The 130,129-nt window shown below is 39.4% G+C and overlaps 3 protein-coding genes across 6 annotated transcripts; 2 read left to right on the top strand and 1 right to left on the bottom strand.

Annotated features, from left to right (window-relative positions):
* Window positions 1–20,347: 20,347 nt before the first annotated feature.
* LOC127637120 (Kv channel-interacting protein 1-like) lies at window positions 20,348–91,200 on the top strand. 3 transcript variants are annotated; one of them, XM_052118036.1, is made up of 8 exons: window positions 20,348–20,567; window positions 83,741–83,865; window positions 88,275–88,344; window positions 88,930–89,000; window positions 89,097–89,204; window positions 89,538–89,642; window positions 89,737–89,799; window positions 89,992–91,200. In XM_052118036.1, the coding sequence occupies exons 1-8, from the start codon at window positions 20,480–20,482 to the stop codon at window positions 90,037–90,039; spliced, it is 678 nt and encodes a 225-aa protein (XP_051973996.1). In that variant the 5' UTR covers window positions 20,348–20,479; the 3' UTR covers window positions 90,040–91,200. The 3 variants fall into 3 exon arrangements, with proteins under 3 accessions (XP_051973996.1, XP_051973998.1, XP_051973997.1); XM_052118038.1 differs by lacking the exon at window positions 20,348–20,567 and adding an exon at window positions 60,675–60,876; XM_052118037.1 differs by lacking the exon at window positions 20,348–20,567 and adding an exon at window positions 68,453–68,670.
* Window positions 91,201–94,070: 2,870 nt separating this feature from the next.
* LOC127637117 (nucleophosmin-like) lies at window positions 94,071–105,485 on the top strand. The gene is made up of 11 exons (XM_052118031.1): window positions 94,071–94,193; window positions 96,129–96,208; window positions 96,312–96,431; window positions 96,531–96,624; window positions 101,543–101,661; window positions 101,743–101,783; window positions 103,709–103,751; window positions 103,858–103,932; window positions 104,053–104,178; window positions 104,432–104,506; window positions 104,725–105,485. Exons 1-11 carry the CDS (start codon window positions 94,076–94,078, stop codon window positions 104,773–104,775), a joined length of 942 nt encoding a protein of 313 aa, XP_051973991.1. The 5' UTR covers window positions 94,071–94,075; the 3' UTR covers window positions 104,776–105,485.
* Window positions 105,486–109,635: 4,150 nt separating this feature from the next.
* LOC127637118 (T-cell leukemia homeobox protein 3-like) lies at window positions 109,636–116,280 on the bottom strand. Of its 2 annotated transcripts, none has more exons than XM_052118033.1 (3): window positions 115,635–116,280; window positions 113,088–113,325; window positions 109,636–111,818 (listed from the first exon to the last, which is right to left on the bottom strand). In XM_052118033.1, the coding sequence occupies exons 1-3, from the start codon at window positions 116,074–116,076 to the stop codon at window positions 111,605–111,607; spliced, it is 894 nt and encodes a 297-aa protein (XP_051973993.1). In that variant the 5' UTR covers window positions 116,077–116,280; the 3' UTR covers window positions 109,636–111,604. The 2 variants fall into 2 exon arrangements, with proteins under 2 accessions (XP_051973993.1, XP_051973994.1); XM_052118034.1 differs by having other exon boundaries at window positions 113,088–113,322.
* Window positions 116,281–130,129: the final 13,849 nt, after the last annotated feature.

Raw genomic sequence — 130,129 nt, 5'->3', positions numbered from 1 at the left:
ATTTCCCTCTTTTTCACTAACGGACAAAGACAGGAAGCTTTTTTAACACCAATGCAACAAAATGAATTGCAAAGCCATGCATTAGGTGTGTTATTGATGCTTTACCTATTTTATCATTTTTTGTGCAGCCACAGTATACATGATAGTAATGATTGTAGTTTTGTTTGCACAAATCTGTCGCCTCATAAACCAGCTAAATGAGTCTTGCTTTCTGGCAAGGTTTATTATTATTCTCCTTCAACAGTACAACAAATGCATAAAACTAAACTGCAATCAAAATTCACAAGTAAAACTGAATTAATACCAATACCATTGTTTTTTTTCGGCCATGATCCTTTTATCGACACACCCCCAACTATGAAAGTCAGGGCTCAAAGATCATCTAGAGTTTGGTCATTATGACTTTGTGGTAACGCTCATGTGTGCTCAACTTTAACATCCCAACTTGACTTGAACACACCATTACACAACTTTCACTTGTATCTTAGACCAAGTGAGAGAGAGATTTGACTTTAAAGGTTTTCTTTATTGATTCAGTAAAACCAAACAGATCTTCATGTTTATGTATAAAAACAAAGCTGGCATTCTCCAAACAGCCCACAAAGCCCATACTGCAAAACACCAGAGTAAAGAACAATGCATATCACATGAGGCCAGCAACCAGAATAAATACATTTACCACACACACGAGAGAGAGAGAGAGAGAGAGAGAGAGAAAGCAAGATTATAAGAGAGAGAGCCTAAATGGAATTCTCTAGGACATGGTCAGAGCAGTGAAGAAAACGTGATAAAAGCACACACATAGTCTGTTCTTAAAGATTTTTTTCACAAAGGGAACACAAGAAAAACAATTGCCTAAATGTGTGAATATAAGTCAAACAGTACAAACATTATGTCTGTTACTAATGAAAGATAAGGTTACAATCAGTTATGGGACCAGAAAAGACCTCTATTTGTTAAAAGAAACTTTCATATAACAGAAAAGGTCTGAGCAGAGTAGACCACCCCAACTCAGTGGATCGTCTATTCCTTAGATTGTGTTGAAAGAGAATAAAAAGATGGTGAGAGAGAGAAAGAGAGAAAAAAGTGAGTGAGAGGGAAAGAGTGAAGCCTCACATGGTTTCATTCAAGGGCATGCAAGCGAGTTAGGATCTTGAAGACAGTGTCTATTTTTACTTCAGGTGACATTAGGTTTAGGACTCTGTTTCCTTCAAGCCCAAATGGACAGTGAAATGAAAAGCTGAAATGTGTTGCATTGCCATTGTTTTCCCCAATATTATTGCCCTTCCTTATAATATAATGTTGACTTAGTGAAGACAACTGTTATTCTACAAACTTTATTCAAAATCCCTAAACCGAGACTAACATTAACACTAACTCCTAGATCTTTCAAGCTACATCCACCAAATAGGCATAGATCTTCAGACCGTTCTTGAAAAGTGTATCTAGCTGATATCATTTATGGTTTTCACACAGTAGAATGATCCAAAATTGGAAAAATCCCATCACTTTACATTGATGGAATGTTTAAATTGACCAAAGGAATGCTCATTTACTCTGTCATAAATCCATCATCCGGCTGTCCGACAGTCTATCTGACAATCTAACCAGCTAGCTTGCAGTTTGTCTTACTGTTATGTCTGTATAACCATCAAAGTTAAACTTTAGAAAGAACAAGGCTTTGTCAAGCCTACATCACAATTTGTCTTGACAAACTTTACCTGTCTTATGCCATTACTGTTATTAAATCATCATCTCCACCAATAACATGTTCTTCAATCATTCAAATCCATTGTGAAGCATGGACTCAAGAAAATGCTGATAGCATGCTGCAGGTATTTACACCATATTCCAATAAACTTCTGGTTTAAGCCCCGCCCACATCAGTTATGTCTGAATACAGATACAGATAATACCTTCCTGTCAGTTCGAAACTGCTGTAACAATGACATGATCATGCAACCTGCCTCCAATTTGCTTCTGATATGAACTGCAACATGTCTTGCACCAGCTATCTCTCACTTTTCAGACTCACTTAAATTACACATTATATTGATCCATTATTACACATAATACTGTACTAAACAAATGCTGTTGTAACCTGATTGCATTTCAGGAATAGCAGGATAGTGACAGGTTATAATCCATTAGAAGCCAGAAAACTCTGTAATTTTGGCCTGTGAGTGCAAATTATTCCTGCTTTATATCATTTTCCCGATATATTATCTCTCCTCATAAATTATTCTATATTTCTATAATTACCTTCTGTCACCACTACCTCATTTTATCACATTAACTATCTAGATCATTAACTTTCTCTCTCTTTCTCTCCAAATACACACAATTACGAAAGTCAGACAGCACTGGTATAGATGGGGAAAAAAAAGCGATATGAAGTCACATTTACATTCACGACAGACGCTTTCTCATCAAAGCAACAGACACGGATGTGCACGTATTGTGCAATTGGTAATTACTAGAATGAGTACAAGTCAATGTTAAATTTCATTTGCCAAGAAGATCTCTAAAGTGCAAAGCACAAAAACTCACAAATATAGTGCAGATACAGTTGCAGTACTAAAGTTAGTTAGCCTACTGAGATAAGTAAACACGCCTAGTGTGGATGAAAGCAAGTAGTTCTGGCTAGTATCGGCCAGTCTTAAAAAGTAACTCTGAGCAGTGTTAAATCTACTCTGTGTTGTGTATAATGTTGAATTGGCCAAACAGATAATGAGATCAAGTAGTTACACTCTCTGAGTGATGACTGATCATTAGTAATGCTGTTAACAAGCAGATATGTCTGAAGAGTGAGAGACAACATGAACAGGAAAATAAGAGAACAAACCAGCAGACACAACAACAATTGAATCTGTCTTACTGAGATGTACATCAACTGCAAATAAAATAGATTATTAGACAACAATCTCTTCATTTGAGGTCTTCAAATGAGTAATTTTAGGATGTTTAAGAAATGCAGGTTATTTTGTGTTTCATATGTGTACAAAAAATATTTTTTTAAGGGAGGTTTGTCTCTTTAGTGTTTCGGATGTCATTTGTTTCATTTGAAGTTACCATTATAGTGATTCGTGTTTACTTTGGTTTGACACTTGAACTTTGTATAATTGTAAAATAATTTTTTTCCAACCAGTGCAGTATTGTTCAAGAGAACATTTCTGATGCACAATGGAGAGGATACGTTTTGATGAGTCCAAGTACCTCATTGAGACATCATTCAAAGTGTAAAGAATAGAAGTCATAGCTTAATTTTAAGTTTGCATTTACTATGGAAACATTATTTGTAAATAATAAAGATGGGTAAATGCAATTATGTTTTAACAAAGTGACCAAATACTTCCTCTCAGGGATAACCTTCTTGAGTTGTCAATGATACAAATAGACATCAAGACTCAGCATACAAAATGCAACAAAAGTGAAGTGTCCGAGTATTCATAAGACAGTAAGCAAGAAATGCCCAGATGACTTTAAATTATTACTTTTATTATTTTATATATTTATAGGCCTAAACAGAACATTAATAGGCTGCTTTTTTATCCTTTAAAAATGTGTAAGTATAAGCCACATAAATAAAACCTTAAAATTAACCATAGATATTATCATATGGTTACATATGATACAAAAACCATTTACAATATGGATACTACAGTAATGCTGTAGCAAAATCAAGGTTAACTGTATCAAACCCTTGCTTTCTGCCAAAAAGAAAAGAAAAAAAAGACATGGTTACTACAGTCATGGTTAATACAATGTTACTACAGTAAATCCATGAGTAGTTTTCATTAGGGTATCATTTATTAACGAGGATTATAGATCATTATCAATGTTTTAATAACTATGAATTTAAATAAACCTGTAAAAATGGTCACAGAAGCCCATTATAATACATGTCATGTCTAGGTTTGTCATCACTTGGTGTGAATAACTCCAGATGCTGTTTTTCTGTCATTACCTCATAAAGCACTGCTCCCTCTTTGAACAAGCACTATGACTGAAAGGGTGGGCGCTGTCTAACTGCATGTCAAGATGAGCGGAAGAAAATGTCCTACAATTCGCTCATAAAATTATTATTTTCTACTTTGAAACTTATGAGATGCATTAATATTCATGTTATCTGAATAATAAGATCACTAGTTTAAAAAAAACCCTACAGAATCGATATTTTTGTGTGAGGATCGATATTCTTGATGCCACATTAGTATCGGAAGTATCGATACTTTAGAATCCATCCGCCCATCCCTAATAAATAGAGACAAACCTCTCTTAAAAATAACTTTTGTACACATATGAAACACAAAATAGTAACAGATTTTTGTCCAATAATCTATTTTATTTGCCGTTGATGTACATTTTATTAAGACAGATACAATTGTTGTGTCTGCTGGTTTGTTCTCTTGTTTTTCTGTTGTTGTTGTTGTCTTTCACTCTTTTCTGCAGTAGACTCTGCTTGCTAACAGCAGGTATCATTAATAATGATCAATCATCACTTAGAGAGTGTAACTACTTGATCTCATTAACTGTTTGGCCAATTCAACATTCAACACAACACAGAGTAGATTGAACACTGCTCAGAGTTACTTTTTAACACTCCTGTAGAGTGGACTCGTGGAGACACCAACAAGTGTTAATTTAACAGTGGGGATTTTGCTGTGTAGTCAATTAAGTAAAGTAAATTTGAGGAAATCTTCCATAAAATAAGTCTTTTTTAATTTATTTTGTGTACATCTGATATTACAACAGTATTATGTTTATCGGTATTTACTTCGGCCATCAGCTATCCTGCTCTCTAGATATCGGTATCACGATCGGCCATTGAAAAACACAAATCAGTTGACCATTAGTTCTGATGACACTGTTAAATGACTGTTCTGTAAGTTGGGAAAGAAGTGTGTTGTTAGGAAATGGGTGAAAATATTGTTTTCTTCAAAACTGGCTGAATCTTTAAGAGGTTTGTGTTCAGACTCCAAATGAATGGGAGTCACTTGTCTATTTTAAGCAAATAATAACATGTGGATGTACCTGCTGCTTATTTCTTATAGTAAATCCACACCTTCCAGCAAAGGAGATTTTTATTCACTGTCAGAAACATATTGCAGTTCTAATTCATAGCAGTTATTGGGCAGGTGGTTCGTGTCAATTAGACATCTTACAAACCCAAAATCACAACTAGATTTTTGCATGAACTTGCTAATGATTCTGAAGAATTTAAATAGACTCAGTTATTCAATGTTTATATTTTCAAAAGAGCAAACACAAGTGTACTCTCAGCAGTCAAGAGAAGAGCATGTCATTAAGTGGTGTGGGACAAAGTAGGTTCAGGGGAGATAAAGAGGAGGTTAATTCAGTAGTGCTGAGTGCAGATCCTTGCCTGTGTGTGTGCGTATATCACTTTGTGTTTGTGTGTAAATGTGAGCTGTGGCAGATTCATTAAATGGTTTGCAGTAAAAATAGCCTGCAATGGGTGTGCTTAGACATTGTGATGTAAAGGCAGAACTGAGTTTCTGTTGTGTGTGTGGCAACGAATGTTTAGAAATGTTTGATGTTGCACAGACTTGGTGGGACAGATCGGGATGGGATACCATTTTTAATGGGCACACTGGAGGATTGTTAGCCAGTATATGCAAATCATCAGTCGTTGAGAAGTCTCTGTTTTGAACCGATCATGGAATTCTGAAACGCCCTTTCTCCAAAACCCACAGTCTAATGACATGCCAGCCAATCCGATGTCAGCAAATCCAAAAATGCAAAAGGAAAAGATGTGTAAACCGTGTTGTGTGTAAATCAGATGTTTATTGTAATTGTCATACTGCTATGTTTCTTGGATTTGCACCCAAGACTTACACCCGCTGTTGCACTTGTGTATATGGTTGAGTGACAATAAAGGGATTTGATTTGATTATAGGCTTTTCAACATAATGTATTCTTTTTAATCATTTATGAATTCTGAAGCTCAAAACAAATCATGAAACAACAATGGAAATGGTAATGGAAAATATATCAAAACATGGTTTTGTAATTAAATATTGTAATTAATAAATAAAGTATATATTAATAATAATATAAAAAGTGGAAATAAATATGAAGTGTTGTGTTGACATTCAGTTGTCAAATGATAGTAATTTGCCAGTGTGTTATTAAGAAGTATAAAATGTGAGTCCAGTCTGAGGCTAATAAAGTGCAGTGCTGATATATGTATTGTGAGCGATCAAGAGTTCAAAAGTCTGATTGCTTGGGGAAAGAAGCTGTCATGAAGATGGCTGCTGCGGGCCCTGATTCTGCGATACCACCTGCCTGATGGTAGCAGTGAGAGCAGCCCATGGCTAGGATGGCTGGAGTCTCTGATGATCCTCCAAGCTTTTTTCACACACCGCATGAGATGTCCTGGAGGGAGGGAAGCTCACCTCTGATGATGTGTCTGGCAATTCGCACCACCCTTTGCAGGGCTTTTCAGTTGAGAGCAGTGCTGTTGACATACCAGGCGGTGATACAGCCAGTCAGGATGCTCTCTACAGTGCTGGTGTAGAACTGTGTGAGGATGTGGTGGTTCATTCCAAACTTCCTCAGCTGTCTCAGGAAGAAGAGGCACTGTTGAGCCTTCTTCACAATGGCCTCAGTGTGGACGGACCATGAGAGTTCCTCAGTGATGTGGACTCTCTCCACCGGTGCTCCATTAATGGTGATGGGGCTGTGTTCTTTTCTCCTGAACTCCACCACTAGCTGCTTGGTCTTGCTGACGTTGAGAGAGAGGTTGTGCTCCTGACACCAGCATGTCAGAGTGGGCACCTCCTCTCTATAGGCTGTTTCATCATTGTTAATGATCAGACCTACCACAGTCATATCATCAGTGAATAGGCTGTTTAATGCAGGGTGTAGATTTAAAGAGAAGTGTTTTTTTTTTTTTTAAGATTTTGTTTTGGTGGTTGTGATGGTGGGGACACACGTTCCCCCGTCACCCCGCAATGTTCACATAAAACCTACGCCACTGGTTAAGTGGCAACCTTGCCACATATAGTCTGAGAATATGCCCCACTATTGAAGAATGTTGTTACAAAAGGTAAATTTGTGTTCAGGGAACAGTATCTTTTTTTTCCTGGAGAATAATGGTGAAAATGGCTATGAAGAAATTGCCTATCAAAAAATAAGCCTACCCTGGGAAATATTCACTGGGGTTAAAAATGTGACAAGCCCATCCTCCCATATATACAGAAGGCTATACTAATATATAAATCAATGGCGAATTATCTGGGCCAGCAAAGCCTTCTCTGCTGGCCTAATATGTATAATGCCAAATAAATAAATATTTTTCATCCATTCATTCATGTATTTTTAATAGCTTTCCACTCTTAATTAATCTACAAACAAATAGAGAAAAACGGAAAGTTTATCCAGTCACAATTTATTCCAGCGAAGCGTGAAAACTGTTTCACAAGTCACATGCCCAAAGCAGCGCGTGAGTCTGAGCTCCTCCCCCCTTAGACCTTCACAATTTCCACAGAATCCCTCCACAGTGCAAATGAATGCGCATGTAATGTCAGATTGTCAAATTCATCAGCCAATCATATTGATTTATTTGTTATTTGTGGGTTCTATCTGGCCTTGAGTGACGCAATCACGCTTTAAGTGATACACGTAATTCAATAGCGAAAAGCGTAAGATCAAGCTGTCTGATGTGTCGGCTGTCATCACTGGTGGTATTGTCGTTGAGAAAGAGATTCTTATGGATTTACAAACAGGAGATGTTCTGCATGACCTTTGGACATCATACATTAATGCTTTGATTGCTTAATTTATTAATCAGGAAAGGAGGACTGATTTTCACTTAAAGCGAATTGGTAAGTTCATTTTACATTGTTATAGCATCATCAGGAGTTTTCTAAGTGTAAATTAGGCTGCTTGAGCATTCAGTGTCAGATCAAGTTTTGAGAAGTAGTGGTGCCTTACATTCAACTCGGAAAGTTGGATTTTACAACTTCCTACTAGAAAAAACGTGTAGGCTCGTGCATAAATTCTCAACTCCGATTTCGCCGATATGCAGGGGGATGATGTCACACAGTGATAAACATTCACTTTATTAAGTAATATCGATAAATGAGTCTGTTTCCACATTACATGATATTAAAGCTTGTTTAACAAACGCCTGCAGAAACTGGTGTATAAAACATTATAATCTCTTTTGATAAGTGTACACCTGAAGCACACACGCTAGCACTGCAGCATTGTTTGGGTTGCTAGGAGACATCTCTAATGAGAGTCAAACCCCTGCTAAGCTAACGGGAACGTTGCAGTTCCGAATATTGGGGAATGGAATGCATTTATGGTCGGAGATACCATACCAAGTAGGAATATCCCAAATCCAACTTGAATGGAGCGCAGCATAATCGTGTACCACGATGAAACGAAATTTATTGCAAGCAACATTTAAATCACAAATATTATTAGATAGATTTTTCCAGGATTTATAGACCTCCTTGGTAGATCCATATGAACAATTTATATTTTTGAATGTCTGTTCAGGAGACAGACATTCGTTTCACAAAACAGTCATGCTGCAGTTAAAATTAGGCTTTATTTGGGAATTAAGTGTCTGTGGCATGGGGGGCGGGGTCATGTGACGGTCTGCGGGGGAGAGAGCGGTAATCCTCATCACCTGGTTCACATTTATCCCGAACGTTAATGAATAACTACACAGGAACAAATTAGTAACACAATATTAACAATCTAGTAACTACTATTAACTAACAAGAAACTCTGATTAACGAATTAGTAAGTAACAACACACAGGTAGTTAGTAGTGGTAATAGTGGTAGTTCACTATTAACTAATCAATAACTATTTTTGTAATGCTTCCCAGAGAACTACTGAAAAAGTTTCATAATTCATGCAAAACTAATCAATAACTAATGCAGGACAAATGACTAAATAACTACATTAACATTTTAACTGCTACTGTAAACGATTACACAAGGTTGTTTACATTATCAATATGTAATAGCATAGCACACTTATGATTTGGAAAACTGTCAATAATTAGCTTATGCTGTCTCCTAGAGAACTATTTATCAACTGAATAATTTTAAAGAAATGGATTTTTAAATGCCGTTGTCGGGACCTTACTTGTCCTGTGGCCAATTTTCCGGCATTCCTCTGGACTGGCATTGAATCACTAGAGTCATGGTGACTACTGGAACATATTGAGTCATCAGCCATCCAGATACCATATACAATTATTTTATTATTTAACCTACCTCTCAAATATGCATATATGTGTGTGTGAATATCTTGTGAATGATTAGAAGATTCTACACTTTAGGATTGGCTTTTCATTAGTAACTACTGTAATAATCATGGTAACTAACTAGTAATGACTCAAGTGTTACTGCATACTTCTATGGGAATTACTATCTAAAACTTCACCAAAAACCTCAAAAGCTTAAAATGACTTCAGTGTTTGGTTGCACATGATATTTATTCATAATGACTGGAAAAATTGCTGATTTTAACAAGACGCATGGAACAAGCAACAGCTAAAGTGGTAGTGTGTATAGCCACTTGGCCATATTTATGATGGCTGACTTTAAACAGTAGTCATGGATCAGGAAACAAGAAACAGTTAAAGTGACTGTGTGTATAGCCACTGGGCTAGAACATGCATGGAATGGTATTTATCATACAAAGAAACACACATACACATGCATAAACAGCTTATATTTGTCTCTCACAAAAGTCTATAAGCAAGCCAACTTTCTTTTTGTTTTCAATTGCACTGGCTCCTGTCTGCATAATTCTCTGCACCGCTCTGCAAAATCAGACAGTTTCTGTCCTCTTTGGAAGGTGCCTCGCAAATTTTTGTAGGCCTCTATGTCACAAGCTTCGAGCTCTACAATTCCAGCAGTATCAGCTATGGTCTTTCTATCCACGTCACATTTGAAGTATGCCTGGGTTTTTGTTGTCCCACCTTTCAAATAGTCCAAGACCTTGTTGTACCTCTTGATGGCTTGCTCTGGAAGAAAGACTGACAAAGAACAGAGAATAAACCATTAGTGTGTTATGCTAATGGCATGTATCTTTTATAAATTAATGGAAGTCGGAAGTCTGCTACAGGGAATTACAGCCTAAAGGTCTTTGCTGTGTTTGTAGGTTGAAGGCTCTAGGAGGAGATTTACTTGGAAAATTAGTCTCAGAAGAAGAACCATAATAACAATAATAATTTTAAAGTGCCCCTATTATGCTATTTTAAAGATTGCTAAATTGGTTTTGGAGGTTAGGTTTACATGCATCCAAGGTCAAAAAACACTGTAATTTTCATTGCAGTATTATCTCTCTTCTTATAAATGATTCGGTCTCTCTAAACCCCTCTTTTCTGAGAGCCTACTCTGCTCTAATTGGTCAGATGGCCCAGTCTGTTGTGATCGACAGCGCATATCAGAAATTAAATTACATTACATTACACAGTAAAGATGGCATCAGTTTAACCATTTCAATTCAAGTCCTTTGCAATTTTGACAAATTAATACAATCAACACTAACTTCAGAATTTTTCAAAACAAGTCTTACTTGAAATATTTGCCCTACACTTTTCTTGATCATCTTAGCTCTACTCATACACTGTTGTCAATTCATACAACTTAAAGGGTTAGTTCACCCAAAAAATAAAATTATGTAATTATTTACTCACCCTTATGTCGTTACAAACCTGTATTACTTTACGTTCATCTTCAGACCACAAATTAAGATATTTTTAATGAAGTCTGACAGCTTTATGATCCCTCCATTGACAGCTACGCAACTACCACTTTCAAGGCCCAGATAGGTAGTAAAGACAAGGGCTGTCCCATAATATTCAATTAATCATTAGTCGACTAAAAGAGGATTAGTCTACCAAAAATTGTATTAGTCGGTTAGTCACAGAAAAAAAAAAAATTGTGGCGAAGTTACGCAGTCTGTGAGGGACAGATTGTTAACGGCGGGTGCTTGTGGTATTTACAATGTCAGGCAGGAAATCCAAATCAGTGGTTTAACCTCAATTTATGAAGCCACACGAGTGCTTTGTGTGTGTTGTAATTTACAACATAGTTTACCACTTTATTTACATAATATGAATCTTGAACACATGTTTTTACACAACGTCTGCTCTTGCATCAATACAACATGTATGCGTTGTGGTGCTCTCATGAACGCACGCTGGAGATTAATATTTTGTAAAAGTAGTAGATTATGTTCATAAATTGAGGTTAAACCAGTAGAGACACATGGATTACTTTAATCATGTCTTTACCACTGTAAAGGGATCAATGGAAAGGAGGAGGCGAGAACCGTCTTTTCAATATAAATAATAGTTTAATTTTAAACTTAAACAAAAGACAAACACACACATATGACGGACATGTCCGTAAACTATCTCTCTCTCCCGCACGATCTTCTGCAGTCGACCTTTATCCCTCTCGGGAGGCTTGATTAGCCTAATACGGGACCGGGTGTGTAAGATCACGATCTGGCCCGCCCTCCGCCCTGCCACATTCCTCCCTCGTTCTCTCAGGCTGGGGAGCCCCCAGCATGACGTACACCAACCCCCCCAAGCCCTAAGCCCCGTCTGCCAGCAGGTCATCCCCATCTACCTGGATGAGGGAGGGGACAAGGGGAGGGAAACAGAAATAATTAAACTGGTGAAACCTCTCGCCGGTTCTACGATACACCGTCGCATGGTCCTCGATCACTACTCCACCTTCTCAGGCGGACGACAGCCGCTTCTCCCCGGGCAGACCGGAGTCAGACTCACGACCCCCGGCGGAAAGAACGATGACTCATGGGGACACTCCTCCGCCCCTGGCAGCGGCCCTACCGCTCCAGGCGGTCGGGGAGACACTTCCCTCCTCCCCTCGCGGACGGTGGTCTTCCATCGACCCTTCCGCGTTTCTGGGGGATGGCAGGGCTCTCCTCCACCCCTGGCAGCGGCTCCACTCAAGGCTTGATTAGAAAGCTTTTAGATTTCATTAAAAAATATCTTAATTTGTGTTCTGGAGATTTTGGAATGACACGGGGACGAGTATTGACAGAATTGTATTTGTGGGTGAACTGACCCTTAATAAATGGTTCCACAGTAAACATAAATAATAGTTATGTACTAAAAACTGCTTTTTCACCATGTCAAATAGTCTGTTATCTGATCTGTTTAAGTAGTGTTTTCTGTTTATATTGTTGGCAAAGGAAAAGGCAGAAATTTCAAAACATCTCTAATACTTAATGTTATAGATGCAAGAAATGAATTAAGCACAAGTATAATTACAGTAAATTAATATGGGGAAGCAAAGGAAAACCCCAGCTTCTTTAAGATTAACTTTAAGAATAGTTCCCTGAAACAAATGAAACATTAAGTAGCAACAACCTTGCTCCAGCCGAAGACTGCATAAGGCATTCTGCAGGCAAAGGTTCAAGCATTAACGTCACCGTTTCCTTCATTTGTTGGACAAATCTATGGAATTTTGCCTGCTTCTTAAATGATCCCTCAAACAGGACTGAAACCATAGACTTCGTCAGCCCAATTGCAAAAGTCTCTCCATTGTCTATAATATAAAAGAGATAGTGAAATGTACAATGTAATTACCCATCAATTAGAACCATGCACTAAACCAGAGTTTTTGAGGCTGAAACACTGCACCACTGCCTGTAAGGTAAAGTACACACAAAAAAATAGTAACCTGTGGGAACACTTTACAGAGCTAACAAATAAATTCTGAAATAATATAAAGATTATAATAATAAAACATGAAACATACATGAACACAGAAGTAACAAACAGCTGAATTTAATAATTGCAGTGACATAATTATAAACAGAATTCCAAATGGCAATCAGTGATTTAACAGGACACAGCTTTGGCATCACAGTTATTTTTGTTAGTGGATAATGCAAATAAAAACCTAACTATAATTTAAAAAATAAGTATTTGCATTTATTTTGGATGATGAAGTGGACTTTTAAAATCGAAAAGTCATTTTTATATCAATTTGTATTATTTTTTATATCATCAAGTGTGTTTGAAACAATGCAATAAATATTCGTACCGCTTTCTGTGCTGTACATTTTACTTTAATTAGTAATCAATTGATTTTCCGTTTGTTGGCCGTGTATAATCTGAGTCGGAGCGTTGCGGAAGTCTCGTGCGGCCTAACAAAATGTCGCAATCCCAACGGCAGGACATTTTTGGTCTCAAAATGTAAAAACTGAGATAACCACTAATTACAATGGCTAGCCCTGCAAATATATAGTGTTTGCCACAGTTTTTATTTAAAAAAAAATATGGTATGAGAGTTTATAGTCTATGGATAAAGGCCGTTGTCACACCGAGAAGAATCCTCAAGAAAATCCTAGATTTTTTTTAAAGCATCTCAACATGTGACAATTAACTTACTCACCCTCACATGCACTCAGACACTTCACTGTGTGTATCACTCCGCTTGTGTTCCTGCTTGTTCTAAACTAAAGTGAAAGTGTAGTGCAGATGTGTTAGGAGTTACTGTCTTTATTTTTGAAATTACATATGTTAGCCAGCAGGTGGTGGCAAAAGATAATTTTTGTGTGTAATATGAGCGAGTTGGTGACATAAAGTGAATCCGTTAATCATTGTTTACATAGAACAGTGCTCTGTGAGTTTCCACATTGGATACATACTGTTTAAAATGGCGGAGGACATCGCTGTTTCTATAGTGAATGACATTTGCTCACCGGCTATGCCAAAATATAGAGGAATACCCCACTTGGATCTCTATATTCCACTGAGAAAGCTGATCTTCAGAAAGCTGTAAGAATCTCTGATTGGGTGTGGCAACAATTGATCACACATGCTCCATCTCTCTCTCTCTCTCTCTCTCTCTCTCTCTCTCTCTCTCTCTCTCTCTCTCTCTCACACACACACACACACACACACATTTGTTAGAAACAAAACAAGCAGTGATACTATTTCTGAAGTGAACATTATGAATTACTTACAAAGGCTTGGACGCATATTTGTTTTTAACCAGCAACGGCAGATTCTGTTCAGTCGCTTAATAAAGTAGTTCCATACACAAATGTGTTTTTATGACCGTACTCAGTTTTTCCAAATTTTTTAAAATGTACTTGTTCATTGAACTGTTGTATATAAGCAATATCACACTCGCAATCATGCTATATGGCCCTACATCAGCACTGCTGTAATTACCTGCGGCCGAATCACAGCAGTTCTGATGTAGGGCCATATCGCACTCTTGCTCATGTGATATTGCTTAAATATAAATAAATATATATATATATATATATATATATATATATATATATATATATATATATATATATATATATATATATCACTGAACACTTTATTAGTAACAACTGTACACTTACGTATTCATGCGATTTATCTAATCAGCCAATCGTGTGGCAGCAGTGCAATGCATAAAATTATCAATGCATAAAAGCATTGATTTTGGACCATGGCATGATTGTTGGTGCCAGACGGCCTGGTTTGAGAATGTCTGTTACTGCTGATCTTCTGGGATTTTCATGCACAACAGTCTCTAGAGTTTACTCAGAATGGTGCCAAAAACAAAAAACATCCAGTGAGTGACAGTTCTGCAGATGGAAATGCCTGGTTGATGAGAAAGGTCAACAGAGAATGGCCAGGGCAGTATTTCCCAAAAGCATCATAGGCTTTTATATACAGGCTATACCTATCTGTAACAGTAACATGGCATTTCATAGATTAGAATATTCATTTTTGATGCATAAATATATTAGGTGAAATTATCCATAACACATGCATGCATGAGCAGATGCTCTAGTATCAAAGAGCACAGTCACACATTTACATGAATAATACCGTTTTTTTCAGAAGATATCATTTATACCTTTTTGCATCACAGCAGCTTGCAGCATGACTGGACGAATGGAATGCGCGGAATCGACCTGCAGAACTGAAACCCATCTCTGTTGAACCTCACTGAAGCTGTTCAGAACTGATTTGGTGAGCTCCATTTTGAGTTAATCCAGTCTCTTTCTTCCAATGGTACCTTCAGGCATAACACACAAACACATGCACACACACAGACAATAGATGTTATATTGTAGATGTGTATAGCATACAGTGGTATTACTGTCTCTTCCTTCATAGTAAGTCTCGTCCATAGTAATGCTTTTTTTCTGTGCATGTACATGCATTCTGCACAGCTCATGCAAATTACATTATAATTAGTACACTGACAACAATTTATTTTGTAACATTTGTAATACCCAAGATAATGTCATGATGACAATACATTATTCGAGTTGCACATCAGCTTATTAAAGCATGGATGTAGAATTGGAAAAATAATGTAAAAGAAAATCTGGAGCATAAAACTGTGACTAATGCATATTCTATTACTTCAGCTATGTAAATCTCTTAATCAATAAAACCAAAAGTCTCTCTCCTGCTTGCTCTCTATCCACATTGCACTTCCACCCACACAGTACAAAAATATTTCAGTATGCAACACAGGACAAAAGTTTTTATTTTCTTAGCATATGTAATAAGCTATAAGATGCAACTGCTCTGGGGACAAACTTAACATATTCTCTAATTGCAGTTTAGTGCTCTCAGAAATATGACCTCTACACACCTCTCACAAGTCACTGACTGAAAATAGTGAAGAAACAATGTTTTAATTTATTATATATATATATACACACACACACACACTGGCTGCCAAAAGTTTGGAATAATGTACAGATTTTGCTGTTTCGGAAGAAATTTTTTACTTTTATTCACCAAAGTGGCATTCAACTGCTCACAAAGTATAGTCAAGACATTACTGATGTAAAATACAGCACCATCACTATTTGAAAAAAGTTGGAAAGGCCCCATTTCCAGCAGCCATCACTCCAACACCTTATCCTTGAGTAATCATGCTAAATTGCTAATTTGGTATTAGAAAACCACTTACCATTATATCAAACACAGTTGAAAGCTATTTGGTTTGTTAAATGAAGCTTAACATTGTCTTTGTGTTTGTTTTTGAGTTGCCACAGTATGCAATAGACTGGCATGTCTTAAAGAGCACCTATAATGCCCCTTTTCACAAGATGTAATTTAAAACGTTGGTGTCCCCAGAATGTGTCTGTGAAGTTTCAGCTCAAAATACCCCACAGATCATATATTATACCATATTGAAAATGCCAATTTTTGGGTGGGAATAAAAACGCACTCTTTGTGTGCGTCTCTTTAAATGCAATGAGCTGGTGCCCCCCGCTCCGTATCCAGAATAGGGTGGAGTTTTGACATCTCCGCTTCGGATATCTAGACATCATAAACCAAATGACTGACAGCGAAATAGTGGTGTTCAGCCCTATATGTTTGAACCGGAGTCAGACACTGATGAGGGAGAGACTCCGCCAGAAGTAACAACTTTGAGAATGAACCAGGAAGTTTCCGAATGGTTATTTTATATTTTTATTTATTTGTTGTGGAGTTTTGCAACGAATACTGTTACAACGTTCACTATGCGCTATAATGAAACAACACACACAAACGAACAAGTTGTGTAATGTTCACTTATTAATTGGTGTACAGGTGCGGCAGTGTCCGTCAACATTGGTCAGGCCCTTTACAAAGTGACATCACTTTGTACAGAATCTGCAAACGGCTTGTTCTGAGACAATGCTTATGATTAATGGGGATTAACAAACTGACCAAAAAACTGGCCGTGAATACTGATTTTTTTTAATTTTTTTTTCATTCTTTATTTTCGCTGTGAATACTTTCCAGATGCACTGTATATACGGTGTATATATATATATATATATATATATATATACACACACACACACACACCATATATATTTGTGTTTATGCCAAGAAGAACATCATTCATTCAAGGTTGCTCATTCATTGCAAGAGATCTAATCTTTTCAGCTGTATGGATTTAATTTCTCATTTTGTTTTGGGAAATGTTTTGAAAGAATTTATATAATTTGGTCAGTTTGGTTCATATTGGAAACTATGACTTTAGATTGCAGACTTTGATGTCTTGGCAAATCTGAGCACAGTTTGTGAATTTGTTGAGATTTGATTTGGGAACCGAAAACTGGTTCATGTTCAGAACCGCTTGGAAGCATTCGGGAGCTTATGATTATCATGACTTTTGGTTTTGTTAACGGTTTCTGAATGTTCATTTTTCCACAGATGCGGACGGAAACCATACTCAAGTACTCTTGATGGTGTTTCCTTCTCTTTTCAGTGGCGATGCCGAACAAATAACTTTTATGAGCCAGTTAAGGCTAAGGTTCTTCACTCAGAGCTAAAAAGAAGTTTGAAACAGTATGAGGATGCACAAGACTAAACTAATATGACAAAGAAATTTGATTTTGATGACTATATGCCTCATTTTGCATAGAAATCACATTAGATCAGTATAAGATGCAGTTTCACACTATTATTTTGATGATTTAAAATAATATGTAAGCAGTATATAATGTTTCATGTTTACATTCAGTATTTATGACGCTAATGCAAAAAACGCTGCAATATGCACCGGTAACCCTTTGTTGTAGTATTTTATGACTTTATACTACTGCAAAGATGGGTGTATAACAGGCATAAATGAGCAGAACACAGAAAAAAAGAGACATCTCTTATGTGAATGTGTGAATAGCTTTTGGCAGCAGAGAACACATGTATGAAGTAGCATATCAAACAGCAGCATGAATTTGCACTTAAAGAGTATTTGAGTAGATTTGGTTCCTTTAGTACGTGAAAGATCAAACAGATGTACGGTAGATAAGTTCACTCCAGCTTAGTATCTCTGCACACTGGTGTGCTCATGTTGACTGATCATAACTAAGTAAAGAACATGACTGGACCGAGTCACACCCACCATGTTTAGCACCCAATACGAAGTTGTTCTGAAATTTTGCACTGGCGAGCTGTTACGAACCACCAAAACAAACTCATAAACACCATTGTTTTGTCCAAATTTTGTTTGAAATGACATTGTTCGTTCTTCGATTTCATATCCTTTATGTTATTTTCTTTTATTAAAAATGTAGTTACAGTTGGACCAGTTAATGTTTTGCATTTATACCTCTAAAAAATATTTTTAAAAATCAGTGTAAACATGCGTTTTGCAATTGTATTACATATATCTGCTCTAATCAAATCTGAAATGATCTCACCATTTGTCAAAAGACAGCTGAGGACAGTAAATGCAAAAAAAAATAAAAAATCTTATTTACAAATATTTATTTATCAAAAGTTTAAATCATTAATGGAACTGTTAAGGAACCAGAAACATTAAAAGGAATGGTAATTATAATTGGAATCGGAACATTCCTTTTGGTTCCCATCCAAAATTTAGGTCTCTTCTGAAAATCTAGAGAAAGGGTACTCAATAGGTGGACTCCGGTCTGGATCTGGACCAAAGGATAATTCAATCCGGACCGAGATCTAAATCTTCGTGCTAGTTATCTGACACCTGGCTAAGTGATTTTGTAACCATACGTTATACGCACGTGCAGCCGGAATAAAGCGTGCTCAACGCTACTCGATTATTCCCTGGCACTAAACACGCTTTTATTCCTGTTCTCCGCGTGTTGCCTCTTTCCCTGCTATAGAGGCATCACAAAGCCTAATTTACTGTACGTAGCAGGCACTCTAATTTTAACAACAGTAGCAGAGACCCCGCTACAGATACTGGCATCTTTCGCTTATAAACACTGAAGAAAACAAAAATTAACTCTCTTCGTCTGACTGATTTGTGATTCAGACGGTTCAGCAAAGCCAGGTTTGTTTCAGGACAAGTTAACATGCCGCTTTTAGAGTTTAGTCCGCATGTTACGAACCTTTCATAATAAACAAACAGATTTTTGTTCTAATTTTGTGAAAATGTATCAGAGATATCATCAAGGGTGGCAAGGAAAGCCTATTTAAACTTCAATTTAGCAAACGGTATTTTTACACTTCACTGTTATGTACATTTTTTGTTTGTTTGTATATAAATTTTCACTTTAAGAAAAATATAAAAAATGGTCCATTCAGACATTTCTATTTGTTTTCTCAGGGACGCCCTTGAACCCCCATACAGTGTTTTTTATCCATCATAATGCCTCCTATGTCCCATACATATACTATATATTATGAATGTAAAAGTATTCAAACACAAAAACTGAACTGCTGTCATTCACCTTCAAAACGAACTGTTGATCTTATTAATATTCATATCCAAGTGCCCTCGACTGATGAAGTCTTGATTAAGCAACGTATTATTATCCAGACCTTTGCTGGAAAGGAAATGTAGAGACCAGACCTCTTGGAACTTTAATTGTGTACCTAGAGGAGACACATGTGAGATTACTATCTTCCCTTCAATCATACATGTAAATATTCATACTGTACATCTCTCCATTATATTTCCTTTTATCTTTATTTGTCTCATTCCTCCAGCGTCATCCTCCAATCTATCAGAGCTGTCACTTCTCATTACCTCTTCTCTCATTCTCTCTCACTTTCCTGCTCATCTGTCTGACTATTTTGGGTTCCCAATGTCATGGCACAAAAAAAAAAAAAAAAAAGAGACATTGAAGAAAGAGACATTTGGACTGATTGGGTCAAAAAAAGTACCCTTCCATGTTTTAGCTCAGCTATAACAAAGCATAAGTGAAAGGTGTGCTAGAGAGGGAGGGAGGTGAGAGAGAGAAGTAGAGAGAGAGCACAGTAGTGTCTCCAGTTTTATGTTGCAGGGATCTGTCCAGCAGCACAGAGCAGTCAGAATCAACGCAGCAGACCACAAACCTCTCGCCACAATACCACACACTTGCACATGCACACACACACAGAAAACAAGAACCAGAGGCGTGACCAGGAGAAGAATCGTGAAGGAAAAGGAAAGCCACTTATTTGTCTCCATGGACACTCAACTTCCTCCGAGCACTTCTTAGTGTGTGTGTGTGTGTAGTGCAGCAGTGGGTCCTTGCCATCTGCTTAATAATTCATCAGGTCGGTCTATGAGCTTTGAGCCTGCAACACTCACCAACTTTTCCACCTCTACCTTTCATTCAGCAGCAGTCGGTTGATTCAGCAAGTCTCCTTTTGAACTTCAAATGGTTGGCATTGAGGCAGAGCAAAAACATCTGGTCCAGGCACTTTGTGAGTGTCTTGTTTGTGTGAGTGTGTGTGTGGTTAGAGTGTGAGAAAGGTGTGTGTGAGGGTTTTCTGTACGATGGGCATCCTGCTGTAAAAGTGGACACTTTCTACTTTCCTCATCTCATGATATTCTTGGACTTGGGAGTCGTTTGTTTAAACTGCTACTCTTGTGGGACTGGACGTGCAAGATAGTGCATTGACAAGCAGTCTGAAGGCCATATGGGACGCACCTTTCATCTGTCAGCCTGTCTCTGTGCTGTGTTTAGGCTGTTTTAAGGGCTATTTGTTCACACTCTCCACGGATTCACTTTCACCATGGCCGGCTGTTCCAGACGCTGCAGACAGGGCATGCTAAAACTTATTCAGTCCCTTCAGAGGCTCGTGTCTGGAACTCTCAGCAAAGGTAAGCCACCTGCATTGAAGGAGGAGACTCAGAGAAAAAGGAAACACAATGATCTTGTTTAGTAATTGCATTGGATTATTGGTTTGTTTTTTCATTGTTGGATGTTTCCACCTCTGTATTATATACCGACCAGCCACAACATTAAAACCACCTGCCTAATATTGTTTAAGTCCTCCTTGTGCTGCCAATACAGCACCAACCCGCATGTTATTCTGAGATGAAGGTTGGCACTGTTCTGCCGGCACGAGGAGGACCTACACAATATTAGGAAGGTGGTTTTAATGTTGTGGCTGATCAGTGTATAGTGCAGGATAGATACACCATAATTAGGATCTATTATTGCCAATTCCTCATTCTGCAATGCTTTAACTGGATTTTTTTCATGAGTACATGTTTTCCAAACCACTCACTCCACTTCCACCTTGGCGCCCTATAAAATCCCTCTTTTATGTTTTGTCACCTTTCCATTTATTTCAAATGACAGTCTGGTCACTTTGTTTTACAGTGATATTCTTTTCTCCCTTTCATCTCTCTTATCTCTTCTGTTTCTCGAATACGATAGCACTGTGTCAGCAGAAAAAGCACTGCATGATTTGTCTCCATGCCGACTGTGCCCGTAGAGACGCTGGAACCAAGCAGTGCCTGTTTATCTGCTGTTACTACGTGCGGAGAGCCGTAACCTCAGTGTACTGCTTATTGAACCCCACTATCTACCAACTCCTTCATTAAATCATCCTCACAGATAGAAAATCTTTTCCTTTACACAGGGGAGCAGGCAGTTAATTTAAAGAGGATATTGAAGATTTGGAGTCACAGTATGGAATCTAAATCAGCCTATCCATATCACTAGACCAACACAGTGAGGAAATAAACCCAGAAGGCACTAAATCTGTGGCATGTGACTCAAATAGTTTGTGTTTGTGTGTACAGAGCATTACTGTTATCTAAGACTGTGAAAATAAATATAGTAGAAGAAACTTAGTGGAGAATAACCTTTTCCATGCATAGGAGCCATTAAGAGTTAATTTAGAATAGAATAGAGTAGCATAGAATGGAATTTTTAGTAGAAAAGAACTCTTTATTAGAACAAAATGGAGAGAGAGCAATATATTGGCCAGGCAATTCATCTGCTGTTATTTGCCCATTATGAGGTTATCTGCATCTGCATGACTGGCTGATTAACAGATGTAGTCATTCCTTTTCTCTCTCTCTCTCTCGTAAATGTAAAGAAAAAGTGGTTACCTCAAATTGTATTGAGTCTAAAATAGAACAGAAATAAACCGATACATCCACAGTTTTCCTGAGCAAACACTGGGCGGCACATGATGATTCTAATAAATTTAGTGTAAATATTGTGTGGAATAAGCGTTACTATAAATTCAGTAATTGTAATAAAAACCCCATATCGGTCAGCCACTAGCACAGAATCTTGAATAGAATGTAATACAACAGAACAGAATTTTCTGTAAAATATAATCTTTAGTAGAATAGAAAAGAATACAGTCTTTAATACAAATACAATAGTACATTTACATTTATGCATTTGGCAGATGCTTTTATCCAAAGCGACTTACAGAGCCCTTATTACAGGGACAATCCCCTGGAGCAACCTGGAGTTAAGTGCCTTGCTCAAGGACACAATGTTGGTGGCTGTGGGGTTCGAACCAGTGTCCTTCTGATTACCAGATTACCATTTATGTGCTTAGACCACTACACCACTACCACTCCTAGTAATAGAGCAATATATCATTCAGGCAATTAATAAGCAGTTATTGGGCCATTTTAAGAATATTACCATCAGCCAATAACTCTGCCTGATAGGTCAATTAACAGATGTGGTCATTCTATCTTGGATTAGTTTAATATTACATTCTAAATGGATGCACTGTTTTTCTGCTTCCTATTTGTTTTAAAAATTGTGTAAATATTGTGTAAAATAAATGTTCATTTAAATTCGTCTTTTTTGCTGTCTTCAAATTGTATTATATTTTTTTATCTAAATGTAATATATTTGCCACTTTGCTCCACATATATCGATATCTACATTGGCCATAAAAAATTCCCATATCAGTTGACTACTAGACCACAACCTTGAATAGAACACAATAGAATGAAAACAATCTTTGTTTGTGATGTTCTCAAATTCTAGAAGGCTAATGTTCAAATCTCTCTGGGTAAACAGTCTCATTTTAGAGTTGATAATTAGTGTGAATTTGTCAGTGTGAGAGAGAAGGAAGTAGAGAAATCTTCATATGTCCTTTTATGGTTCTTCTAGATGACTGCACTTTACTTCTAATGGGTTAATGGCGATCCTTCTCCCCTCTAGGAGCAGATTATATAATGTTGCATGATTTTCTGAGCCTACCGCACTTCTCTAGCCTCAATTCTGCTCTAAATATGCAGTTTGTTTTATGGACACACTCCATACAATGAGTGAAAGTACATTCATCAATATATGGTTTATTCCTTTTCTTTGGCTGCAAGAATAAATAACTGCAAACCCCATTTTTCTTCCAGCATAACCTTTGTCTCTTGACTGCAAAAAGTCAAGAATATTCCTGGAAAAAAATTTTTGTACACAAATACCAAATTAGAAGCTATATCATTTTTACCAGTAGTGACATGGTCAGTTTTGCACATGGCAGGGTGTACGTGTTCTGTTTAAGGGCAGGGTATGTGTGTGCGATTATGGTCGAACATGAACATGGAACATGGTTATGCTGAGTTTTACAGCTCCAAAATAGGATGAGCCTCAAGGGAAAAGAGAAAGTATGTGACATTTAAAAAAAGCACCTGATCGATCAATCCTGCATGGCGCAAATTTTCCCTCTACCTTGTGGAAGAACTGTAGCATTGGCATGCATATCAAATCCTGATGAGAATGTACATGCTGCATACAACAGTTACTGTGAAGCCATGTGATTGACGGAATCAATACTGATGCAGACTCACTTGGAATTTTGTACCATGAGTGTAAAAAGTGTGTCAAATGTAACTATGGGAAAAAAGAGAGACCCAAAGGGCATTTGGAAGAGATTGCATACAATCTTTACTTTTTCATCTATAAACTAATTGGTGTTTGAGGGTTTGTGAAGGGGCTGGTGGGGGGATGGGAGAAGAGTATTTGCTCTAGAGACATCAGGTAAAAGGAATAGCTCACCTAAATATGAAATGCTGTCATCACTTACTCACAGTGACGTTCTTCCAAACCTGTGTTCCAAACCTCACTCTCTTTGTTGTGCAGGTAAGTGAGGACCCAAAAGCGATATAACAAAAATAGAGTCTTTAATGACAGTTCAGGAAAGCAATAATGAAAAACACAAATCTTCTCCTTGAGAGGAAACGGCTAACACAAACAACCCGCAGGGAGGGCGATGACAAACAGAAACTTCCTAAGATTGCTTCAGAGAGCGTCATAACGCAGCAGTCGGGGGTAGCAGTGAGCGGCTGCAGGTCTCCCAGGGGTAGACAAGGGTCGAGGGAAACACTTGTGGTTACCAGCTCTTCTCGCAGCGTCAGGCGAACAGGACAGAATACAAATGTTGGGTCGATTAGCAGAGAACAGATAGCGTTGCCAGGCGGATGCCAACGGGACAGGACTCGGACAGAGACAAACGAGACAGTAGCTAGCTTCTTGCGTGAGAAACTCTAGTGAGAATCAGACAAAGAAAGCAGCAAGAGCAGAGAAAGAAGTAGAGACCTAATCAGAGGGAAACAGGAACAGGTTTGAAGAGAATTAACGAGGTATTCAGGGGAGATGAGGAACAGCTGGAGGAGGAGAAAAAGGGAAGGAAAAGTAACCTAAGAAGACCAGCAGAGGGCGACAGAGTAAAGAGAAAGAACAGGGACATGACATACCATGACAAGACAAGACAAGACATAACAGTACCCCTCCCTCAACGAGCACCCCCTGGCACTCCCGAGGAGGAAACCTGCCGGCTCTGGAGGAAATCATCGATAAGCGAACGGTCCAGCACGTCCCGAGAGGGGACCCAACTTCTCTCCTCGGGTCTGTATCCCTCCCAATCCACCAGAAACTGATGACCACGACCCCGAGAGCGCATGTCCAGAATCTTGCGGACCCTGTAGATAGGAGCGCCTTCAACAAGAATGGGGGGGGAGTGGGACGAGTGGGAGCGCGAACAGCGGGCTTAACACAAGAGACGTGGAAGACCGGGTGGAAACGTTGAAGGTGGCGGGGGAGGAGTCGCACCGCAATGGGGCTAATGATCTGAGAGATACGGAACGGACCGGTGAAGCGCGGGGTCAATTTACGAGAGGCAGATTTAAGGGGGAGGTTGAGAGTGGAGAGCCATACCTTCTGGCCGCGACAATATCTAGGGCTCTTAGTTCTACGCTTGTTAGCAGCTCTTGCAGTCCGGTCCCTATAACGGCAAAGAACAGGCCTGACACCCCTCCAGGTGCGCTCACAACGTTGAACAAAAGCCTGAGCGGAGGGAACGCAGGAATCGGCGAGCTGAGACGAGAACAGTGGAGGTTGGTACCCGAGGCTACTCTGAAAAGGAGACAGACCGGTAGCAGACGAAGGAAGCGAGTTATGGGCGTATTCTGCCCAGGGAAGGTGCTCGGACCAGGACGCAGGTTTACAGAAAGAAAGACTGCGCAAGATGCGACCAACAGTCTGATTGGCCCGTTCGGCTTGACCGTTAGATTGAGGGTGGAAGCCGGACGAGAGTCTGACGGAAGCCCCAATCAAACGACAAAACTCCCTCCAAAATTGAGACGTGAACTGCGGACCTCTGTCCGAGACGATGTCTGATGGAAGGCCATGAATTCTGAAAACATTTTCGACGATTATTTGTGCCGTCTCCTTAGCAGAGGGGAGCTTGGCGAGGGGAATAAAATGAGCCGCCTTAGAGAACCGGTCGATAACCGTGAGAATAACAGTCTTGCCTGCCGACGAAGGAAGCCCGGTGATAAAATCTAAGGCGATGTGTGACCACGGTCAAGAAGGGATAGGAAGAGGTCTGAGAAGTCCGGCAGGAGGAGAGTTCCCAGACTTAGTCTGCGCGCAGACGGAGCAAGCCGCCACGAAGCGTCGTGTGTCACGTTCCCGAGTGGGCCACCAAAAACGCTGACGAATGGAAGCAAGCGTACCCCGAACGCCGGGGTGGCCAGCCAACTTGGCAGAGTGAGCCCAGTGAAGGACGGCCAGGCGAGTCGGAGCGGGAACGAAAAGAAGGTGTCTAGGACAGGCGCGCGGCGAAGGAGTGTGGGCGAGCGCTCGTTTAACTTGCCTCTCAATTCCCCAGACAGTCAACCCGACGTCACGTCCCTCAGGGAGAATCCCCTTGGGGTCCGTGGAGACTTCTGAAGAATTAAAGAGACGCAATAAAGCATCAGGCTTGGTGTTTTTGGAGCCTGGACAATAGGAAATAACAAATTCAAATCGAGCGAAAAACAGAGCCCAACGAGCCTGACGCGCATTAAGTCGTTTAGCAGAACGAATATACTCTAGGTTTCTATGGTCAGTCCAAAAGACAAAAGGAACGGTAGCGCCCTCCAACCACTGTTGCCATTCGCCTAGAGCTAAGCGGATGGCGAGCAGCTCGTGGTTTCCCACATCATAGTTAGGTTCAGACGGCGACAAGCGTTGAGAGAAGTAAGCGCAAGGGTTGACCTTGTTGTCAGAAAGAGAGCGCTGAGAAAGGATGGCTCCCACGCCCACCTCTGATGCGTCAACCTCGACAACGAACTGTCTAGATAAATCAGGAGTAACGAGGATGGGCGCGGACGTAAAGCGATTCTTGAGAAGATCAAAAGCCCCCTGGGCGGAAACGGACCATTCAGAGCGCGTTTTGACAGACATAAGGGCAGTCAGGGGAGAAGCCACCTGACTGAAATTACGGATGAAGTGTCGATAAAAATTAGCGAAGCCGAGAGAGCGCTGCAGCTCGACGCGTGACTTAGGTACGGGCCAATCTATAACAGCTTGGACCTTAGCGGAGTCCATCCTAATACCTTCTGCAGAAATGACAGAACCGAGAAAAATAACAGAGGAGGCATGGAAAGTGCACTTCTCAGCCTTCACGTAAAGACGGTTCTCTAAAAGGCGCTGAAGGACACGACGGACATGCTGGACATGAATCTGGAGTGATGGCGAAAAATCAGGATATCGTCAAGGTAAACGAAAACAAAGATGTTCAGCATGTCTCTCAGGACGTCATTTATCAGTGCCTGAAAGACAGCTGGGGCGTTTACGAGACCGAAAGGAAGGACCCGATATTCAAAGTGCCCTAACGGAGGGTTAAACGCCATCTTCCACTCGTCCCCCTCCCTAATGCGTACGAGATGGTAAGCGTTACAAAGGTCCAACTTAGTGAAAAACTTGGCTCCCTGCAAGATCTCAAAGGCTGATGACATAAGAGGAAGCGGGTAACGATTCTTAACTGTTATGTCATTCAGCCCTCGATAATCAATGCAGGGGCGCAAGGACCCGTCTTGCTTTTGAACAAAGAAAAACCCCACTCCGGCGGGAGAGGAGGAGGGGACAATAGTACCAGCATCGAGAGCTACAGATAAATAATCTTCGAGAGCCTTACGTTCGGGAGCCGACAGCGAGTAAAGTCTACCCTGGGGCGGAGTAGTTCCCGGAAGAAGCTCAATATTACAATCATACGAACGGTGCGGAGGAAGAGAAGTGGCCCGGGACCGACAGAACATCGTCCGCAGATCGTGATACTCCTCCGGCACCCCCGTCAAATCACCAGGCTCCTCCTGTGAAAAAGAGACAGAGGAAATGGGAGGGATAGCAGACATTAAACATTCCACATGACAAGAGACATTCCAAGAAAGGATAGTATACTTAGACCAATTAATAGAGGGATTATGTCGAACTAGCCAGGGATGGCTTAAAACAATAGGAGTGAAAGGTGACTGAAAAATAAAAAAAGAAATGGTCTCGTTATGATTACCAGAAACAGTGAGGGTTAAAGGTAGCGTCTCACGCTGAATCCTGGGGAGAGAACTACCGTCTAAGGCAAACAGGGCCGTGGGCTCCTCTAATTCCTTAAGAGGAATATCATGTTCCCAAGCCCAGGTCTCGTCCATAAAACAGCCCTCCGCCCCAGAGTCAATCAAAGCACTGCAGGTAGCTGACGAACCGGTCCAGCGGAGATGGGCAGAAAAGGTAGTGCAAGACCTCGAAGGAGAGACCAGAGTTGTAGCGCTCACCAGTAGCTCTCCTCTTACTGGCGAGCTCTGGCTTTTACTGGGCAAGAGGTAACAAAATGAGTAGCAGAACCGCAATAGAGACAGAGACGGTTGGTGATTCTCCGCTCCCTCTCCTTAGCCGAAATGCGGATGCCCCCCATCTGCATGGGCTCAGAAACCAAGGTGGCGGAGGAAGATGGTAATGCTGCGGAGAGGGGAGCAATGGCGAACGCGGAGTCTCTTCCACGAGCTCGGTGAAGAAGGTCGAACCGTCTCTCTATGCGAATGGCGAGTTCAATCACGGAATCCACACTGGAAGGAACCTCTTGGCAGAGAATCTCATCCTTAACCTCCACGCAGAGACCCTCCAGAAAACGGGCGAGTAACGCCGGCTCATTCCAGTCACAGCAGGCAGCAAGAGTCCGAAACTCAATGGAGTAATCAGTAATGGATCGCTTACCCTGACATAATGAAAACAAGACCGGGGAAGCCTCTTCACCAAAAACAGAATGGTCAAAAACCCGTATCATCTCCTCCTTAAAGTCCAGATATCGGTTAGTACATTCAGCCTCCGCCTCCCAGATTGCTGTTCCCCACTCTCGAGCCTGTCCAGAAAGGAGAGATATCACGTAGGCGATACGAGCTCTGCACTGGGAGTAAGTGGTGGGCTGGAGAGAAAAAACAACGTCACACTGGGTGAGAAATGCGCGGCATTCTGTGGGCTCACCAGCATAGCACGTGGGTTATTGATCCTGGGTTCAGGAGACTCGGGAGCCCTGGGGGCGACCGGTGAATCGAGGCGAAGAAGATGTATCTGTTTAGTGAGATCGGAGACTTGAGCAGCCAGGGTTTCAACTGCATGTCGCGAAGCAGATAACTCCACCTAGTGTCTGCCTAACATCGCTCCCTGGAACTCGACAGCTGACTGGAACGGATCCGGAGTCGCTGGGTCCATAGTGGTCTGATTCTTCTGTTGTGCAGGTAAGTGAGGACCCAAAAGCGATATAACAAAAATAGAGTCTTTAATGACAGTTCATGGAAGCAATAATGAAAAACACAAATCTTCTCCTTGAGAGGAAACGGCTAACACAAACAACCCGCAGGGAGGGCGATGACAAACAGAAACTTCCTAAGATTGCTTCAGAGAGCGTCTTAACGCAGCAGTCGGGGGTAGCAGTGAGCGGCGACAGGCTGCAGGTCTCCCAGGGGTAGACAAGGGTCGAGGGAAACACTTGTGGTTACCAGCTCTTCTCGCAGCGTCAGGCGAACAGGACAGAATACAAATGTCGGGTCGATTAGCAGAGAACAGATAGCGTTGCCAGGCGGATGCCAATGGGACAGGACTCGGACAGAGACAAACGAGACAGTAGCTTGCTTCTTGCGTGAGAAACTCTAGTGAGAATCAGACAAAGCAGCAAGAGCAGAGAAAGAAGTAGAGACCTAATCAGAGGGAAACGGGAATAGGTGGGAAGAGAATTAACGAGGTATTCAGGGGAGATAAGGAACAGCTGGAGGAGGAGAAAAAGGGAAGGAAAAGTAACCTAAGAAGACCAGCAGAGGGAGACAGAGTAAAGAGAAAGAACAGGGACAAGACATACCATGACAAGACGAGACAAGACATAACACTCTTCTGTAGAAAACTAAATATCCAAGCTTCTCTTTTATATACTGTACAATAATGGTAGATGGTGATGAGAGACTGTCAAGCTTGATAAAGGACATAAAAGTAGTCCTTAAAACTATATTCCAAGTCTTCTGAAGCCACGTAATAGCTTTTTGTGAGGAGCAAACCGTAATTTAGTTATTCACTAAAAATGTTCCGCTTCCCCATACACTGGAAATGTATTTTTAAATTAACTTTAGGATAAGAGGTTGCACAATCTTGATTCATCTACAGTACATTTAACATAGATAATGAGTTTAAAATGCTCATTGTATATGTTAAAATATATATATTTAAAAAAATAAAAATAATTATATTGAGTAATGAGTAATTAAATCTAATCATGTTCATTCTACTTCTACTTAAATTGTCCATTTTAAATCATCTTTTGAGGTTATTTCAGTATTTTCAAATTCAGTGTATAGTCCAGCAGTGTCTAGCTTTAGCTAAATATGAAGGGTAATTTGATTGATGTGTAGTCTATGGCTGCAACTAATGATTATTTTGATAATCGATTAGTCTAATGATTATTAGAACGATTATTTGGCTATTCACTGATTATTGCAACGATTAATCATTAGCTCTTAACCAATTATTCAGCTTGTGCCACGACTTAATGGTTGTATTAAATGTGCTTACTAACAATAAAGAGGACAAAATCACCTTTTAAAAATACCTCTAATTGACATTCACTGAATTAAAGGGAAAAAATTTGTTTTTATTAAGTTTAATTTGTTTAATTAAGTTGAATTTACTGCAAATAAATCCTGCTGTTATCAAGTGTTTTTGTCTTGTTTTCCATTTTAAAATTGTCTAAAAATACATAAAACACGATACATTTACTTGAGAAGCAACAAATAAGATATGTAGACTTGCTTTAAGGAATTTATCTTAAATATAAGTATTTTGTTCACTTGGTTATACTTCTGCAAGTGCAGTAAAGACAAAATATACTTGCATTCAAGATCTATTCTCTAAAAGCAAGTCTAATTATCTTATATGCTGCTTCTCAGATGTATCTTTTTAAAAGAGTTTTATATATTTTTAAATATTTAAATTTTTGATATTATATTCAACATTCTCAGATAACAATTTTTTCTTCAGCAGTATAGTTCCTAAAGTAAATGTACATGGTTTTAAATTAGTTTTAGATATTTTTATTGGAAAACAAGCCAAAACAAATCATAAATGTATTTTGGTGCAGTGTATAATGGGACGAAGTCTGCCCTCTCTCACCTTTTTGTTCACTTCTATCCATCTTTAACTCACAAAAAACAAACAAACTCTCTTATTAATTAAGCTGCGTATAACCAGTTGTCTTCACGATAACAAATGCACAGTGATGCATATATTATGATTAAATAATTTGCAAGCCATCGTGTTATAATCTAGCTGCAGCAAGCAGGCGCTTGAGTTCGAGCGTCCCCGTGACAGTGTGTATCAGCAGGGTGCAGTTTCAATCACTCCCCCTTAGATCGGGACACTTCACGCAACTCATAGAAGAGGTGCTGACCACACAGACAAATGCGAGTTTCAGAGTTTGTAGTTATTTACATGACCAGCTTCCATATTATTTGAACTTTAATAAAGCTATAACACATTAAATATAACTGCATTTAAAATGTAACGCCTGGGTGTTTCCTTTAAAGACGCACAACATGCAAGTTTTGCTCCAGATGTTTGGAAGGTTTAGAGTGCATCTGGACTGTGATCTGTGTAATTCTTCCTCTATTCAGTCAGGTGCAAACTGCAGTGCTGCTCTCGCACGTCATTATTAGAGTTTAATGGGATCTCGCGTTACGTTTAACAATATTTTATTCAACAATTACATTTTGTTTTCTACAATTTTTTATTGCTGACGTTGTCAATATTGTCGACTAATCGTTTTAGCACTAATGTAGTCTCAGTCTCAGGCCCACAGTCTGTCTGTGTACTAACATGTGCTGTGAAAAAAGAGATTAGTGCTGAAATTAAAAAGGCTAAATTAAGGTATAAGGAAAAAATTGAGGCAGATTTGAGAAGTAATAATTTAAAGAAAACCTGGAATGGTATGAAAACACTGATTGGGTCTAATGATAAAGCTAATAGAGTTGTCCTGGATGGTTTTTCATCTGATAAACATTTGGCTGATGAATTCAATGTATTCTATTCGCGATTTAACAAATTGTATTATGATGATGAAATGGAGGGTTTAAGGGCTATTACACAGGCAGCTCCATCAATTACTGTGGACAGTAGTACTGTGGCTAACATATTTAGGCGCACCAGATCAAAAAGTCCGGGGCCAGATGAGATTTGTGGGCAATTATTAAGAACATGTGCAGATCAACTCTGTCTTATCTTCCAGTATATTTTTAATTTGTCCTTATCACAACAAAGAGTTCCTAGAAGTTGGAAGCATTCTATTATTGTGCCTTTAGCCAAGTGCAGCTCCCCAAAATCCTTGAATGATTTTAGACCTGTAGCCTTGACCTCATTGGTCATGAAAAGCTTTGAGAAAATTATCAAAGAGGCTGTCTTACTGCAGGTTGGAGATCAGTTAGATCCACTGCAGTTTGCATATAGGTCTGGCAGGGGTGTGGAGGATGCTGTGATCACACTACTGCACTTTATTTTTAGCCATCTGGATAGAGCAAAAACTCATGTCAGACTTTTATTTGTTGATTTTATTTCTGCTTTTAACACTATTCAGCCCCTTTTGCTCGCTGAGAGACTGATTGCAGATTTTAACCTGGATTTGAATTTGGTGGGCTGGTTATTGGATTTTTTAACAGATAGATCTCAGCGGGTGAGGGCAAACAGCACCCTATCTGAAGTCACTTTTACATCTACTGGTTCCCCCCAAGGATGCTGTCTGTCTCCTCTCCTGTACATCCTGTATACAAACCAGTGTCGCAGTTTGTACCAAGATAGATACATACTTAAGTTTGCTGATGATTCTGTTATTGTCAGCTTGCTATCAGGGAATGAGCGGGACCATGGGCCAGTCCTTAGTGACTTTGTAGAGTGGTGTGATAGTTCATCTTTACAGCTGAATGTATCTAAAACTAAGGATATGATCATTGACTTTCGCAGGTCACCACCTTACCCTACAGTCATGGTTATTAAGGGCATGGATATTGAGCCCGTGGAGACATACAAATATCTTTCAGTCATTCTAGATAACAAACTGTGTTTTGAACCGTTAGTTGATGCTGTCTCAAAGAAATTCCAACAAAGAATGTACTTTCTTAGGAAAATGAATACTTTTAATGTTTCGGCAGACATGATGATTTTGTTTTATCGTGCTTTCATTGAATCGGTTTTATCTTTCTGCATATCTGCTTGGTTTGGAAGCCTCTCCCTGACAAATAAAAACAGACTTGGTAGTCTGGTCAAAGTGGCGAGCAAGATTTCCAGGGGAAGTCAGGCTCAACCAGGGGAGTTATACATAAAACAGGTACAGAGGAAAGTTAGAGCTGTAGCTCATTCACAGGATCATTCCCTTAGAACAGAGTTTGAGCTTTTGCCCTCTGAGCTGCGTTATCGAGATCCTAGATGCAGAACAAAGAGGATGCACATATCTTTCATTTCGGCAGCTGTGAGGCACCTTAATGGCAATTAGCACTTCATATTAACTTGCACAAGTTGCATTTTTGCACTTGACGGTTTCCTGTATTTTACTTATTTATTTATTATACATGTGTATACTGGGCGCTAATGTGAATTCCTTCTTTGCTGGTTGGTTTTGTTGGTGAGTGTTGTTGTATGTTATGTGATTTATGTTGAGCATTGCTGCAAATTCAATTTCCCCTTGTGGGACAATAAAGGTACTTTGAACTTTGAACTTTGAACTTTGAACTTTTGAACTTTGAACATCTGATGCATATAACACACAAAATTGGAAACGCTTTCTCAGTCCTAAATCTGACTGGCTGACTTTTACAAGATTTCCGAGAGCTTAGTTTGCACTGGTCCGGGTGGAAGCACGAGTCGATGTAGCAGAAAGTAAAGTGAATATTTATGAGCAGAGCAGCATATTATGCTTTGTTTCCTTAATTATATCTGTGAAATACTCCATAATAATGTTCCGTGCTGTACTTACACTCGCTACAAATTTTCCACAATTTTCCCGTGTGTTTTCTGTGCAATCGCTCGTGGAGATCCACGCAATTATATAAATGGTATGAGCCGTCTCTGATAACCCTGCCCCTAAACATCACGTAATGACAAACCCGACTGTGACTAGTTGATTTACATGTCAGTTTGATGGGTTTTCCTGCCTAAGTGGGTGGTTCTTTGCCAATGTTAGCTGCGATAGATCACAGACCTTTGCCGTTAATGTAAAAGATAAGTCTATGCAAGACTAATTGATATGATATCCTTCTTATAGTTATTATTAGAGCTATAGTATCAGATTTTTTTATGTATATATTGACCACCTACTCCGTTATTGAGACTTGCATATTAAAGAATAAGGTTTACCTTACATGGAGCGAACACTAATTTCCATGATGGTGACTTCCAATAAAAACAAACACCATAATTATAAGCATTAACAGCATGGGTAATACTTAACAGAACTGTAAACACAACTAGAACTCAACTGTTTACGCTCCACAAAAGCCCCCATACCTTGCCCAGGCCTACATAATTAAATATTCAGGTGCAAGAACCTATGGCTAATACCTCAAAACACAGTTCAGCTGAAACAACTCTTGACTTTACATAATTGAATAAAGTATGTTTAAAAACTCAGCGAATACATTTAAAAGCAATGCATTATTATTATGTAAAACAAATCAAATGAATATAAAGAGCCAAATTTGCTAACGTACGATGTACTAAGGGCCCAATTATTATTATTATTATTATTATTATTATTATTATTATTATATTTTTCAGTGATAGCTTTCAAATCTGAACAATTTTTTATGGTTGTTCTATGATGCCTTGGAGTCCTTTTAGTCGCTTGACTGACACAATCACTTTCTATCTTTTGGTCTATGTTCCACAGAAAAAAAATATGGGTTTGGAATAAGGGTGAGTAAATAATGACGGGTTTTTCATTTCATGGTGAACTATTCCTTTAAGAGCTCTCACTAGTTGAAATTCCATTGTGCCTGCAGCGGTAACTCTTCCATTTCTTGTGCCTTTAATAGATAATTATAAAATATATAACATTTGAAGGGCTGATGCAAAGTTCACAGTCGAACTGCCTGAGGGCGCTGAAACATTTTAGAACAAAAAAAGTCCTATTGCAGACCAAGATGTTCCACACTCACAAAGAGAAAAACAAGATTAAGCGAGTGACTCAGTGTCTCTTTCCATTCATAGAGATTTTGCTGCTATTTGACCATAGTTCATCATGGACTGAACAGTTTTTCAGTTAAGACGTAATTTATATTAAGATGGTCTAAATTAAAGAATCAATGTCCAATACTGGAATTATTTACATTAGAAAAAGTGATTTAAAGGTTGCTTTGCAAAGTTTAGAGAACTACTAGCTCAATAATTGATTGTGTAGTTGAAATTGCACTATTTGTGCAATAAGCTTCAAACAAGCACTTAAAAAATAGTTAATCCAGAAGATAAAACATGTACTCATTTACTTACCCTCATGCTGTTCCAAACCAGTATTACTTTCTTTCTCTGTTGAAAACAAAAGGAGATGTTAGGCAGAATGTTAGGGGCTGTCAATCTCAGTTGCCATTACTTTTCATTGCATCATTGTAATGAAAGTGAATGCTGAGTGAGGCTTGAAAGAGAGTCATACAGTTTTGGAATGACATGATGGTGAGTAAATGGCGACAGAATTTTTTTGGGTGAGCTAACCGTTAAAAAAAAAACATTTTTATGATTTATTGTGGATTCTCTTTCCATTATAGTTAAATTTTTTGGTCTTCATCTGGTTTCAGTCAAACTCTTTAGTTGACACCAGGTTTTGTTTACCATCTGTTTGACAGCTACAGTGCCAATGCAATTTAACTTTCTCCCACACTCTCTCCCTCCTTCACACCTTCTCTCCTCTTTTATCTCCTTCTCTGTCATTCGCTGATTTTTAAGCCATCTCTCTGCCTAGATCTTTTGTGGTTATATTTTGGATTGCCTGTAGCAGCTGTAAAGGTGCCAAGCGCTCTTCGGCATCATCTTATGCAAATGTAACATTAAATGTGACACATTCACAACATCCTGAATTTATTCAGGCCTGTTCACGTCCTCCTCCTCCACCTCGGCCCCTTGTTCCCACTGAGCTAGATAATATGTACTGTGTGTGTGTGCCTGAGGCTCATAATAACTTGCGGCAATAAAACGGGCAGTGCCAGCAGGACCCAACCTCTAACATATTACTTTGCATCTTAAGAGAGAAAAAGAATAAAAAAGAGAGTAGGAAAGAGAGAGAGACTAAAACACACTCTAATGTCCTAATCCCAACAACCTTATCATGACCTTTAAAAAATATGCCTATATTAGCATGTGTTTGTACATGTGTGGGAGACTGAATTCAGGTCCTGTGCTCTTACATGTGTAATATGTGCATTAGAGTGGGATTTGCACTGTATCCCATTAGTATTAGAACTGTGCAGCAGAAAAACACACTGCAGCAGTCTGAAACCGATAGAGGACGATGAAAATGTCATTGTTTTCTTCAGTTTGGTATTTTAGATTTTTAAGTTTTCAAATCTCAATATTTACAGAGAGCAACACCTCAATATTACAGTTATTATTTTTGTATATTTAATCCTCTTCTGAACCATTCATTCATGCTTTTTGCATTGTAGTGGGCACATTTTCTTTTGTTAAAGGGATAGTTCACCCAACAATTGAAACCTGTTTTCATTAAACCATCCTCATACCATCCCAAACCAGTATAACCACTTTTTTAGGATTTCTTCTCTTTGCATGGACCACAAAATTAGATGTTTAATTGACAAATATCCCAATTCTGATTGCAACACTCATTGACAGAAGATGATTGACAATAAAGAGAAATTACAAAACCATGGAGCTGGGAAGTTGCCAAATATATTAAATAGTAGCCCAGGGTATGAAATTAGCACCTGCTAAATGCGGGTAGCCTATATCATGTGCATGGTGGGTAATTTTGCTCGTCTACCCTCCACTGTGGCGGGCTAACTGTAAGATGTTACAGGAATGACAAGAATTGCTGTTAGACACAAAGTCATGTGCTTGAAGAATCACATTTTATTATATTTTGAAGAAAATCCTTTGATGCACATCTCTGATGCGCTGTTTATTCAGAGGTGTGCTGCGGGAGTGTGTCTCCTGGAACACGCGCATGTGAAGAGTTCTCCTTCTTTCTATATCCGTCGTCTGAAAACTGTTTGCAAGAAAAGTGTCGTCTATGAGAATGCTGCTAATGACCTCAGAGCATCTTAGGAGGTGCTCGAAATTTTGTTCACTTTATTTCCATGGAGCAGTTCGTGCTTAACATGCATATTGAACGCAACTCGGGTTCACATTATAGCTTAGAAAATTTAAGAGGAACATCACTGTTGTGTACCAAGGAAGAAAGAAAACTTGGCGGTTTGGAAGGAGACCAGGGAGGCATAATTCAGGTTATTCTCTTACGTCAGTATTTTTATTGCACAATGAGCAACAAAATTTGTTCACTGACATTTCCTTTATTAAAAGAAAGGGTTAGCTAAGAGGAAATAAAAAAAATGTCATGCTTTTATTGCATCTATTTGAAATTGTGTTTTGTTGATTGGTTGATGTGTATGTGAATGAAGGTTGTAGGCTTTCGAATGAGGCATATCGATGTTGCCATTCCATACAAATTATTACAAATTGTCATGAGACTGTTTTAGCCACAGCTTAAACCTTAAGCAGATTCAAACCTGAAGCATAATAAATGGTAACGAGGCATGCAAGCACCAAATACTAGGGTTGGGCGATGTCCCCTTAATTGGCAGTTGACGATGTTGACAGTAAAACATCGCGATATAATTTCATATAATTTTCAAAAATGATATGAAAAATTATAATTTCGTTATTTTACTAACCCAACTAATGACTCGGCGCTTTATCAGTAGGTTGCACGACACGTGAAGCATTTTTTTTTTTTTAGCTTTCACTTAAGAGTTGTGCACTTTTTATTTTAATATATCTCTTTACATAAATACTATTTTCCACTTAAAAACTATAATTTCGTTATTTTACTCACTGATGAGCAAAAGGTGGAGGCAGAAATGACCATGTACCTGCAGGAAATGGCCATTGATGGGGAAGAGGACCCGCTGACTTGGTGGAAAACGAACGACAAAAGGTTTCCGTTCATGGCAAGATTAGCACGGAAATATCTGTGCATATGTGCTACCAGTACTCCATCAGAGCGGGTCTTCAGCACAGCGGGAAGTGTAGTTACTCCAATCCGCAGCTTATTAAAACCAGGTAAAGTGAATATGTTGGTATTTCTAGCCAGAAGCATCGAAATTTAAACATGGTCTATGGTGAAAGATAGTAGACTTCTTTACGCATTTTTCGCCATCCGTTGCGGAGCTATTCGATTTTGCATATTATTTTTTAAACGTTCATTTGTGTAGTTCATATGACCACTTTACAATATTTCAATAACATAATTTATTTTGTAGCCTGTGCTGAAGTTAATTGTGCTGCTAATTATAAGTGAAATGTTAATGCCGAGTTTCGGTCTGAATGTTGTACCCGTTTCATTTGTTGTTCTTCTATGTTTTAATAAATGTGTGTTATTCATATTCACCTTGTTTCTTTCATTTGATTTGACATTATGGATTTATGGCCAAGGAAATTTTTCTTTAAAAATATTAACCAAACAAAAGTTATTTGACGTTCGCTGGTCTGGGTTTATCTTAAACTGCCGCTTCAGTGTATACAAGAGCTATGTGACAATGAGCAAGATTTTCTGAGACACTAAAACTACTAATAATTAATTAATAAAGTCTATTTTCTTGTAGCCTACAACATAAAATATTTTAATCTAAATGTACAGTGTAAGACATGTAAAAAAAAGACAAGAAGCTAACAATGTCAAGATCAATATTTGTGCAGCCTGCCTGACATGGTATTTTCACAGACTAAAACGTCACGTCTCTGGCATAAACTACAGTATTTAAAATAGCATATATGCATTAGTTATATTCTCAATTTAATTTACAGAGCAATCCCTGCAAAGTTTTTAGGTTAACTATAGAAGAGACTTGGATTAGTGAGTCACACTAGCAAGACTCGCAAAAGGGGGCGTGGCATCACGATGGTGGCTCGACATCGTGATGTTGGTCAGCCATCACACAACCCTACCAAATACATTTTGCAAACATCTTTTGTTTGGGAGTGTGGCCAATATTTTGTAATATACTAAAAAAAGAATATTGTGCGTTTTTGTGAAAACACCATAAAGGACTGCAGCGCATCATAAAGTGTAGTTTATCTCTCTCTTTGCCTTTAAAGCAGTGATAGCTCTGTAAATACTTCAGTGCAGCATGTTGGGTGAAGCATAACTGACAGACTACCTCGAAACAAACAGTTTCACACTGTCATTCTGAGAACATGTTTTGCACAGGCCAACTGAGATTTGCGTGCATGCGTAACCATGGTTACAGCGGCTCTTTAATTGACTTTTAATGGAGAGATAATTTGGAACTGAGGGAGAGCAGAGAGAAACTGTATGTACAGTATATGAGAGCTTAGTCCCCCCGACTGCAGTGTCCTGAAGTTCTGTTTGAGTGTATATAAGTTTAAGGAGGGAGAAGTAGCTATACACACACATATGCACAACATTCAGTGCTTTTGGATGGTCACACACGCACATTGGCACACACTTGGATGCACTTGTTTCAGAAACACCTGGACAGAGCTCTCTCTAGAGATTGCAGTCAGCGTTCTTTCTACCTAGTACCACTCTCTCACTCTTTAACTGTCCCCCCTACCCTTTACGCACTCATAAACACAGACACATTTTAGACTTATACATCCCCCACCTTTCCTTTCTCTGTCTGTACAAACACACATGTATGCTATAGAACTGGGTATCAGTGCAGAACTTGATTCAATTCAGCTAATGCTGTATAAAATACAGAGAACCTCCTAACTGAAAATACTTATTTTTAAAAATGTAATTAAGGTTGTACTATTGAACTTTTAACTCTCCATGGGCATCTGTGGTTGAACCTGAAATTGCAATTAACTTGCAGAAGAACACGTTTTTATTTTTTATTTTTTATTATGTCAGTCGGTAAACACAATATCCCCGGTGTAATGTTGGATTAATTAAAGCATAACAACCAATATATGCTTCAGCGCTCAGCGAGTATTGACGCTGACTACCACCCCTTGAGTCGCGAGTTCGAATCCAAGGTGTGCGGAGTGACTCCAGCCAGGTGTCTTTAAGCAACCAAATTGGCCCGGTTGCTAGGGAGGGTAGAGTCAAATGGGGTAACCTCCTCGTGGTTGTGATTAGTTGGTCTCAATGGGGCGCGTGGAAAGTTGTGCGTTGATCGCAGAGAGTAGCATGAGCCTCCACATGTTGTCATGCACAACGAGCCACGTGATAAGCTGCACGGATTGGTGGTCTCAAAAGTGAAGGCAACTGAGACTTGTCCTCCGCTACCCAGATTGAGGTGAGTAACCGTGCCACTATGAAGACCTACTATGTAGTGGGAATTGGGCATTTCAAATTGGGAGAAAAGGGGATAAAAGTTAAAACAATTTCATAAAAAAATATATATGCTTCAGCAATCATTATAGTAAACATATCTAAGCATTATAGCAAGTAAACAACTTCGCCAAATAGTTAAAGATCCATTCAGAATTTGCTACACTGCTGCAGCTGCTGTCCAAGACTAATGTAGCTTCCCCAATCTGCCCTAATGTTCTATGTTTCCTGTTTTTCGAAAGTGCTACACACTCACTTACCTAGTTATCTAAGCACTTCCTATTGATGTGTTTTGTTTTTAAATGAAAGGGGCACTCAGTAATTTTGAAACAAATTAATAAAATCATGAGCACTCACAAAATAAACATTGCTTTCTGAATACGCCCCTTGCCTGCAGATGTTCAAACAGTCAGATAGTCCCGCCCCCAACTGCCACAGGCCCGTGACTGCCACAGATAATGGATTTTTTTTTTTAAATGGATTTATTTTGTATCAGAGCACTTGATTTATTGATTGCTGTCAGGATACAAAGAGACCTTAAACCAGTATAACAAAAAATACTTCTGGTATAAATGACATACTCTAGCTTTAAGCTCAATTGACAGCATTTGTGGCATAATGCCTCCCTTTCTCACTGTAAATTCCATTTGTACTGTTTTTAAGAAAAGTAGGTACGATTGAAATTTATTTATGTGGTAATCAACATAATGCCACAAATGCTGTCGACTGAGCTTGTGTTGAATAAAACGTAAGCATTTAAGAAAACACTAGATTTTTGCTGCCGTTTGATCATACCATCGCAATGCTAAAACTCGCCATCAAAATGCTAAGGTATTCTGGGTAGTTGGTAGGCAGTTGGTTACATGTTCAAGACAGAAGATCCAATCCTGAAAGTTTCTATGCCATTCTGGTTCCTTGATAATCGATCGGGTCCCACCTTCAATAAAAATGTATGGGATATTTTTGCCCATTTCTCCACCCACCAGGCAAAAATCATAAAAGTCTGACTGCTTCCAAAAGTAGCTCACCTCTCCTCTAGAAGAATTATTTATGTTCCGAACACAAGCAGTGTGGGACAAGTGCCAAAGTATAATAATTAGAGTTTTTGAGCTGTAAACACACATGTGCTTGCTTAACCATCCTTTACTAAAGAATGACTGAAAATATCCAGAGACTCAAGACAAAGAAATGGCTGTTAAAATGCTGTCATTCCAGATGTGTGTCAGACACATGCTGTACTGCTGCAGAGAGGCCAGATGTTAAACTCACTGGAGTGTGTAGTGGGGAAAACAGAGCCTCTGTATTATGCGTCTGGCTGGCAGCAGTTCTCTTTCCCCTGCAGACCGAATATAAACGTCTACTACGATACTCTAACTTAGAGTATCTTGCGTTATTTCTGTCTCTCTCCTTTTCCCTCCCTCTCTCTCCTTTTAACAGCAGATCGAAGATGACAGTGCACATCTCCACTTTTAATTTTTAAATCACTCGCCCCGTTTTACGTAATCTACTTCCTCCAGCAGTTTATTTTTATCCCCAGCATCCCCATCCATCTCTTTCTCACCATCTCTTTCCTTTTTTTTATCCATCTAACTTTCTTGCTTTCCTTTCCTCTGCTCTCTTTCTCCATCCATTCCGTCATTTTCACACATTCTCTACTTAGAATAATAATAATAATAATAGAATAATAACCAGTAATTTGAGAGTTTGCATATTATTTCTTCACTTTTGTGTTAAGGTTATGCAGAGGTCAGCTGGTTTCCATGGAGATAAGTGTGGCTTGTGGTATTTTAAGGAAGGCCCTAATATATATTGATGTTCTTCCCACATGTGAAAGTGAATGTTTTTCTTAAAGGAATCAGACAGCATATGTGGCACGATACTGATTACCAGAAAAAAAACTCCTTCACTCCTTTTTCTAAAAAACAAAACAAAAAAAACATCAAGGTTATAGTGAGACACTTACAATGGAAGTGATTGGGACAATTTTTGCAGGGTTTAAAGGTGAAGTATAAAGCTTTTAATTTTATAAATGCACACATTAATTCTGCTATTAAACTATGAATTGTATGGTTGTTTTGGGATATAAATTTAAATGTTTACGGATTGGTCCCATTCACTTCCATTGTAAGTGGCTCACTGTAACCCAGATTTATGCTTTTTGCTTTTTTTTTAAAAAAAAAAAGAGAGACGACTCAAAATAAATTTTTGCGGTAATCAACATTATCCTACACATGCCGTAGATAGAGCTTAACTTGTATTGAACCCGGAATATTCCTTTAAAGGGCTAGATCACCCAAACATGTAAATTCAGTCATTGTTTACTTACTCCTGTGTTGTTATAACCCTATGAACCCTTTTTGAGAGTTTTTGGACAGGTGCCAGTTCATAGTGAGTTGAGTTGCAGAGCTGACGCAGAAAATAGAAAACAAGCGATCAATAGAATGTACTGTCGCACATCACTGCTGGTTAGGACAAAAAATCTGATTACCATAGAAAGTATACCTTTTAATGTGTATTGTTTGCCATCAGGTTAGGACACGATGTGACTGTGGCTGCTTGTAGCCTCCTCTATGTGTCTGCTTGATTTTCGAGTACTTTGTAAAAAAAAAATAAGGCTGGGCATAGAAATGCATCAATTCTTCAACTACAAACTCTTCAGACATGTTCAGTAAGTTCTGTTCTCTGATTTGTGTGCAGCTGTGTTGTGTTCTGTCATCTCTATCACTGTGAAGGACCTATTTTTTAGATAAACAAAACGAGTTTTTGCTTGAACACCCCAATGACGCGAGGGAGCGATTGTGTGCTTTTAGAACAATCATGAGTACCACGGAATAACTTATTAGACTTCTGAATTATATTTTTGTGTACTTTTGAAGCTTAAAGAGGTAGCCACTATAAACTGCCATTGTATGACATCACTGAGAACAATTGTTTTTTCACAATTTCTCTCTTTGTGTTAAGAAAGTCATATAGGATTATAACCATAGATATCTATCCATAGATACCTTATTAGCAGCTGTTTCTATGGGCCGCATTACGTCGACGCCATACGTTTTCCCCCTGTAGGAAACTGCAAATAAAGTCTTCCACAAATGAATAAATCATGGCAAACATAAATTAGCAGCCAGTCAGTCAATTCATTACATGATGAACTGGTTCCACACAAAAGCATTTTATGCAGTGGTCTGATGCTTCCATACATTCACTACATTCAAACAGCGCTCCTTGTTGACTGCTCCCAAATTAGGCATCTACCAATGTATAGCTATGGTTATAACAACACATGGATGAGTGAACAATGACTGAATCTTAATTTTTGGGTGAACTAATCCTTTAAGTGTACTTGTCTCAATTCTGCTGGAAGGCTAATAACTGTGCATTTTTTTCTCCATATTGTGTGTAATAGAAATAATTCCATTAAAAAAAAAAAAAAATACCCTAATAACATCATATATTAAGTCAAAATTGTTGACAATAGTTCTGAGATTTCTGACAAAAACTGATCTGTGGTCGTTCAGTGATTGTAAAACAATGTTTGGTTTATGTAGATGAAACCTGTTTTTTGGCAATACATAATGGACATATATGGAGCATGTGCATTAACATTCTCAATATGCACAGCTGTGGATAAGAGTTGATTACAGCTACAGGGTATGATTGCCTGAGCACTCACTCTACTGCAGATTGTGTAAAATTCTGCCCCCTGCTGGTTTCACTGCTGTTTCACAAATTAACTTTTTATGGACACCAGCTAATGGACTACTTGGCTTCAAAAGGTAATTATACAGTTATCTATGTTTACAGTCTGCTAAACCCATTTAATATGAGTGTCCACAAGATGATTGTATATTCTGAACATATACAAAGACAGGAGATTAAATATATTGACCACAACTGTGTGTTCGAAATTTAATGGCACATTAAGTTTGCACAGCTTTTCAGAGTGAGTGCAGAAGCTGGTAAAGATAGCACACTAATGCTGCATTCACATCATGGCAGATTTCTGTAATTACAAGATGGCAACTAATCAGAGCTGTTCACGTCCTCAGATCTTGGAAGTTACTCATTTCAATGACAACACTCATAACGCCAAAACATCTTTGTTATTGATTACAGCAAATTATTTATCACAACAGTAATTCAGTAATTCACCTCTATAAGTTATTGCAACATGTTTAAGAAAACGCTCCAGCTAACGATTAAATAATGTAATGTATGCTTTGAATACATTGTAAAAACATTTAATAGACAGCGTCTGCCACAAGTTTCATTGTATTAAAGGGATAGTTTACCTGCTATCTGAATTATCCTACTTCCCACTTCTGAGATGGTAATTATGAGTATGTTGCATTCAAGTGATTTGTTGTCGGAAAGAACAAGAAACATGGAAGACACCAGGTTCATTCATACATATTTTTGAGGAACTTTTATTTTTGACACCAGTCACACCATATTACATATCACTCAGATTAGCTTAACAAATGGTTGCTGATTTACGTAAATAAATTTGACCAAAATGGCAAGTGCTGAAAATTTCCTGTATTTAGAAAATGTGTCATTCACTACAGAAATAGTAATTTCTTCCACCATGAGGAAAGTTTACGTCTCCTCCCAATTCGGAAACTCAGGTATCAAAATTGTGCTGTCTTCATGAATCAGAATTATCCCACTTCCCACTTCAGAATTCATTTCATCATTTCAAGTCCTTTCTTATTTATTTATATAGTGCGTTTCAAAGCAGCTTTACAGAAAATCATGAATTAATAAAAAATGGAACTTTAATATCTATAAAGTCTTACAGTGATCATTGTGTAGTTTAAATAAATATGATTGTAGATTGTATATAAAATTGTAATAATTAAATAATAATTGTTTTTAGGACCCCAGTGAGCAAGCTGAAGGCAACTGTGGCATTAAACACAAAACTTCATAAGGCAAGGCAAGGCAAGTTTATTTATATAGCACATTTCATACACAATGGTAATTCAGAGTGCTTTACATAGAAGAGATTAAAATAAGAATTAAAAAAAAAATAAGAATAAATGAAACGTTTAGAATATAAATTAAAATACAGTACAAACAGTCGGACACACAGTGGCATAGTGCTCATTCAGTAAATGCACAGCTAAACAGATGTGTTTTGAGTCTGGATTTGAATGTGACTACTGTAGGAGCACATCTGATCTCTACTGGAAGCTGGTTCCAGCTGCGGCTGGCATAATAGCTAAAAGCAGACTCTCCTTGCTTAGAGTGAACCCTTGGTATTTCTAGCTGATGTGATCCTAATGATCTAAGTGATCTGTTGTGTTTATATTCAGTGAGCATATCTGCAATATATTGAGGTCCTAGCCCATTGAGTGATTTATATACCAGTAATAATACTTCAAAATCAATCCTAAATGTAACTGGGAGCCAGTGTAAAGACCTGAGGACTGGTGTGATATGTTCATATTTTCTGGTTCTGCTCAGCATCCTGGCAGCAGCGTTCTGTATGAGCTGCAACTATCTTATGGTCTTTTTGGGAAGGCCAGTGAGGCGTCCATTACTATAATCCACCCTGCTGGTGATGAAAGCATGCACAAGTTTCTCTAGGTCTTGACTGGAAACAAAGCATCTAATTCTTGCAATATTTTTCAGATGATAGTATGCTGATTTAGTTATTGCTTTGACATGACTACTGAAACTAAGGTCTGATTCTAGAGACACACCAAGATTCCTGACTTGATTTTTAGTTGTTTGACCCCTAGCGTCAAGGTATGCATTCACCTTGAGAACTTCATCTTTGTTTCCAAACGCAATGACTTCAGTTTTGTCTTTGTTTAACTGAAGAAAGTTTTGGCACATCCAACTGTTTACTTCATCAATGCATTGGCACAGGGAGTCAATGGGGCTGTAATCGTTAGGTGATAGGGCTAAGTAGATCTGTGTGTCGTCTGCATAGCTGTGGTAAGCAATTTGGTTCTTTCTCATTATTTGGCTCATTGGGAGCATATACAGGTTGAACAGGAGTGGTGCAAGAATTGAGCCTTGAGGGACTCCGCATGTCATGGACGTCCACTCAGACTTATGGTCTCCTATAAGCCCCACCCAGTTTTCCAGCCTGTCAAGAAGTATGTTGTGATCGACAGTGTCAAATGCAGCACTGAGGTCGAGTAGTACCAGTACTGATAATTTGCCTGTATCAGTATTTAAGCGAATATCGTTTATTATGATGTTGGTTAATGAGAAAACTAACTTTGGGAGAAACCAGACTCACTGTGGGGGCCAGTTCCCCTCTGGCTAACATCATGAATATAATGCCAAAATTAGTTATTTGTGTGCAGTGCAAGTCATGGTTTAAAATGTGTAAACTTAAGTGTTAAGGTCCAGTGTTTAAAAAAAAATTTTTTATTAACTTTAAAATGAATGACTAATATCTTTGGGGCACCGCTTGCCATCGCGAAAATGGGGCCAAGCGATGATCCGGAGGCCTTCGAGAAAACGGCGGAGGTATGGAGGTGGCCTCCCGAGCAGTGGGCGGCCCGCCTATTGCCCCTACTTTCCGGGGAGGCGCAGCTGGCGGCACAACAACTTCCCGCTGCCAGCCTCCTGGACTATAGCCACTTGAAGAAAGCCATCCAGCAACGGGTCGGTCGGCAACCTGCCCGGTCGCACTAACCTCATAGAACACCATATTGAGACCACCCCGGGCGTGGTGGTTCATAGCCGGCCCTATCGCCTCCCGGAGCACAAGAAAAAGGTTGTTAGGGAGGAATTAGAGGCAATGCTCGAAATGGGTGTAATACAAGAGTCGCACAGTGATTGGGCCAGCCCAGTAGTCCTGGTACCGAAGAGCGATGGCTCGGTCCGCTTCTGTGTTGACTATCGGAAAGTGAACGCGGTGTCCAAATTTGACGCATATCCAATGCCTCGTATTGACGAGTTACTCGATCGGTTGGGCGCGGCTCAATTTTATTTGACGCTGGACTTAACGAAGGGGTATTGGCAGATTCCTTTAACTCCAATGTCCCGAGAAAAAAACGCTTTTTCAACACCGTTCGGATTACACCAATTTGTAACACTTCCGTTCGACTTTATAATTTCGACATTATAATTTACAGTAATGACTGGCGGCGTGCAACATCTGAGGGCTGTCCTGAGAGCGCTGAGGCGGGCGGGACTCACAGCAAACCCGAAGAAGTGTGCAATTGGACGGGTGGAAGTTCGGTATCTGGGGTTCCACTTGGGTCACGGGCAGGTGCATCCACAGGTTGACAAAACCGCAGCGATCGCAGCCTGCTCGGCACCCAAGACCAAAAAGGGTGTAAGGCAGTTTTTGGGGCTGGCTGGCTACTACCGAAGGTTTGTGCCTAGTTATTCTGATGTCACCAGCCCGCTGACTGACCTTACTAAAAAGGGGGCTCCCGATCCGGTCCAGTGGACAGAGTCGTGCCAACAGGCCTTCCTTAAGGTAAAATCTGCACTGTGTGGGGGGCCGCTTTTACATGCACCTGATTTCTCTCTCCCCTTTATTTTGCAGACTGATGCATCTGACAGGGGGCTGGGTGCAGTGCTCTCGCAGGTGGTCGGAGGGGAGGAACGGCCAGTACTGTTTATTAGTTGCAAGCTTTCCTTCAGGGAGACGAAATATAGCACCATCGAAAAGGAGTGTCTTGCGATTAAGTGGGCGGTTCTGACGCTCCGCTACTACCTGCTGGGGCGGGCCTTCACCCTCTGTTCCGATCACGCCCCTCTGCAGTGGCTCCACCGCATGAAGGATACTAACGCGCGGATCACCCGTTGGTATCTGGCCCTCCAGCCCTTTAAGTTCAAGGTGGTCCACAGGCCGGGGGCGCAGATGGTTGTGGCTGACTTTCTCTCCAGAAATGGGGGGGGAGTGGGCAGGCCGGATGTTGCCCCGGCCTGAGTCAGTGGTGGGGGCATGTGGCATGGGGGGCGTGGTCATGTGTCGGTCTGCGGGAGAGAGAGAGCGGTAAGGCTTGTCACCTGGTTTGTAATTACCTCTAACACCTGTGTCTTGTTATAGTGATACGGAGAGAGACATTTAAGGGACGCCAAATGTCGAGAGCGGGAGAGAGAGAATTGCAAGAAAGCACGACAGACGGGAGAGTGCGTCTCGATCGTGCTCTATAAATTTGTATACACATACATATCTTTGTGAGAAAGCACGAGCAATAAAAAAAGGTCTAAACTTGAACCTGCCTCGTTGTCTCCTGACTCCTCCATCGCTCCAATCAGACCAGTTCACACTTTGAAGTGCAGAAGTTTACATACACCTTAGCCAAATACATTTAAATTCAATTTTTTACAATTTCTGACCTTTTAACTGCAGAAGTTCACACAGATGCATTGTCCTTTGCAAGTTGGCTGATGAAGGCTTTTGTTGGCAATTAAATTATAGTCTATGTATTCTGTTTCAAGAGTGTAGTCCATCAATAGACAAAGGTGATGCAGGCAGAGATCAGTGAGGTGCATCGCAGTTCAACTTTCAGGTCATTTCGGTGAGGTTCGGTGGGGTCCATTCAAGTACAAGGTTCAGGCATATGAAGTACCTGATGTCTTACAGTTGGAGTTGGAATCACTTCATCCTCTGAAGTTCATCGTAAAAGACTGAAGTGATGTCTGTCCAGCACCGGCTGTAGTTTGTTGTCATCACTCAGCGACACGTAGCTGTGGAGTCTGACACAAGCAGGAACGGAGCTGGATCTGGCCGGCTCTGGTAACCTTGGGAATGTTGGGATATGAATACTGAGGTTGAGACAAGGAAACAAATAGAATAATATTTGTGTAGATGTCATTCAATTTTATGCAGAGCTATTGACATGATAGATGTTTCTGGTTCTGGCAGACCTAACTAAAACAGCCTAATTGTGGGCTGGAGGATAAATTAGGTGTCTGTCTGGCTAAATAGATGAGACTTTAGTTTAGACTTAAACTGAGTGAGTGTGTCTGCATCTCGAACAGTATTTGGGAGACTATTCCATTGTTTAGGAGCCAAATAGAAAAAGGATCTACCTCCTTTTGTGGATTTTGATATTCTAGGAATTATTAACAAGCCAGAATTTTGTGATCGTAATGAACGTGATGGAATATAGCATGCCAGAAGATCACTTAAGTATTGTGGAGCTAGACTATTCAAAGTATTGTATGTAGTAAACAGAATTTTAAAATGATACGAAATTGAACAGGTAGCCAATGTAACGACGATAAATGCGGCTAATATGATTATATTTCTTGGTTCTAGTTAGCACTCTGGTAGCTGCATTTTGAACCAATTGATGTTTATTTATTGAACTTTCTGGACATCCTCCCAGTAATGCATTACAATAATCTAGTCTTGAGCTCTAACGCATGAATTACAAACACTGGAAATTCGAATTTCATAGGAACGTTTAGTATCAAAAATGTGTTCACTGTAGAAGATGATGTAACAGTATATCCATCGAGAGTCAAATTATATTTTAGCGGATTCTTTTTTGAGGTTTTTTGTCCAATAATTAGTAACTGTTTTGTCGAAATTGAGTAGAGGAAATTTCTGGCCATCCAATCTTTGATTTTATTGATACACTCTGCTAATTTGGAGAATTGTGAATTTTCGTTGGGTTTAGAAGAAATATAAAGTTGGGTATCGTCGCCATAACAGTTGAAACTTATTCCATGATTCCTGATAATATCTCCCAGGGGAAGCATGTATAAGGAGAAAAGCAGAGGCCCTAAAACTGATCCCTGTGGCACTTAACTTTTGTTTGATTTGACAATTCCTCGTTTACACATACAAAGTAGATTTGAAATCGGTCTGTAACTAGCCATTTCTCCAGGATCAAGCTGTGGCTTCATAATAATTGGTTTAATTACTGCCATTTTAAAGTTTCTTGGGACATGTCCTGAGGATAGCGAGGAGTTAATAATATTAAGAAGAGGTTCTGAAATTACAGAGAATACCTTTTTTAAGAGCTTAGTTGGTATTGAATATAACATACATGATGTTTCTTTTGATTTTGTGAGGCTGGCACCAGGATGTCATAAAAGTCAAAGAACTCTGCGAGAACCAACTCTCACACACAGACACGCAAAATCTATATGTGAAAATTTTAAAAAGAAAACCATGAAAACAAATAATGTCGCTAGGCATCTTTGGTATAATTTAAAAGGTCTCAGTGCGACTGTTGTAATGATCTCTTTCCCAGGTTGGTAAAACGAATGGTCTCAGTGCAACTGGTGTAATGGTCTCTTTCTCAGGTTGGTAAAACTAATGATAACAAAGTTATAAGGTCTTTGCAAATGCTGTATAATTCTGGAGGTCTGTCCCCCTCCTTGCCTGTATGTTAATGAGGTATGACCCCAGGACTTCCAAACCTCAACCACTCCCAAAATTCCCTTTGTTGGTGTTTCCTCTGGTTTGAGTGACACTATAAAGAGTGCTAGTTAGTACATCAAGTTCTTCTAGATTATTTGGCTTACTAAGTATTTGATACAATTCTGTGAAAATTATTAATGAATCTATCTTTGGCGGTAGAAAGAATAGTTCTACCTGAACAATAGCATGGTGTAGATTGAGTGACATTAGCTGATCACAGCAAACAATGCACGAGGTAATGATCTGAGAATTTCTATAGTATCAGCATCAACTCCATATGATTACTGTATGCCGATGATTTGGTCATGTCACATTTTGTCTGACTCTAAGATAGTTAAGAATATCGATAAATGCTAATTCCAATGTGTCATTTTCATTATCTATGTGAATGTTGAAGTCCCCAACAATTAATGTTCTATCTAAATTAACTATTAGATCTGATTAAAAATGTGCAAATTCACCAAGGAAACCAGAGTATGGCCTAGGTGATCTACACACTATAACAAGGGCACAAAATGAGATTTTTTTTCTTTATATATGACGGTGTCACATTAAGTATTATTAGTTCAAAAGACTTAAACTTATATCCTGTCCTATGAGTAAAAACCAAATATAAACTTATATCCTGTCCTATGAGTAAACATCAAAAATGTCACTGTAAATTATAGCAACACCTCCTCAACCCTTCTGGTTTATAACAATAACTTGGGGGAGTAGATTAATTTAAACTAATATATTCATCTGGTTTAAGCCAGGTTTTAGTCAAACAGAGCACACAAACTATGAAGTATTATCATTTAATTTACAATTAGTGTTTTAATAGAAAGAAATCTAATATTTAGTAGCCCTACCATTTATATGATTTTTATCTTCAATTTATTAAATCTTTTTCAAGTTTGACCTTGATAAAAAAAAATTCTAAATGATTTAGTGAGAGTTTTGTGTTTGGTAGTTCGGGGAACAGCCACAGTCTTTATATATGATAGCTACAGTAGGTGATACAGTCTCTATGTCTAGAAACATTTTTGCAAACTTTTCCATGAAAGAAATCACTTACAACACCTTTTAATTTTTCTGTAGCCTGACAGTAGCTCATCTATTTTTATGATATCGTAGCTTTTTCAGTTATGAGCTACATTTTCTAGTGAGAAGCCATTAGCGTCACAAAAAGCTACTGTAAAGGAATTAATGGAAAGAGGAGGCGAGAACCAGCCAGACAATATAAATCATATTTTAATATAAAACTGAATCAAAAAGACAAACACACAAAGGTGTCGGACAGCTGTCTGTAAATCTCTCTCTCTGTCGCACTGCAGCTTCCAGTCGGCCTTTATCCCTCTGTGAGGCTTGATTAGGGGCCGGGTGTGTGGAACCACGACCCGGCCCAGTACTCCACCCTGTCACAGCTACATTTGTCACATTTGATTGCAATTTTGCAAATGCAGCAATGGAGCCAAGGGCTTAATCAAACACACTTACAGTTAAAGTCAGAAGTTTACATACACCTTAGCCAAATACATTTCAATTCAATTTTTTACAATTTCTGACCTTTAATTGTAGAAAACATTCCCTGTATTAGGTCAGTTAGGATCACTACTTTATGAAATCTCAGAATAATAGTGGAGAGAGTGATTTATTTCAGCTTTTATTTCATTCATCACATTCCCAGTGGGTCAGAAATTGACATACACTTTGTTAGTATTTGGTAGCATTGCCTTTAAATTGTTTATCTTGGGTCAAACATTTTGGGTAACCTTCCACAAGCTTCTCACAATAAGTTGCTGGAATTTGGCCCATTCCTCCAGACAGAACTGGTGTAACTGAGTCAAGTTTGTAGGCCTCCTTGCTCGCACATGCTTTTTCAGTTCTGCCCACAAATTTTAAATCAGATTGAGGTCAGGGCTTTGTGATGGCCACTCCAATACCTTGACTTTGTTGTCCTTAAGCCATTTTGCTACAACTTTTCAGATATTCTTGGGGTCATTGTCCATTTGGAAGAGCCATTTGTGACCGAGCTTTAACTTCCTGACCGATGTATTGAGATGTTGCTTCAATATGTCCACACAATTTTCCTTCCTCATGATGCCATCTATTTTGTGAATTGCACCAGTCCCTCCTGCAGCAAACCACCCCACAACATGATGCTGCCACCAACATGCTTCACGGCTGGATGGTGTTCTTCGGCTTGCAAGCCTCACCATTTTTCCTCCCAACACAATGATGGTCATTATGGCCAAACATTTTTGTATCATTAGACCAGAGGACATTTCTCCAAAAATAAGATATTTGACCCGATGTGCACTTGCAAACTGTAGTCTTGCTTTTTTATGGCTGTTTTGGAGCATTGAGCAGCCTTTCAGGTGATGCCGATATTGGATTCGTTTTACTGTAGATATAGGTACTTGCCTACCTGTTTCCTCCAGCATCTTCACAAGGTCCTTTGCTGTTGTTCTGGGATTTGATCTGCACTTTTCACACCAAACTACATTCATCTCTAGGAGACAGAATGCATCTCTGTCCTGAGCGGTATGATGGCTGCATGTCCATGGTGTTTGTACTTGCGTACTATTGTTTGTACAGATGTACTTGGTACTTTCAGCCATTTGGAAATTGCTCCCATGGATGAACCAGAATTGTGGAGGTCTGCAGTTTTTTTTCTGTGGGCTGATTTCTTTTGATTTTCTCATGATGTTAAGCAAAGAGCCACTAAGTTTGAAGGTAGGCCTCAAAATACATCCACTGGTACACCTCCAATTTTGTACACCTCCTATCAGAAGCTAACTGTCTGAAGGCTTGACATAATTTTCTGGAATTTTCCAAGCTGCTTAAAGGCACAGTTAACATAGTGTATGTAAACTTCTGACCCACTGGAATTGTGATTATAGTCAATTAAAAGTGAAACAATCTGTCTGTAAACAAGTGCTGTAAAAATTACTTGTGTCATGCACAAAGTAGATGTCCTAAACGACTTGCCAAACCTATAGTTTGCTAATATTAAATCTGTGGAGTGGTTAAAAAAATTGTTTGTGACAAGGAGGAGGGCAGGGCAGGGCAGGGCCAGGCCGTGAGGACACACAGCCGGCCCTGAATCGGGCTAATCAGCCGGAAGTGGAATAAAGACAAGCCGGAGGCACCTTTTCGAGAGAGAGAGCGAGATGCACGCTGCAGTGCTGCATGTGTGTCTGTGTTTGTCTTATGTTTTATGTTGTTTTCAGTTAATTTATATCATTAAACCTTTATGTTGACTGTTTATCCCGCCACCTCCTTGCCCGTCCCTTAGCTGTTACAGAGTTTGAATGACTTCTACCAAAGTGTATGTAAACTTCTTACTTCAACTGTACCTAAACCTCTCTCATGTTGTGCTGGGAAAACCAAATAATTTAAGTGAATCAGTTCTATCGGACAATTACATGTAAATGAACCAGTTAAAATAGACATGTCCTTTATATTTAGCGTTGGTAACTCTTGATTCTTTTAGTGAGTCGGTTCTTTCAGATGGTTCATGTAAATTAACTAGTTCACATAAATGATTCATTGATTCACCTGAACCTCGAGCAGGGACTTTGCCTTCTTTTTTTTTTAAGCAAAATATTTAGTTAATTGCTGCCATTTATTTTTATTCAGATTAATTTGATGAAAAATTTTGTTTTCTAGTTGTATTTTTGTAAATAGGGAACAATGGGTTTAAAGGCACACCTTAAGGAAAATGTGCTTTTTGTTTCAGGACACAAAATGTATCAAGATTGAAATAATATATAAATTTTTATTGAATATTGATGGAGCCACATAATTTGTGTGAAAATAAATAATAACAGAAGGTTGTTTTGGTAATAAGTATGAATGTAGTAACCATGGTTAATTCTGTGGCTACTTTGGTTTTACTACATTTATATTTACATTTATGCATTTGGCAGACGCTTTTATCCAAAGCGACTTACAGTGCAATTATTACAGGGACAATCCCCCTGGAGCAACCTGGAGTTAAGTGCCTTGCTCAAGGACACAATGGTGGTGGCTGTGGGGCTCAAACTAACATCCTTCTGATTACCAGATTACCAGTTAGATACTACAAATACCAAGGTTAAACTGTAAAACCTTGGCTAATATTCGTAAAGGACTGTCACCTAATTAAATATAACTTCTGACTGCTGTATTACTGTAAATAGAACTATACCATTTTTTATGATGTATCTTAAAATGTTTTCATATTTTAATAGCGTTAGTGTAGTTAGCTTTTTTTGTTTTTTGCTTGTAGTGCAGCTTAACTTTTTTTTTATCTAGCTTGAATGTAGTTTAACTACTTTGATTAATGATAACTTTATATTTTTTTGCTGTTGTTTACAGAGCCTATAGAGCTGACACATAGAAAAGTGCCATTTCTTAACATTGGCAAGGCCTTAGAAAAATCACAGCTAAGAGAAGAACATTATTGTAATCAAAGAGAAGCTCTTGCATATTCATAGCAGTCATAAATATGTGTACTAATATGAAATGTTGTTGTACGTTTACCAATTTGCATCCACAGCAATTATTAATTCGTGGAATATTTAATTTTTTTTGTTGCCAAATTAGCCTGTGCTGAGTCCTATCAATAACCACAAGAGGGCAGTATGTATCTAATAGAGACGCACTTCCGCACAATCCTACAACCGAACCACAGCTGTAAGATGATGTAGTGTTACTGTGAGCATTCTGAGGAAGACTTGCAAAACAAGTGGCAAATAATCATATTTTAATCAGTCAGTTGGCGGACGATACAGCTCTGTTTTTGGCAGATGCTTCACAGGTTTCAGTTGCGATTAATCTTATTCGCTCTTTTTCCAAAGCTTCTGGTCTCACCCTCAATCTTTGAAAATGTGAACTGTTACCAGTGAATAAATGCTCTGCTTCCGTAGTGTGTAATATTCCTGTAAGAGATTCAGTCACATATCTTGGTGTTCATATCACCAAAGATAGAAAAGCCAGAGGTAAGTTAAACTTTTCTCCCCTCATTGAAAAAACGCAAAAGGTTTTCAACCGATGGTTACAAAGAGATCTTTCTTTGAAAGGCAGAGTTCTAATCACCAAGGCGGAAGGTATTTCTCGTTTAACCTATGCTGCTCAGTCATTACATGTAGATAACTCCTTTTGTAAATCTGTCGATAAGATGCTATTTAATTTTCTATGGAAAAATAAAACTCACTATATTCGTAAGTCTGTAGTTCTGAATTCTTACAACAAAGGGGGCTTAAATTTCGTAGACTTTAGCTCGCTCAGCAACACATTCAAGATAAATTGGATCAAGCAATATCTCAAACACCCTAATTCCATCTGGAATTTTATTTCTCATTATGTCTTTTCACAGTTAGGTGGCCTAAATTTTATTCTGCTCTGTAACTATAAAATACAAAAAATCCCAGTTAAACTCTCCAATTTCCACCAACAGGCTCTTTTGGCATGGGCTTTACTTTACAAGCATAACTTCTCTCCACAGAGGTGTTATATATGGAACAATTTTAATACTGTTCATAAGAACAAGTCACTTTTTTATGATAATTGGTTCAACAATGGTATTTTATTAGTCAGCCAACTCTTTAATAAGAATAGACTACTATTCGGTTATTCAGAATTTCTTGCCAAATATAAGATTCCAGTAAGCCCAAGAGAATTCTCTATAGTTTTAGATGCTGTGCCCTCAGGTCTTCGTATGTTATGCAGGTCTTGTGATATCTCTCCGCCATTGTCAATGTCACCTCCTGATCCAACTCAGCTTCCGTTAGGTAAAGTCTGTTTCTCTACCAATAAAGCATCGAACTCTAAAATTAGATCCTTGTTTCAGTCGGACTTAGTCTCTATTTCTCCTGCATCCTTCTATTGGAATAAGTTTGACCTTAACATTGATTGGGAAAAAGGTCCCTACCTCAGAAGTTCCTTTTAACTAACAAAATTAAAGAAGTCTCATTCAAGTTACTACACAGGTTTTACCCCACAAATGTTTGCTTAAATAAGTTTAGGAATGACATTGATGTAAAATGCTCCTTTTGTGGCTTGCATCCTGAAACTATTTCACATTTATTTTGGTCTTGTGAATTCACATATAAGCTCTGGAAAGACATTAATTCATTTTTAGTTGACAATATTCTTCCTGAGTTCTCCCTGTTCTACAAAAATTTTATTTTTGGTTGTTTTAGTGACCGTGGGAAGGACAATGGTGCACTCTTTCTAGTAAACCTAATTTTATTTGTTGCCAAATTCCATATCCATAAATGTAAATTCGGTAATAAAAAAACACTTTTTTCAGTGCTAAAAACTGAAATGGAACAGTATATTTCTACTATCTCTTCCATGCAAAACAAAAAAGCTGTTAAGACTGTGGTTAATTGTACTATATTCAATGTGTTTATTTGATTAATTCTTTTGTGTTTTAGTGTGGTTTTTTTTTCTTCTTCTTCTTTTTTATATTTTATTTATTTATTTATTTATTTATTTTTTATGTTTTGTATGTATCTTTTTTTTTAAAAAACTTTTGCTACTTTGATTGTATTGTTGATTACTTTCAATAAAGTAAAAAAAAAAAAAAAAAAGACTTGCAAAACAAAATTACAAATCAAAACAAAAAATAAATCTTTAGCCAACAATATAAGTTACCTTTAAAAAGGCAAAAATCTGTATCAGCTAGCCTATTCACTAAGAAACAGATTAGGCTATGACTACAAGTAGAAAACATAAAGGATGACATATTCAGCTCTAACCACACGTTATGGATTTGTAGCACAGTAAAGCTCTTGTACAAATTGCCACACTTGAAAGCTTAAAAACTAGAGTCCTTACACAGTCACATGTGACTGTATATTTCCTTACAGTCGACAGCAGGCCTGAAGCAGAACCTGACTGTGAGCTTTGGGTATATGTGGGAGCACAGGCTGATGATCTGTCTACCCCAGGCAGAAACACACACTGTGAGCTACAGCTGATGCTGTCAAGCGAGTGATATATTAGCTTTGAAAACACTGTTATGACCTAAATATCCTCATTTTCACTATTTCAAGCTGGTATGCTGCATTTTTACCCTTTTCTTTTATCTTTGATTCATGTCATTATTACATTTACGACTATATCACAGAGATAAAACTACAATTCTGTTCCCCAGAGGAAAATGTTATTGCTCTGTAGTTTCTCTTTCATAAATGAGGACACTTTAAATTCAGATATTTCTCTTAAAATAAGGAGTAAGAATAAAGTAAATGAGACACTTGTTTACAAATAGTAAGGGAATAGAGCAATAATTCTGTTGATAGCATAGCCCAGATAATGGTCGTGGAAAAAAAGTTTATTGCAGACTAATTAATTATATTTTTCTGAAACTTCAGAGACACATGTGAGATTATTGGGGTCTTTTTCTCAGGTGAAAAATCTGAGATGCATGACAATTCAGTGAATATTCTGTCATCACTTACTCACCATCATGTTGTTGTAAATAAGTACATAGTGACTAGTGGTTATTTTTGACCGGAAGGTTTAGATGTGGAACGCTCTTTTCTTTTTTTCATTTCATGATGATTATAATGAATATAAAATTAAAATTCTTCCCTGAAGTAAGAACAATTAAATTATGCATTTCTTTTGGGATTTTATGCTATTTTGAATTTATTTACATGTAAATCTCTACATTTAAGCATTCATTTGAATAGACAAATTATCAAATGAAAAAAAAAAAAAAAATATGACAATATGACAAATTGGAGTCAGATTGCTGACATCTGGTGAGCAAAATATAAATAACATGACTTGACATGTTATGCCAGTAACAGCCAGTAGATAGCTGTAGCCACCTACTGTGTAGTCTGATGGCTTGTTGTAACCACATTTCATCACAAAATATGCACTTGGATGTATATCAAGACACTCAAACTATTATTTGTCCAATTTTAGCATTTCACATTTTTATTTTAAGGGTCAGTTTTTGCAGTTTATGCCATTATGCTTGTCATCAAACCTGACTATGGTGTTACAAAGAGAAGACACAGAATAAGCTTCTTTTTTTTACTAATAATTTATTTCAAACATCAAAATGTAAATGCATGATAATGTCAAGAAAATTTATATTAAGACAGAAATAAACTGCAAAAAAGATTGCTTTAGAGCTCCCATTAGTGATGGGGGGGGGGGTATGTTTAGCACTGAGGATGTTTTAGAGTCTCACCCTGTAATTTCTGTCAGTTTTTTCGTAGTTAATTGCGATTAATCACATATTTTGAAAGTGCTGAAATTTGAAACTAAATGTAATAATTTTTCTGTCAAAATGCATTTATTTCCTTCTTAGGAAAGAAAACAAAACAATCAGGGCATCAGTGCCGCTTTGAACACCACATGAAAAGCGCTTGCAGACAAAACCTCTCACTCTGCATTTTGGTAATACTTAAGACTTACCGTGATTCTGTGGTAATTAAAATACACCTTTGCAGAAGCTGAAAAATACTTGATGTTTGTCACAAGTTCCATCTAGGCTTGTTTTGTACAGCAATTATTATTAAGAGCTCCTTTCCCCACCACTTAATTAGCAGTTTGTGGCGTGTGTGGGGTCACTGTAATGTCTCCGGGGGAACATGTCACAAAGGTTCCGCCCTTCTAACCAGTGTTTATGCTGGTTTATGCTGTATTAACTGTAAATGTGTTAATCACGATTAAGAAAAATGAACATGTTAAACTTTTTGAATTAACATCATGCGTTAACACATTACTTTTGAAAGCTCTCATTTATTTCCTTTTGTGTTTTGCAGAAGAAAGAAAGTCATATGGGTTAAGAACAACACAAGAGTGAGTTAATGATAACAGAATTTTCATTTTTGGGTCAACTATTCCTTTAAGCAAAAGTCTCAATTTGCTTATAATGTAATATCAGTGCTGTTGAGGAGAGAGAAACGCTTGCCACAAAAAGAGTTTTTTTTATTTTTATGATTTGTCTTTCCTATTGTTCAGGTAATGAAAACAAGCTGTATAAGAAGAGAGGACAATGGGGTGGTTGTGGTGTATATGTAGCTTATATTCTAAAGGGAATAAAAAGATCTATCCTCTTTTCTCTTCTCCCCCCTGTCCTAACCTTAGCTGCCCCTGGATCCTCCATTGCACCAGCAATTTCTCTGACAGATGAAGAAGAGATGTGCTAGGCGAGTGGAAATGGGGAAGCTGGGGTAAAAGATTAAAGAGAAGGAATCTTTGGGCAGATGAAAGGACAGGCAGTTTTGTGTGAGCACATTGGTGAGAGGGAGGCTGAGCCATGTTTCAGTTATCAGCTCATGACAGAATGAGAGATTACTCAAAAGTACTCTTGCTGTCCATAACCACAGTTTCTGTGTCTCTCTCTTTTTTTCCATCAACTTCCCATTTTGTTCTGTTTTCTTGGTCTTTCATCTGCTTCTCTTCTATCTGGCTGTCACACACTTTCTTCCAAATTTGTAGAGGAATGACAGAGGAGAAGAGAGATTTGTAAAGAGATCAAGTGTGCAAAGCTTTGTCCTGACAATTCCGTGCTGTTCTTAATCATCCCTGTTTTTGTATCCTCCTACAAGCCTCTCTCATTTTTCTCTCTCATAATCGTATGCTTCAGACATGCTTTGTGACGGTTTTTCCAGCTCCAGGACTTGATGTTCTAATTTTAATAGCTTAAATGCTTGTATTTTAATTGCTGGATGTAATTGAATCTCCAGTCTTTTCCCTCTGCTTGTGAACCAGTCAATATAAAGAGCGATCTGAGAGAAGTCACTGTTTAAGTGGCCCAGATAGGTATGACTACATCACATTTGAGAGGCTGAACAAGCACGCTGCAGATAAAGTGATTATCTTAATCCTCATGCTATGATACTCTGACCACCGATAGAGCCCATAAAATCTCATTGTAAGTGAGAAATCCAAGTGACTATTACTTTTTATCTTTACAATTCTAAATTCCAGTTTCAAGATGAAAGATCATAACATATTCATATTGTCTACTGCAAAGCAGACATCTGATTCCACACCTGAAATAGTTTTGTTTTTTTCTTCTAAGTAGCCATTGTTTTGTTCTTACACTGTAGGGTGATCCTTGTAAACTACTCACATTTTATCACTCCCTCGTTCTCCACTAAAATTTCCCCTCTGTACCACCACTATTAGAACTAATCACTATCCTCTCTCTCTTCTCTCTTTCTTGCGCCCTCTCTCTCTCTCTCTCTCTTTCCCTCTCTCGCCCCCACTAAAAAACTCAAGAAATGATGAGCAGCCTTCAGAGTCCATATGATAGACAGACAGCAAGAAGTAAAGTCAGAGAGAGCTTACAGAACCAACAACCCTGCAGGTAAATATAAGATCAGAAGAAATAGACAGGAAAACATAGTAGGAGTAGTACTTTTTTTCAAAGTGAGATCTTAAAAGTGAGAAAGGTGGAAAAAGTGAAGAACTCTGCTGAAGATGGGTGTGGTGTTTGGGACCTTCTCTATACAAAACAAACAGGTCAACTACAGAACAGGTAGGATCCTATTGGCACAAGCCATAGAAAAACATTTAATAGTCACAGAAATAAATGCATTAGTAAAATTATATTTGTGTCTGTGAGGGAGAGGAGAAAGAGAATATAGAGAGCAGTTAGTAGCATAATTTATAACAAAATGTATTATTGTCATTTTTATCATTTTAGTTTCTAAGTGTAAGTGTTTTTAAGTCTTTATCACACTGATATCACTCTTGTTCTACTGTACATCATGTGTAAATTTTAATGCAAATGTGTGAATGTGTTTCTAGCCTAAATATATTTTTGTGGACAGAATTGCTGCAATAATGCATGCTGAAGTTTGCTTTTACATAATTTTTGTTTTCAAAAACTCTTGGAAAAAACCTCCTCTTGGAAGTCCTCAAAGGGAAAAATGGTTCACAAAGAGAATACAGTTGTATTCACTTCCAGAAATGCCAAAAAAAAGTGTACCTTAAACTTTTAGTTAGTGTTAGTGTAATTTGAATTAGGCAACTTTAAGTACAATAGATGTCAATGGGAAGTGCCCATTTAGGTAGCCAGGTAAACGTGTATGTTTGAGTGTCAAGGATAATGTATATGATGTGTTTGCATATTCTAGCTTGGGCTCTACACAAGGCAATGGGTTATGAAATTATCACATGGCAATCTATTTCAAAAATGATTGCCTCCTGTAGTTCACATAGTGTGTCCCGAGCTGGGATGATGGAGGGGGCGATTTGAAGGTTTAGAAAAATGGATTGATCAGGCTGTGAGTATACGATAAGAATATGCATGAATAGAGGAGAATGAGAAGGCGGTTTGTTAGCATGATTATTTATGCATTGAAGGGTAATTAACCTACGCTTCATGTGAATTTAATGTGGAGTGCCGTGCTTTAGAATCTACTAAAAACTATGCTAGTGAAACAAGTCAACATCACATCAACACAACTGTGCTCACATGTAAAAGCATGTGTTTATAACCACATAAGAGATGGTGAGGGAAATAGAAATAACACTTCATATACACACAGAGTGAAGAGTGATTATGGAGCCAGGAGGATTACGAGTTGTGGGCAGAAAGACAGAAAGATGGTTTGAAGTCTTTACTAAAATCCCCAGGAGTAACAGGAGCTGCCTTTGAGTTTAGAACTGAAGACACAAACTGTGTGTCAGATTTGGCACTCAGCCCAACTGGAACTTTTGCTGGATATCCATGCTGCTTTAGTGTTTGTGCACGAAAGCGGTGAGGATAATAACCAGGGGAGATTAGTTTAACTTCAAATATGATACTGCTCTAGTTTTCTGTAATTGTCAGGAAGCCTTATATAATGCATGTTTTGACAACTACACTCGCAAAAAAAAAGTACTGTTAAAGGTACAAATCTATCACTGGAGAGGTACCCTTAAGGAGACAACAAATTATGTTTGTTGTTGTTGTTGTTCCCATAGGAGAACCTTTTAAAGGTGCAGAAAAGGTCCTAAGCATACAATTATTTATCCAAAACGAGTTATACAATTTAACTAGAGATACAAAAAAAGGTCCCTTTGAGGGTACCACCCCAGTGATGGCCCTTGTACCTTTTTTTCTGATGGTGTTTGTGTATATTTGTGTGCTTGTTGGCCCTTCAAGTGTGAGTTATATCATACATTTATTACCATTTCCCCTCTGTGGTTAACTGTAGAAGCTAATTTCCACCACAAGTTTCTTTGGGAAATCATAGTAATGAGATAATAATTTGTATTTACTATTGTACAAATTGTATTTACCCTAGCTCCGCCATTGACAATATGGTATGCTTCCAGCATCTTTTAGCAGGGGCTAGTGGAGTCACACTAAGCAGCCAATTGCTGACCTACTGGGTGAGATACGGAGAGCGGGGTGTGCTGTACACTGCGATGACACAACATTTTAATCGTATTATTAATTATTCTGGTGTTTAGGAATAATAGTATCAATCTGTGTTGAGGAGGATCGGGCTAATCAGCCGAGGAGAGGGATAAGTGCAGCGGAACATGGCAGTTCGAGAGAGAGAGAGAGAGAGAGAAAGAGAGAGAGGGGGAGACATGCAGCTGCCAAGTGTTTATTTGTGTTGTGTGTCTTTTTGTTTTGTTTTTGTTGACCAGGCGATGGCGTGTCTGGGAAATGGCGAGCAAGTTTTTCTCTCTCCTCTCGCCTTACACTTTCCCTCTTTTTCCATCCCTTTTTTCCCCTACCCTCGTCCCCCTCCCCAGCCCTAGAGAGGTGGGGATAAGCCTGCCGGCAGAAGGGCAGCTGAAAATGCAGTTAGAAAATACATTACAAATACAAGAGAATATAATAACAATGTTTGATACACCCCATAAACATCAGAAACAATGGCTGTCTGTACACACTTATTGTCACTTAAGAGTGATGAATTATAATTCAATAAACATGTTATTTGATTTGGCAGATTAGTGTTTTAATAGCACTGCTTTAGTAAATTCCTATTTGTGCCGTTTATTCCTGGATCACTGTGGTCAAACTCAATTAATAACATTACTATGATTGTAGGTTATCTGTGACATCTCAGTGATAGTAGGTTTTGGCTGTTATTTGCACCATCAAATGTGTTTCCAAGTGAGCCAATCATCTGTACCTACCTCCAAATTGGATTAGCAGTTTCAATTAGGTGCTTGCAAGGGAAAGTCCAACATCATTAACACTTCTAATTGAAATGAGAGGGTTAAACCTGCCTTCTTGGATTTCACACATGCCACTTGTTCTTTGAATATCATCGTTTCTCTTCCAAAGATTTGTGCCAAAGCAGCAAAAAAACATAAAAAATGTCTCCAAAATGACAATAATGTGTTGTTTTTACATATTTCAAAGTTGACACCCCTTTATACTGCAATGATTCACCCAGAAATTAAAATACCTTCATTATTTAGTTAACCTCATATCAAAAAGAGATGCTCTTTTTATATATTTTTCCATATATTGAAAGCGAATAGGGACAAGGGCTGTTGAAAAACAAAATGGTACAATAGTACCATCATAGTACAATAGTACCATAATCCATGTTGTGCACAAGATTAGTGTGAGGAAAAGACGATGAAAATCTTACATTTCACAGCTCTTACACTTCAAGTTCTGCCAAAAAATTTGGTATTTGCTTACCAAATTTTTAACCACTGTTCCCCTAGTGGCCAAAGCTGGAAGTGTTGTTGAACGTATGGGCACGTGTGTACTCCAGTTTTCAGGTGAAATAAAGTCTACAGTGTGGTACCAAAAGTGAGTTGTATTTTTAATTAGAAATTATGTAATACAAACAATTCATATTTTATTAAGTTGACCCCCTAACCCAAACCCTAATCCTAAACGTCACATCAGTGTAGTAAAAAATGCAATTTCCAAATCTCGCTCATCGTTGTTTATGTGAACTTGATTACTTCCTGGTTCTCATGAGACAACAGCTTGCCTCAGGCTTGTGCAACAGGCTTTCTATGGTGCTTGAGGGAAATTAATTTACACCTGATTTGATGGAAAGATGTCCGATGGGGTTTGGAGGCTGTAAGGGTACATGAAAATTCTGAAGCAACATGATGATTTTTCATGTGATCATGTTGTTCAAATATGGTTTATCAAGATGCGTTACAGCTCATCTGGTGTCGATGATGAGACATGAGAACCAACGATAATTGATGTTTAGAAAAACAGGTCTTGAAAGGTATTTAAATACACTCCCTTAGCAGTTTATTGAGAACACTATGGTCCTAATAAAGTGCTCGACATGGTCTTCTGCTATTGTAGCCCATCCGCCTCAAGGTTCGACAAGTTGTGCGTTCTGAGATGCTGTTCTGTCCACAACAATTATACATAGGGGTTATCTGAATTGCCGTAGACTTTACCGTTGACCTCTCTCATCAACAAGGCATTTTCGTCCACAGAACCGGCACTCACTGTATGTTTTTGGTTTTTGACACCATTCTGAGTAAAATATAGACTGTTGTGCATGAAAATCCCAGGAGATCAGCAGTTACAGAAATACTCAAACCAGCCCATCTGGGACCAACAATCAGGTCACATTTTTCCCCATTCTGAGGGTTGATGTGAACATTAACTGAAGCTCTTGACTCATATCTGCATGATTTTATGCATTGCACTGCTGCCACACAATTGGCTGATTAGATAATCGCATGAGTAAGTAGGTGTTCAGGTATTCGTATCCTTTTTCAATTTCACAGTAAAAATAACCTTCCACTTTAAAATTTATAGATAAGAACAGCATGAACATTCTGCTGAACAACTCTTTTTGTCTTCCACGGAAGAGAGAAAGTGATAAAGTTTTGGAACAAAATGGGAGTGAGCAAATTATAACAGTATTTTCAAAGTGTCAGTGCCTTTGTGTTGCATGAGGCAGGTGGTATATGACTTCAGGGTGTCATGGTTAAACCTCTAGGTATTGAGTTAGTGAGATAGAAAGTGCTTTGTGCAGACAGAGTTCTAGTGATGAAGTGCAGATGTCTATCTGGCAGAATGCGGATATCGCTGGATATCTTGGCATGGTTTTCAGGTCAGTCCTGCAGGATTTGCATAAGAGTATTGAGGCTTGATATTATGTAATTACTCATTACGTTCAAGTTCCCTCCACACTGCCAGCCCAACGCTCATCTGAAGTCTCATCTTTTATGTATTATTAATGAGGTTACAGACCTGCTGATTTGAAAGTCAGACATTCCCCAACACCAATTTATTTTCCTCCATAGTTGCTGTCTTTCTCTTTCAGAGTTCCTTTCCCCTCCAATATCTTGTCTATTTAATTGGAAAAGTTTGTAAGGTGGGTTTCACACTAATGAGGAAGAATATGAAAGATGTGAATACAGGTGAAACTCAAAAAATTAGAATATCGTGCAAAAGTTCATTAATTTCAGTAATTCAACTTAAAAGGTGAAACTAATATATCATATAGACTCATTACAAGCAAAGTAAGATATTTCAAGCCTTTATTTGATATAATTTTGATGATTATGGCTTACAGCTTATGAAAACCCCAAATTCAGAATCTCAGAAAATTAGAATATTACATGAAATCAATAAAAAAAAAAGGATTTTAAATACAGAAATGTCGGCTCTCTGAAAAGTATAATCATGCATATGTAGTCAGTACTTGGTTTGGGCCCCTTTTGCATTAATTACTGCCTCAATGCGGCGTGCCATGGATGCTATCAGCCCGTGGCACTGCTGAGGTGTTATGGAAGACCAAGATGCTTCAATAGCGGCCTTCAGCTCTTCTGCATTGTTTGGTCTCATGTCTCTCATCTTTCTCTTGGCAATGCCCCATAGATTCTCTATGGGGTTCAGGTCAGGCAAGTTTGCTGGCCAATCAAGCATAGTAATACCATGGTCATTGAACCAGGTTTTGGTACTTTTGGCAGTGTGGGCAGGTGCCAAGTCCTGCTGGAAAATGAAGTCAGCATCTCCATAAAGCTTGTCTGCTGAAGGAAGCATGAAGTGCTCTAAAATGTCCCGGTAGACGGCTGCGTTGACTCTGGACTTAATAAAGCACAGTGGACCAACACCAGCCGATGACATGGCTCCCCAAACCAACACAGACTGTGGAAACTTCACACTGGACTTCAAGCATCTTGGATTGTGTGCCTCTCCATTCTTCCTCCAGACTCTGGGACCTCGTTTCCAAATGAGATGCAAAATTTGCTCTCATCAGAAAAGAGGACTTTGGACCACTGAGCAACAGACCAGTTCTTTTTTTCTTTAGCCCAGGTAAGACGCTTCTGACGTTGTTTGTTGTTCAGGAGCTGCTTGACAAGAGGAATACGACATTTGAAGCCTCAGTCCACTCCTTGTGAAGCTCCCCACACATTTGAATGGCCTTTTCCTGACAATCCTCTCCAGGCTACGGACATCCCTGCTGCTTGTGCACCTTTTTCTTCCACACTTTTCCCTTCCACTTAACTTTCTATTAATGTGCTTTGATACAGCACTTTGAGAACATCCAACTTCTTTTGCAATTACCTTTTGAGGCTTTCCCTCCTTGTGGAGGGTGTCAATGATGGTTTTCTGCACAACTGTCAGGTCAGCAGTCTTCCCCATGATTGTGAATTCAACTGAACCAGACTGAGAGACCATTTAAAGGCTCAGGAACCCTTTGCAGGTGTTTAGCTGATTAGAGTGTGACACTTTGAGCCTACAATACTGAACCTTTTCATAATATTCTAATTTTCTGAGATTCTGAATTTGGGGTTTTCATAAGCTGTAAGCCATAATCATCAAAATTATATCAAATAAAGGCTTGAAATATCTTACTTTGCTTGTTATGAGTCTATATAATATATTAGTTTCACCTTTTAAGTTGAATTACTGAAATTAATGAACTTTTGCACGATATTCTAATTTTTCGAGTTTCACCTGTATATACTGCGTCATGTTGCAATGCATTCAAAAAGAACACACACACACACATGCATATTACGCACTCACAATTAGTTTGTTTCAAAGACTACTTGATCCATGAAACATTCTTATCGTTGACTCAATAATTTGCGAACACACACACACACACACACAGCCAAATTCAGATGCACACGTGTACATACAACTGGAAAAGAACAGTGGATGATGAAACTACATGTAGTCATCCCACAACTCATTTGCTGTGTGCGTGTGTGCGTGCGTGCGTGCGTGCGGGCAGGTTTGGGTGGTTTACGAGTTACAAACTGGTAATTACAATGGTATTATGCTATAAATCTGGATTATGAGGATATTTCTAGGGTCCCCATAACTCAAATTGCTTAACCTAAATGATATATGTTTGGAAATGTAAAAATGCTGAAATGTTTTTGTGAGGGTTAGGTTTAGGGGATTGAAGCTATAGTTCATACAGTATAAAAATCATTATGTGTATGGAGAGTCCTCATAATGATAGCTGCACCAACGTGTGTGTGTGTGTGTGTGTGTGTGTGTGTGTGTGTGTGTGTGTGTGTGTGTGTGTGTGTGTGTGTGTGTGTGTTAGCACTTTGTGGGGACCAAATGTCCCCATAAGGATAGTAAAACCTGAAATTTTTGACGTTGTGGGGATATTTTGTCAATCCCCGTGAGGAAAATGGCTTATAAATCATACTAAATTATGTTTTTTGAAAATTAAAAAATGCAGGAAGTTTTCTGTGAGGTTTAGGGATAAGGTTAGGTGATAGAATATAAAGTTTGTACAGTATAAAAACCATTATGTCTACGGAAAGTCCCCATAAAACATGGAAGCCCAACGTGGGTGTGTGGGTGGTAACGGTAGGGTGTAAAGGAAAGTCATCATCTTGCCACATTCTAGCTGTGTGAAAAACTGGAGTTCCATAAGGAAGAGATCTGCTTGATGGGTGTCTGTATGCATATAGAGACAGAGGAAGATATCGAGGAGGATTTCATCCCCACACACACATTTCCTTCTGCTTCTTATCATGCTGAGCCTGCCTGCACAGCAACAGTTCCTAACACTGAATAACAAACTGGACATGGCAGAAGAAAGAGCAACAGTGAGAGCAAAGACAAAGAAGCAAAGGGAAAGAGGAGAGAGGGAAATTTGTGGGTGGGGCATCAAGGAAGGAACCATATGCTTTTAGCAAGAAAATTCCAGCTTCTCATTCATTCATTCATTCATTCACAAGTGAGAGAAGAGTGGAGAAGGAAACAAAAAGCAGGTTCTTCAAAAAAGAAAGAAAGAGGCAGACTGGCGACTCAACGCTTATTAGTTTGAACACGCTTGTCTCCGTGGTGACAACATGGGAGCTGTTGTGGGTACATTGACTTTGCAGACAAGACAAAGACAACCAAACAGAGGTATGTTAACAAATGAGAGCTTAAAATAGATTGTCTGACTCCTGATGCATTAATTATATAGGGTTCTATAGTAGTAAGACTGGCAAACACCAACAGTTTTTAAGCACTACTATCAATAACAGTGCTAAATCAATAACACAATGGCTAACTTAAAAGAGCACAACACTAAAAATGCTGAGCGAATGTTCAAAGACAACGATGTTCTGATTGATGAATGAATGCATTGTGTTCCATTTCACAGACAAGACAATTTATGAGCAGTCAGTGTTAAACTAATGAACTGAGAAAGGAGAAAACCAATGTAAGGTTGAGAGAAGGCGATATGCAGACTGGCACTACGTCACATCATCAGAGATTAACATCTTCGACAACATTGTGTGCGCAGCTTTTTTGTTCATCAGCGATTGTTTTAACAATCTGCTAACATATCAGCCCTCTTCCTGTTGACATGCGCTGTGGTGTAGTTGTCAAGGAGACAGCTTTGTAAGGGTTGAGAGAGCAGATGATGGGATGTTATGATGGACATAGCAGCAAGGACAATATTACATGCAAAAATACTATAGAGCAGTGTATCTTTTCTCGATCAATCCACCTGAATCACACGTTATTTTGAATGATGCAAATTAGCCGGAGACATCAGTAGTTTATTTGTTTGCTTATTTATTTCTTGATCCATTCATTGGAGTGTATCAAGAAGCATGGATTTCCTGTAACAGATTTTACACTATATTAGAGCTGCACAGCAAATCAGAGAAAGAGTCTGATAAACACAGGAGCCCTATATAGTTCAAATAGACTATATAGTCTTCCGTGGAACAAAAAATAAGTTACTTTGCAGAGTTTTCAGTGAACTACATTCCAAGTTCTCTGAAGCCATATGATAGCTTTGTGTGATGAACAGACCAAAATTAAGGTCGTTATTTTCTGAAAGTCGAATATCATTGGCATAATGCATTGTTGCATTGACGCATCAATCTTTTTTTTTTTAAGGAAAAATCTAACTAAATAAGGGGGAGTTTAGAGCTGCAGTAACCAGTGATTAGCACTGTCTTTATAGCAGCTGCTCATGAATATTCAACCCCTGCTATTTAGCTCAGTATTTGCCCCTTTCCTTTGACATCTTAACCTATAGATTTAACAGATCAGTATGATCTTGAGCAGCTCCCTGTGGTGAGCTGCATAGAATGTGGATTTCTATTGAGTAAATTAGAGGCCTTTTAGAGGGAAATAGATTGATAAGTGTGACGTCAAGAGCAGGCGTCCAATGTCGTTGTCTTCTGTATGATAATGCCTTCCTTTACACCATGGTTCTGTATGAAAACAGAATTTTGTTTTTTGTGTGAACAATCTGGTTTATATATACTATGCAATATTAGTATTATTTATTGTTAGTGCATATTAAGTAATGTTAACAATTTAATTTGATCTCATAACTGCACTTCAAAATTTACTTTGCAATGTTCCACTATCGGACCAGTGCGAGCCAGGGCTATCCAGGTCAATAGCCTCTCAAATCAGACTAAAATGGATCTGCATTTCCACCATCAGGCCAATAGCCCTGCAGCGTTGACTTAAACCTCGCCCTTAACACGCAGTCCTGGTGACAACGTCACAAACCCTACCCATTTCACAAGCAAGAGGGAAGGTCAAGCTGAGGTATCATGTTATCTAGTTATCTACAATATTGAGTTTATATCGTTTGTAAAAATTTGCTAACTAGCAAGTTAATTTAGCATAGACAACTCACTGACTATCCCTGCCATGGTGTCCCAAGTGGTCTTTCCACTAACAGCGGGACGATGTCCCAGCACACAGTCTGTTATCTTGTACTATGGAAAGTTCTTTCTTCAGCTACCGCTTTGTCCATTGTGCGTTTTAACAGATTTGTGTTGTATTTTTCCAGAAACTGTACCATTGTGTGCTGGATACACAAACTGGCAAGTTCGGCCAAACTCCGCCTTTGATATTGACCCTGCCTCAGTCCACAGTTGACCTTCTTTGGCTCAGGGTATCAGCAGGCAAAAGGCCACTGGCTGTTGGCCCCAAGAAAGCCCAGAGGAGCCACGATGAAGCCCTGGATGTGACAGTGGGAATGCAACTAGCCCTGGCACGCACTAGCAAGCCCTCATTTGGCCCGATAGTTGAAATGTGGCAAGTAGAGCTCAATAGGTACATCATTCATCTCAGCAATAATCTCTGTTCAATCAATCAATTAAAAAAAGATATTGTAACAAGAAGCTGTGTGTTGTTGACTTCCAATTCTATTTTGGAGGAAGAACTCGAATGGCAGTAATAGCTGCGTGAGTGGAGGATGTGCCTGTAAAGTTTATTTTAGTGTGCTTTGAAGGACATGGCCACTGATTTAAGCTTGAGGGAGAGAGAGATTAAAGAAGAGAGTTTGCAGCCTCCTACTGTGCTTTGTTGTTTTTGTTTTTAAGTGCTGAGTCTAAAGAGACCCATCATCAGGCTCTGTCATCGCTCTGTCTTTCTCTCAAAGCATGTTCACACCACACGCGGAACGAAAATGTGAAACAAATCACAGATGAAAGATCTAGGTAACACTTTACATTAATGTTCCCTTTGTTTAGGGTTTATAAATGGCCCATTAATGACTAATAATTAGAGCTGTCAATTTAATGTTAATTCAGTGCTATTACTTATATTAAAAAATAGAGTGTTAAAAAAAATTACTCAATTAATAATGTCCATGGACCGCAATAATGAAGATTCCTGAGCAATTTAATCTTGGAAGTTCCACCTGTTTTCTCTAGGGGGCAGTAAGCAAAACCTCAGTTTATAGGCAATGCACAGCTTATACTGAGAACAAACCAACCCTTCAGCAGAGAGCACAACACAAGGACATGTCCTTGCATTTTTGCCCTTGCAAAAAACAGCTTGATGGTGTGCAAATCCTAAGTATTAAACTATGTTTAACTTGACACAGCGACCTAAAAATGGTATGTTTATGACGCAGTGCAACCAATGTAAGACACTCCAAAAGCATCCGTCTGATGCGGGTGTACATTAGACAAGCCCTTATAATAAATCTTGGACTGATTGACAAATTAAATTGCGAAATGGATTGCTGTGAACTGTAGCCCAATGATTGGCTTATGTTCAATAATATGCAAATAAACAATGCATTGCATTCTAAAGCCTCTTTTTATATTGTCTCATCAATGCTTAACTCCTTTGCCACAATAATGTAATGCATTTTAATTATCTGAATATAATTTTTTATAATATATGTATATATACATTTTCATGACCTTAAAGGAGCGTGGTTCCTGGTGGTAGAGCGGGTTGGCAACTAATCGCAGGGTTGGTGGTTCAATTCCCAGCCCACACAACTCCACATGCCGAAATGTCCTTGGGCAAGACACTGAACCACAAGTTGGCAGGCTAGCACCTTGCATGGCAGCTGTGCCGTAATTGGTGTGTGTGTGTGTGTGTGTGTGTGTGTGTGTGTGTGTGTGTGTGTGTGTGTGTGTGTGTGTGTGTGTGTGTGTGTGTGCGTGTTTTTGTGATTTACGAGGACAATTTTGTAAGTTACAAACTGGTAATTACAAGGTTATTATGCTATAAATGTGATTTATGAGGACATTTATAGTGTCCCCATAATTCAAATCGCTTAAAAATCATACTAAACAATGTTTTATTGAAAATGTAAAAATGCAGAATGTTTTCTGTGAGGGTTAGGTTTAGGGGTTGTGTTAGGTTTAGAGGATAGAATCTATAGTTTATACAGTATAAAAACCATTATGTCTATGGAAAGTCCTCATAATGATAGGTAGACCAACATGAGTGTGTGTATGTGTGTGTGTGTGTGTGTGTGTGTGTGTGTGTGTGTGTGTGTGTTGGTGACAGTGTAACGTGCTTTGAAAACCACTAAGGTTAAAAAATCCCTGTATAAGTGCAGACCATTTACTTACTGACAAACATATGCAGGACAAACAGGGTAGTTCTGTCCAGACTCCCAGGGAAAGTTGTTATATTATTTATTTATTGCAGGTATGCTTTGAGTTCAGTGATTGCATTCCCTGTGCACTTTGAAACACTCTGAAAACTTGACCAAATGCTCATATCTGATTGGTTATTCAATTTTCCTTGTCAGATAAAGTATATTAAAAAGGATATACTTTAAAAACAAATTGTCTTTCTTTAAAAACAAATTGTCAGTGTAGGAATGTTTCGTCCCCTGTGTGATCAGGTCTATTGGAATCCATGTTTCATTGGCCTTGTTTATCTCGCACCTCTCTTTCCATTCTCACTGTCACATCAGTTTGCAGGTGTTAAAAAGAGGGAAGGTGATAATTAAGACTTATGCAGTAAGGAAGTAAGAGGCTTGCTTGTTTTCTTGGACAATCAGAAGCTTCACATCTGGTTATAGATGTATCTATGACATCCTTTATCACAGTTATCAAACGGATCAGACACTATGTGGGAGTGTTGTGATAATTCTCTTCAGATTTGTTTGTTTATGTTTGACATGATCAGTCTAGCTTGTCAACCAGATTAAAGTTGTTTCTCCATGGAGTCAGGATTTGGTTGAAAATGTCAGATCTTTTAAAGAGAGTTTAGAAGCAAACATGGTTTTAAAGGGTATTAAGAGGCTATAGAGGAAGTGAAAATTGCTTTTGGCAAAATGGAGGCTTGACAGCAACTGGCTGTGGAATTTTCACAAACAAAACAAAAACTTATGTGGATTACTTTATTAATGATTTCTTAATCTAGAAAATCATGGAGCCAGCGGGGAAGAAGAGCATTTGCATGATTAGCATTAGCTATGATATATTCAGCTCACACACAACCAGCATCATCAGTGTAGACAAACTTGAGTGAAATCTCCCGATGGCTGAACATCCTGAGGAAGAGAACAGAAACAAACGAGAGAAAACCAAAGCATATGTTGAATTTTGCATGCTGGTTCCCTCTCGAGAGGTCTCTCCTATTGCGTAAGTAGCTTACGCTATGGGGAAAACTCTGTTTCTCGAGAAATATTGAAGTCTTTATGTAAAACGCATTGCAGCTGCACAGCATACAGCAATGAGCGAGACAGCTCGGTCATTGGCTGTGCTGCGGCAACTTGCTCGAACCAATGACGGGGCGACTCTGAACGCGCGACCAATGGGCGCGCGCTTCACGCTCGCGCGCTCAGAGCCCGCCAAGATGGGCGTTTAGATTTAATCTCCTTCAGCGAAGACCTTCTCTTCGCTGGATCCTCCTGATTGTTGGAGTCTTTTCGCCCGCCGTTGACAAGCCTACAGCAGGACTGCTAAGAGGACGCCGGCGCCTTCAGCCGCCATCGAAGCCTTTTGCTATGCCATCCGGCGCGCATCACTGATATCCTTTTTTACTTACAAGTGTTCACCTCTGCGACGCTTTTGATTTAAGTAAAAGAGAAATTTTCGAGGCGTTGTTCCAAATGCCTTTAACCTGCGCCTCGTGCAGAGGCCCTCTTCCTGACGGGGACCATCACGTTATCTGCACTCGCTGCCTGGGACCTGACCATGCAGAAGCTGCTCTCATTCAGGGCGGATGCCCCGAATGTGACTCCCTGGGCCTCGCCGAGCTGCGCGCTCGCTTTGCGGCCTTCGCCACAAACGAGCCTGCTTCCACCGTGCTGCCGTCTCCTCCGTTCGAGCCGCGCAAGAAAAAGCGCCGCTCACAGAGGCTGCCAGAGCACGCGGAATTCAGTGACGTCACGCCGGGCCAGTCCCCGCGTGCTTCACCACTACTCAAGATCTCCCCGCCACCAGTCCATTTCACGCAGGCGGACCAGCACCCTCCAACAGAGCGGTGGGTCTCGTCTCGTTCGGCGTCAGGGGCGGCGGTGAAAAGGATGACAGCCTTTCTATTGATGCTGCATCCGGCGACTGGCCGGGCTCGGCCTTCGACCCAGCGCCGTCGACATTAGCGGACACGAAGCACGGGCACCAGCATGGACTCTGAGATCGTCCGCATCCTGTCCAAAGCCGTGGAAGACCTCGGGCTCGACTGGTCTTCTACGGAAGAACTCCGCCCGCAGCCGGCTGGGCGAGTGGTTCCTGCAGGAGCGCCGGCAGGCCCTCGACAGAGACCCTCCCCTTTCTTCCTCAAAGTTCACGAACTCACGACAAAGCGCCTCTGCTCGCCTGAAGCCTTCTTTCTCTTCTCGCTCTCCTCGGTGGGCGGCAGAGAGAAAGAGGCTACTGAGGAACCCGCCCCTCGAGGAGGCTGTGGCCAACCATCTGTGCCCACCCTCCACCGCTGGATGGAAAGCCAAAGCTTCTCATCCCTCGAAGCCCTGCCGATCTACCTCAGCTCTCGCCCGGCACGCGCATCACGCCGCCCGGCCAAGCTGCGTCAGCGCTTCATTCCATGGCTGTTCTACAAGTTTATCAGGCCAAACTTCTCCGCACCATGGACGAGTCGGGACCTGAACCTGAGGCTTTCAAGGACCTGCGCAGCGCCACTGGCGTAGCCCTCGCGAGCCACAAAGGCCACCGCCCAATCCATCGGCCGGGCCATGGCTAACCTGACTGTCCTTGAGCGCCATCTGTGGCTGGCGCTAACAGAGATGAAGGGCGCGGATAAAGCGCCATTTCTTAGCCAGCCTATTGCTCCAAGCGGCCTGTTCGGACCGCCGGTAAAGAGTTTGCTGAAGCGCTTCACTGAAGCTCGGAAGGATTCGCAGGCTATGCGTCACTTCCTGCCCAAGCGCTCCAGCTTGTCTCAGAGCCGCCAGAGACCGCCTCAGCAGCAGCAGCGAGCCAGGGCGGCGCCTCCCGTCTCCCAGCCAAAGAGCAGACCTGAAGCGGACGCTTCGGCGCCGCTCGCATTCTGCTAACCGAAGGAAGCCGCCTGAGCAACAGGGTCCTCGGCCCAAGATAGTGCTGAACCCGAGCCTCGTAAGTCTTCCTAGCAATAGGAAGAAAAAGAGAGTGCGTGTCTGCATAAAAGCGGACCACTCTCTCTAAAGCGTGTGAAACATTACCCAGTCCCCTTACAGGCGGCTGGAAATGTCTGTACAGCAGTCAATGGGCCAGTCACAGAACTTCGCTCACCTGCAATCAAAAGCCGTTTTAACGGCAACACACAGAAATCACAAAAGAGTCATTTTCTGCCTGTGTCACTAAGGGGTCACGTGTCCACACTAAAGTGCGCATTCCCACATATCAATACTGTCCAAACAGTGCGAATACTTCCCCAGCTCCAGCTGGGCGCACCATATATGTAAATCGTGTGCCTATTGTCATGTATGCACCACTACACGCAAGCACTGTTCCCACAGTTATAAACACTTCCCCAGTAAAAGTGGGAAATACAATAAAGGTAGCGCGCGTGCCTGCTGTCCTGCATGCACCCCTACACACAAACACTGTATGCATAGCCAAAAACCCCCCACCATGGCGGAGGCTTTATGAAAGTGGCGCGCGTGCCTACTACGGTATATGCACCCCCACCCATAAGCACTGCCCATACAGTTTCAAACAGTTCTCTGTCTCATGCCGCAAGCATCACAGATGCGACGCGCAAGCCAAGAAACTCCCCGCTAAGAGCTGGAAGCTTTATGACAGTGGCGCGCGTGCCTATTACGATGTATGCACCCCCACCCGAAAACACTGTCCATACAGATTCAAACATTTCTCCAGCTCATGCTGCGAGCATTTCGGAGATAGCGCGCGTGCCTGTAATCTCACACGCACCCCTGCACTCGGCACTCAACAAGGCTGCTCAGCTCGCGCCCGCGCCTCTGACAGCTGTAAGCTCAGTGTTAGCACAAGGCAATTTGCCGGTGGGGCCCATATGTCACTGCGACATGCCCCCAGCCAGCATTCAGCCCATATCTGTGCGAGCAAAAGCCTGGGAAATAATCCCTGACATGCCGAAATGGGTTTTGAGCATAATAAAACACGGTTACTCGCTTCAATTCTTTCGCAGACCACCCCCTTTTCAGCGGTGGTCGAGACGAAAGTGAGGAGAGATGTGTCACATGTTCTACGCACAGAGGTGCTCAAACTAATAGAGAAGGGCGCTATAGAAACTGTTCCTCCCTCTATGAGCGAGGCAGGTTTTTACAGCCGCTACTTTCTCATCCCGAAAAAGGACGGTGGCCTCAGCCCCATCCTAGATCTCAGACATCTGAACAAAGCTTTAATGATTTGCTCGTTCAGAATGTTAACGACCAAACATATCCTCGCGCAAGTTCGCCCCGGGGATTGGTTTCTATCAGTGGATTTGAAAGACGCTTACTTTCACATTCCGATAGCGCCTCATCACAGGCCTTTTCTGAGATTCAGCTTTGAGGGACAGTCATACCAGTACACAGTACTACCATTCGACCTATCATTGGCCCCTGTACATTCACGAAATGTATGGACGCAGCACTTTCCCCCCTGAGACAGCGGGGAGTGCGAATACTGAATTACCTCGACGATTGGCTAATCATAGCACAATCAGAGAGTCAGTTAACGACGCACAGATCTTGGATTATCAGCCATCTAGAATGCCTGGGTCTGAGAATCAATTTTGCAAAGAGCGTGCTATCCCCCAGCCAGAATATCTCCTTTCTGGGAATAGTGCTAGACTCAGTACAGATGACGGCACGCCTCTCATCAGAGCGCGCGCTCTCTATTCGACGCCTTGCAACATCATTCAGACCGGGCGCGCGCGCCCCCGTTAAACGATTTCAAAGGATGCTCGGTCTCATGGCCTCGGCATCAGCTGTACTCCAGCTATTGTTGCACATGCGTCCTCTCCAACGCTGGCTCAAGAGCCGTGTCCCCACTCACGCGTGGCGCTCGGGCCACTTTTTAATCAGAGCAAATCACGGCTGTATAAAAGCCCTGACGCCCTGGAAAGCCGTCGACTGGTATCGAACTGGCGTGAGTCTGGGCGTGAACACACGGAGAAAAATGATCACGACAGATGCCTCCAAAATAGGATGGGGGGCCCTTTACGAGGGCAGGCCTGTCTCCAGCTTTTGGTCAAACCCGGAAAAGCGCCTACATATAAACTGTCTGGAAATGAAAGCGGTCGCCTTGGCTCTCAGAGCCCTGCTTCCGTACCTGAAAAACGAACACGTCCTGGTCTCTCCACCCCCGGACGGTTCAGTTGTTATGGCAAACCTTTGGCAAGGCAAAGGTCGACCTCTTCGCCTCCAGGGAAAATGCGCACTGCCCCCTTTTCTTCTCAAAGAGCACGGACGCGCTCGCCCAAGTCTGGCTGAGCCGCCCCTTTTCCCTCGATCGCGATGCTACCTCAGGTCATCAGTCGGATCAGGGAAGTGAAATGTGCAGTACTCCTGGTAGCCCCTCTCTGGAAAAACCAGACGTGGTTTCCAGAACTGATGCAGATGATGCAATCTGCCCCATGGCCGATTCCGCTGCGGCTAGACCTCCTCAGGCAGGCCAACGGGATGATTCTTCATTCCCGCCCCGATCTGTGGGCCCTCCATGCATGGCCCCTCAACGGGTCCCCGAGAACCTCCCCAGTGGAGTTTTGAGAACCATCACGGAGGCGCGAGCACCCTCTACGAGACGCTTATATGCCCAAAATTGGAAAGTGTTCAGTGACTGGTGTGATACCAAGAGCTTGAACCCCAAATCGTGGCGAGATACCAAGTGTACTCGCCTTTTGCAAGAGCTGCTGGAGGCGGGCCGCACACCCTCCACGCTCAAAGTCTATGTGGCTGCCATAGCGCGTCACACAATCCTGATAAGGGCGTTCATTAGGGAAAAACGACCTAATCATTCGTTTCCTAAGAGGCGCTAGGAGGATGAACCCCCCTCGCCCCCTCTCGGTGCCGATCTGGGACCTGGCCACGGTCCTGGACGCACTCAAGAGTGCCCCGTTCGAACCTTTCTGAACCATGCACCTTAAACAGCTCTCGCTCAAAACTGCGCTCTTGCTGGCGCTCGCCTCAGTCAAGAGAGTGGGCGACCTGCACGCGCTGTCATCAAGTGCTGCTTGCCTGGAATTTGGACCTAACGACTGCAGAGTTGTCCTTAGGCCAAAGCACGGGTATATTCCTAAAGTGCTCTCCACACCCTTCAGAGTACAGGTGATATCTCTGGCAGCGCTATCATCCCCAGCGGACGAAAGCAACGCTAATTTACTCTGCCCGGTCAGGGCGCTCAGAGTATATTTGGAACCTTCTGCCCCGTTCAGACAGACGGAACAATTATTCGTATGCTTTGGCGGCTGCACTAAAGGTCTCGCAGTTTCAAAGCAAAGAATATCGCGCTGGATAGTGGATGCTATAGCGCTGGCTTATGAAGCCAAGGGCCTTCAATGCCCCTTTAAGCAAGCTCACTCTATGAGGAGCATGGCCTCCTCGTGGGCATGGTCGAGTGGGATACCCATTGAAGATATTTGTGCGGCGGCAGGCTGGGCCTCGCCTTCGACATTTATCAGGTTTTATAACCTACAGGTCCCCTCATTGCATTCCAACATTCTATCAGCCTGACTGTAGAATGGACTGGAGTATGTATATGCTGAGCATTATCTCCTCCCTTATAGGTCCGTCTCTGACTGACTTAGAGGATTTTTTATGCATATCAATACATAGAAAAATCAGTACATAAGTTATGTGCTTGTGTTTTTACGATGAGCGCCCCACCATGGACCTCCTTGGGGCAAAGGCGCTCTGTGTTTTCCCAATATATAGCTCGCCGTTGGCTGGCTTGTTGGATAATCACTTTGCTTTAAGGGTCAGGCATCCGCCTCTGGCTTTATAGAGCGAAGTCAGCAGGCACAGCGTTTTGAATGGTGTTCCCATAGCGTAAGCTACTTACGCAATAGGAGAGACCTCTTGAGAGGGAACGACTCGGTTACTAACGTAACCTCGGTTCCCTGAGAGGAGGGAACGAGTATTGCGTAAGCTGCCGTGCTTGTGCTTGGTCAGTTCGCTTCAGTCGATTGAACCTAAAGAACTCTCATGACGGGGCGCCTAATATATAGCCCTAGCCACGCCCATCTTGGCGGGCTCTGAGCGCACGAGCGCGAAGCGCGCGCCCATTGGTCGCGCGTTCATAGTCGCCCCGTCATTGGTTCGAGCAAGTTGCCGCAGCACAGCAGTTGTATGCTGTGCAGCTGCAATGCGTTTTACATAAAGACTTCAATATTTCTCGAGAAACTGAGTTTTCCCCATAGCGTAAGCTACTTAAGCAATACTCCTTCCCTCCTCTCAGGGAACCGAGGTTACGTTAGTAACCGAGTCGTTTCCCCACCAGGCTTCTTATCTTAACCAGCAACACTTCCCTTCTCAATCAGCTTCATCAGAAAGATCTACAACCTGGTCTCACAGAATCACGTTGCTAAACCTACATTTTTGCAAAATGATTTACATTTTTTTTACTTATTGCGGCAGTTTCCTACGCTTGGGGCGGTACAACAACAAAGACTTTTATTCACTTTCTCACAAGTAAAAAAGCAGATTATTAGTTAATAAACATTGCTGTTTGAGGCATTAACAGGACCTTACACTTTCTCAGCTTATGAAGCACAATCAATGTAAGATCACTCATATAAATACGATCATTGTTCAGACAATCTAGTCAATTCCCTGCTTAACAGTTTATTACAGATAGTCCTGCACCAAACTCATACTATTGATTGAGCCTGAAATTGTCTTAATTAAACATTTTCTTGAAATGTCATGTTTTGGGCTCACAAGTCAAATATCTAAGCTCGTTGAACTTAATTATCTTAAAGAAAATTTAAGACTTAAAATTGTAAGTTTTAATAACTCAAATTATTGAGTACAAAATTTAGGCTATGGGGAATACTCATAATTCCTTGCGCTTGAATTTTAAATCATATTTCATTGGTCAAAGGGTACTTATGAATTCATGTAGGTTTTAACTCTTTTGTATTCTCTTGTAGTCTGTTTTCTATTTTTGCAAATAGTTGTTTTGTGTGATGTCACCATTCGAGTGATCTGTGTCCCCTTTGGTCAAGTTGGACCCTTTAACCTCTTTCTCAGTTCCCTTTCGATTCAGTTCACTCAATATTGCGACAAATGCTATGGGGAAATACTTTCCTTCTCCGACAACTAATTGAAGCCCTTTTACAATAAAGCCTATCTTGTGATTGGCAATGGTGATTAAGCCCCACCCCTTTAGGTGCGCTGTTGGCCTACATAAGCAGGTGCGAAATCACCATTTCGACATCATCTCTCGTCTTGAAAGCCCTCTCCACTTCGCTATCGAGATACACTGCAGCGAGAATACTCTTCCCTCCCCTGCAGTGTTCCAGCGAAGATTCTCTCTGCCTCCCCGTTGAAGACGCTTCTCGTGAACAAGTTCTTTGCTTCAGACGCTAGTGTTGAACAACGCAGCGCTTCAGCGAGACACCACCCGATTCCCACAGTTCGGCAGTTCGGTATTGTATCCTTTGCATATATATGTATTAATATATAAAAAAAGAGCAGGTTGCGTGCAATGCGTCTTTTTCAATATGTTGTTCTGCGAGTGTTCCGTTTGCGAGCAGCACATCCCACCATCCGATGAACACGAGAGATGCATTCCCTGGGCAGTGCTCAGGCCTTCGCAGCCCTCATGGAGCCTGCGTGGGCATGAGTCTCTGGACGCTACGCTCAAGAACCACCCTCGTTCTGAAAGACGATCCCGCCTCCAGCGCCCTCCCAGGGGATCCTGAGGGATCACATGAGGAGGCACACGGGATCTGCAACAGTTGTCGCTCCCACGCAGCATCAAATACGGGCGAGTGGTCCATGGAGGATGTTGTTCACACTTCAGTAGGACCACCAGCAATATTAATAACGGAAAACTCAACATAGCTGCACTCAAACCAGAGAACAGAATTTAGACATGTATAAAGAGTTTGTAGTTGAAAAATAGATGCATTTCTATGACCAGCCTTTTTTGTTTGAACTGAAGTCCTCAATGAAACAGAGAGATGGGGCTTAAGGTAGGTCTGTGTCCTAACCAGACGCAAAACAACAAAATAAAAGTTATCTTTTCCAAGTTATTCAGAGTTTTTGTTTTAAGCAGCTTTGATAAATTACGCAACATTCTGTTGATTGGTGTCTATATTCTATATGGTGCGATGCCATTTTTCAGATAAATCATTTGCATTTTTTGAAGCTTGAAGAGGTGGTCACCATAAACTGCCATTGTATGACATCACTGAGAATGTTAATCCTTCAGACTGTTTTCACAAAGGTCTCCTCGGGTGGAGGTCTGTCACACACACACACACACACACACAGGTTTAGAATGGAGAAGAGGTGACAGACATTCCCACTCCCTCCGCCTTTCACTCCGGTTCTGGGTATAAAAATGTATCTATTTTTTACTACAAACACTTCAGACATGTTTGTAAGTTCTGTTCTTTGGTTTGTGTTCCATGTTGTGTTTTCTGTTGTTAATATCGCTGATGGTCCTGTTGAAATGAAACAATACAAGTTTTTCACTTGGAACTCCCCACCTTACGAGGGCTGCAGCGCTCTGCTCTCATGCAATGAGCTCTAAAGCTTGCGTGCAGTCTGTCTCATGAACGCACAGAGGAGATCAAAGGTTGCTTAAGATTTTCACAAAATAATCCATTTGATTTTGGTTTGTTTCTCACAAAACCTTATATTATTCCTTGAGAACAAGACATGAGTCGCATACAACTATTTATTAGACCTCTTTTGAATATTGAATATACTTTTGAAGCTTGAAGAGGTGGTTACCATAAACTGCCATTGTATGACATCACTGAGCACAATATATTTTCACAATTTCTCCCTTTATATTAAGAAAAAGAAAGTCATATGGGGTTATAACAACAGAGGGGTGAGTAAACATTGACTGAATCTTCATTTTTGGGTGAACTATCCCTTTTATCATTTGAGTAAAGTAAATTTCTTAGGGTTTTCAGGGCAGTGCTACACTTTTTACACTTTTTACACTTTTTGATAAGTCAGCCTATATGAATGGCTATGCACATTTAACAAACTAAGAAAAGAGAAAGTCTTTTATACTTGAAGTATCTATTTCATCACTAGCATGACTGTTTTCCAACAGGTTAACCAAACACTCTATTTCTGCCAATGGCTGGTCAAAAATATAGTTACACACATTATTGGTAGAGACAATGTTACTGTGTCGGGCTGGTTATGATGTTCAAACAAACAGAGCAATGTTTTGAAAGCGCCACAGTGTTTACACGTTTGAGGGAAATTAACCTACAAACTGCTTATAGTCTCTGTGTATACCCTGGGAAAGGAAAATGTATTTTAACATAAATTTTTATAATTTTTTTAAATTGTATTTATAGCTTAAACATTGACAAAACACCTCACTTTGACCCATTTATTATTTACCATTACAACCCCTGCTTGGGTATGTTTGCATATCTTTGTGTGTTTAAAAATACATGGCAGGTTATAGTGTGTATGTGTGTGTCATTTGAAAACCAGAGAGAGGATTTATAAGGGGTGGGGGGCATTTATAAGGGGATATAATGGCTCTCCAGAGTTCCGCGAAAAGATTGAGGTCTCCCCCTAAGCCATCCATGGCCATTTTCATTTGTTCTGGAGATTTCCCCCATCACCCCATCTGCCTCTCCACCCACAAACCAATCACTTCTCCAGAGCTGACACAGCAGCAGCATGGCCTGCAGGGGGCTTTGTGTTCTAGTGTGTATGAATCTATGAGTGTGTATGAATGTCTTGAGATAAATGAGTCATCCAAGTTACTTTTTTTACCAAAAGAAAGTCTTTAATGTGCATGTGTATGTTGTGGATTTGCTTTGAGTAGAGTTTTGGTTTTTGGAAAGGGAAATAGCAGCTCAGTAGAAACCATGTTAACATGCTCTGTTTGCTTCAAATCCAGATTGATGAGGACAGAATACATTCGTCCAATCTTTTGAGTTTCAACACAACAGTTCATCCCAAAGGAAGCAAAAAACGCAATTGAGATCTGTCATTATTTTTTCAGTTATTCTCTGTTTTAGGAGGAAAATCTAAGTTGATAATAATTTAGCACTCCATTAAGTCTCATCAGCAAAGAAAGTCCCCTGAGATTAGCAGCAATGACCATTTATTACAGTAAAACAAACTCTGTTTCTCTCTCTCCAGATAAAGTAGATGATGAATTGGAGATGACGATGGTCTGTCACCGGCCGGAGGGTCTTGAGCAGCTCGAAGCACAGACGAATTTCACCAAGCAAGAGCTACAAGTCCTTTATAGAGGCTTCAAAAATGTACGCTTTCCCTTCATCTCTGCCCATTTTTCTCCATCCATCCTTCCTATCCCTCCCATAGCCTCTGCTTTCCTCAGATGTCTTTTGGCATGTTTTGGAATCTTTTAAGAAGCTGATGTGTTTATGTAATATAGCCTTATGCCTCAATATCCTCCCTTATTAATCATTGTCTCTCATTTGCATATACAGTCCCTGTGGTTCTGTTTGCTGTGTCTCATCTGTCTTTAAAACTCTGTAAAAACTTATCGTTTCTCTCTACATTATCCAGCATGTCACGAATCACTACATACTGGCCTGCAGCAATAGTCAGCTAGTCATATTTCACAATACCAGCATTCAGATGCTGTATTAGACACACACACACGCACACACACACACACACAAACAGTCATGCTCAGCAACACACCCACACAGCAGCTCATATTTGTTTCTTCAAAAAGCCATTTCAAAACCTGTGTATAGCATTCTAAGGCAGTGAATGTCAACCATTTTTATGTACTAGATCTTCAAGGATGGTTTTGGCTTTCAGAACAGAATATGCTTGTTGATATCATTAATGCCTTTGTAGTATTGCAAGCATTTAATTATGTACAGGATATGAATTATAGATATCTTTGTTTAATTTTCACAAGTTAAAATGCTTGAAATTAGCAATGTAATTACTACTAGTGAAAGCACTCATTTTTTAAATCAATAAGTAGGTTTGCTCTAGTAAAAACATCCCTACTTGATATAAAAAATGATATAAATGATATAACACAAAGATGCCTGTTGTTGATATCTGAAATGCAATTTCAATTAGTAAAAGATGTCATTTTTTTTATCTGTAACTACATTTTCAGTATTACGTAGAATTTCACAATGATCTGTCATTCATTTATGTTCAAAATGCAATTAAAGATATCTGTAATATAAAAAATGTTAATAGTTAAAAATTAAATTATTTATTAGAATTTTTTTTTTAATAATGGTTCTAACTATTATATTTATTATATCTGTAATTTATTTTTAAAAAGTTACCTATTTATTTTTTACTAGTAGCCCATAAATTATAATATATATATATATATATATATATATATATATATATATATATATTTACACACACTGGTGAGAGATTTTTCTGGAAATTGGTACTTTAATTCACCAAAGTGGCATTCAACTGATCGCAAAGTATGGTCAGGACATTACTGATGTTAAAAACAGACACAAACACAATGTTAAGAATGAACCAAATAGCTTTCAGCAGTGTTTTATATAATGGCAAGTGAAAGCTATTTGGTTCGTTCTTAACATTGTGATTGTGTTTGTTTTTGAGTTGCCACAATATGCAATAGAGTGGCATATCTTAAGGTGAATATTAGGTCAAAAATGGCAAAAAAGAAACCGCTTTCCCTAGAAACTCGTTAGTCAATAATTGTTTTGAGGAACGAAGGTTATATAATGCTTGAAATTGCCAAAGATTTCATAAAATGTGTACACTACAGTCTTCATTGACAATGACTGGCTCTAACAAGGACAGAAAGAGATGTGGAAGACCAGATGTACAACTAAACAAGAGGATACGTACATCAGAGTCTCTAGTTTGATAAATAGTTTGACAGCTTCATTGAATTCTACCCGCTCAACACCAGTTTCATGTACAACAGTAAAGAGAAGACTCAGGGTTGCAGGCCTTATGGAAAGAATTGCAAAGAAAAGCCACTTTTGAAACAGAAAAACAAAAAGAAAAGGTTTAGAGTGAGCAAAGAAACACAGATATTGGACAACAGATAATTGGAAAAGAGTGTTATGGATCTTAAACCCATTTAACTTTTGTGGGATCAGCTAGACTGTAAGGAGTGTGAGAAGTACCCGACAAGACAGCCACATCTATGGCAAGTGCTACAGGAAGTGTGGGGTGAAATGTCACCTGATATTTGGACAAACTGACAGCTAGAATGTCAAGGATCATTTTGATGAGAACACTTTGAAGTATTTATTTTATTTTATTTTTTGTAATAGTAATTTTTCTTGTTATTAATGTGCTGACTATACATTGTGATGAGTTGAATGCCACTTTGGTGAATAATAGTACCAATTTCATTCCATAAGAGCAAAATCTGTACATTATTTCAAAATCAGTATTTACTGATATTAAATTAGTGTAAATCAGTATTTACACTATATTACTAGTACAAATATCTATTCCTAATATCAACAAATGATGTAAAGCAAGTAAAAATGCACATTTTGTTATAAGGAATTTGGTTATAATTTCAGATATCTATAACGTGACTAACTAGTAAGAAAGCATTTTAAGATCTGAATTACTCATCAATATATTGATATCAGAAATTCCTTTTCTGATATCTGAAATACTAAATCTAACATGTGGAAATAAATTGACAAATATAAAAAATTAGCATGTTTACTAGTTGTAATTCAATTGTTGATAACAGAGATGGACATTTGTACTAAAATCAAAGAAATTACTGATATGAAATATTACAACTTTTACTAGTGGAAAATCTATTTTTGATTAGAAAAAAAATCTAGTGATAAATAATTATAAAATATAATATATTTGCTAAATAAATAATTAAATCTGAATAAATTGCATTTTCACTTGTAGTAATTCCATTACTGTTATGAAGAATAAACATTTAACTAGAAAAGATCTAATTATAGATATACAACCCCAATTCCAAAAACAATTGGGACAGTATGCAAAATGCTAATAAAAACAAAAATGAGTGATTTGTAATTTATAATCACACTTTGCTATATTGAATGCTCTACAACTAAACATTAAATTACATTTTACTCTGTGAATTACGTTGTTTTTTTTGTTTTGTTTTTTTTAAATGTACAGTCATTTCAAATCAGATGATTGCAACATGGTCCAAAAATGTTGGGACAGTCGAATGTTTACCACTGTGAAACATCACCATTTCTTCTAATAACACTTATTGAGCATTTGGGCACTGAAGTGTAATGAGCATTTTAAAAATTGTAATTTTCCCCTATTCATTCATTATGTAGGTCTTTAGCTGCACAATAATACAGGGTCTTCTTAACGGATTGTGTGCTTAATAATGCGCCGCACATTCTCAATTGGAAACGGGTCAGGACTGCAGGCAGGCCAATCAAGCACCCGCACTCTCTGCTTACACAGCCATGCACTTGTAATCTGGAGAAAAAACACATTTGTGTTTTTCAAAAACTTTTTGAAATGTGGACTCTTCGGGCCAAAAAAAAAAAAAAGACAGTTCCACTGTTCTACTTTCCATCTAAGATGAGACCGAGCCCAGAGAAGTCAGCAGCGCTTCTTGACAGTGTTAATGTACGGCTTCTGCTTTGCACAGTAAAGTCTTAACTTGCATCTGTGGATGCAGCGGTGAGTGGTGTAGACTAACAAAGCTTTACTCATGTTATCCCAAGCCCATGTTCATGATATCCATTACAGATGAAGTTTTTAAGACAGTGATGTCTGAGGGATCAGAGATCACGCACATTCAGAAGTGGTTTTCGTCTTGCCCTTTAAGCTCAGAGATTTGACCAGATTCCTTGAATCTTTTAACTATATTGTGCTCTGTAGAGGGTGAAATGTCCAAAATCCTCGCAATTAGTCTTTGGGGAACATTGTTTTCAAAGTGCTGGAATATTTACTGAAGCATCTGTTGGCAAATTGACAAGTCTAGAACGGTCTTTGCTCTTGAAGGACTAGGCTGTCTTTGGAGGCTCCTCATACAGAATACAGTACTCTGATACAATTGCCTCACCTGTTCAGTCTCTCCTGTTTCACATTGCCTTATTTCAATTAGTCAAATTGTTATTAGTCTTAAATTGCCCGTCTCAGATTTTTTGGAGCGTGTTGCAATCATCTGACTCAAAATAACAGTAAAACTAAAAACTATAAAATTAATAAGTAAAACATATTATGTGTAGTTGTGTTGCTTTCAATATAGGTGAAAATAATTTATAAATCACTCCTTTTTGTTTTTATTAGCATTTTTCAAACTGTCATAACTTTTTTGGAATTGGGGTTGTAATTCGTGTCCTGCACATGATTAAATGTCAAAAGCGCTTATGATATTGTAGGAAACAAATGTAACAAATATGATTCGCAGTTGACTCGTCCAGTTGTACAGCTAAGCATGTTGCCTGCTTTAGCTTGCCCACCAATTGTTCAACAACATCTTTGCTCATACCTTCCGTATTTTTTTTTCATGTCAAAATATATTTAAAAAAAATAATGCATATTATACTCATCAAATATTTAATATATTTTAAATTATTATTCTGTGGACCCCCCCTGTAATTATGTTGTGGACCACTAAGGGCCCACAGAGCCCTAGTTGAGAAACACTGCTCAGCACAATCCCGAATCAGTCTCAGGCCAATAATATAATCACTTTTTCCCCCAGGAGTGTCCAAGTGGAGTGGTGAATGAGGAGACCTTTAAACACATTTACGCACAGTTTTTTCCACATGGCGGTATGTTACTTTAATTTGACCTCATTAAATCCTTGTGTTTACATGCTTCAATGTGTGTTGGGTGTAACCTGTTTAAAATGAGATACTGTAGTCTCATTACTTTGCAGTCAAAAGTAATATAACACATTATATTTTAATTTCTATTGATTTTCAATTAAGTTAATGCTTAGGTTATACATTTCTTAAATAGTATTGATATGTAGAATACATGAATTAGCCTATGTTCACACATACATATTTTTTCATTACTGTGACATCTGAAGGGCGTGCACCCCCTAATAAGTCATTGTAAAGAAGAAACATGTATTGTGTAAGTGTATGACTTGCATGCGGCAGTGAACAAGAAATATAGATGTTATTTTGAATTTGTTAAGCAAAAAAAAAGTTCTGTAAAGTGTTTTAGAACATAAAGTAATGAATTTTGTAATTTTATAAATTTTTCAATAAAGCAATTAGTAAAGTAATCTAATTACAATTTTATGAAAGTAATTACTAATGGGTATCCTCTACATATTAGTAGAGATACATAGTATCAGATATACAAAGTGTCTTATGTTGTTGTTGTCACTGCTGTGCTTCTTCCAGATGCCAGCACGTATGCACATTATCTCTTCAATGCATTTGACACCAGAAATGATGGATTAATAAAGTTTGAGGTAGGAAAGTACAGCTTATGTTGAATCATGGCATAGTATTAGAATAGATATGTTTATTACTTTGCACACAGGGTTAACCTTCTTGCTTTCTCTCAGGACTTTGTGATGGGATTATCTACCCTATTGCGGGGGACGGTCAGAGATAAACTTGAGTGGACATTTCATCTCTATGACATTAACAAAGATGGATTTATCAACAAGGAGGTGTGTGTGGCACATTTGTTGGTTAAAAAGCAAACAAATAACTGACTGAACAAGCTTGTACGTAAATGTAATTGGTTATTTAATACAAACGTTACAATGTATTGCCTTACTAGTTATGTGCTATTGTAAAAGTGTGGAACAGGGCGAAAACTAAGCGTTTATGAAGTGATAATCTGCCGTTTTATTCGTGATTTGTATGAAACTGTTGTATTTGTACTCCTATAGTGTTAATTTCACCAGAAAAATGCTGCGGTGTGTACATGGAGCCACGTGAAAATGTTTTAGCAAAAATGTTGGGATAGTAATGTGATTCTTTATTCACGTTTCTCACAGGAAATGACGGAGATAGTTAGAGCCATTTATGACATGATGGGGAAGTACACTTATCCGGCTTTAAAAGGAGATGTACCAAAGCAACACGTGGATGCTTTCTTTGAGGTCAGTCATTATTAAAGAAAATGAGCAATTCTCAATGTGGGATTTGTAAAGTTAAGTATAAGAACAACCTAAATGAATGTTCACTCTCCTACAGAAAATGGACAAAAACAAAGATGGAGTTGTAACATTAGAGGAGTTCGTCCTTGCCTGTCAGGAAGTAAGTTTGCATACAGTATGTTCAGATTAATATGTTTTTTTCCTTATAGTCTCATGCGTAAACATCAACATAAGCTGCTATGTGCGCATATAATGTGATCCAGATGCATTGAAAAGATTACACTGTCTCAGTGTGGTCAAACTGAAGAACTGCATGTTTGTAATTATGCTCACTTAAGTCTTTTTTTCCCAGGATGAAAATATGATGAGATCCATGCAGCTCTTTGAAAATGTGATGTAAATAAGATGAACTAGCAGAAGAAAAGAACGAAACAGAAAGTGGGAAAAGAGAACAATAGGGAGTTTATGTTAATATATATTTGCCATATTTCACTGAAGTGAGTTCTTGAGGACTGTGGTGGTCAATAGCCATGAATGGATGCATGAGAGTCTGTAGTCTTTCTTTTTCGCTCTCTATTCAAACCTTGTAAAATATGTATTATTCTCCCTTGTGAATGCTGGTGGTTTCAAAAGTTACCAGCCAAAACTCCTCGATCCAGCTAGCCTTTCAGATCTTCAAGCTGATCCCCAAGACTGCATATGTTTGAAAGGCAATGTCTGATGTGTGACTACTGGGGTGGCCATGATCAGGACCCTCCCTCCGTTTGAAAGAGAATGCCATTCTCAGGCTTTTTTGTTTTGTTTTGCTTGACACTAGAGCTCAGGACTTTACGTTTGGTGTACTGGAACTGCATCCAGGAGATCTACAGCCTCCTTTGCTTGCTTTCTTGCCAAACAAGCTTGCATGATAAAAACCAGCAGATATTTCTTTATGAGTTGAATATAAAGTTGGCCTTACGATCTTTAGGTTGACTTTCTTAATGTGTATATACATTTCATGGTTTATTTATCTATGACAAGGGTTGTGTGGGATACTTGTGGGATGTTGATTTTGTGGCTTGTGTTGTCAAGATTTAACAATGTAGTTTGTGGGTATTTAATGTCTCTAGTCCGCCTGCTTATGTCTGTTTCAATACCTGCCAAACCATTTTTGCCCACCAGAACATAGTGAATAAGCTGTAAGGTCAAAGGGGGGTGTGTGTGTGCAACTATGTACTGTATGTGAATATTGGGAGTATTTAAGAGGCTACAAAATCACTACTGTATATAGACCTAGTAAATGACAAACCAGACCTGTCTCTACCCCAATACCTTTCAATACCTTCAAGAAGGGCACAAAGGAAACGCAAGAAAAATTACATATAATATTAAAATTATTATTTATTTTGATTACAAGTGTCCAGTTCAAGCAAGAGAAGTATAAGCTATGGAAATACTTGCTAGTATGGTGCCACATGAAGAAATGTCCAATGAGGCAAATACAAACTGTGAAAAATAAATATCAGAAATATATCCTGTGCAATCTCAGTCAAAATGTATTAAAAGATATTTGTGGAATAAACATGCATCTAAGTTTGCCGTGTTTGTTTTTTATGATTATAATTATGATTAATATGAATATTATTGTAGTGTTGAATAATAATTAATTATTATATCTTTACTAACAACATCTAAATGTGTTTATATCTTTTCAATATTGTCTTTTATTATTGTAAATTGTCATATAAATCTGTACAACACTGTAGATAGATAGACAGATAGATAGATATCTTTTGAAATTAGAATAGAGAGAAAAGTTAATATTACATAGGCAATTCTATCTATATTTATATATTTAAATGACACCCAAAATACTAGTACATTTTCACATGGAGCTGTTTTATTGGCTCTACTGGAGGACCGTCCCAGTTTGATCAAGAGAATGGGAGTATCAAGTATTAGAAGTAGAAGGTGAAGTAGCAGTTACTGACAAAGGGAACTTAAATAAGGAAGAAGCAGGAGAGAAAAAACAGAGAAAATATTTTAAAATACTGGAAAGGAGTGGGGAAATTTAGAGCTTTAAGTAAATCAGCCAATGCTCTTACATCACCAGGTAAGGATCAAATAGGGTACTTGATGCTGATACATCTTAAGGATATATAATAGACTATATAATAGAGTATGGGAGGAAGGTAGGCTTCCAAAAGCATATAAAGAAGCTATAATAATTCCTATTAGGAAGCCTGGGAAGGATCCATCTAAGCCCACTAATTATACGCTGAAAGCCCTTACATCGAACATGTGTACAATTATGGAAAGGATGGTCACAGAAAGGTTAACATATTCTTTAGAAAAGAGGACTAATAACAAAATACCAGAGTGGATTTAGAAAGGGAAGAGGAACAATGGATCACATTGTGTGTCTGACTCTGGAAAAAGAAATTAGAAAAGAAGATAAATAAAGAATCAGTTAGCGGTATTTATTGATGTTGAAATGCATATGACATGATGTGGAAATGATGAATATAGGAGGAAGATGTTTCAAGTGGATAAAGGATTTTATGGTAAATAGGAATATTCAGGTATGGGTAGGAAATTAAGTATCAACTAGACATGAAATAGAAAATGGGACTCCACAAGGAAGTATAAGTCCATTAATGTTTTGTATAATGATTAATTATGTGTTTTCCCAAGTTCAATCAGATAGGAAGGTCTCTTTAGGCAGATGAAAATGGGAAGGAACATTCTGCATATAAATAGAAGAAGCTATAATAATAAAGGTAGAAAAATGGGCATATGAATGGAGATTTAAATTTTTCTCAGTAGAAAAGACAAATACAGTAGTTTTCACAAGGAAAATAATTCTCCCAGAAATTAACCTAAAAATGTATGAAAGAACATTGGACAGGGTGAAAGTGTTTATATTCTTAACATGGGCAGATCATATTAATAAAATTGTTGGAACATTTCAGAAAGTAATAAACATCATGAGGAGCTGAAGTGGAGTGGAATGGGGGGCAAACTTCTCATTCAAAACTATATATGTGACAATGATTAGATCTGTGATTGATTATGGAAGTATAGTATATGGGTCAGTGTCAAAAACTTCATTGGAAAAATAAATGAGGTACACGCTCAAGCTCTAAGGCAGTGCAGTGGAGCAGTAAAAACAACATCCATATCAGCAATGCAAGTTCTTACAGAAGAGATGCCACTAGAAATAAGGAGGAAACAGCTAATGATTAATTACTGGGTCAATCTTAAAAGGCATAAAGTGGAACATCCTACAAAAATGGTTATACAAGAAAGCTGGGAACATGATAAAAGAAATAGTTTTGGATGGGCTAGTCAAATAAAGGCAAAAGAAATGGGGATAAATAGAGTCAAGATGAGCCCAACAGTTGTATTCCCAACAATAGAACCGTGGGTACATAAGACACCACAAATAGACGTGCATATGTTGGAAATAAAGAAAGCAGGAAGAGGGTAAATAGATTTACCAACAGAATTTTCAATACGTCAGTGTTAATTACCCCCAACATATACAAATATTTACAGAAGGGTCTAAAGTTCAAGAGCATCAGACAACTGAATCAGCATTTCTAGTACCAAAATGGAAAGAAAGTGGAATAAACCGAAGTTCTAATTATTTGGGAGTGTATTACACAGTGGAAATGCTTGCAATATTCATGGTTTTACAGTGGGTAAAAGAACACAAACCAGGATACATTTTAATATGTTCTGACTCTGTTGCAGTCCTTAAGAGCCAGAGATATTTCAAATCCAGCCGACAAGATGTTCTGTTTAGAATTTGACAAGTACAAGAATAATTTGAGAGGGTACAGTAATTAGGTTTATGTGGGTTCCGGCACATGTAGGTAGAAAGAGAAACAGGCACTACAAAGAGAAACAATAGAATTACAAGTTGCATTAAGTAAGTCACAAGTTAAAGCAGTAAAGTGGGGTAAAGCAATAGAAGAATGGCAAGGAAAGTGGAACAATGAAACAAAGGGTAGAATTATTTACAGCATAACCAATAAAGGTAATCAGAAAATAGGAAATATAGGTAAGTCAAGTTGTTTACAACAGAATAAGGTTGGGACATACAAATTTAAATAATATACTTAAAAATAAAAGGAAAACATCCAGATGGGTTGTGTGAAAACTGTCAGGTTGAGGAGACTATATCATATGTAATTACTGAATGCACTAAATATGAGCAGGAAAGGAAAAACATGATGGAGGAGATGGTGATGAATGGAATTAAGGAGTGCTGTATTAAGGAACTAACAAAAATGTTGGGAAAACAGTAGAACGTTCTTTAAATTCCTAAGAAAAACAGGATTGATAGGTAGAATTTAAGCTCTGTTGCACTCTCCGGAGCAGAAGGTGGCGGTAATGCACCATTTACGTTAGATGCCACCCGCCGATTAAACCCAAGAAGAATCGTCCCAGTGATGGGCGTGATTAACACAATGTGTGTCCCAACTTGTACTCGACAGCACGGCAGTTCAGTTTACATTCAGACTGCAGAGATGGATTCAGAACAAATGGGTCCCCAGATCTTCCTTTACGGTATGCAGATCATGAAATATCTAAATCGATCCGTTCTGTATCATGTTAATTGTTAGATTACTAGTCTGAAACGTGAACGTGGCAATAAACGTCATTTTGAGGTAACTTAGCCAGCAACACCGAGATATATTACGAGACCACAAACTGTTTAACAGTGCATTTGTTGTCTTGAGCGAGTTAAATACAATCTGGCATCTGTCTTAAATAGCTCAATGCAGACTGACATTAAACTGCAGCATGTTCAGCATAAACTCGATGTGGCTAATGTGTGTTAGCACGAGATACTGGTAAAGTGTAATACTGATAGTTAGTTGCTGCTGGCCACCTATTTAGGTTGGTTCTAGGTCGATTTGTCAAATTCAAATAATATGTATGATGAATTAATCACATGAAACGCATTTGGCCCGTCTCGCTGCACGCGGACTCTTAGCGGCGTGGAAACACGTGCACTGGCCCGGACCTTCCAAAATGGCGCCACTGGGCTACACGTGGGTTAGAAAACGTGTTGAAAGTGCTTTTATGAATTTAGTTTGAAATTCACATAAAACTAAATTTCTGGCTGGATACAGGGGGTCTTGTCCCTTATTTTATCTTGTTCTGCTCACATACACACCCAGATTATGAGTATTTTGGGGTTGTTTGCTTAAGTTATACTATGATTCAATAACAGTCCTCTTTTTCTATATTTTAATGTTAGTCGTAAATCGCCAGAAATATCGCATGAGGTTTGAAAGTTTTTCGCATTTTACGTATATAGCAGTAATTTAGCAGTCTGACTGGAAGGTAGAGAAAATCTTACAAAACCTGCCACGTGTACACACTTGGTTTCATTAGCGGACAGTAGTTGCCGTTAGCATGAGTTGATTAATGTTAACTTACATGGTTTGATTCTCGAATAAATTAGCCGACGTGCCATGTTGTGAAACACGTGGTGAAAACCTTACAGCACCCCTTTAAAGGTGCAATCAGTCTTTTTTTTTATTATTTTTTTTTTCCAATAAAAATTGTACTCTTATTAACATTATTTGTTTTGTTTTATTCTGCTTGGAGCAGGCCTGCACAAGGGGGCTTTCATGTTAGAATCATATGACCAGCTGAATACTACTTGCTTAATCTCAGGGTACTTTACACGACAACAATGTACTAAAATGTAAGAGTTTTTCCTTTGCGTTTTTGAAAAGACGCATACAGACAATCAAATGATCCCGTTCACACAGATCCGTGAAAATAACTAAAAACGCTGTTTTATGCATGTCAGGCCAATAGTTGGCAATGTCAATTTGTAATGAAACACTACGCGCCTGCGCACAAGCATTCTTCCACCGTGTTGAATACAATGAAGATGGCGAGCATAAAGCTATTTTGTTTGGATGGAGGATGAGGTTGCTTTATTATTACAAGTGACCCTGGACTATAAAGCACTCCAACTGGTGATCTCATGTTGTTCTGTTCACCCTGACAGTAAGGACGAAGTTCATGCCTATAGAGTGAACAGGTAATACACGTGAGCATGATGTCGTAATTTTCACACATTCGCATTTTGGTATGTTTACATAACAGCATCCTTTTCAAAAACTTGCACTTTGAAACTCATTTTCAAAAGTTTGCGTTTTCATGCCCAAAATGCAGATGTCGTGTAAAAAAACAGCCAAAACGTATACATTTTTCCGTTTTTTGTTGAAAACATTGCTGTGTAAACGGCCCCTCAGTAACGGGCCTGATATTTGACACTTTCACTCATTGATTTAAGTAGTCATGGCTGACCATGAATACAACATTTCTTCAATGGCATCTGAATCAGAAAACTATTGATTTTAAAAAGACCAAGATGAACAAAAGTTGCTGGGTGCACCTATAACCCCCTCACCATCCTAACAGGTTGAGGGGTCTTGATGCTCTGTACACTGCATTTAACAATTAATTTGTGTTTTACAGGCTGTGAGCTCAAGGCAGGAAAGGATATCATTTTTAACCCAGAGGATGACGATTTTGAACATCAGTTATCAGTCAGAATGGTATGCAGAGTTTGTGGTTAACCTAAAGTTCTATTGATGTGGCATATTGTTTAATTTAATGGTCATTTATCATTCCAGTAACATTTAAAGTATTTTCATGCAGGCCTGTGTTGATCCCTCAACAAAAGATGAATTGAATGTTGTGGAGATCGAAGGGCGTGACTTAGAGGGTCAGAAGGTCAAAGCAGTGCTGGCCACACTCAAACCTTCCACTTTTCCCAGTGTAAGTAGTATCTCTTGTTTTCCCTCATGAGCAGTGAAATTTCAGCTAAATTTGAGTCCGTTTTTATTGTATTTTTTTACCAGTGTATTTGTGTTGCAGGTGTGTTTGGGCGGCCTTGAGATCACTCCACCTGTTGTGTTCAGACTACGCAGTGGTTCTGGCCCAGTTCACATCAGTGGACAGCATCTTGTTAGTGAGTAAATTATACTGTTGTAGTTCTCACTAATCTAGAGCACTTTGCACTTCTCTTGCAAAGGAACATGGAACTTGCAGCATGTTATGGGACTTGAGACTGGTTCTGAGCCTGTATTCACAAAGATTTTTATCTTGCCACTAGGAGATCTCCAAAGAGTTCCTAGCTAAGAGTATTAGCTTAAAACATATTCAAAACAGCTAAGATCAAGGTTTGCTATGGAAATCTTAAGGTAAGAATAGGGTGAAGTTGACCTCTTTGCTATGGATGACATCACGTTCTATGAGTGCCTTTTTTTTTTTTTTGTTTGTTTTTTTTTTATGGATTAAATTGAACTGCTATTTGTTGATAAATTCATTTTAGATAGACCGATTTAGATCGAATTATACGTTCTCTGATGGAAAGATTTAAATTAAGGTGTTTGTAATTATACTAGGGCTGTAATGGTTAAAATTTCTCACAGTTCACAATATATATAGTATAATTATGGTTACTATAAGGAAACAACAGTAAAACCATGGTTAATTGTATCAAAACCATGATTTCTGCAAAGAAATCCATGGTGACCGCAGTTGTGGTTACTACGATATTACTATGGTAAAAACATGGTTCATTTTCTTAGTTTTTAATAGTTTCCTTTTCTCTAATTACTAAATCAACATTTTAACTTGATACTTGCACTATTAAGCTACATTGACATAAAATGCATTTCAAGCTCTACTGCACATACAGTATATTCAACGTTTGGAAGTTGTACATCACTATATGTTACGTATACCTTGTCTTGTCTCACTGTTGCCCTTTGTCATTTTTGTCACTTTTGTTATTCCTTAGTTTTCACTTTTGTCACCCTTGTACCTCCATAGTCTTCCTGTCAGCCCTCGTGTTCACTGTTCATTGTTTTCACCTGCCCTTGTTAAGTTTCCCTTTGGTTTCTGTTTATCACCTTATCATCTTGTTTGAGTTCTGTTTGTTCATTGGCTCCCGTTTTCCCTTGTCCATGTATTTTAACCCGGTTGTTTTCACTCCCATCTGTCAATCCTTGAGTGTTGTTAGCCTGGTATGTTTTCCCTGCCCGAGTTCTCTGTGTTTAAGTTTCCTGTTTCCCCATTGTGGGTTTTTCCTTGTGTTTATTTGATCATTGAATAAAGTAACTGCATTTGGATCCGCACCTCCTCGTCTGCCTTCGCTGCCTCATTCGCGTTACAGAACGATTGACCCTTACCATGGATCCAGTAGTTATTTGGGCCAGCCACCAGTTGCTCAACTTGAAACAAGGAGACCGCCCAATAGTAGACCAAGTTTTCAACTTTCTCCCTCTGGCGAATCTTACAAACTTCCCGGACTCAATGTTGATGGTCTTCTTCAGGGACAACTTGAACCCCTCGCTGAGGGAGCGGGCGCCATTGCTAACGCCCGGCTGGACTCTCCTCGACTACATAGAGGCGACCCTACTAGCGAGCATCCCACCCACAGTAGAGACCCCTCAGCCACCCCTGGAGCCCACGCCTGCCCCGGTCTGCGAGCCAGTGCCCACGCCTGTCACTGTGAGCGAGCCCACGCCTGTCACGGTCAGCGAGCCTGTGCCCACTCCTGCCACGGTCAGCGAGCCTGACGTCACGCCAACCACGAACAGCGTTCCAGCGTTGTCAGCCTCATCCGCCCGGAGGAAGAGGAGAAAGGGAAGGGGCTCTGCTCTCCAGCCTCCATCTACCGCAACTCCGTCCCCAGAACCCCCCGTGGCTCAGCTCCCAGCGTCCAGCGAACCCAAGCTCACGCATACCACGGTCAACCAGCCAGTGCCTGTTGCCTCCAACGTCAATGAGCCAGTGCCTGTAGCCTCAGATGTCCGTGAGCCAGCGCCTGTAGCCTTGACTGTCCCAGCGCCTGTAGCCTCGACCGTCCCTGAGCCAGCGCCTGTAGCCTCGACCGTCCCTGAGCCAGCGCCTGTAGCCTCGACCGTCCCTGAGCCAGCGCCTGTAGCCAGGACCGTCCAAGAACTAGCGCCAGTGGTCGTTCTAGAGCCAGCGCCTCTCGGGCCTTCCAGGGCTCAGCCTCTCGGGCCTTCCAGGGCTCCGCCTCTCGAGCCTCCCAGGGCTCCGCCCCTCAAGTCTCTCGAGCCGTCCAGAGCTCCGCCCTCCGAGCTTCCCAGAGCTCCGCCTCTCGAGCCTTCTAGGGCTCCGCCTCTCAAGTCTCTCGAGCCTTCCAGGGCTCCGCCACTCGAGCCTCCCAGGGCTCCACCCCTCAAGTCTCTCGAGCCATCCAGGGCTCCGCCCCTCGGGCCTCTCAAGCTTTCTACGGCTCCGCCTCCCGAGCCTCCTATGGCTCAGCCTCCCAAGCCTCCTGGCTCCGCCTCCCGAGCCTGCTCCGGCTCCGCCTCCTGAGCCATCCTCGGCGTTGCCCCCCGAGCACTCCTTGGCTCCGCCTCACAAGTCCTCTACGGCTCCACCTCCTGGGCCTCCCTCGGCTCCGCCTCAAGCCCCCCACGGTCCTGTCTACGCCTCCTTCGGCGCTGCCTCCCAAGTCTTCTACGGCTCCGCCTCTGAAGTCCTCCTTGGCTCCGCCTCACGCGGCTCCGCCGGCCCCTATCCTGCGGCCACCACCCAGGTCCCCCAAGCCTACCCACATCCCGTGGTCAACTCCCAGGCCTCCTGAACCTGTCCCTGCCCTGTGGCCAGCTCCCAGGCCTCCTGAACCTGTCCTTGCCCTGTGGCCAGCTCCCAGGCCTCCTGAACCTATCCTTGCCCTATGGCCAGCTCCCAGGCCACCTGAGCCTGTCCTTGCCCTGAGGTCAGCTCCCAGACCTCCTGCACCTGTCCTTGCCCTGCGGCCAGGTCCCAAGCCTCCTGAACCTATCCTCGCCCTGTGGCCAGCTCCCAAACCTCCTGAACCAGTCATTGCCCCATGGCCATCTCCTAGGCCACCAAAACCGGCCTCTGTCCTGTGGCCACGTCCCAGGTCCCCTGAACCAGCCCTTGGCCCACGGCCATCTCCCAGGCCACCAAAACCGGCTTCTGTCCTGTGGCCTCCTCCTAGGCCCCCTGAGCCGGCCCTTGCCTTATGGCCAGCCCCCGGGCCATCTAAACCTGTCCCTGCCCGGTCGATGCCTCCCTGGCCCCCCAAACCTGTCCCTTTGTGCCCCCAGGGACTGCCTAATTGGCACCGTGGATTGTCTCATTTCCCTTTGTGCCCTCGTGGACCTTCTCATTGCCCCTCGTTGCCCCCCTGGACTGCCTGTCTGCCCCTTGTTGCCCCCTTGGACTTCCTGCCTGCCCTCTGTGCCCCTTGGACTGCCTTCTTGTTCTTGTACCCCCCCTGGTCTGCCCCTGGTGCCCTCATTTTGTTTTTTGTGGGGTTTTTTTGTCTTTGGTTTTTGTTTTAGGATCATCTGGGATCCGATCCTTTGAGGGGGGGCTCTGTTACGTATACCATGTCTTGTCTCACTGTTGCCCTTTTTTTGTCATTTTTGTCACTTTTGTCACCCTTGTACCTCCATAGTCTTCCTGTCAGCCCTCGTGTTCACTGTTCATTGTTTTCACCTGCCCTCGTTAAGTTTCCCTTTGGTTTCTGTTTATCACCTTATCATCTTGTTTGAGTTCTGTTTGTTCATTGGCTCCCGTTTTCCCTTGTCCATGTATTTTAACCCGGTTGTTTTCACTCCCCTCTGTCAATCGTTGAGTGTTGTTAGCCTGGTATGTTTTCCCTGCCCGAGTTCTCTGTTTAAGTTTCCTGTTTCCCCATTGTGGGTTTTTCCTTTGTGTTTATTTGTTTATTTGATCATTGAATAAAGTAACTGCATTTGGATCCGCACCTCCTCGTCTGCCTTCGCTGCCTCATTCGCGTTACACTATAGAAGGAACTTTGCTATTAAAATGAATACTAGGGATGTTGTGACACGGCTTGTGTGTTTTAATCACATGTGGAAATCATACTTCATCAGCAGAGTTGGGAAACATATAGTTGGCAATGAACACCCCAATCGCTTTAGTTATTGTTTTATGCCTGTCCGAATTAGCGGTGAGTGTTTGCTGTTTCGGCTCATCTATGGCTCTGTGCGGGCCTTTCCTTGGTGATTTCGGCATAAATGATTATATGTCGATGTATTACCATTATACAGCACTAGCGTCGAGCAATGTCTACAAACAGTGCCTGTTTTGTAAAAAAAAAATAAACTGTTGTAATTGACTGCAAAAAGAAAACGTTACATGAAAGGACACCTGAATAACTCAGGGGCTTCTCTATCAGTGACTCATTTTTGCCACTTGCCATTTTCAACTACACCCCAATGCTTGCAGAACAAGTTGTCCCATGTGAGAAACAGGCAGAGCGTATCCCTCTATTCGGGTGCATTAGCAGAGTTTGTAATGGTGCGTGTATATTTAAAGCCTTATTTTTTTCCCCAAAACCTTGTGCTCTAGATGCGTCTATAAACTTGAGGTAAATCGCGGTGCCAGTGTTTAACGAACAGTGGGCGGCGAACCGTATGCTTCTGTGTTTTTATAGAGAACCATTACACTCCAAATTTGTTTACGATGAACTTGCGGATTTAGAAGACCTTAGGACAACTAAGTTGTGTTTGGTTTAAGAGCTACTAAAATTAAAATGCTCCATGAATTAGTCTTGGATGAAAATAATTTTATTTTTTTTGATGGACATGTCCATAATTTGTTACATTTTTACATTTCAGAGTTAAGTGCTTGTTTTCATCCTTATGATTTTCTTGTGAATATGGCCCCTGATTCACTGACAAGGACTTTTTTTTTTTTCATGTGATTTTAAAAAGTCCCATACAACACTTAACGGGACATTCGGAGAGTGTGCACAGGAATTAGACTACTGTTCTGCATATTTAAATTTTTTGCTGTGTTGCTCATGAATTTTATTTCCTTAATATTGGAATCACACCGTTTCCTTTCAGTCATGGGTGGAGATCAGTCCTTTGATGAGGAGGAGGAGGAGGAGGAAGAGGAAGAAGAAGAAGAAGAAGAGTTAAAGATTTCTAAGAAGCGGCCAGCACCTTTGGCCCTGAAGCCTTCAGTAAGTTCTGGACTGAATTTGTTGCAGCATTTTCATTATGCGATTATATGTAATTCATTTTCAACAAACTTTCTCCCATAGAAAAAAATGAAGATGGATGAAGAGGATGATGATGAAGATGAGTAAGTGTTATCTTGTCATCCATATTTCCATCATCTAAAGTCAGGAGTGTTTTAGTCAGAAGTTTCGCTAGACAAATCACTCACTTGTAAAATTTCCGTCATGATTTATTTTTATCCGTCATACTTGTTTTCATTTTACTAGGGATGCATTCAGGGGCATAGCATCAGTTTATAATGGTAAATGCATGACCTTGTGATGTATAATAGATTTTTGACTCCAAGCAAGTGTGATGAAACCAAGGAGTTCTAGGGTGAAAGTTCTGTCTTTTAAATCGATCGACAAGCTTTTTTTTTTTTTTTACTTCGCTGTTACGTGCGGCTTTAAATGCAAATAACAGTGCGGTCCAAATTTTTAAGTGCATACATGCACAAGTACACGTAACTTTTTCAGTGTGCATTATATCAACCCATTGGTTTTAGTATTTTTAGTAGTGTTTTTAACTTAAAGATGTTTTGTTTGAATCTCCAGGCAGTTAACTGATGATATATAAATTATATATATAAAATGCTATTTTCAGGTTTAGGCTGGAAGAGAAAAGGTAAAAAAAAAATTAACGTAAAGTTACTGACATGGAGAAAAAGTGTTATGTGAAATGTAAACTCCAGCTGATGTTTAAAGATATATTGATGGCAACAAGCCTAAAGGCCAAAGTATACTTCTCCGCGCACAGTATGCGTGACGTGAATTTCATCATAATCCAGCCCAATTTCATGACTCAGAAGCGGTCATCATCTGTTGTGCATTGTCGTCGCAGGACTTTCCTTAAACCGTTTCACAAAGTTGTTTTGGGCATGCGTCAAATGCGTTTGTTAGTGCACTTTTCTGACCGTGAGTGAATACAAAGACAACACAGGCTTGTCACCTGTGATCTCATTATACATCATACCAACATGACTTATCTAGCGCCCCCTTCTGTAAAGGCTAACAAATTAATTGTCTAACAATTTCAAATAGCAAATAAATAAAATGTATCCTTCTATAACCTAATATTTAATGATATGAAATCATGCTGAAAGTCTTTGCGCCGTCTCTCTCCAAGCTTCACCAATTGGCTGTTCATGTCATTCATTCATGTAAACAAGCTTCAGGATTAACCATGTACGCAGGATCAAACTCTTGAGTTGACAGAACGTTTGTGCCGAGCTTCTTGAGATCGCTGAACCTGATCTAAACTGGTTTGGCTCTATCTGTTTTTCTCAACCTGAAACTTACTCTGAAACTCTTACTGAGTTTGTTCAGTTAGCTTTGTGCCACAGGCATGAGCCTATCCGAAATGCTCTAAAACAAAGTATACCTGGGCCTTTACTGTTACTTTACTGTTGAGTTTTCAAGTCCCATACAGTTAGTATTTGCATCTCTTAGTTTCCCATTAAAATCCACATTCCCAGAAGTGAAGCGATCACTCTCTTGGTTATTAGCACGTTATTAAAGAGTCTCATACATGCATACACGCTTCTCATCTGAAATGGGACCTATAAGTGACACTGTCACAGAGAAACCCATTTATTTTTGCCCACTCATATCAATATTGAAAACACAGACGATGGACCGATACAAGGAAAGCTATTAGATTAGTAAAAAATGCATTTGTACTTTAGTGTATTTATAAGTACTTTAGCACAATGTAGGGTAAAGATTTGTTAATATTAGGAAATTGTCAGTTTTTACACAATAAGTGCTATAATTTAAAATATCCAATATTGTCTAAGATGTTAAAGCCTAAATTGATGTGAATATACAAAAAAAAAGACATTTATATGTAGATAAAAGATAATTACAAACAAGGTATAATAAAAATAAAAAAAACAGTTTTCTGTCCAGTGTGTCCAGAACTTTCAGTTTAGTTGGACAACATTTGAATATCTGCATCACTGTTTAATACTTGAGAAATGGACACTCTTTATTTTCTATTTTTCCCTTCCAGGGATGAGGAGGATGATGAAAGCGAAGAAGAGACACCTGTAAAGGTGATTTTGAGTTATTCATCCCAAACTAATCTTGCACTATGTTTAAAAGTGTGATCTAATGTTACTTCATTATTTAACAATTGTTTTGATGTCCTGTCTGTTAAAGAAGCAACCATCCAAACCACAGTCCCCAGCACAGAATGGAAAAGGATCCAAGCCCAGGACACCAACTGCTAAACAGGTTAGTACCTCTCTATTCTAACTTTTCCACCCTTAGTTAAAGCATTGTCGTCGATAGCGAACACTTAAATATCTCAGCTTGCATGCTTTTTCAGGCTAATAATGTTGTGTGTTCTCACAGAACAAAACTCCAGATAAAAACAAAAATGGCGACAAGAAAACACAGTCACCCAAAACACCACAGACCCCTCGAACACCGCTCACAATACAGGAGATGAAGACCAAGATGATGGCGAGTGTTGAAAAGGTTTGTTTTTTCACTGTAGTGGCCACTCCAAAGTACATATCAATTCAGAATGGGTTTAAGAAGCCACACCTGTCAATGGAAAATTTTGGCTAGTCAAAGCTTTTCTGCCTGACTATAGTAAATGATGAGTTATGTGCTGATATAGGCTTTATTGTGCAGGTATGTTAAATGGTTATTGCAGTTCATTTGTAAATACTAAGACAAAAAGATGTTTTAGGAATGGTTACAAATGAAGATTGTTTTTTTTATATAGGGTGTATCACTACCAAAACTACAGCTGAAGTTCGAGAACTATGTTAGGAACAGCTTCAAAAACGACGATGCAAAGGTATATACTTTTTGTTTTCTATGTTCTATTTGTGACCATGTAAATGGTTGTTTACAATAGCGTACAGCTTTAAAAGTTGTAGTGCAAATTGTTTGGATGTGCCATGGTCAGTTGATATGCCATATGATTTGGAAAGTTCATAGTAAAGTGGTAGACGTGGCAAGTCAAGGATAGTGTATGTAAAAGACGCATCTCATCTGTTCTTTTCTTTCTAAAAGGTCATTAAGGAGCTGTGGAAGTGGAGGCAAACTGTCAAAGAGAAGAACTAAACCTTTTATTTTGCTTAAATTATTAGGTCCCCCCCTTCATGTTACCCATGATTTTACTTGTTGCCTGGTAATTTATGTTTGTCCCCATCCTCGAGCCATGTTAAATCCGTGCCATTCCTTTTAAAACAGACTTTATTCAGAAAGTGACCCCTTTCATTCTTTGCAATCTGCCCTCAACTCAACCCTGTAGTGTTGTCATGTCCATGGAAACTGGCCTTAATTCAACCACATTATCGGTCAAATGAGACACTCTAAACAGTCTCTCAGCCCTCTACTGTAATTTTTATTGGGATTTGTTGACTGCACCCGTCCTTGGTTTCTTTAAAATGACTTGGACAGTTATGATAATCACTCTAGAAGTTAATTGACTCGAATCTTGTAAAGCCTGACCTGGTTTGTTATACATAATTAGTGGGTTCCTCAATTGTTTCATTGAATCATTGATTATGTGTTTCAGCAGTTGACATTGTTTTGTAATGTTGGAATGTTTTGATGTTTGTAATTGATTTGTGAACTCCAAATCCAAATGTCAACCATGTATTTTGTAGTTTATATCAAGGTCTGTGGAGCCAAATCTTGGGAATAGAACCAAAACTCTTAAGCTTTGATTAAAATTCATATGCAAGTCCTTGCCTTTTTTTTTTTTTTGGGCATCATTGAATCCAGCATTTAAATGCAAATAAAGTTTTTACTGTATTTCAGAATGAAACCCAAATATTTTATTTATTTTGGCAGTGTTTCTGGTTCTAAACACCAGGGCCCATATTCGCAAAGATTTTTATCTTGCCACTAAGTTCTCCAAGAGTTCCTAGCTACTATTTTCTGCTTAAAACCTATTCCCAATACTACTAAGAGCAAGTTTTCTTAAGGAATAGGGGGAATCTTAAGGCAAGGGTGTAAAGGCAGAGATTACCTTGTTGCTATGGATGTCACATTACATGAGCACGCTTTAAAATGCCCAACGTGATGGTATAGGGTTTGTATTTAATACACAAAGCTAAATAGAAAAGTAAAGTATGCCTCCATTAGGATAGAAGATTTATGAATGGAGCCTGGCCACTTGGCAACAATATTGGGGACTTTGTACTGGGCATCAAAACCAACTTGCTGATTAAGGGTATGGAAGTGGACATTCAATTAATCACTTTAAAGGCTCCAACACTGAATTAAATGGTACATTTCAGTAAAAAAATACTCCTAAATAAATTTAAAAGATCATTTTGAAACTATTTATTTATGAAATAATGTCTTGCATGAGATGAAGACTCCAGTAATATCAGTAACCTTATAAAAGCTGTTTTATATATGGAGAGGGTCCCCTCATTGGGGGGTTGCCTTGTTAGATCTCATGACCTGCCGAATACTTATGGCTTAATATGGTTGTCGGATATAATAGGTGTGCGAGAGCTTGATGTGACTGGCTCAACTTAAGGCCTTACAAGGCACACAATTCTTCAAACTTGGTCATAGTTAGTCGAAACTTTTTCACCCACAGATCGTCGTTAATGTGGGTCCTCGAAATCCACCAGACCTTTTTTGAGCACGGGCACTCCCAGGTATATGGAGGCTATTGGTCAATGGGAATAGCCATTTGGGCCCTCATTATGTGAGGTATTCCACTTATTCTGCGATGTCTCCTGGCAGCATTAAATAACAACGTACAATTGTTTTATTAGAGCAAATCGTCTGTTACATATGTTATCTCGGTTCCATGAGAGTAAAAAGACAATGTGTCACTAAATTGACACTATAGAAGTTTCCTCCTACACAACTTGGGTTGAAACCTTTCTACAATAACGCTAGGATTGCCTATGGTGTTTAAGCCCCACCCTTTTAGGCGTGAAGCTGTCTGGTATAAAAGTTGGTGTGCAAACACCATTCCTCAGAATTTTCTGACTGCGCGACAAAGAGGGTATCTCCCGCACCTCAAAAAACCCTGAGTCCATAGTGCGGTAAGCTTATGCAATCGTTCCAGCGCTCTAGACAGAGAGGACTTGCTATAAGAGAGACATTACGTCTTTTTTGTAAAACCTCGCAAAAGTGTTTTGAGAAGACCATCCTACTGCAAAACATACGTCTTGTAAGGACACACTGTTCGCCCATTCCCATAAAGAGGCAACACCAATTGGGCAATTCGCACCCTGCAATTCGTAAGCCAGAGCAACCGCATCAACGATCCATTAAGAGTGTTTGGTTGGAGATGAACATTACTTTCATGCGTCCTACATGGCACACAAAGAGCTGGTCAGACAGTCTGAATTGGTGGGTGCGCTCTACGTATGTGTGTAGCACTTGAAGAGGGCATAACAAATGCAAGGACTGCTCCTCATCCGAATTAAATGGAGGGAAAAAGGCTTGAAGGTGAATCACCTGCACTCTGAAGGGTGTGGTTAGAACCTTAGGCACATAACCTTTCCTGGGTTTGACAATAGTTTTTGAAAGACCTGGATAAAACTCATGACATGAATTGCCATCTGATAGTGCTTGCAAATCACCAACCCGTTTTATTGAGGCGAAAGCATAGTCCAGAGGCTCGAAGGGAGGCCCCTAAGTTAGGTCGCAAGTCGTGACTGTTGCCGGGCAAGGGGGATTTAGCCACCCCGGCCGTTAAGGAATTATAATTTAATCATGATTGCCTATAGAGGTGGTGGCTTCAGGTATGTGATACGCAGATATAGTCACCACATAAACTTTGAGCATTGACGGAGTAAGCCCTGCGTCCAATTGTTTTTAAGGAAATGCACGGATTTCATGTATGGGGCAGATCACTAGGTCTTTGCCGTATCTCGTGGATTGTGCTCTAGCCTGTAAAATGGTGTTCGTAACAGACTGAGGCAATTCTGGCTTGTCCGCTGTGCTCCATTCAAGGGCCACGTGTGGGGATGCTAAATCGTGCCTTGTGTTTGAGAAAGAAGGTCTTCTAGAGATCCAGTATTTCTACCCTCCAGAAACCAGGACTGATTTGGCCATTTTGGCACAATTAACAGAACTTTTCCATGTCCACTCAGACTTTGCTGATGACAGAATGAATGAGGTGCACCGGGGGAAATACATACTGGCATTTGCCGGCCATCCGTGGGCCAGTGCGTCCTGGCGACTTATATATATACCAATGCTGTTGTGCTGTCCCAACGAATCAGAATGTGGTGATTCACGAAGTCGGAATAAAAAGCTCTCCAAGCAAGAAAGACTGCCTGCAGCTCTAGGCCTGTCCAGGTGTCGAAAGTCGGCGTCCATCAAACACCATGCTCCAACCTATGTTAGATGCATCTGTGGTCAGTGCTTTCCTTCTGAAAATGTTACCCCATATAACACTTTGTTGGTAGAAGGCCAGCACTGTCCATGGAGCTGGAGCAGCCAGACAATGGTGAGTCACTGTGATACGCATGCACTCACATGCACTCCATGCGCAAAGTGCAACATCATTTGAGCCAGTACTGGAGAGGTCTCATGTAATAGACCTAAAGGTATGACAGTGGATGGTCCCAGCATTCTTTGCAATGACTTCATTGGTAATGGTTTTTCCAGTTTGAACCGAGTCGGACATATGTTCATTTTCAATGGGATGAACAATGCATCGATACATTCCATGAATGTGCAGGGAGCCAGAGACTGACTGAAATGAAGGACTTTAAATTGATATGCAGTTCCCTCGAACTCAAATCTAAAAAGCCACCTGTAATGCGGTGCAATTGGTACATGAAGTACGTGTCCTTCAGATCTAGGGACGGATGTGCAATAATATCTGTTTCTGAGTTCATATTTTGAATGGGTGCATTGTGGGCACGCGATTCAAGCGTTTTAGAACTAGAATGGACAGAAGCCCGCAGTCCTTCTCCAGAATGAGTAAATAACGGCTGAAATCCCACAGTGTGTGTCGCAGTCTCTAAGGTGTTTTTTGGAAGTAGACTATGAATCTCTGCCCAACACAGGCACATCCTGTGGTCGGACCACAGATTGCAAAGCCCCCGTGAAGCGAGGTGGCTGGCGTACGAAATTAATTGTGTGACCATGCATGATCGAGGGCAGAGGGGCTCTCTACTGGCCGTCAGAATGTGGAGCGGTCGGAGAAATGGCCACCATCCGTGAGGGAATGGGGGGCTTTGCGTGCCCTTTTAACACCATAGCCAATCCTGGTGTATTGTAGAAAGGTTTCAAATAGGTTGTGTAGAAGGACACTCCCCGTAGCGTATAATGTCAAGTGTACTGAATCGTAAGGGAAACAACTATCCCTGAAGCAAAGATGTAGTTGAGCTGCTCCATGACAAAAAGGAAAGATCCCTCAAGATAATGCACATTTACAGTTCATGGAAACGTGCAATGTTTCGCATTTTCTTTAGTTGAATTTTCAGAAATGTGCATTAAAAATGCAAAACATTTTATTGAAAACCCAACTACCAAATCCAAGATGGAAGACAGAAGTCGCTATGTGATTGCTTGCTATTGATGGGAGCGACTTGGTGTTCAGTGTCTTGCCCAAGGACACTTCGGCATGTGGTGTCGTTTGGGCCAGGAATTGAACCACCAACCCTGCAATTGGCAGTCTACCCGCTCTACCACCTGAGCCACAACCTCTTTTAGAGCCACGATTTCTTTAAATACCACTCTTCATTCCAGCCCATGTAATATTATCAATTCCCTTTTGAGTATATTTTGCCAAAATCGTCGCTGTTCATCTCCCCTTCACTACTATGGGAATTACGGTAATTCAGATGACCTGAATTTACCATAAATCTAGCGCTGCGTCCGAATATTCATACTTTTCTCTCTTAAGTATGCTAAAATATAGTATGTCCGAATCCTCAGTGTTCATGAAGCAGTAGGCTAAGCCTACCTACTATTTTCGCCGATATTCGGAAGTGTGGATGGACTGGACACTTAACGATCCAATTATCCCTCGGAGCTGAAAAGATGTCATTTTCAAAACACTGAATTTAACAGTTAAATCGGGCGGCTCTTCTCAACTGTTAAGTGTATATATACCAATAAAGTTGTTTGTTTTCACGGTTGTTATGAAGAAGAAATCTGAATTATTAATTGAGGCAAATATGTTAATAGTGAGTTTTCGCGCATGGTCAGAAATGTGGAGATTGAGCATCGTGTCTCGCATTCAAAAAGTGTTTTGGTGTTGCTGTACCTCTGAATTGTTGTGCTACGTCTTTAACACCATTTTCATTTGTATCTAAATCTTTGGCTGAGTCTTGCTAGGCTGCATAAATAACCTCCATAAAGGGTCACTTGCACGAAATATCCAGCAGAGGGCACGAAACACCACGAATTACCTTTACAAATCAATCTGTTGTTGAGCGACCTTAAAAGGGATGTAATTGCTGTAGATGTGGCAAGGAGCCAGGAATGCTTCCTGTGTAAATTATCCTAAGCATTCAGTCTATATTACTGAAGGCCCTCCCAGACAGTCCTGACTCAACTGTACGCATCTCACCCTCTGCAGTCAAAGCGGGCCCAACACAGGTCACTACAAACCATCTGTCCACAAAGAGCCGTGGCAGAACTCCACAGGTTTACCCTGCGGAGGCTTTGACAACATCATAATGTAAGGAGTCTGTTAAATCACTTTATAATGGACACCCCTCCATTTACCCCCACCCAACCATTTAAAACAGGTCAGTTCCTGATCGTCAGCACTTTGGCAGGAGGGGGTTGGCTGCAGAGGGCATAAAGGCATTTTTATGGTCCCTCAGGATCCCACATTTATCTGCTTGAGGACGTAAGTGCTTCTTTGCTGTGGCAGGCATAATCGACTACAGCCAACTACAATGGCTTAGTGTTTATTTGTCAGTCAAGTTGCAAAGCAGGGTGGTGGGCTTGGCTGGACCTCCAAAAGTATGTTGTGCTGCTTAGGGATTTGGAAAATTGGTGCTCCTCTACCTCAACCAAGAACATTAGGGTAATGGCAAACTAAACAGAGCACACATTTTGTGTTAATGCCAAAACAGAATGTTTATTACTTTTTGTCTGCTATTTACATATTTATCAAATACAAAGTATGATACACAGTTTGGGATACAACAGGCACCTACATCACTGGGGCATCTGAACGACTTCAATGTAAATCTTTCATTTCAATTGTACTCTTTCCCTAAAACACATAACACTCAACAATCAAAGCATGTACGAGTGTCTCCTCTGATCTGTGAAACTCCTCTGTAGCTGCTGAATAAATCTAATAAAGTAAATTGCTTCCACCCTGTATGAGCTGGACAATTCATGCGATTTACCCAAATGGGGGGTAGCAGGTTAGCCCTTGGACCTCAAAAAGAATGTTGAGAGTTATTAAATTACTGTTAAAAATTATTGTACTATCCAAGTTGACAATAAAAGCAGAGTTGCCTGCATGAGAGGGACATATGACTTGGCAGATGATGAGTGTGCCTATTTGTGCATTATAAATAATTAATTGCTTGATACTTTCCTCTTCTGCATTAATCCTGTATTCTATGGCTCTGAGTGGTGGAGCTACAAGACAGAGGTGCAGATGGGCAAATGGAAGGATGATGGAGAACAAGTCAGTATGCTAGTAGAGAGCTTAAGGGTCAGCTGAGATGGACTGTTCCTTTCTATAGGTTGTGTCTTTGAAACTGATCCAGATGGGAAAAGGCCTCTATGCACACACATACGGCCATCATTTATTCTGCAGAGACTCCAAAAATGCAGTTACCTTTTATATATATGAGTTTAGTGGATGGCCAAAATGAGTTCATCACGTTTCTGTGGAATGATAAAGTCTCTCAGCTGGACGGAGATAAAGTCAATGAACGTCTTTGACCTTCAAAAAAGAACTAGAATGTTTCTTCTTGAATTCTGATACTCATACAAGTGCTGTCACTCCCCCAAGCTTGCCACTCTCGTCACTGGCCCAAGGCTGTAGATTCTGCAGGGCGAACAGTGATGAGTTGTGGATGCAGAGTGGGTCAGATGGAACTGAGTCAGTCAAGGACTTCTGGAAGGCATCGTGCTGGAGTTGGATCATCAGCCGATTGGCCTGTTGACGCTCTGCTTCCCTTTCCTCTGCTGTTTGTCGTCTGGTGTGAGACGTAGAGAAAACCGAGGGAAAATAAAGAGATGGAGAATAGAGTGCAGTAGAGAAAATAAGGAGAGTACAGAATTTGCATTAGTCACTTGACTTGTTTTCATATTTACTACAATCTATTCAGTTTCCAGTTTAACCAAATGTAGTTCTATTTACATTAAGCAATGCAGGGTTAGGTTGATGAATTCCTCACAGTGATAAATTAAAACCATAACAGTGTCTTTTACCTGAGTTTGTTCTTGATTATTTTCTTTATAACCTCTTTGTTACTTATAAAATGGTTGTACCTTTTTGTTCTTGTCAAGTCTTACGATATCTTAAGATTTCGCCATCTTGTCTGAATTATTGTTGTAATGAAATGATGTTACAAACAAATCAATAATTGTTTCAAATGTTTATTTTGTCACACTATACATTTTAATACAGTATCAAAATTTTATATAATCATTGGGAATTATTATTTTTTTAATTATGTGAATTTGTGATTTCATCAGCTCAATAATTGTATACTATTTTAATTTAAAAATACTAAATGTGAAATATTTAATCTAGATAAATATTCCATTGATTAAAATTCAACCAGCCACACCTCTCTAAATCTAACATATTTGCCTTAATAATTCAGATTTCTTCTTCACAATATTATGATGAACCCATTAATTCATAAAGGTATTGCCGCTGCTAGTTGGCCAGCTCTACATATAATATTTGATTACTGACACTAATTCGGTTTTGCGTGTTGATAAGTAAAATTGGTAACATTTTACATTTCCTTTAGCTGTACCTCATATCAATACCACTAGGAATGCCAAGGTCATGTGTATGATTCCCAAAGAACACATTCTGATAAAAAGTGTACACTGAATGTACTGTACGGCACAATTTTTTATTTCAGTTAAATTATTTGATGACCAGGCTTGAAATTCCATCAAGTTGATCTACCTGAAGTAACATTTCCATCATTGCTGTCGGCCTGTAAAGAGATTCTGGCTAAAACCATGTAAAAAGATCAGTGCACATACACACACAGGTTTACTGCATTTTCTTTACGAGACACAATTTAGAAAATTTTTACATAATGGCAAATCTTAGACTGTGTTTTGTGAAATGGTAGAGTTCCTCTGTGGCTTTAATCCTCATCTTTGGTTACACAGTGCATGTTGACTGGAGTTTTTTATTATAATTTTTGATCTATTTGTCTCAATTAACTCAATGATTTCAAAATGTTAGATTTATCACTGCCTTTTTCTTTTTCTCTTACCTCCACTTGGTTCTGCGGTTCTGAAACCAGGTTTTGACCTGGGCATCTGTCATCTTCAGAGTTTTGGCCAGGGCAGCTCGCTCAGCGCTGGCCAGGTATTTTTGTCTGTGGAAGCGTTTCTCCAGCTCACAGATCTGCACTCGAGAGAAGGATGTGCGGGGCTTCTTTCTCTTAGGTGGTGTGCGGTTCTGGTACGGATGACCAATACGCCGAGCCACAGTGAAAGGTGTAAGGGCTGCTGTTGTATCATTGTGGAGGGAAAACCCAGACAATGGGAGAGGTAAGTAGTCTGTTACAATTTTTTTCTCCTTTTTTTAATCATATTGAATATCTCTTATAACATAATTTCCCACACAAACAAAAAAATTGGTAGATCAAATTAAAATATAATGTGCTTTTCAACATTTTTTTTTTAAAATGTATTCCTTATATATATATCTCTTACTTAAATGCTTTTTTCCCAGAACTGCTGATTGTTTTGCAGTTCATTTAAATATGTAAATATTGTAAAGACAGAGTGCCTAAGCCCACAAAATGAAATTGAACATTCTCAGAATGGACCAAGAAAGGAAAATTTGATTCTGTGAATATTTTAGTTTGGAAAATGTACTTTAAGACTTTCATTTAGACTGTTGTTTCTTTCATTGAAGAGCTGTTCAGAAATAAAGAGCTTTTGGTACAGTGGAAAAGGTTTCACTTAATGGTTTGTTATAAAATGTGTGCCAGGTTCAGGCTTAGTCAAAGAAAAAAAAATATGTTCTTTATCGTTCTACATAACTCAATATCTTCATGTAGCCTACTATACATTTTAGGTGTCAAATTAGATGTAATGTTATTGATTGATTAAGAAATCCAATATATATATATAGATGGATTGCTTGTGCTCTCAAAATATGTTGAGAGGCCTTTTACTCAGGTTACAGTGCTTATGAGCTGCAGCATAAAAGCACATAAAACGAATTAATGTTGCATCAAATACAAACAGCAGCTGTTCTCCTAATAACCGTAATTTCGTACATTGTTAATTTATTTATTACATAAAAACACAGAGCAGCAGATAACGCCTGTAGGTGCCAATAAATAAAGCTTCTGAAATATTGATATGTCTTTTTAATGGCACAGCGTTCACTTGTCCAGAATAAAGAAAGCTGGTGATCAAAACAGCTCCAAATTGTTGAAGTTCACATTCATATGCAAAAGAGCGTTTAAACTAAATACAGCAATACACATTCGCTTTCCTGTTTATTTAGCTGGTTTGACGTGTGTTGTGTTAAATAAATATTTTTATTGACTGTATTTTGTCATTATATTCTGTATCATTTTTGCACATTTATTAATTTACTTTACATTTCCGTATAGGACATTTATGCTACATATTGTCCTATACAGGTTCCACGATTACATTATATGTGGGGTCTCGAAGCTTAAATTTTTATTTTAAAAAAATCCTGTGCAAGCTACATTAACGTAAGCGGGACGTGTGGAGCTGTTGACTTTCTGTTGTCCGTGTTCATCATGTCGCTGGTCTTGCACTCAGGTGCTTCACAATCTTGTTTTGCTTTCACTGGCAAAACTAAAACGAGTTCTTCCGCTACATCCATTCCGGCGCACTTTCAATCTGCCAGATCTGTATGGAAATATTTCTTGAACGAAACCTCCATTAATTCGTTCTCATAATAGGCTTTCATGTCCAGATTGAAAAACAAGTGAAATGACGAATCAGAGTCTGAATGATGTGCTATTTGAAAGCATGTGCTATTTTTGTTTATAAATTAATTTTAAACACCGGTGTTATTTCTCATCACCATAACAGTGTTGGAAAACTTTAAATCATTAATGAACATTATAAAATACTCAACCATTTCATAATGCCTACATTAAAATATGAATATTGAATATATGAATCAAATTGTCATGATATTTCTAAACAGGCTATTAGAAAGTAGGCCTACCTTAAATATTAGGTCCAACGAATTAAGTAAGCATTATATGTAGAATGAAATAAACCTTGTCCTTTTTTATTTTACGTGATAGACTATTAAAGCGTTAACAACAATGTAAATGAAAATATGTATTATTATTATTATTATTATTATTTAAGTTTTTCACTTTTAATGATGCCGTCCTAACGAAACTTTAACGTAAAATCTGGATCTAAAAATAAATAAATACATTTAAACAAGGAAGAAAACAATATGTTAAAAACAATATGTTGTTGTATTAATAGAAGAATTGTGCTTTAAAATTTCATCCGATGTAGGCCTACTTGAATTTAACTGTATTTTAAGCTATACATCTACAAACTTCCGACATTTCAAACATCACAGATATGTTTAAACACATTCACTTCCAAAGCGCACATTCTTTTGCTGTTTTTGTTGTTGTTTGTCTTATTTTTATCTTGCGCAAAAGGTGATCTTGAGTGCTTTTGTTTCCTCTGAGAATATAGGCTACAATGTATTTTAAACCATTGCGAGATTTTTGTTAGAAAATCAAAAAGAGGGACAAAAGAAACCGATCGAGATAACAAAAAGAGTATGATATTACCTGCAAATCTGTCTTTTGCAAAGTGTTGGCTGTTGTCCATCCAGGGAAAACTGAGGCTCCCAAGTCCGGGTACCGCGCTGGCCATGGGTGGGGGCACGGCTGCGGCCAAGGGCCTGTGAGCCGGGACCCTAATCACTCCTCCGGCCGCAAGGGTCAAGTTCACTCCATATGGACTGGACTCCTCATATTGACCCGCGAGACCGTAAAATGTGCCGGTTAGCGTCGTGTAAGGCGTCGCGCTGTCTCCCGTTGGACTGCCGAGATGGTAACTGCCTCCGCTCGAACTACTGCTGGTCTCGGAATTATTCCTCGTTGAGTTCTGTTGTGACTCTTGATCGGTACCGCTGAGAATCTGATCAATGCCGAAGCTGATGGGTTCATGTTGGGTAGGTTGTGATGTTTGACTTGTGCCACTTGGGCTGGAGCTTGGGGCTCGGTCCATCCTCACCACCCGAACCTTTCCAGTGCCTTTGGTTTTATTCCACTGACGATTTTAGACCTGCTCTGGACGTGCACAATGGAAACGTTTATTGGGATCCCTGTAATGTATCACTCCTGGAGATGGACTTCTTGACTTACGCATTCGTCTGTGCGTGAAAAGTTTTTGGCACGAGGACTTGGCAGATGTCTGGCACTTGCTGGACACTCTCTCTCTCTCTCTCTCTCTCTCTCTCTCTCTCTCTCTCTCTCTCTCTCTCTCTCTCTCTATCCACTGGATCCCTGCATGTGCTCGTGTAGCTCTTCTCTTCTCTGATTGGACAGTGCTAAATCTTCTCCTTATTGGCTTTCATTTAGTTACAAGTCACGAAACATAACGCACATTGTGACATCATTCTTTAAAAATGCAGATCGTTTAGTCCCCAAATTCTGTACTGGTCTGATGGTCAAGCATCGCTTTATTAGCATTTCATCATTATCTCGTTAAATATGTGATTTTTTTTAATAGAGATTCAGCTATGGCCTCATGTGGAATATATACTGTGCTTATTTACAATATATGGACTCTTTTATAATCTGTTGCACAATACCAAAAACAATTGACACATTTGTGTGCGTGTAAGAAATGTAATGAGAGTGAAAGTTTCAGTTTAATCAAATGTCTTATTTGAGGAAAGTATAATTTGATGACTGATATTTTAGTCAGGCTATATATATCCTCAATGGGAAACTCGATTTGGTGTGCATTAAAACGAGGGGTTGTCATTAACTATTCACGCTCAAAAGAAAAACGAATTTTAATATCGCCTCCAGCAACGAGAGGAGTGCTTTTGACCTTAAAGCTGCCCTCAACCTTTTTTTCTAATATTTCAATCACCTTTAGACTCGTTATCGTTCTTATTGGATGAAGAGGGAACAAATGAAATATCCTCTTCATTTATTTTGTCCATGGGGCAGTTCTGCCATATAGCCCTTTGATTTCTGATCACAGCCATAATTGGAAATATTGCGTCATATCTTGTATTAGTTATATCGCAAGAAGAAAATATTATATGACAACATATATAGAGAATAATAATAATAATAATGCGTTTAATAAATAATATTATCAAGAAATGTTTTTATGAAAATAATAATAGAACATAATTAATTCCCAGTTTGCATTTTAATTTTATTGTTAATTTAAGACCATTTAAATTCTGTATTTTTATCTGTTAAGGTAATCGAATAAGGATCAAAAAGAGATTTCCTGTTTAATCACTAACTAAATTTCGCTAATAGATTTCTATGGATACGCAATTCTCGCTTTTGATGAGAGCCCAACCCCAACGCCTTTTTTTTTTTCGATAAATGTTTTTCGACAGTAGCCTGTGACATTGAAAAGGATTTACAAAGTAGAATCGTCTCTGACTATTCAGTTTGGTTTAAGGCAATGGTTCATTTGTTTTTAATATTTGGTAGTGTAACAATTAACGTTCCACAACAAGATCAACTTTGAATACTTTATATCAGCAACATCTGGGTCACTGGAGCAGTTTCAACCTTTAATACAAGTCAGAATCTTCAGAGTGTTCTTTAAAGCACGTCGTCAGTCATTTTGTTTCAGGTATATATTTTCTGAAGCGTTTATTATGTCTACTGTATTGAGCCCATTGTAATGATTATGTAGGCCTAACATAATTTCAATTAGATTCTCTTAAGTTGTTGGATCCGGAAACCGTCAGTTTCACAGCTGTGCGTCAAAAAAAACGCACATGGATGTTGGCGCATGGAGAGCACTCCCATGCGTTTATTTAATCGTGAGTGTTGGGACACCCGATCTTCTCACAGCGGATCTAAGTGGTTCCTTGTAATCTGCCACATAAAAATGATTATGCTCTTTTGGCCTGGCCGCCGCGTTTGATTAGCTTCTGGGGGTGGGAGCTGGTGTGGAGCAAATCCGTTTACTTTGAAGTAGTTGATATTTTAATAGACCATTAGTGAGTGCTGATGCTAAAAAGCCTCGTTCCCCCGGGAGTTCGGCCCTCGTCCAGTGGCTAAAGACGTTTACGTCATCCCTGTAGAGCTTGTAGATGACCCATGGTCACTGTTTCTGTCATAGCCTATTTGCTTTTTCCTGTCAGATATTTCTCACTTGATAGATAGATAGATAGATAGATAGATAGATAGATAGATAGATAGATAGATAGATAGATAGATAGATAGATAGATAGATATCACTAGTAACATTATACAAATGTATTAGTCCTTCATCGCGGAAGAACATGAGGTGTATTGGTGTATTCAGTTATTTTATTTTAAACATAACGAAGGTCTTAGGTCCGCAAACGTATTATATTTAGTTTCAAAGGTCCTACTTAATAATACAAATACAAATAATAATAATAATAATAATAATAATAATAATAATTGGTTACATCTTTTAAACTTTACTATTCCAAATTTATGGTGCATTTTTGCTTTTTTAAATCAACTAAAAGTTATGCTTTATAATCAGCTTTATAATTTGTAATTATTTCATTTTGTGGGATATTAAAATGCATCTATAAAGATCCCTAATATTGGGGGAGGGGAAATGCTCCTCATGTCCCAGCAAACAATGCGAGTCAAACGGTTTCACCTGGCATGCAGGGCGCTGGAGGAGACCCTGGTCGGTCCCACTCCTTAGATTTGATAGGCCTACTACATGCAGCCAATTTAGGACCCGAAATCAATAGATTGATGAAAACTGAATTAAAAGCGTGAAATCCCTCGCTCAAAGAGCAAATAAAGGAATAGTTGGCGAATTGTTGGAGTAATTACGGGGATCTGCATATGAGCAGTTGCGCGTGCCACCCTGCCCCCGGCGCTGTTTTTATTGCGCGTGTCTGCCGTTATCAATTCTGCCGAACATTTTAAATGGGTGTCTGGCAGGTCCGCAGTATAAAAGCGCTCAGATAATATGTAAAACAACGACGCTGCTTTTGAATAATAAATGACGCACTTTTATAGCGGCTTTAAAACACCTGTGATGCTACGATATGAAAAGACCATGATAAGTAATAGTGCATTTAAAAAAGATCTAGTATGTTTTTATTACTGTATTTTAAAAAGCATAGAGTGAGAGAGACGGTGGGAAGGAAATGGGTTTGAACGAGGAGGGGCTGGAAGCGAGAGAGATATCTGTATTATTGCAATAAAAGCCAAGAAAAAGTGAAAGGCGCCGAAATTCCCTCCCAGCGAAATATCCTGCTTAATGAAAGTTTAGAGTCTCTCTCTATCTCTCTGAGCTACGCGCGTCTCTGCCCATGAAATATTAACTAAAATGTTATATTAAGCTCAGAGCCTAATGTCCTTTATGGCTTTTCTTTGTTTTTCTTGTTGTTGTTCTTGCTTATTATTCTTGGGCTGTAATAGAACTCCTTTTAATTTAGTTTACATGGTGCGTCATCTGCGCATTGTGCGGGTTGAGACTTTCTTTCTATCTTTCTTTTCTTCATATTAATCATAAATTGATATCAGGAGCTTTACAGTCATTTTTATCCTGAATGCACATACATGCACTCATACTTTAGATAAGACTTAAGACTATTTAAATACACATGAATCTTTAATCTGAATAATTTTAGCTGTTTGTATGCTGACATATACATTACAGATTAATACAGTCAGTTACACAAACATTTATTTGAATAAATTGCCAGACTTTTCACTTCCTGTATACATCATCTTGTTTTATTTCTTCTATTCCTTCTTCTTCAACTTATTATTATAATGTCGTTTTTTTTGTATAGTTATTGTTGTAATTTTTGTTGTTTTGTAAGTAATCTGTAATGTACAGTAACATAAAATAACTTATCTGTGTTCTCTATATAGCACAATGTACTAGAGTGAAAGCAGCTGAATCAGTAAAGACCCCCTACCGTGGGATACTGTAAACAGAAGCAGATTTGTCTGTTTGTGTGGGTGGGTGGGTGGGTGGGCAGGGGTGGTGGGGGGGGGGGTCGCTTTTAAAGATCTCCAAAACTGCCTCTGATTGAGTAACCAGGAAAAAATAAGAGAGAGTGAGAGAGAGAGAGAGAGAGAGAGAGAGAGAGAGAGAGAGAGAGAGAGAGAGAGTGAGTGTGTGTGTGCAATGGACAGCTGTTTAAGACAATAGACCAGGCTTTAGTGTAACCTGCTCACTGGGAGCATTTCAGCAACAAAGAGCCAAGGAGGAGATGCCCCAGGGAGGAAATGGATAGCCTCTCTCTCTCCCCTCCTCTTCTAGAGATCTCTCCCTCTCTCTTGCTCACTCGCTTTGGTTCACACAGACACACAATTGCATCTCTGTGTCTCATTATTGCTCAGTGTACAGATGAGCTACGCTCCATTGAGTGAAGAGATGGAAAGAGTTTAACACACCACGCTGTGTAGAAATGAGCTGCAATCGGAAGTGCTCCTCTCAATGTGTGTGTGTTTTTATTTGATGTTCTGTAAGAACTGTAGTCTTGCTAATGCTCAACTATGACCATTTACCCCTTAAATATTCAGTCTTTCTTGATGAGCTTTATCAGCAACAGTAAATAATACTTCCTTAGTTAAAACAAACTTGAACTTTTACATTACACAAGTCTTTCATCTGGATCAATAAAGTAAACAAGAATTGAACATGGATCACAGAATATGAATCAGACTCCAAACAGAATCCTTGATGCATTGATCTAACAGGTTGCAGATACAGCTATCACCAGAATGGACAGATGCACCAGATGTGATTGCTGTACATGGAGAATATTGACAGTGTCTGTGCCGGAGGGGATGGTACATCTGTGATCTTGAGCATGTGAAGAGCAGAACCGCTGTTCTGATGGTTGACTGCGTGGCTCTGTTTTGCCGTAATGGTAAATGAAATGAGGCGGGGGGCACAGTTTAAAAGGGGGCAGCTGCAGGAACCACTGGCTTCTCTAACACAACTTTTGTTGGGACACTTCTCTGTAAATATTGTAATTGGGTGTCTTCAACTTTGGGCAATTTCATGTCACAGGGGTTGATTAGTATTAAAATGAATGGATTTTAACTTTTGTTTTTATTTGAGTTACTTTTAAACTGACTTGGAAACCTTTAACCACGACTTCATAATGTATTTTTGGTATTTTTCAAATGCCTTTTATCTACAGATTTTTAGCCTTGACCAAGACTTTCCATATTAAACTATGATAATCTATAAAAACTGTTAAATAAACTATTTCAATCTGTATTATTTAAACAATACCCAAATAACCTTGCATACCTGAAAATTAGTTAATAGGTGCATAGGACATATGCTATAGTAAATCCTGCACACTACCTTAGCTTTCAAAGAATAACACACATTTTTTATTGCAATACGGTATTGTGAGGGACTTTATCTTTTTTGGCTTTACTATAATGTTTTTTATGTAAAAACTGTTTCTATTAATCTGTCAAAAATTACAAATGCATTGCATTTGTGGCGTCATTTCCACCACACCCAAAACGTTTGTCCCTAATAAAGTCTTTTCAAAAGTTAGTATACTTGTAATGTTTAAAAAACATTACACCACCCCACCCAAATACAAAGGTAAATATAATTTGTGTGCAGAATAATGTAATTATGCCCAATAATCCAAAAAGTGTGAAAATATGATTTAATTTTGTGTATTTAGGATACATACAATTTTAGTTGTGATATTAACCATAGCAAAACAAAGAAAGTCTTGAATCTGACATTTGATTTTGTCATTTCAACTGCAGAATTCTATTAAATCCAATATAGACTGAAATGACACTGTGATGGGAATTTTCTTAAAAGACAAAAATTACATACAAATATTTTGTGATGCATGTACATACATTGTTATATAACTATTAGTAGAAAAATAAAAATAAATGTGTAAGAGTGTGAAAAAAGTTTCAACAACACTTTACTTTCTAGATGTTCACAGTGCTAAAAATGCCTGAAGTTAAAGAAATACCTAATTATGGTCTGCTGTCTGTATTACATGTTGATTGCACTTTTCCAAGAAATGTTGCATGCTTTTTATCAAAATATATATTAGTGTGTGGTAGTTGCTTATTTTATTTTGTTTAATTTTAGCCATCATATTTGTGGATTGTGCTCTACTCTTAGTATGTAAAATTGTGTACATATTTGTGTGTTTACATGCTCATGCATTGATGTATATAGTGTGTGTGTGTTTTAAACATGTGTGGTGTCAGTGTCAGCCTCGCTGTGAATTGTGTCAAAGCCACTCAATAAAAGGCGATTATGCCGTGTGTCGCTGTGCCTCTCTTTGTCTTCCTAACGACTGCCTTTTGACCTTCTCACCCTGCCCGCTGCCTGCCGGCGGGAGGGGAGGGAGCGTGGACCAGCTGCCACCAGCCTTACTGCCCCTCCTTGGCAGAGGCCTCCGCTCCAGCCCCTGCTCCTCCCAGCATGCTGGGCCCTCAGGGTGGAGCAAGCTGTTGAGCCACCAGTCTCCGTGCTGTCCCACCTGCCCTACACACATTTATATATATAAACACACATCGTCTCTCAGCATCACCCGAGGCACCTTCCCTCTCTGTATCCTCTTATCTTATTCATCTCTTCTGCTCTCATCCAGTGGATTGGCTTTTTTGTAATTGTGTCTTTAGTTTTACTCTTCTTCTTCTTCTTCTTCTTCTTTTTTCTTTTAGTAGCAAATGTTTTTTTCCCTCCAAGCTGTTTTGTTTGTTTACAGAGGTAAATGCTAGTTTGAAGTTACATTATGGTGACAGAAACTTGTAGCCTGTAGCAGAAGATCTTCCGCTGGTTTGAGAGTGTTTCTAAGATTGGCTATTAATGCTGTGAGTGTAAGAGTGTGTGCTGACATCCAAAATGGTTTTACTGTATTTGATGCATAACTAGAGTGGTGGTAAAATGAATCTAAAATAAAAACGGTTTGATCCTGTCACCGTAGTGATTAGGAATTATTATCATTATAACAGTAAGTTAGCTTGTTGTCAATATCATTGTTGGGAAAGTATTTTGAAACTGTAGTTTCCCATGTAGTTAAACTACAGTCAAGCTGCTCTTTTAAAAAAGCAGTTTTACAATACAAGTTATCAACAAAAAGTAGTTAACTACATCAAAGCTCTTTCAATAAAAAATATTTTAAAATGTGTAACAATCAGATTATATCGCAGAATAAATTAATATCACCTGATATATATTTAACTATGGTGACATAAAATTGAACTTCTAAATGTATACAAAATAAAAACTAATAAATCTAGAAACCCTCTATTTTATATAACTGACTAAAATGAATTCCCAGCTCTAAACATAGTTTCTCAGAAAGAACCAATTCGCTTAAATGATTAGCACTATACGAGAAAGATGGTATTAGAATGCTTGACTACTCCCTCGACTCAGTTGCTGTGTTTGCGATACAATGTGACAAATGTAATGTTTAGTAATGCTGAACTGTTACTCATTTAAAAATGTAGCTTGTTACTGGAAAAGATTAGTTCATTATACGGACTGTAAAGCCTCACTATAGAGGGCAACAATGCCTGACCAGTTTTTCAGCCATGTTGGTTCTTAAAGTATTTTTCCCATTCATTTTTCCCATTGACTTTTAAAAAAATACTTCATAAAAGAGTTCTAAACCAACCAGCTCCGAGATGAATCACAACATTACAAACATTGATTTGAAGCAAAAAAGTATTTGAAAATCAGATTAAAAGACAAAGGTATAACACTGTGTATGATCTTTCATAAGGGCACGAACTACAATCCAATGAAGCATTGCGAACAATGAAATAGGATAACAACCGATGGAAATATATTAAGCAATTGTTTTTAGATTGTGTATTAGAAACAATATAGTTTACGTTTATTGCAAAATATTCAGATATACATGAATTTATGAAGTTTGAGGGTGAAGGAAGACTGACGCATCACTCAGAGTGCATCATGAATGTGGGCGGTCTCTTCCAGTCTTTTCTCATAGGCTTGCTTGGCCACAGTTCTCTGATTGGTTGATTATTTATGTACTGGGTAGTGTGGTTGTTCACCAGGAATTCCATTTTAAAAAGTTGAACTAAGGCTAACTGATGGCTTCAACAAAAGCATACACCATGGCTTTACCTCGGAGCACACGTTATGTCTTTAAAAGTTATTGCTGCAAATCAATTTGTCTATGGAAAACAATTATGGGACTTTTACTTGCGGAGACAGACTGTTGCATTCTATTGTGAAAATTGCTTTTATGCTACTGAAAAATATAGTTAAGTTAGAAGCATTGCTACTTTTAGTTAGTTACTCCCCAACACTGGTCATTAGAGATGCAATAGGCCTTTAGTGCAAGGTGTACTGAAGTGTATTATGAGTACTGAATGGAAGACTGAATGTGTGATGGTGTTTGTTTAACAGACCTCACTATATGCTCTTATTTAATTGTTTAATTGTTAAAATGTAAATGTACAATGTTAGTTTTAAGTCTACACCCACTCCTGCAAACCACCCACCAATGGACACACGTGCACAAAAATTCTCTCTCTCTCTCTCTCTCTCTCTCTCTCTCTCTCTCTCTCTCTCTCTCTCTCTCAGGGAGGGTTCTTTTTGCTCTTTTCTTTCTGACGTCTTTATGATGGATGACTTTCAAACACACACTTTATGAGCTGAGCATTCATCTGGATTCACAGCATCCACAACCAGATTTATCTGGGATGTATGTGTGTGCGCGTGTGTGTATGTGGACTGAATGTGAGAAATAAAAAACTGGGTATAGAGACAGAGTGAGGTGAGAAAAATCTCTCCATTGAATGCTTAAGACTTTTATGATTTTAAACATGAACTCAAGATAACTGCTGCCTTTTATTCTTAAATCGCATATTTAACTTTAAATATGAATTATTGGGAAGTTTTAAGTTGAAAACCACCACCTGTTCATTAGTTTTACAAGCTTTTGTGTCTGGTTTCCAATGTACCTGTTGGTCCACAGGTCAACGAGCAGCCTCTGTCTGAACAGGTGTCAATCAACGCTTGTGGGCGTGACTCAGAGTATAAACTTAACAAGTTTGTAATGAAGGTGTTCTGCAAGTTGCCATACGTTTGGAGGGGATTGTCAAGACAGGGGTGTGGAATTTAGTTATTCTCTCTCTCTCTCTCCATCTTCTTCTCCTTCTGTCGCTCTCCCTTCCTCCTCCCCACTTTTCAGAGCGATTAACGCCCGGAGGATAAGACAATAAATCCTGGCCGCGCTGAATGAACGCCATTCATCATATTCATTTTCCTGTCGATACAATTATGAAAAGCCTCTGGCCTTTCTCTCTTTCTCGGGAACTCAATTCTGCTCAGGGAAAACGCAATTAGTCTGTAAGAGTAGGAGAAGGCTATCTTCGACTCCCTCTCCTCGATTCAACCCTTTCTCCACCCCTCTGCTCCTCGCGCACACATTTCTGCCACTCTTTTAACTTTTCCCGCTTAGTTATTCCCGCGTGAGGGACGCGAGCTGTGACGTTCGGCCTTGAGAATCCATCTGTTTCATGAGGTCGGTAGTTGGAATGCAGAATGACACCTGCTGGTCAGCGTCTCTTTCGACTATGAAACACGGATCCGAGACGTTATTGATTTATCATTATATGTGTTTATAAAGCACTTTTCAGGCTGACAGCACTTTGCTTGTGCGTTTATGTGTGTGTGTTCAAACAAGAGGCTTAAAGTAGTGTGCTGGAGTTTTGTAGAAGATACATGTGCTTTTATTGCGTAATACCCTGTATCATACAGTTCCTAGCATGATGTATATAATGTTTGTGCTAGTGGAAAATAGATTTTCATTGCTGCGCGTGCGCTCGTGTGTTATCTCTGCTGAATAATTCGTTTCAGTGTAATATTTCTGTTTAAATTAGAGAAGTGAACCATAAAGTGTAACGTTTGCTGTACTTCGAATAAATCATGGCAGGCCTATTTTATGAACAAAAAATATACTCTCACTGAACAACACTGCATGAGCTTGTGAGAAATAGATTAGTGGAAATAGAGTTTAGAGATTCTCGAGACTCCCTTTATGCTTTTCAAAACAAACTTGTTTATCTTTTCAGCAGGCCCATTATTGTTCAAAAGAGGGAGAAAGAGACCTTATTCACAGCAGCGCCATTTTTGATTTTTGATGGGAATGAAAACGAGGCTGTGAGGGATAGACATACACACTCTTCTATCTCTCATTTTCATTCCTATCAAAAATCAAAATGGCGCTACTGTAAATAAGGTCTATGGACAAAGGATGTGGACATACGAGTGCACTGGTGAATGAAACCATGGAGGAGCGACAGAGTTTATTTATGAAATGTGGGGAGAGAAAGACAGAGAAGATGAGAGCAATAAGATGAGTAACCAGCCCTCTGGCCCTGTGCTGCCAGACTATTTAAAAGTTATTAACACACATCTTTAAAAGGAAGCGAGAGAGAGAGAGAGAGAGAGAGAGAGAGAAAAGAAAAACTCTATGAGCTGGATGGATGAAGGGACAAGAGCAGCACATTGAAGGAGAGAGAGACAGGCCAGGTGTGGGGCCAGTCATCCTCTGTGGGTCTTCCTCCCTTCGCCCTCCCCCCCTCCTGGTGCTAATTGATTCTGGCTGCTCTGAGCTGATTAGTGTGAGGACTCATGGGGTCTGAAGGCTTAAGCCAGCTGTCTCAGAGCAGTGAGTACCTCACCACCCTCCGGCAACTGTGACGCCCCCTATTGGACCAGCAGCATACTGCCACAGTCAAACGTGTGGGGGCAAACAGTCTGAGAGTGGACAAGCAATGCAACACTCTCTTAATGTAATTTTGATTGCCTTCAGATGCCGTCTTACCGGATGCAGAGTAATTAGTTAATAGGTAATTAGTATTTATTGTGTACTTGGCAGATTAAGTGCTTGAAGCTGTGATGTGCTGATGTGAAGAGTCTCTGTGGTGAGTCATCATATATCGACACATCTCGAGGTAAAACTGCTAAGTGCTGAAAAGAGCTTACATTTTAGTTTATATCTTCATGTTAAAACAGTTGATACATCACCCACACTTGCTAGATCAATACAAGATGAGTTCAGATATATTATTTCCAAGACACATATTTGTTTTAATCCTTCTTCACAAAAGCTACCTAAACAGTGTAATTTAGCTTTAGACTAAATCAACTTTTAGCCATTGAAGATCTGCATTTGAATCATAAAGTGAAAGATAAAACCGAACTTATCAGACACATAGTTCAGCCAAACGTGATAATTATCTGATCATTTACTCACCCTCATTCCGTCTCAGACTTGAATTATTTTTTATTTTTTATTTTTTTAAAAGACAAACAAAGATGTTATTAAGTATGTTCAGTATAATGCGTTCTTGTCCATACAATGGGAGTCAATAGGGTCCAGATTTTTCAAGCTTCAAAAAAAGACACAAAGGCACCTTAAAAGTAATCCAGACAACTCAAGTGGTTTAATCCATGTCTAAAGTGATACAATCACTTTGAGTGAGAAACAGACCAAAATTTCCTTATTTTATAGTCCTTATTCACTATAGCCTTGACATCCATCCCTATTGAAACACAGGGCAGGTTTTTTTGGTCTGCGATTGTATTTCTTCAGGAGACATGGATTAAACCACTCAAGTCATTTAGATTACTTTTATGCTGCCTTTATGTCCATTTTGGAGCTTGAAGGTTTTGGACCCCATAGACATGCATTGTAGGAAATAAAAATGTAAATAAAAAAATCAAACATCCTTCCAAATATCGCTTCATTTGTATTCCACAGATGTAAGAAAGTAATGCGAGTTTAAGATGGCATTAGGGTGAACAAATGAGGCACTGATAATTTTTGGGTGAATGCTCCATTTAGATCTATACAAATCTATAATATTAAAAATTATATAATAATATATGAAGAAAAGAAAGAAAGGAAGAATGAATGTTAATATGTTTTTATGAGATCCAAAAAGTCAAAATATGTGTTTTCATTCATATTTTTCATCTCTATCTGAGAACAGGTAACGAGATGACAAGCGAACATAAATTCTCATCTAATATTGTCTGAAGTGTGGGCGTATACAGATTGAATATTTGCCTGTTTTGATTAAGAGACAAAAGTTGTATGTCTGCATACCTGCCTTTCTTTGTGCATAAATATGCGTGACAGCGTGTATGGTTGTGTGTTTGTTTGGTAATTGGCTGTATATTAAAGATAGTTGTGATTCTGCCCTCTCTAACACAGCAATAAAGCTCACTTAGAGTGTTTTATTAAAAACAGCCAGCAAGTGGGGGGAGAGGGAGGGCGAGGTGGCAGAGACGTAACAACACAAAAATATTGGACTTTTTCCCATATCATTTTTTGTCTTTAAAAAGTCCAAATGACCACTCAAATTGGGTAGTGCATCATTTTCTGTCATGCAGCTGAAAGCATGGCAGACAGTTCTAATTCATCATTTTGGTGATTTAATAGCTGAGAAATATATTAAAATAATAAAATGTGGGCTGAAATGCCCTGGATTTGCAGTGATAAATAGCCCTCTCTGGCCTGATCGGATTAGTCGCGCTAACAGATATATTGCGGTCAGGATTCACGCAGGCATGCACGATTGTTTTCCAATAAAAAGTTGCATATTAAATTCCAACACAGAAAAGGAGGGAGATGCCCTTCTATCTACAAACCCTCCAGAAAAAGAGAGGGAAAAAGAGAGAGATGAATGTAGAATGGGAATAAGGGATTTTAAGTGTTACACCAATACCATGCGTATATATATTGCCTGAGCTGAACCAACACAGCCTATAAGTAAGCTACTTAAACTTATTTATCTGGACATTTATAGCAAATTCTCACACACACATAATTCCTCATGGTCAGAGAGTCATATTAGCATGCTCACAAGCTCATAAACTTTCATTTAACCCCCCTCATCAGGGCCCCCTCTCTCTCCCTCTCACTCTCTCCCTCTTTCTGTAACCCTGAGGAAAACATTTGGAGTCTCATTGTCCTTAGACTCATCAGGAAGTGCTTGATTGTAATTAATTAGCTCATTTGTTTTTATGCAAATGTTTGCAATTAAGTCATATTGTTTGTTAAAGAGATAACTTTCCAAATAAAAAAAGATGTTCTGTAGCCAAACGCAAATGATGTTCGTCTAATTAAGCACATTAGTCCAAATTTGTAATTAACAGTGCATAATTAGGTGGGAAGATATCCTGTTTACGCATGACGTCATTAGGGGTTTAAATGCAGCGTTAGAGAATTGGACTGACAGATGGGCAGGTGAAGGCAATCGCAGACAGACATAAAATACTTCACGTAAAAGCTTAAAAAAATGCCAAGGATATTATTGACTGCTGAAAAATCACAATATCCAAGGTAATGTGGGAGAAAAGACTTAAACATTTAGATATGGATTCGTTCAAGTCGTGTAACAATTTTCTAAACTATTCATGCCGTCACCCTGTTTGAGAGAGAGAGAGAAAAAATGCCTCTCTGTTACATTGAACCTAATGTTTTCCAGTGCAATCAGTGTCTCCATTAGTTTGCATTTGCTTTGATCCACGCCCAAATAATGTGTATGTATATAACAGGGTCAGTGTGTAAGGAGAAGCACGATGGAGGGATGGTATTCAGGGTCAAAGTGGTTGAACATTAAAGGGTTAAATCTCTTTCATTATTACTCCCAAAATCGACCTGGGGGGATGCAAGGAGAACTGATTAGAAAGAGAGATGGTGAGGAGAGAGGAGGAATGAGAAAACTAAAGAGAGATGAAGACAGAAGGCAGAGAAAGAGGGAGAGAGAGAGATCTCAAAACAGTCTGATATAAATCATAACAATCATAACCTCAGGGCACGTCATGATAAAGAAGAGAAAGAAAGAGAGAGAGAGAGGAAAAGGAAAAGAAAAGTCAGGGACACTATACAAATAGCCACATTGTACAGGAATTGTTAATGCACTATGAATATTATGTTCATGAAATACAAGGTGAATTATGAGGGCCTTTAAGGAGTAAGTCGAGTCAAGTGAAGTCATTTTTATTTGTATATCGCTTTTCACAACTCGCATCGTTTCAAAGCAGCTTTACAGGAAATCATGCATTAACA

This window comes from Xyrauchen texanus, chromosome 44 (assembly GCF_025860055.1).
Source record: "Xyrauchen texanus isolate HMW12.3.18 chromosome 44, RBS_HiC_50CHRs, whole genome shotgun sequence".
Classification (NCBI taxonomy): Eukaryota; Metazoa; Chordata; class Actinopteri; order Cypriniformes; family Catostomidae; genus Xyrauchen; species Xyrauchen texanus.
The sequence above is the reverse complement of the archived record's forward strand: the minus strand, read 5'-3'. Positions and strand labels throughout refer to the sequence as shown.

Coding starts and splice junctions, on each gene's coding strand:
- LOC127637120 (XM_052118036.1), top strand. CDS start 20,480: ATGGCCGGCTGTTCCAGACGCTGCAGACAGGGCATGCTAAAACTTATT. Junction 88,345..88,929: donor ACAGTTTTTTCCACATGGCG/GTATGTTACTTT, acceptor TGCTTCTTCCAG/ATGCCAGCACGTATGCACAT. Junction 89,643..89,736: donor ACGTGGATGCTTTCTTTGAG/GTCAGTCATTAT, acceptor ACTCTCCTACAG/AAAATGGACAAAAACAAAGA.
- LOC127637117 (XM_052118031.1), top strand. CDS start 94,076: ATGGGCGTGATTAACACAATGTGTGTCCCAACTTGTACTCGACAGCAC. Junction 96,432..96,530: donor AACCTTCCACTTTTCCCAGT/GTAAGTAGTATC, acceptor TTTGTGTTGCAG/GTGTGTTTGGGCGGCCTTGA. Junction 96,625..101,542: donor CAGTGGACAGCATCTTGTTA/GTGAGTAAATTA, acceptor GTTTCCTTTCAG/TCATGGGTGGAGATCAGTCC.
- LOC127637118 (XM_052118033.1), bottom strand. CDS start 116,076: ATGGACCGAGCCCCAAGCTCCAGCCCAAGTGGCACAAGTCAAACATCA. Junction 113,326..115,634: donor TGCAAAAGACAGATTTGCAG/GTAATATCATAC, acceptor ATGATACAACAG/CAGCCCTTACACCTTTCACT. Junction 111,819..113,087: donor AACCGCAGAACCAAGTGGAG/GTAAGAGAAAAA, acceptor GTCTCACACCAG/ACGACAAACAGCAGAGGAAA.